At 41.2% G+C, this 144,179-nt stretch overlaps 1 protein-coding gene across 8 annotated transcripts; it reads left to right on the top strand.

The window, feature by feature from the left end:
• Window positions 1-40,454: 40,454 nt before the first annotated feature.
• Window positions 40,455-135,848, top strand: ELAVL2 (ELAV like RNA binding protein 2). Of its 8 annotated transcripts, XM_052778174.1 has the most exons (9): window positions 40,459-40,484; window positions 41,099-41,215; window positions 89,413-89,504; window positions 91,969-92,209; window positions 111,929-112,032; window positions 126,175-126,328; window positions 128,860-129,085; window positions 132,635-132,673; window positions 133,146-135,848. In XM_052778174.1, exons 3-9 carry the CDS (start codon window positions 89,433-89,435, stop codon window positions 133,474-133,476), a joined length of 1,167 nt encoding a protein of 388 aa, XP_052634134.1. In that variant the 5' UTR covers window positions 40,459-40,484; window positions 41,099-41,215; window positions 89,413-89,432; the 3' UTR covers window positions 133,477-135,848. The 8 variants fall into 8 exon arrangements, with proteins under 8 accessions (XP_052634136.1, XP_052634134.1, XP_052634140.1 ...); XM_052778176.1 differs by lacking the exon at window positions 41,099-41,215 and having other exon boundaries at window positions 40,455-40,484; XM_052778180.1 differs by lacking the exon at window positions 40,459-40,484 and having other exon boundaries at window positions 40,626-41,215; window positions 91,972-92,209; window positions 133,149-135,848.
• Window positions 135,849-144,179: the final 8,331 nt, after the last annotated feature.

Genomic DNA, 144,179 nt, shown 5'->3' with positions numbered 1-144,179 from the left:
TTGGCTTCTGCACTTATTTTCGCCTTCAGAACTTAAAAAACATTGTTTTCGCAGTGGTCACATACAAAAATTGTGGGATTGTTATAGAACCTAGCCTGAGAACATTTCACTCCTTGATAATTACATTTTCCCTTCAAGATAACCAAGACAAATTAGATAAAGATTGTTTAATACCGCATCCCATGCTTTAACAGTACAGTGCATATCTACTTCCAGAATGACAAATATGTACCCATAACTGAAACACAATGAAATCTGAAAACAAATGTATGTGTTTTATTCATTTAAACTTCTTGCCATTGCATACAAACTAAAATGATGCAGGTGTTTTATTTTTATCTACGTCTTTCTCAGAGTTCCAGAATTTTTTCCCTGTCTTTGTAACATAACCAAAAGCAAATTGAGCCAAATGCCTTATTCCCACAATGAGAATCAGAAAAACACAAGAGGTTAAATGTAGGGGTAATTAAATACTTTATTGTATAAAGATGGCATATGAAGTTTGAAGTGCCTTAATAAATAAATGATAATCTCACTTTAAATTGGATACCTATAATGTACTTTTAATTAGTATCAATAGTAGGTTGAATAAAATGTAATCATAGATGTTATTTATAACTCACGTAACCTATACTTGCAAGGGTGCCTTTTCATGGCAAGAAACTGAATAAACTGTAATGAAAAGTTTATAGATATATTTTTCTTAATTTGAATTTCATGTGACTTTGTGCCATTTGTAGACTACTGTGATACACAAAAGTCTACAAACAGCAACCAGCAGCTATGTAAAGTACACAGATTAGAATGGGTCCTCTAAAGCAAAGTTTTCATGCACAGTGCAGTTGTCCTGTGTCAAGCTACTGGCAGGTGATGAAGAAACATTCCTGGGGAAAACAATTTGAATCTTTTTGCTCCAAAGCTGTCTGGAGGTGATTTTTCCATGTTCTTTTGAAATACTTGATATTGGCTGTTGAGAGGAATGTGTGATTTCTCTGCTTTTCAGCCCAGGTCTCTGACATCCAAATATAAGAAAATGCCTCAACAGGGCTCATTTTCTATGTAAAACTGGTAAGAAATTTACCAAACTAAAAGAGTAAGACAAAATTTCTCTGTCTCATTCCATCCATGCATGTTCCCATCATGTGCTTCTCTGACAGAAGTACCAGGTGCTGCTTGGAGATCATCATTAGGCACTCGGGGTTTTTGAACGCTATCAGAAAGAAGGAAGAATTCTGCATAACAAACCCCATCCCTACCTCCACAAACCCTACTGACTGCTCAGCAGAGGCTGTCATCCAGACTCTTATCTCCATGTAAACTAAGCGTCAGGAGAAACTACAGAGAAGATTTTTTTTATTGCAAAGTTACACGCAAAAGAAATGAATCATGATTATCTCTAAAATAATGTAGTGAAGCCAGTCTTAGGAATCAGACATGGTCACTGAATAAAACAATTTAGAAATTATGCTATTTTGATTCTGAATACTTTGATATTAGTAGGATTATGTTCAATCAAAGCCTGGGCTCTGGTGTATATAATGAAGTGGAGAGTAAATGAATCTTGCAGAATCTGTCTGTCTGTCTCTACAAATCCATCACTCACAGTGATAAAGATCAGTTCCAACCACTTTTTTTTCAGTTATTTACCTATCTGCAGAAATAAAAATGTTTGCTGAGATCATACCAACTTAACAAATTTTATTGGAAATCACAGAGGTCTGACAATGCAACAAACTGCCTGGGAGACCGGCAGCAACCAGAGAGTCTAGAAAAATGGGAGGTTCCCAGGCCCTTAGATTGACTGTTCTTCAGGGTGTGTCCCCAAGATGGGGAGACAAATGCAGAATTTCAAAAGTTTGGGATTTTTCTTTAAAGCAGAATACAATCTTTTTTTTTTTCTTTCTTTTAAGAAAATAAATCATAAACATTCTTCACTCATCTTATTGCACTGACACAATAGTGGGAACACAAGCAAAGATCAAAGTCCCAGAGCTGTCAATGGAACATTTCTCCACAGTAAAATTGGCAAGAACTTTGAGAAAAGCAACCACAACATATACAGGTGGTCTGGGGAAAGAAATTAGTTTTTGCTGTACAGTGATGAGGCAGTGAGGTCTAAAAAACCCAAAACTCCAGAGTGCAAGAGTCCTGAATTCTGGTCAGGATTCTGCTCTGTTCTGACCTGGCCAAGGACAAGTCAATGCTCATGGTACTGTCACAGTTCAACAGTTTCGCAGACAGAACCTGCCGAATCTCATGCTGAGGGTCTTAGCTGCCAGAACAGGAAAACTTCATACCAGGAAGCAACTGACTGAATGAAAGGTGCCTTTTTTTTAATTATTATTATTTTATCATATTCATTCAGCAGCCATCTCTTCAACAACTATAATTATCACCCAGGCAGATGTGATATGTTTGCAGACAAATAATTGACATTTAAATATTTCATCCTCTCATCAGAAACTTTTGTTGACTTTGATTATCATTAAAAATAGTAATAATGAAGTGTTGGTCTTCAGCTCTTACTTAACATTTGAGACACCACCTCCCTCATTTACAAAATGGTGTTGCTAAAGATTCCTTACGCACTTTTGAAAGATCACCCTCTTTTTCCTGCAGCAAGACTTTTCACAGATTTTTTTTTTCTAAATGGGAAGGACTACATTGAAATAAGATTGAAGGCCTTTGGTTTACATTATTTAACAAAATCCACAGAAATATGTAGCCGAAGAAAAGCAAATTAACAGACCACTTTGGCAACCTATGTGACCAGGAGAGCAAAATTCTGAGATTTGTTAAGCTAGAGTCCTAGACAGCAACCACCATAGGAATGGAGTTCTTTTTCAAGTGATAAACTATCACTTTCATGCAGAAAAAGCTGAGAGCTTGACCCTCAGCTGGAACAAACCAGATAACCTTCAGTGTATTGGAAAACCAGGTCCTGATGCAGAGGGTGAGCGCAGGGAAGGGCTGGAGGTAAGAAGAGGTGAAAGTGATGAGGTAGAGCAACCTCTGACATGCAGGGCAGCCATCGGTACTGGGTACCTTTGAGAAAGCTGTTCTGTTCCATTTACAGGAGGTTTTTGAAGAGAAAGGTGGGGGTGAGTACCCCTGGTGATTCCTCCTCACAGAGCTGTGATCCCTACATCCCTAATGATGTGAGCAGGTGGGTGTCCATGTACAAAGACAAAGTATTAAATTAATAACATAGACAAGGGTCTTCTTTTTTTCTCAGAGTGGGAAGGCATGAGGAATGCCAACAGCCTGAAGGACTATACTTGGATAAAAATATTTTTAAACAGTAAAAATGCTCACTTGATTCTAGTATTTAAAAATTTGGAACAATGGGTCATTTCCCAGGACCTGAGGAAAGCAATGGTGATTCACTTCCATGAATTTTACATCTGTCACCTTGTTACCTCCACCAACTCCAAATTTTGTTATTTTCCCCACACCATTTTTGTGTTCCTGCAACTCATGGTTCGATGCACTATGTCTTGACTTTAAAATGACTGCAAATTTTTCAGAACAGGCATCATGTGTTCCTCTATGTTTAATGTATCCAGCTGACCAGGACTCCAGCTTCAACTATGACTGTGAACAAATTATAAGTGGTAAAGCAGATCGTGTTTTCAAGATGGGTACACATAACAGAGCTGTGCCCCTCTTCACTGTGCCATATTACTTTAGCAATTTCAAGTGATATTCACTATTACTTCAGCAGCTCAAGCAAACTTTGGTTACTCGAGGTTCAGCTTTGAAGTCTCCCTTTTAATAGCTTGATTTAACAGCACATCAGACATGACACATGTAGTACATGTCATAGCAGCATAAGTATTTCAAAGTACTAACTGGCTCTGTAAATACACAGACTTTTCTTTTACAGCTTTAGGATCAATCTAGCAGCATGAGGGAAGTGGCCTGGAAAGAGTTACTGCAAGTTCAGTCCCACAAGAGGTCGGTGTTAAAATTTCCATTTTCCACAGGGCGGGGAGTGGGGGGAAGACACAGAGGCATGGCAATTCTGAACGTTTCTGAGATGCAAGCTGCAAAAGTACAGAGTTTATATCAGTGGTATGAATAAAAGGTTAGGTCTGGGAAGTCATGTAAGATCAAATTTTTAGAAGCAGCCACTGCCTAAGTGGGTTTAGAGTCTGGCTTTCAAAGGTCATATAGACCTACAGAGTCTGCAGGCATTCAGTGCTTCAGAAAAGTAATGACCTACAAGTTTAAGCCTGAGAAATAAACATAAAAGAAAGGACAAACACTAAAGGACAGACCAAAAACGTGGGCCTAACTCACTAGGTATTTCACAGTTTCGAAGTGAAGAAAATGCTATGTCTCTGGTGCACTGCCAACACTTAATTTGTGAAAAAGTGCATCTTTATGACCCTCTGAGAAAGAAGTAGGACTAATACATAATGTTGGAGGGATTTCCACACAATTATATTCCAGTCTTCCATAATACAATGATAACTAGAGGATATTTCCTATAGTCAGCAAAGGTTTTTTGGCATCTATTCAGCTGTGTTAAGGAAGATTGCAGGTATGTTTTGTTATCCATACTTAGCTTGTTGTGCTCTGCTTCTAGGATGTAATATCTGACTTTTTATATGAATTTGAAACAGGGATATATTACCAGAAGTATCTTACTAGTATAATATATGGTGAGGATACAGTTTTAATTTTAATCCTTATTTTTTCCTAGGCTAATGATTTTCACATTAAATATAATTGAATCTACATTTAAAAAATATAACCTATTGGTATACTTAAACTTGTACAAATTCATGAGGCTGTAACTAAGAAAAGGGCAACACTGAATCTTATGTAGAAAGTGGTATAAAAATCTTCTGTCTCTAATGGGAACATTTCTACAATAATTTTCAAATAAGTGTGGAGTTTTGAACTGACAGGTTGCTTGCCAACTCTAACTATGGCACAATGTAAATTCAGACACATTTAAATAAATATGCTTTTTAGTAGCTGTTTTGAATTACCACCACCAGTCTGGATGGCAGCAACAATGTATGAGCCAAAATAAAAACAGTGGGTAGAATAAAAGTGGTGCAAACAGGTTGGCATCTGCCAACTTGCAGATGCTGCAGTTTGCTAACTGTCTGACTATTTTGGTAGAACCTGGCCTGTATCCCATGCAAGCTTTTCAAAAAACAAACAGAATGCAGAGCATACTGAAAGACTAAGAAACATAGAGTTTGTATGTCTGTTGCTGTTCAGAGGTATCCTTTTTCTACAGGGACATGAAGACCTTCACCTTTTAGAGATATTAAAAACTCTTCATTTTTTATGTGCACCTTAGGATGTTCTCCAAAATTCCAGAAGCTTTCAAAGATACTGCCAGTTTGGTCACAGTGGTTAACATTAACACAATATTAAGAGTGGAGAAGCATGAATTTCAGAAGGCATGACTCCTCTTGATTAAGTTATTAGTAAACACAGATATAGACCTCAATTAAGCCATTTTGAGCTGTTCAGGTCTGTTCACTACAGAAGGAGCTCTGAATGGCTTCAGTAGATTAAGCTATTTCATTTAAGAGCAATCATAAGTCTACTAAAGTGTACAATCAACACAGGTAAATACACAAGATATCCACACTGCTCTTTAACCCTCTATGTCCTTAACCTCCAAGCCTTTGGTGAATGACCTAAACCTCCCAGAAGAATTTTCTTAGGAATTACTATCCTCAACAAAGTCAGCAAAAGTAGCAACTGATTCATTCCTCACCACCCGTTCTGCAGCGTTGAATGACAGAAGATAAAGTGAACAACTGAGCTGTAATCACATCTCTGTACTGGCAGATTTTGTACAGCCACAGGGATAAATTCTAAATTTACGTTGGGCCCTTTGTATAAGGCTGAGTTAAGCTTTGTTGCCCCAGGGAAATAAATACTGCTATAGAAATTGAAAGGCAACAGTTGTCCACAGTGTACTTGCTCAAATCTGCAGAAGAAAACCATTAGTTCTTAAACTGAATAATAATATTTCATCTTCAGAATACATAAAGTGACATAAGTGATTTAAATGGGATCAGTTCAGGTTTTTTTGTAATCCAACATAATGTTATTGAAAAGTAGATGGACTAGGACCATTATACTGCCTCAACCTGTATTCCAATGCAGGAGAAATTATAAAAAGCATCAGGAAAGCTATGGAGTGCTAAAGACAACAGAAGAGAAATAAATATTTACTGAGAGACTTCATGATGTATGAAAAAAACCAAAAAAAAACACTTTTATTTTTTCTCTTGACCAGAATGCTCTGACATAAATTCACTTATCATTTATAAAATGCATGCATATTCTAAAGAAATCATAAATAAGCAGAATGTGTAGGATGCAGGAAACCATCTTAAGAGCAATTATCGGGAACGACTTAACTGTTAACAAAAGAAAGATAAATCTTGAACAGCACACTCAAAACCACCCCCTCAGACTGAACTCTGCGTAAACAGATATTCTCTGCAGTATACTTTAAACATGCACAAGAACTGTGGCTCTGCTGAGAAACAGAGGAAAAAACTCTGAGGAAGTGACCCATTACACAACTTGTTCTATGCCTGAGTATTCCACACTGAACAGAAAAAGCAATTTTGTAATGTGCTACTTACTCATTGTATTGGGTTTGTGTGGCAAGGTTTTGGTGGCTGGAGGGGGGGGCTACAGGCGTGGCTTCTGTGAGAAGCTGCTAGAAGCTTCTCCATCCCTGTGTGCTGCTGGGGGGGAAGGAGGTAGAGAAATGGCACTGGAGTTCAGCTGGGAAGGAGGGAGGGGTGGGGGGGAAGGTGTTTAGAGATTTGGTTTTATTTCTCATTACTCTACTCTGGTCAATTGGTAATAAATTAAGTTAATTTTCCCCAAGTTGATTTTGTTTTGCCTGTGACGGTAATTGGTTGAGTGATCTCTCCCTGTTCTCATCTCGACCCACGACCCTTTCGTTATCTTGTCTCTCCCCTGTCCAGCTGAGGAGGGGAGTGATAGAACAGCTTTGGTGGGCACCTGGCATCCAGCCAGGGTCAACCCACGAGAATTATATCGGCAATTTGTAACTGTGTCTTCCTAATAAATTTTATTTGATAAGTTTCTTCACTGGAGAAATTTTACATAACATATGAATTTTTATGGCTCTCAGTAAGAATGATGTTACTTGATATATACAAGATTTTCCAATTTTGCAAACATTCTGGCAGTTGTACAGAGAAGTAATATCTGTTCTTTCTGATGGATAAAGTTATTTTATAATTTACCATTGCAACTCCCGACCACTTGAGAAAATGTAAGAAATTCCACTTTCTAACTTCAGTTAAAAGCAAATGCAGCTGTGGCTGGTGGTTTTGAGATCCCAGCAGTGATGGCGTGAGCCCCCATGTGTGTAAGGACTATAAACATGTGTGTGCAAAACACAAGACTATGAACTTTGTTTCTTTAAGGACCTGCTCCAAGCAAGTGTTTTGCAAGAGCTGGATAATATAACAGAGACTGTTTACAAATCTCTAGGCAGGAACTTAATTGTTAAAAACTGGTGGACTCAAAATGCAATAAAGGCTATTTTTTCAGGACAGATTTTCCTTTTTTTTTTCTTTTTTACATTATTTTTAAGTGCCCATTAGATTTTTTAAGTGCCTAGTGGCACAGGGGGACAGGGAACAGGGGTTGGGATCAGTTAATCACACATTGTCTCTGCCGCTCCTTCCTCCTCAAGGGCAGGACTCATCACACTCTTCCCCTGCTTCAGCGTGGGGTCTCTCCCACGGGAGACAGTCCTTCAGGGACTCCTCCAGCATGGGTCCCTCCCACAGGCTGCAGTCCTTCAGGCACAGACTGTTCCAGTGTGGGTCCCCCACAGGATCACAAGTCCTGCCAGCAAACCTGCTCCAGCGTGGGCTCCTCTCTCCACGGGTCCACAGGTCCTGCCAGGAGCCTGCTCCAACATGTTTTTCCCACAGGGTCACAGCCTCCTTCAGGGCACATCCACCTTCTCTGGTGTAGGGTGCTCCATGGGCTGCAGGTGGATACCTTCTCCACTGTGGACCTCCATGGGCTGCAGGGGGACAGCCTGCCTCACCATGGTCTTCCCCACGGGCTGCAGAGGAATCTCTGCTCCGGCGCCTGGAGCACCTCCTCCCCCTCCTTCTTCACTGACCTGGGGATCTGCAGGGTTGTTTTGCTCACATATTCTCACTCCTCTCTTCAGTTGCAGTTTCTGTGCCGGCCACAACTTTTTTCCCTTCTTAAAATCTGTTCTCTGAGAGGTGTTACCACCATTACTGATGGGCTTAGCCTTGGCCAATGGTGGGTCCATCTTGGAGCCAGCTGGCATTGGCTCTGTCTGACACAGGGGAAGCTTCCAGCAGCTTCTCACAGAAGCCACCCCTGTAACACCCCCACTACCAAAATCTTGCCACATAAACCCAATACAATAATGTCCATATTTTAAGAGTCAAGAATGTATCATTCTTCTGTAAAATTATATGACTTGCACCACTGAAATTAGCTATTGTTTGACAGTTATTGTTTTTACCTCTTCTTTCCTTTTACTTCTCATTATTCCTGGAACAATATCAGCTGCTTCTTAGTTTAGGGAAACTTCCACATGTTTTTTGTTCCATACATCTTAAAAAACATACACAGAAATATTTTCCCTGATTAACGTTTTTGTGTATCTCTCATTTTTAAGACCTTTCATATGTCTGAAGTGGGAGCTGTGGTTAGAACCGGTAGCAATTCAAACAGCAGCAGTGGCGTGCCTGTCCTCACACGTTACTGCACAGTAACACCAACGTGGTTCTGTTTTTCATGAATCTCACTGAGATTTATACAAAGATAGTGAGGGATTCTCTATCCAACATGTGTATGGGAGGGGGAAATTCGCAGGATAGTAGTAATTCTGTGCAACAATCTATATATGGTGCAATGATCATAATATAACTAAGTCATACCCTATTTCTGCATTCTTACATTTTCTTGGGCATCTGTCTGACTCACTGATACACTGGCCACATCTGAGTAAATGCTGATCTCAGTCAGATACCTGTGGACCTTACGAGGATGGGAACAGCTTGGGGAATGTGATTATAAGAAACCAGTAGTAGCTGAAAAAAAATTATTCCAAATCCAAGGAGAATGCTAGTGAAAACTACATTTTAATGCCCATTACGAAGTTAGGTGCTCATACTAACATTTCACAAAAGGTCTGTGGCTTTTTAATGGAAATTTAATTGTGTTTTGAATTTGTGTGTTACCAGTTCCATTACACTTCCCCAACCTCAATCATTCAGAGTATCCATTAGTTATTAAAAAAAAATCTGTTAGTTATAAGAAAGAAGAAGGAAAAAAAAGGAATTCTGGATAAAGTTCCTTATTTTAGGAATTCCAAACTACACAGCTGGAGTGCTGAAGCGTCATTAGGCCATTGATCTGAGGTGGAAAAGAGAAGGTTGTTCTAGAGGCAACAGTACTGTATTTTGTTATGTTAACACAAAACCACAACAAGTTAGTGAATGGGACCTCCTGTGTATGCATGGCAAGCTCATCGTCTTCCAAATTAAGCTACTTTCTCCAACCTGCTGTGAAGAGTGCTTTCTGAGTTTTGTTAAGCATTCAGGCTTAGGAAGCGATTCTTGTAGTCTAGAGAGAAAAAATTGATTTTCCCTCCTTTCTGTTTTACCTGTAAATATGATTTTTGAATTAAATATAATCACAGACTTGGGGTCTGAGGTGAGAATGGAAATTAATAGCCCTTGTTATTGATCCTTCACACTTTGTAACCATTCACCACATTACTCACAACTTTATTGTTTGGCTATGAAGTCCTACTGCAGCCAGACTCTCACATAAAACCCAGCACCACCTGTTGTGTGCTGCATTTCATGCAGGAATTCAATTGCACTCACAAACTAAGTTTATTGTGTTCTGAAACGCAAAGGGAAATCTTGGCCTCCTGACAGTCAGCCAGGATTTTGCCAACAGATTGTGAGGCTGCAGGTTCACACAAGCTCTTCCTGCTACCAACCATCTTATATTAAGACACAGTGAAGCTAAAGCTGAAGGGCTATCGAGACAGATTTTCATGTGGTATATGACCAGAAGTGTATTACATGCATTTGTTCAGCTCTATCTGGATGCCTATTCTAACATTAAAACATCCTGCACAGCAAATTAAATACATATGCTCCTACAATCTGTTTATATCCGTCTTCATCTCCCCCTCCTCAAAACCCTGGTCAATCAGTGTAGAGTTATGTTCAAAAGCGTGACTTCAGCAAAGTGCCCTCTGTCAGAACAAATCACCAAATTAATAAACTAATAAGTCATAGAAATTTTAAATGCGTTTAATTGAAAAGTGATGTTTTCTGAAGCATATTAGGAGCCTTTAATTCTAGTGGTAATCTTCTGTGATGTTACATCAAAGACTTCTACACATAGTAGAAGTTTATTACTATTACACATAGCAATAAAACGTATGAGATAGAAAGGTTTCTATACATCCAATTTTGCTATGGTGTGGTACTTACCTTTGGTAGGAAGTTCTGTCACACAATTCACTAGCTAAATTAACAATTGTACCATACTGGGGTTTGTATATGTTTTGTTTCTTTCTATTTCTCTATTTTCTGTGCATATTCCTGAAGCTTTTAATTACGTCCAACACCTATTTGAATTAGCGACAGGAGCTGGCGCGGAGGGAAAAGAGAATTTGTGCTTAAAATTAAGTACAGCTGCAAAGACCTGTTGCATCATGTTTTTCAAGTATATAGTAAAATCACCTGAAACTCTTTTTCAAATTTTCAGATTTTCATTACAGGAATTCTAGTGATGATGGAAATAGAATTTGTCACTGATTTTGACTCGCTTCACCCATTTACAAAATGTATGATAAAAATGCATTTATCTCACAAGACCAAGAAGACACTGAATTAAATTCATTCTAAGATGTTTGAGTGAAAGGCACTTTGAAAGTAAAAAATAGTTTTACATTAGAAACAAATCACTTGAACTGTGTTACCAAAAAAACCCAAATATGTCAGTCTACTTATCTGTCTTTAAAGTCTTCTCTGCCTAAAGGCAAGGAATTGTCTTCCAAAAATCCATCTTTCATCAAAATGTTTGTAAGTTTATCATCTTGTTCAAAAGAAAATCATGGAAGTACAAGCTCCCCTTATTACACCAAGCTAGCATGAAAAACAGTAAATTTCCTCCAACAACCACAGTCTCCTGGTGATGACTGTACATGCATTAATGCACATATCTAACTGTAGTCCTCCTAATGAGCCTGCTTCCACTTCTGTTCAGTGACCAGCCTCCAGAGTGACTTAAGTAATTCCTGAAAGAGAGAAAAAGCTCTTTGCCATGCAACTAGATAAAAAGGAGTGAATCACATACAGGTATTTCTCATTAAGAAGAAAAGCATTCCCATAAGACCTTTTTTCTAATGGATGGTGAGTTGAAGGAGGGGAGAAATAAAGGCAAAATTATTTCTCGAATGTAGTGGTGTAATTCACATGCTTCTTGTTAATTGTTACAATGGGTAAATAATGCAACCCTTCAAACTGTACTCAATTTGGATGTGCAGACATTTTATCAGCCATCAGCTAGATGATCTCTAATCACACCTCTCAAGTCTAGCTCTTCCCTTTCTGAGTGAAAATTTCTTTTTGAGTTTACACTCTGATTATTTTTAAACTACATTTTCAAGTTGGTTCCTGTGTTTTTATATTTAGTGGGGTTCTTTTTATTTCTTAACTGAAGGCAAAACCTGCAAGGATGGCTGTGGAGGACTGAGACAGAACAGCAGCTGGAAGGACCAAATTGAAAGTTAATACACTTCCTAGCCAGGTGCTCCCAAATGAAAATAGGTACAACCTTCTGTAGAAGAGTCACTGGCATATCTTTTCCCCTAGACTTCCTTAAATAGCTAACTTTGAAGGAGTAGAGGTTCACAACAGTAGCCGTCATAACATCAGAGAACAGAGAGAAATCTAATACCTTTCCTGGGAGGACCAAGAGGAAAGATGGCATCTCTCTAACCATTATGAGGACATGAAATGGGGTAAATCTGTCACTGCCTTTTGCAACTGGGCTTGGAGTGGAAGGTGTCTGTATCATTAAACTGAGTATGTATATTACAACAATGACTGATAATGTTGATGCATCATTAGCTATTGACACAAAGATGCCACAATGCAATGTCTTTGTGACTCTCTGTAGTACTGTTTGATGACACGATGTATCTCCTACTGCTAAATGTTGAGTACTTCTGTGTTTAGAATAAAAAGACATTACTTTATTAATAGACAAAATTTGCATACTTTATTCTGACCCTGCTTTCCAGATGGTACCTAAATATGTCCAGGCCCCAGGGCAGAAGATAAAATTTGAAACTGCTTTTACAGAATGAAAGACAGAAAAAAACAAGCCAACTCCTGCCTTTTCAGTAAGGAGACTCCCATTCTTTTCTGTCACAGGTGTGGCTATAACTTAAGGAGACAGTTCAGCTACGCTGGGGATGGTAGACCAAAGTCACCTGAGGTGCCAAGAGATATATATAGAGAGCAGAAAGCCTAAGCCATCTCATCTTGGCAGAAAGTCAAGGCCAAAGATTCATAATTTATTAATATTCACTTTCCAGAGTTCAGAATGAAGACGTGTTTTCACCCAAACCTGCACCGATCAATCCAGCTTATATATATTTTTATATAATGCTATTAATAAAATAAAACATTTGAGTATTTATAGAACCAGTAGATACTCAGCAAGTTAGATCTAAAAATAAGTTCACACGCATGAACTGAAATGAAAAATATTAGCCATTATCCTAGAGGATATAATGAGAAGAATGTAGTAAATAGATTATATTCTGATGATATTTGCATTGGCTGATTAAAATCTGAGGGCATGACATTTGCCTAGCAGCTAATGAGAAACTAATTGTTCTTTGTTTGTCATATGTTACATAAATAACATCAACCTAAAAACACAGACTGTGAGAGCATAAAATCTGCTGAAGCAGTGAAGACAAATATCCAAACAGGAGGTGCAGTTTTATTAGAGGAATTTTGGCTTTGAAATATCTCATTATCAGACATTGTAATGACACAAGAACTGAAACCTTAACATCCATAATTCACTCAGGTTCAGCTACCTGCAGTCTGGTATAAAATCCACCAGAACAGCAGACAAGCAAGAACAACCTCCAGCAAGAAGAACAAAAAAGCTCTCAGTCAGAAAGTTAAGTGATCCATGGTAATCAACATGGTGGTATATTATCTGATCAATTCTTACTCTCAAACACATTTCTCAATACATCTGTAGGCTAACCAAAGGGAGATCTTTACCACCCACTCTAATGTTTTACATTAATTACGGGGTTTTTTCCTCATTCGTTACATTTTTGGAGGGACAGAATCCTAGTCAGTGTAAAGGACTCCTTTTTTCAAAGATGTGATCATCCTGGTCTCCATGAATTCCAGACAATATTGAGGAAATTCACTAATTTTCCAAATGTTTTCAGTAACTTAAAACTGGGCAAACATAAAAAGGAGGATAGAAATACATAGAAGAATCTAAGAGCAGACTAAAGAAAAGAAGTTATATTCAATTCAACACCTACTGCAGGGTATAGTAATCTCTCCTTTGACTTCAATAGTTAACAGGAAATGCCATCAATGAAGCAGAGTGCTTGTAAAAGCAGAAGAGGTGTCCTGGTTTGGGCTGGGATAGAGTTAATTTTCTTTCTTGTAGTGGGTATAGTGTTACATTTTACATATAGTATGAGAATAATGTAGATAACACACTGATGTTTTCAGTTGTTGTTAAATAATGTTTAGACTAAGTCAAGGATTTTTGAGCTCCTCATTTCCAGCCAGCAAGAAGGCTGGAAGGGCACAAGAAGCTGGGAGGTGGACACAGCCAGGGCAGCTGACCCACACTGGCCAAAGGGATATTCCAGACCATGTGACATCATGTCTAGTATATAAACTGGGGGGAGTTGGGGGGGAGGGGGGTAGACTGCTGCTCAGGAACTGACTGGGCATTGGTCAGCAACTGGTGAGCAATTATGGTGTGCATCACTTGGTTTGTATATTCCAATTCTTCCATTATTTTTATTGTCATTTTTATTTATTATTATTATCATCACTATTTTCTTCCTTCCTGTCCTATTAAACTGTCTTTATCTTGAACCATGTGTTTTGCTTTTTTCTCCCCATTCTCTCCCCCATCCCACTGGGTAGGGGGGAAGTGAGTGGCTGTGTGGTGCTTAGTTGCTGGCTGAGGTTAAACCATGGCAAGAGAGACATTATGAAATCAGCAGAGAAGGACATGGCTTCCAAAAATCAGTTGTCCTTGCAAGTACTACAGGACTCTTCCCTAGGCAGTCTTTTGGAGCAAACATATCCAGTATATACTTTCTAAATAAGAAAATAAAAAGGGAAGTAGTGCTCAATATAACCTCCATTTTTTTTTTATAATTTCTTCCATCATGAGCTATTCTGTCCTTTCCCACATCCCTGTACAAGCACTCAACACAACACTCAAGTACAAGCACTCAACCGCCAAATGCTTAGGGACTTTGTTGAGGGCTTTTTTCCTCCTAATATTTAACAACAAGCTATCATCCCTTGTCATTGTGCACTGGCTCTCAAAATGAGCCTTCGTGCAGGAGCAGAGCGACATTTCCATGTGGGCTATGGGTGGAATGAGCCTTTCTCCAAACACAAAGCTTCACCTCTCTGTTCACACACACAGGTTCCTGTAGAGGCCAGCGTAGTGACTTACTGGGCTCTCAAACTGGCTCTCATCTCCCAGATTCTCTGGCAAAACTGGGGTCCAAAACCAGGGGTCTCAGACATGGTTGTCATACAGTCAGTCTGTTATATATATTTTTATGCATGAGAATAATGCTACTTTTAAGTATGCCTTCTGTGTATATTGTTTTTGGAAACAAAATATTTGAGAATTTTTTGTCTGTTCTGGTCTCCAGCTCAGGCATAGAGAAATGCAGTTAATATACACAGACTGTCCTTTAATATTCTTCAGTAGATACAAGCATCTCAGCAATGTTAGTAACAGTATATTCATGGTGCTTATCAGAGGTGGGTAAACAACACAGAGAAGGTGAGCTAGAGTAAATAAAGGACTTCCAAGAACTGTAAAAATTTTAATAATTAGATACTCCAGGATATGCCTTTGCAGCACTGCAGCCATATGCCTTTGCAGCACAAACCCCAGAGTATACAAGGTCCCTAAACAGCACATAGGGAAAAATGCTTCATTAGAGTAGTTCAGAAATTAACACTGAACACTTTTAATCTTGTGTTTAAAAATTTCCCAGAATAATCCTGAGGTTAGAGACCAGAGATAACTTTTGTGTGCTATGTGTGCTAACAAAGGTATAGTTATGCTTTCTCTTCTTTCTCATCTTTTTATCCACTGAGTCTTTAAGTCCTTACAACAGGCTGGCACAGCTGCAACAAAAAGGTAGGTAGTTCCTACTCTCAGAAATTTTTCTAGCCATGGTGGGAGTTGGGAGATATGCCTTTGAGCATCCCAAGATGAAAAACGAATTCCTGAATTCCTCCCACTTCCTAACCAAGGTCTCTGACTGGTACAGCATCATGTATCAGATGGGCAGCATCAGCAGCATTAATACAAGCACCACAGCTGCCTGTTGTGAAGAATCAGGTCAAGAAGAGGTTGGATGAAAGCAAGGAGCAGGGTTACAGAACCGTCTGCCTTCTGCACCAGGACAGATTAAAATGAGCCTCTGCAGTGGCCAAGGCACCTCCATTCTGAGAAGCTTTATGCTGAAGGTCTCAGGCAGCATTTGAGCAGCTAGGAAAATGAAACTATCACCTAGAATATGTCCACTTCAGACAAAGAGGTGAACCTAATAACCCCCCATGCCACCACAGAGCAAAACAGGGTTTAGATCCCCACAGTTCAGCCATCCACAGGCACTAGCCCTTGCATGCCCAGCTCCTTTTGATTTCATTCATCTGAAGTGGCTCATCCAAACTGATACCATGAAGCAAAGGAATGAAGTACACCCTTGTGCCAGGACAGGGATTGACCATTAGAAAGGAGCTCAAGTCTTCAGTGGACAGCCCAGGAGCATGAAGACAAGTTGCTGAGCAAAGGAGAAGGAGGCAGCAGTGTGAATTTGTTGTGTGCAGGGAAGGCAGATGGGGAGGCAGCCCAGTATTTTCCAGCCAGGGGTGTCTATGGCCATGGGTTCCATAGCTCCATGGCGTATGGGCTAACTGGAAGTAACAGAGGGGTGATGCCAGTCTCTGGGAGGAAAAGGAGAAACAGTGTGGGGTGGGGTCTGTCAGAGCAGGGTATTTTGCAAACATGACAGTTTCTGTGCAGATGTGCATGTTGACTGCCAACACTCCACACGGCATTTCACAACACGAAACCCCTCCTCCCCAACACGGACACACAATACCTTCCTGGAGAACGTTTTGGACAAGATTCACTGAACTGATGGTGTTACACCTCCCCACCTCCAGCTGCAGTGGCTGAGGCAGAGGAACAGCATTAGGCGAAGGTGAGGGTGCCAGGAGGGTAATACGTGCTGTCCAGGCTAGGGGAAGCCAGTCCCGCCGGGGCAGCCGTGTGATGCAGTTGCACCAAATGAATTGCATGGGGGAAAATGAGGAGGGGGAGGGGGCTTCTCGAGAGGAGCTTGAAATAACCGAGGATGTTGAGATCGGACGAGGTGAGCCCCAGACAGCCGGCTGCCGGCACAGCGGGCTGAGCCGCCGGGAGCGGCGGCCATGGGCGGGGAGGGTGCGCCCCGACGGCGGTGCGGGCTCCCCGGGGGTCGGCCGCCGCGCCGACGTCCCCCCCCCGCCTTGGCAGGCCAGTGCGGCTCACTCTGCATGCTGGCCGGTTTTGCCCTTCTTTTTTTCTTTTTTTTTTTTGATTTTCAAGGCGGGCGTTTCCTACAGTCGGATGGGAGCGTGGATCCCTCCCCTCTACCCACGCCTCCCCACCCACTTCGCTCGCTTTTCCTGCGTGGTCTGGAGGGGCGGGGAGGAGTGTTTGGTTGGGGCCGCTTAGCTCGCCCTCCTTTTGTGCGGTGATTTCTAGATGTACTTTACAGCGCCGGCAATTCTGTCCGTCGTCCCCCCGCCCTCCCCGGCCCCCGCCCTTTTCCTCTTTGACCATAGCACAACTATTTTGAAAACGCATAAATTCGTGTGTGCGTGCGTGTGTGTGTGTGTGTGTGGTTTTTTCCTAAGCCCATGACAAAGCACTATGAGGTCAGAATGGTAAGTGTATTTTTTTTTTTTAATTATTGCAATTTCTTCTGGAATCGGGGTTAAAAAAAAAAAAAAGCAGCAAGCACTGTCGGTGGTGGCGGGTGGAGGAGAAAATCCTCGCACGTAAGGTAAACCTCGTGTCTACCCGAGGTGGAAGCGGGGGAGCGCGCCTTGATGCAGCCGAGGGAGCGGTAAGCTCCGCCGCGGCCCTCTCGGGCCGGGCCGGGCCGCCACGCTGCGGGGGCGGCCCCGTGGGCGGCGGGATGGGGGGTACGGAGGAGGGGAGGAGGCAGCGGGAGATGTCCGCGGGCGCGGGTGGCAGCTGGTCAAAGCCTGCTCCGCGCCCCGTCGCTGCCCTTAAATTCTGGGAGGGATCCCACCGTCCCTCCCGTGGGCACGTCGGGGATCCCTCCCGCTCCGCCACGCTGCCGGCTTCCCGCCCCACCCGCGGTTTTGCAGGGCGGGTCGGGTCTGATGCCGTCTGCAAGGGACCTTCACGCCGGTCGTCTGTCCTTTACAGACGGCAGCTGCGGGGGGGTGGGTTTAAAAGTAGCACCTTTTCACACTGAAACGTGTATTTGTACAGCAAAGAACCCCATCTCACTCCTGAGGAGCAGTAGTTTACAAAACAAGCCAGGCAGTGCCATTTGCTGTTTGATTTATTTTATTTACTTTATTTTATTTTATTTTATATCAATTTGATTTATTTTTTTAAGGGATGGATACTTACAGCTGCTTGAGCCAGCTAAAGGAATAATAAGGAAATTTCCTCACTTCATGATTATCTGAGGTAACTTTCCTCATTGCATCATTTAGCAATAGCTTAGATTTTATGTCATATGGTAGACAGTAATAATTAACTTGCACTAACTTCTTTCTGTGGATATGAGAATCATTTCTATAGAAAGTAGCTGTAAGTCAGTGTTATTTAACTTCACCATTACTTAAAGCAGTACAGATAATTGTCAGCAGTGCTAAATCTAGTCACTGTTCTGATAACACTTTTAGGCTATTGTCTGTTACTGAAAGTGACCAGAACTTACATGTAGTCTAAAGTGTATTGGGGGGGGGGGGGGAATTGTAGTCTGCAGTGGGTAATAAGAAGCTATAGACTTCTAGCTGTAGCTACAGACAGGGTTTTTCTTCCTAAGGTCATTTAATCTTTAATAAACAAGTTTTTGCACCCTTTTTTTTTTTGGTTAATAGTGTCTGTCCAAAGGCAATAGTGTTTAGGTTAATATTTCCCACAAATGCAGCTAGATGAACATGTAGGTATTCCAGCATTAGCTAACCTCAGACCGTCCTCTTTTCTTTTCCAATGTATCATTCTTCTTCTGACAAAGTCAGTAATTTGTGAAATATAAGTATATGAGTACATTCAGTTTAATATTCATTAGGGACAGTAACTTCCACAGAGTTTGACCCTGCGCTGTCTGCAGTTAGCTGAACCATTCTAATAGACTGCAGGTAGTAAACTGTACACATATTTGTGTAGCCAGGTTTTTTTTTTCTGTCAGAAAGCCTGTTTCTCCAAGGAAACTCGATCCACCACATGTACTACTATTTTCTTTTTATAGCAACCACACAGAATGTAAGTGCTAGAGTATTTATAATTTTGAAGTCTCTTTCACTAATGGCTCACTCACCTTTTATTTCCATTATATTTTAAGCACTATGCAGGAGAAAAGTGGTGAGCATGGAGAGCAAAAGATGTTGAATTTGTCAGGAAACTCCCCTAACTAGAAGGGAACTCACTTTTTTTGCAGTTATTCTCCACAAAACCAGTAACTTCATGGGTAGGGAGTAGATAGATTTACCTGTGTCCATTAGTCTTGTTTTCTCACCACCTCTCAAATAGATGTACTCAGTCTCGGTGGCAGCAACCACCCGCCAATTACGCAGCCCTTTTGTGCTCCCTGCCCAGAGCCGACCCATTCTGCTGCAGCGTGGTGGCACAGGGTGTACCTTAATTTATCCTCACTTGCATCTGGTTGTGGAGATATGACAGGTTACACATTAGTGACGCTGGACATTAAAAAAAAAAAAAAAGAAAAAGCTAAGCATGCAATAGATCAAATTTAACGCAAACTGCTAATAAAAGGCTTTGACAACCAAGAAAACTGGAAGATTTGGGGATGCCAGGTTTGATAGAATTATCTTGCTTGACAGTGGCTAGGAATTTGATAGTCTGGGTAGATGATAGTAGAGGAAAGGCTTTATGTTCCTCTGTGATTAGAAATACTTACGGGAAAAGTCTGCTTGGTCTTGCAAACACACTGTGTATGTTAACCTTCCTGAAGAATATATGCATGGATGTTCTGATGGAAGTGTTGCTGAAAATTAGAGCAGTGACTGTGAGCAAAATACACACAGAAACTTCTGTGTGAAATTACAAGGGGTGGGGTTGGAAACCCATGTACACACCTTACAGCAGACAAGTAGGAAATTAGTTGAAATTCTTCCGATGCATGTGAATATCATACGTTCTTAATTCAAAGTCCAGCCTCAGTGTGAAAAGTGAGAATTCAAATTGAAGGGCAACAGCAAAGGTACCAGAACTGCATCAAATAGGAAAGACTTTCTTGAAAATTTAAAGTAAAGGTGATTGTGTGGAGCTTCCTGGGCACCCTCTTCTGCTTCCTCATGAGTTTCTAAATGATTCTTTGAGATTATTTCCTTATAAAACCACCTAAAAGGTGTGAAAGTCCCTGTTGGTTGCTAGATACCAAATGCCAAAAATGCACAGAAGGCATGGGATATTTATTCTGTTAGAAGAAAAAAGTTAATTACAGCAATAGTGTCATACTTAAGACACAAAAGAAGGTAACAAGCACCTCTTGTTTTAGCACATTAATATAATTGTTCATTTGTTTTACCTTGAAGGGTTATTACTGTAGAATGATTCTACAGAAAGATATTAATACCAAATAAGCACAGTTCAAATGTTTTCCTATCTGCCAAAGTATTTGTATGACTTTATTAGGTCTTGATTTGTGATACTTGTAAAATTTATGTTTTGCAGACATACATAATCAAAGCATGATTTCATATCAAACTACTTACTTGTTCAACTACTAATTTTCAGTAATGATTCTCCTCCTCAGAGAAGAGTTTGAAATTTTGGGAATCAAAGTTCTAAATGAGACTCCTTTGCCCATTTTTACAGAACAGATTGGAAGTCATGGAAAAATAAGATTGCAGTTGTTGCAGTGTTTCCTTCTTCAAATAATGTAGATGTCTATTCGTCAAAAGTGTAAGAAACATTTAAAAATTGATCTCAGCCTAATTCAGGAAGTCACTGCAGCACCTTACAAATTTTAAGCTTAGTTAATTGCATGCTTAAGCCTTCTGCCTTCTAAGATTTTACATGCAGAAAAATAAAAGATAAAAAAATCACACTGCTTTATTTAGAAGCTATCTGGGCCTTTTTAGATGAATATTATTAAAGCCAGTTAACTTTCCTAACTTGAATGTTTGGTAATTCATGCAAGGAAAGCTGTTGACCCAAATCCTGCACATAATTCTGCATGACTGTAAAGTTAACAAAACTTTAGAAATGCTCTTAGAGAAATGCATGTACCTTTGATGCTCCCAACAATACTGCTAGGTGTCCCGAATCTGCTTCCATTCCATATTTATAGCAGGGTATTGGCAGATATACTTGCATGGATACACATGGCTCATATTTATTACAGAGAACTAAACATTTGTAATTTTGCGTAGTCCTTGGTATTAAATTTCGTTAAGCATCATAGAAGTGCACAACACATTAAAATACATACTTTAGGAACCATCCTTTAAGTCACTAAGTCTTTTAAAAACTCAATGCTTAAAACAAACTTTTGCTTTTTTGTGTATTGGTGATATTAAGATCAGTACTTCAGATTTCAGGCATTCAGAAACCTCTGGCATTAGAAGAAAATGTACATAAGCATCTGTGAAGAAGAATCTGTATTGAAACCGAGCCATTTAGGCAGCAGAGAGTGTCATTCATCAAAGCTGTGTTTTTCTTGAAAGTTGGCTTCACAAGTTGTGTTGCTTGCCCTGGATGTTGTTTAGTGACGTGGTGACAAAAATGTCAGGCTAGTTTTCCTTAGCAAAAAAAGAGCTGTATTTGTTAGAAATTACAGGTATAAAAATCAGGGTTAACATGACCAGGGTGTTAGTCTACTGAGTGGACAGTAAACAGTTTTTATGGCTAGACAGCTTGTTTCTGTGAAATGCACAAGGTATTGCTCAGTCTTTTGGCAGTGTTGTGATGTTGGTCCTTACGCTTTTGTCAGGTTTATGAGGAGAAGACTCCCTTCCCCTGTTCACCTGATGCTTATGTTCAGTGTGGGAGTTAAGACTTTTTTCTCTTCCAGAAATGAAATCTACAGAGTCATCTGTGGCCACTGAAGTACAAAATTGGCACATTTCTGAGAACTCTTAGGTTTTCTAAGTATGAGGTCTAAATACTTAATGTCATTATCAATATCAAGAGGTATGGCCACATACAGCCTCAGCATAGGGACAAACCTACAAATATTCCAATTTCAAACATTTATTTTTTTTGCTCTCCAACAGCGCATTTTAATGTAAATAAAGTGTTTCCAGCTTCAGTGACTACTTTTTCCACATTGTGTCATAGCTACTGGGGTCAGCATGGTCTGAAGTAATGCTGGTTATTCCCTCTAGGCATGGTTTCACACTTTCCTGTTCCTGTAGCCCTACTGACGGTTCAGACAATCTGCAGAAGTGATAATTTATAAACAGAGTGGCAGGAGTGGGCATTGAGGCCCAGGGAGTACAGGATGCTTAGTTTTAGCCAATATTTACCAGTAAGTCAAGGTTTCTATCCTTCTGAGCTATATGAAGATCTTAATGCCTGTTGAGTTCATTTTCTCTCTAGTTATGAAATGTTCATTAAAGGAGGCTAAGATACTAAATCCAGATGCTGTGAAATGTTTTAATATATGTATTGAAATATAACGTTTAAAAATATATATTAATATGTTAATATATTAATAAATATATTCAAAAATAAATTAAAAATTTACAAGGCCCCCCCCCCCTTTTTTTTTTTTGGCGGGGAAGGAGGGAGAAACAAGAGCAAAACTAGTTGCCTGACAAGTGTCCCACCTTCAGTTGCGATTTCTTTAAAAATGAGTGACCATTGGATTCCACATTAAACTGAATGTGCTGAGATGGGTTTCTACATCCCATGATACACCATGTTGTTCAAAGCATGCAGAATATGAAACAGATGGCTTTGGAAGATTGTCAAAAAGACCTGCTGGGCCTTCTCTGGTATTACCTTAAAGCAAGAGAGAGGATGAGTAAGTGTGCTGTAATTTTTGGCCTTAACACAGCGTTCAGGAAGTTCAGGCATCTGAAGGAATGCTTACTCAATCACAGTAACGCATACAGAAACGAGTATCTATTTGAGGATAATAGAACAATCAAAATTATTTGAAATTGAGATTTATAATGAAAGAAAGAAAATGGAAAATTTCAGTGGAGGAGGGGGGAAGGGCAGACATTTGCTTGAAGATGATCATCACAGGGCTGAGCAATGCAGAAGAATAAATTTATTCAGGAGTTTCACAGGCCATCTTTAAATATTTTTGTGTACGATGTACAGACCAGAAGCTAAATCCTGCAATCAATAGTTTTGATTTTTTAAATTATTATTTCAGAGGTCTCCTTATGGAAATAACAGCTGTCCCTTCAATTCCTGCTTGGTTTTGGTATCAAAAGCTCTAAGCAAGTAGTATCTTCTAACAAAAGGCAAACAATGTATTTTATACTAGAGAACATTAGGCATGAAAATCAGACTGTACTGTATAAACTTGAGTTTGCAAGACAGTGTTTTTTTAGGAGATATTTAATATACTGGGAACATAGGCTTGCACTTTTTTCGTATTATAAATATTAAGCAATCCAAATTCCTCATGTTCTTGTCCACAAAAAATTTTTGGAAGAAATTTTTTTTTTTTGGAATCACATTCGTGCAGCTGCATACCGTCTTATTTAACCTTAACTGAGAATAAGTAGACCTAGTATTTCAAGTCAAAATTACTGAAAGTACTACATATTCAGTAGTATTAAGAAAGTAATTCCATCTCTGAATTCACAGTTTACTGAAATGAAGATTTATTTCCAGAAGATCAAATTATTAGGTAACAGTTCAAAATGTGGACATTGCAGCATAAGGAAAACAATTTTCTTTACTCATTGCTGAATTTGTGTTAACTATAAAAATGACCATCTAAAATGATCACTGAAAGCTTCAATTTTTTTACGCTACATAGCTAGTGCCATTGTTTGCAACTTTTTTTATTGTCTGTTGTTAGTTTCCTTTAGGTACTCTCATTCCTCAGTTGTCTGATAAAGCTGAAATGTGCAACTATCTGTCTCAGCAATATTTTTATTTTTCAGCTCTGGACTATAGCACATGGCCTTGCAATATAGTTATGTCAGAGCTTTGGGAGATTAATACCTGCTAAAGATGGTGCTACAATACCCAAGTTTATCTGTTATTTTGAAAATACACCTTTAGCCTATTTTTACTTAGTCTTTTTCTTGGCATTGGGTTTTCATTTCCATGTTTTAGGAAAATCCCATAAATGTTGTTATGTTACTACTTTGAAAAGGAAAAGAAAGGAAGAAACATGTAAAATACTCTTGAACTCATTTTGCTTGTGATTTTGAATAGCTTTCAAATTAGAATGATTTTCCCAGATTTTTATAGGCTTGCCCAATCCAGCTGTATATTTTATATGCTAATCTAAGTTCTATTTTTGTTCCCCTTGGGATTTTAAGTGATTATAATTGTTGCTCTTCAAAAGCCAAACAGATGATGATTGCTGCTTCAGGAATATACCAAAAGAAACTGGCTTTCATTAAACCTGCTCATCCACTTCATAATTATCTCCATTTTATCTCACTAAGAAGCAGGAAAATGGCAACTACAGTTCATTGAAGCCAGTTCAGTTATTTAAACATCACTTTACTGAGATAACAGGAGGTGTTAAAGCGAGGAAGCTTTTTCCTTTCAAACAGTAAAACATAGCCAGTACTATAATAGGGTTGCCAACTGGGAGACCAGACCCTTCATGTCAGCTTGAAATACAATGCTAGAGGGCAGAGATGGCAGAAGATACTGTGGTCTCTACTGTGGTTGGGGCCACTTCTGGAGGACAAAACGTAAAGTAGATTGACAGCTATTTTGCAAGCCATCTGCTGGTCTGACCTCTCTGCAAGAAATGAGAAATCAGAGTAAGCAGAAACATGAGAGAGGAGGAAAGGAGGTTAGAGCAGGCACAAGCATAGAGACTAAAGAAGATAATAAACAGGCAAATGATACAAGCTTTGATCATAGTTACACTCTTCGTATCTGTCAGACCTAGTGATGTTTGGAATGAGCTGGGCTAGACCAGAAGATTTCTCCAGAATTATTTCAGTAATAAATTTCGGTTTAATTCCATTTTAAGAACATTGATGGAGAAATTTTGCAGTGAAGATCAATGTCGGAAAGTAACAGGTCCCTGTGAAATGCACCAAGATGCTGCAATATCTGGCAATCCATGAACACTGGCATAAAAAAGGCACAGAGGTTTCTCAAGACCTAGAAATATGTAACCAGTTCTTTAGTTCACATAATTGGTTAAAAAACTCACACGTTCAAATTTCTGCATGTATCTTCTAATGTCTTCCTTATCTTACAAATGTAAATAGAGGGTTTTTTTTCTACCTGTTCTCTAAAGTGAGGCTCCTGCAATTTACAGGAAGAAGTCTGACCATATGTGTTGCCATTTGTCCTCCACTGCTTTCTTTATGCTGGCAATCAGTGCAGTGTTTTTTTGTATAAATCACAGTTTACCACTCAAGGGGACCTGTAAAAAACGAGTACCATCAACAGTTTCTTCTTCAAAGACAGACTGCAGCAGCTGTCTGAAAACCTGGTTCTTTCATCAAAGAAAGCAAAAATCTTTCACAGCTTTAGTCTCCCACATGACGTGTTTATGCCAAGGACATGACCAGGAAAAAAGTAGGAATTCACAAAGGGATGAATGTGGATTTTTATTTCTTATATTTAAATACCCATATGAGAGCAGAGATTAAACTTGGCCAACCATCAGAAACTCCTTTCCATCAATTATAAAAGCAAAACTTCATCAACTTGTGTCTTTCTAGCTTCTCCAGAATGTTACTGAGTTTTGGCTACAGCAGTGCAAGCTGAGAGAAAAATGACAGAGCTTACAGACTGGAGAAAAAAAAAGTCTGTTTCAAATAGAGAGAACAGAGCTGAAACATCCACTGATTGCAGTTTTGTTGGTACAGCATCAAGAGTCAGGCACTCACTCTTGTAGACTAATGAGGCCTTGTAAGCATCAGCAGTATGCACACCACCTCCTTGAGTCCAAAAGGCAGACAGTGCAAATCCCAGAGCACAGGTAGCAAGCTGCCAGGAACATTCCCAAGCAGCTGTATTCAGTACCACCAACAGTTTTGGGTCAGTTTCACCTCCAGCTGGAGTGCCCATGGTACTAAGCTGAGTCTCCTGTGTAATTGTCATGGTTTAACCCCAGCCAGCAACTAAGCACCACGCAGCCGCTCACTCACTCCCCCCCCACCCAGTGGGATGGGGAGAAAATTGGGAAAAGAAGTAAAACTCGTGGGTTGAGATAAGAACGGTTTAATAGAACAGAAAAGAAGAAACTAATAGTGATAATGATAACACTAATAAAATGACAACAGTAATAATAAAATGATTGGAATGTACAAATGATGCACAGTGTAATTGCTCACCACCCACCAATTGATGCCCAGTGAGTCCCAGAGCAGCGATTCCCCCCGCCCCCACTCCCCCCAGTTTATATACAGGGCATGACATCACATGGTATGGAATATCCTGTTGGCCAGTTTGGGTCAGCTGCCCTGGCTGTGTCCTGTGCCAACTTCTTGTGCCCCTCCAGCTTTCTCGCTGGCTGGGCATGAGAAGCTGAAAAATCCTTGACTTTTGTCTAAACACTACTGAGCAACAACTGAAAACATCAGTGTTATCAACATTCTTCGCATACTGAACTCAAAATACAGCACTGTACCAGCTACTAGGAAGACAGTTAACTCTATCCCAGCTGAAACCAGGACAGTAGTGCAAGAGCCACAGCAGCAAGATCTACCCCTGGGAGGAAAGATCATTGTGCCCCTGTCACATGCGGACCCAGATTAGATTTTACTGTAGCAGTATGGCTGACTCATAGCAGAGGTGCATTTCCTTTTGAAAACTGCTTTCAGATGCAAACATTATTTACTTCCTCCAAAGGCCTGATAACTGCATCTACATACTACTCTGTTTCCCTTGTCTCTGCACAAGTTCCTCACTTTTGTCCAAGCCGAGCTGCATTTTCCTCTGTCCCTCACCCCACTGGGGCAGGAGGATTCCAGAGGCTGCAGCAGCGTCCTTTCTTGCGCAGCTGCTCAGGAAAATGAAATCGCTTGCCAGAAGAAGAATGGCAACACTGAGATCAGTCCTACCCATAAGGCAAGTAAAGAATAGGTGACTGATGATAAAAGCAGCTGATGTGAGAGTTTATCAGAGCTATCACCTACTTTTCATTCATTATCAAGAAATGATTGGTCATGTCACTACTGCCTAAAAATCAGGGCTCAACCCAGAGCAACAGGGGTCAGGAAATCCTGAGCTGTGAATCCTATCTCAAAGTTTTATTTCTTTGCTTTGCTTTCCATCCTCTCTCATCTAATACGAATTTATATTAAATCAAACTTTTAAGTGTATTTAGGACTCAGTTTTCCCATTGCTGGGATTGCAAATTTGTATTTGCAAAATGTCATGCACTTAAGGAAGGGAGCGGGAGGTGGCTTTAGGAAAGCAGACCATAGAAAGAGAATTTTGTATTAGTTCTTTTTATAAATGGTTTATTAAATGAACCACTATATCTAGATTCTAAATTTATTACCTTTTCTAAGGTAGCTTAATTGCATATCTGCTTCCTGAACTATTCAAAATGTGTTTCTGCGCTAGTGAGTTTATAGCATAACAATGTGCATTCTGCCATATCACTCTCAGACCAAGCCCTTTGTAGACAGTGCATTTTCACAATAGCAAATGGTACTTCATAGTCCTCATTACAAACTAGCCACACTACATACTTTGAGCGACAAAGTGTTCTTAGATTCTACAGCTGGAGAAGTATTTATGCAGCTTCTGTAATTACTTGCTTATATTTACTTCTTGTTGCATTATCATTCAGAATAAGCATCTTAAGCCAAATTAACATGGAAGGCATTAAAACATATGCAAAATAAGCTTTGGAAGAAAAGTGTGCTAAAGTAGAATATTTCATAATCAATTGCAGAATATAATTTTCCACGTTAGGAGTACCTCATTAAAATGGAAAACAACTGCAGTTTGTATTTGGCTTTCTTTTTATTAGTTTTCAGGTTTTTCTTTATTCATGGTAGATACCTGATCTTAACCCTACATTGTCTGCTTCTGGTGTGATTGCCTGATTTAATTTAGAACTGAAATTTGCAGAATTAGAAAATATTCTTACAGAACCAGCAAACACTAATAAATTAGCTGTGATGTTTTAAAGAAATTGATGAGGATGATGCTTCAGTACTTACAGCTATGAATATAAATTGACTAGATAGGTTGTTGAGGAGGGTTTATTTTAAAAATATGGTATCTTTATTCTCAAGTCTTTTTTTCAGAGTTCTATGAATTGTAAAAAAAAAAGAAAAGTAAGAAAAAAAGCACAGAAAATTAAAATCTAGTATAGGTAATGGTGATAAAACTAAGGCAAGAATAAAGAAAAAGCTTAACTGAAAATTACTGGTATAATAGGAGTTAAACAACATAAGAGTAGAAAGGATTCTTCTTACATCTGAAACCTAAGGGAAGCATAGTAGGAATAAAAAGAGATGTTTCACAGTACATAATGTCATAATAGTTAATTAAAATGTCTGTTGCTACTCAAACAATTCAAAACCATCTTTATTACAATTTACATTAAGACATTTGACTTAATGATTACTAACACAGTTCCTAAAGCAACAATAATATTTTATTTCTTTCATGAAACTGCAAAAAGAAGGAGGTATTTTTGGTGTACATGGCTATTCCATTTGAGAACAGCTCCTACATATAGTACAAAAATTACCTCATGTAACATGATACATATATAGTGTTAAATGATACATATATAGTGTTAATGATACATATATAGTGTAATACAAGTTCTTGGCACTTAAATAGATGAAAGGGGTTATCCACGTTTGACTTCACACACTATATATAATTCCATTTATCTCAGTAAGATTACCATAACAAGGAGAGCAAAGTATGTGCTGCAGTTTCTACAGTGTTATGGCTCTACAACACCACTTCTAAGCCTTACCCAAATACAAATGACAAAAGTAATTTTCCACAACAGCAGCAAAACTTATAAGCAAGGAAGAAAACATTCTGTCCACTCATTGGGACTATGCAAACAGTTTCTGGGTTTGTGTCTTTGTTCTTAAGAAAAAAAAGAAAAGCATAAAATCCTGTAGCTATCTCTTCTTTCTGTCCAAAACATTTTGGCTACTCAAGACAATACTTGGGTATGGCTGAATCAGCACTTTACAATGCAGAGTTGGGGGAGGGGATAGATTGGAAGGAAAGTCAGAGAAGCAGCAATTACATAAAGACTAACCCCAGCTTTTGTTATTTCAAATAACGTCGTTTCTCCTTGTCTCAATATTGTCAAGAACCAGGAAAGCCATAGCCCTGTGGACCGATGGGAGATGTTAGAAGGTGTCTCCAAACAGCAGAACTTGACAAATTATTCTCATGTGCTCTGGAGATGCAAGAAAGGCTGAGCCTCCTCTGCCTCTTTTATTACCTTGAGGATGATGTTCCAGGGGAAGATTTAGGTTCTGAGGAATGAAAAAGATCTATTCTGAATTAAGTCTACACTTCTCCACGTCCCTGGTGTAAATCTGTCCTGCCCCAAGCTTAACGAGGGTAACAGCTGTCTTTTTTAAAATTTTTTATGTGTCTCCTTACATACCCAGAGTCTCCGTTTCTTGCTGATTTCTCTCTTGTGTGTAAACAAGGCAGTCTCTCCCAACACAAGTACCTACAGTCTAAAACACTTCCTTCACTCATTTATTTTCCTGTTCTTGAATACCTTACTTTTCTCCCCGTAGAGAAGACATTGCATGACCTCACACTCACAGCCCATCCAGTTGGTGGTGGTCCTTGTTTTCTACCCACACCTTCCAGACACTGGTGATGCAGCATTGCCACCAAGTTATGGCAGACGAGGTGGTAATACTGTATAACAGGCTGTAAAGAGAAACTCTTTTGCTTGTGACTCTAATAGCCTTTTTATCCCATGTTGTGGAAGTAGGCAGCATGTTAATAAACCATCTTCATGAAAGTATGCATTTATATATTGATTCTCTTAAGATGTACACTGTATCAAAACTATGGTGACTCTACACAGGTACAAGCTATAAATAGTTCATCCCTCTGTCTTAGTCTTCCACAGAAAACACAATTATTCCAAACAGAAAATGCCACAGAGTAAGTGACTGCCTGAACATCACATTACACATTGTATTTGCGTGTCACAAAATGCTCATTTGCATAGTTATTGCATAGTAGGCTCTTCAGACCTGAACCACTGAGTCAAAATAGAAAAATACAAGAAAGTATTAGCCTGTTTGAACATGCTAAAGAAACAGGGGGATCTGAATACATAAAAGAAAGACTGGGAGAACTAATAAGATCCCATTTGAAGGCAAATAGATATCACACATCTGAGTGGTATAAAGTGAGAAGATGGATGTAAATTTCACAGTTCAATTACTATACTCTTGTTCTGAATGCTCAATGACAGTTATAGGGATGTTTTACAAGGATTAAGAAGGTACTGTATCCAACAAGTATAAAATAATTATTTGGAGAGTAACCTGGTATTTACCTTTTGTCTTACTGTACAGCTAGGAGCATTGATTAAGTGCTAGCTAGAATAAATACATCTGGTATAAATCTTGCCAATTTCAAGATTTGCCATGCGGGGGAAAAGAGGAAAAGGACTGTGGATGGAAAGATGAAGTAAGCCTTTTTACAGGATTTTTAGTAATTGTGGCTTAATTGCTCTCGTTGCTTTCATCCTCTTTCATGCACTTTGGAAATGTGCATCTCATGTCTTTGGGAAGGAGCAATATGTTTTCAGAATCTAAAAGGCAATATCCAGTCATCCTGTAATGCTAATTCTCTCCCCTTTTATCCTGTCAGCACATTTAAAAAAAAAAAAAAGAAAAGAAAAAAGAAAAAAAAGTTAAGTTCTATACAGTTAAAGGTGACTTGAGGGAGGAAGGCAGGTCTTCGGTTTGGAACACAAATTTGAGTAGCAAGACAGATATTTTACAGCTTCTTGACACATGACATGACTTCACTTTCTGTCTTGTGTAAAATATCACATGATTTAAATCAGCTTTAGGTCTCATAATGTATCTTCCATTTACTGTAAAGGATGAAGAAAATAATGTAAGTATGATTGTGGAAACATTTGGGAGGAAAATCTAGTACTATCAAGAAAGTACTGCAGAAAAACAATTCCCATCATTAGGACCTATTTCTAGACCATGAAAATTGAATCCTGGCCCTTAATCACATATATTTCAGGATTTTGTTATTTGAAGGTAAAAAGCAGATCTCTCATTGTAGTTCCACTTTCTACAGACTGCAGGTGAATCCCTAGCATTGTTGATCATGTCTGATAATGATGTCTAAAATGTAGTTTTTTCCTTCTCATAGAGACAGAATTTGGTAGGTATGTGCATTTATGCTACTGAACCAGTGGTTTTTAGCCCAAAGTTTCCACTACCAAGTTAATATGTCACCATTTTTAAGTGCCCAAATGGGAATTACGAAAGGATGCATGATTTTTCAGAATGCAGATTGTCTGCAGCTAGCTTAATTCTGGATTCCCGTGTCTCAAGTGGACCAAAAAAAGGCAAATTAAAAATCAACAACCAAATGCTGAAAGGCACTTTGAAGATAGAGGTCTAGGAGATCAAAAAACCAATCAGTCTTTGAATTCATCTGGAAAAAATGCTAGAATGCAAATAGCTTTGTTCATCAGACTCACATTTGCTTAGTTTCAATGCTTATTGAAAAAAGAGGAAAAATGCGTAGAGAACTTGTTTAGTACTTTACAGCTTTTTTCCTCAGCCTATCAGACCTATTTCTTTCTTGGTTTTTCATGGTTTATTTTTTTTTTTTAGCTCAGACATTCAATTGATTATAAAAGACAAAAAGGGAAAAGCATTATTTAGAACTTCAGTCATTTTGGTGGTGGGGAATGATATCAATGATAAGTGTAAATCCCTAAGGATCTTGAAGAGATCAAATAATCTGTCCTAATTCTCTGAGGAAAAATAAAGTGTATGTCTAACTTTGAACCTCAGCAATTTGCTCAAGTAATGTGGTCCAGTATTTAACTACTGTTAGAGAATGTTTTCCAGTTGTTAATCTAGATCTTGTGTGTTGTGAATTAAGCCATTTTCTTCCTTTTTTTTAAACTTACAATGCACTTGAAGATGATTTGATCATAATCTGCCAATAATGATTACTTCTAAAAGCAATTTCATATATCCTTTGTCACTGTTCCTCTTTCTAAACAATTTCTCTCTTAAAATACATTCATAGGTCATGTTTTCTGAAACTTTTGCTTTTAAACACACTTTTATGGACTTTATCTTATTTTCTTAAAACATGGAAGGACTGGATACAGTGTCCTGATTTTGGCTTATCAATGTCAAATAAGAAATGTATTCATGTTTGTCTTTCCAAATCATGCTCTTGTTTATACACCTCAGAGCGACATCTCTCTTTCTTGCAACATCATATTCTCATGACTCTTTTAGTATAATGCAGTAGTATCCTACAACTTCTTACTCAGTACTGCTGTTTTTCTCTGGGTTTTATTTACACATTTGATTATGATCTTACTTTTCTAAAAACCACAATCACTTGCCACTTACCCTTATTGAACTTTATCTTGCTGGTAAGCCTCTCTGTTCTGAAAAGACCATTTTCTATTCAGCACTTCACCACCAAGTGTTTATAAACATTCTGCTTGCTGCAGTCCAGTTTTCATAACCATTCACTGTGCTCCATCTCCCAAAACATGGACAGAGATACTATCTTGACCTTGAAAGATACTCTCCAGTAGGTGCTTATTTCATACAGCCATTCATTTGGCAATGAACTATCACTAAGTATTATCTAGATATATTTTTTGTATACCCTTTTTACAGTAATTTAATTAACACTCTGCTTCCTTTTTATCCCATGAAAATGCAGTGCAGGTTGGCAACAAACTTTTAAAATCAACGTATGCTACTTTTCTGCCTTATGCAACATACTATGATTGTAGAAAAAGGTAGGATTTGCCTAGCAATTTGTTCCTGGCAGACCTATGTTTCTTAGTTCTGTAATTCTGTAATTCTGGGGCTTCTTTTGAATAAAGAAGCAGAAATAAGACTGAGTAGTGTCCCTTTTCCTGAATCTCAGTTTAAAAAACAGGAAAGAATATAGTACCTTTAAACTCATTCTGCAATGTGTATATATATTACCTAATGACCAGATATACAGAACTTTCAGCAATGAGTAAATGTCCATGACATCATCAGAATCATTTGCTGTAATTTTATCACATATTTTATTCCACTAGACCATATTACAGTGCAGTATGTTACTATTAGTTTGAATAATCTTTTAGATATTTGCAGCTATGTGATCATTTACGGTCTGGATTTTGCTGATGACTCATCTCCAGCAGAATCAAAGTAGTACATAGCTGTGCATAAAACTTCGGATGCAAAAAAACTGAGTTGTATAAGCAGCAGAAACAAAATCTCCAGCATTTAAAGACAAGAAAACTAGGCCAGCACTAGTAAAAGACCATTAAGTCATCCACAAGTGAGTAATTTTGACATTAAAAAGTAAAAGTAGTTATTTAGATAATTTTTAGCCTGACCCTTCAAAGTAAAATCTTGATGATCAGTGTAAGTAAGATAAGGTAAGTGCTTTTTGGAAGTGAAATTGATCTTCAGAGCTACTAATTGCAAGGAATAATCAGCAAAGTCTACTTCTACTGCCTTTGAATATTGAGCCACTTCCTTATAAACGAATTGTAAGGTATGTAACAGTAACATATAAAAGTTAAAGTGTGAAGAACTGGGTGAAGGTATGTGACAAGCATGAAGGGGTACATATGAAAAAGGAGGTAACTGCCTTTAGCGTAATGCTAAGAAAAAGCATTTTTAATATGCGTTCTCAAGAGTGTATTAATAGTCATCCACTCCCCACCACTGAGCAATTATAGTAGGTGTGTGTTAAAAAAGATGAACTTTATTTGGAGGAGGAGGAAAATACACTACTTTCATACACCTTCTAAACTCCTGCCCTTACACGTTAGAGCAGAAGACCATGTGCACCTCTACTGAATCATAATTGCCAGCTGGATTCATATTATCTTAATTGAATAAAACAAAAGATTCAAGTTGATACGTAACATGATGTGGAATGTATTTAAAGAATTGCTTTACAAGGTCAAGAAATTCTTCATCTACTATGCATGTGATCTGATTATCTGAAAATGATCTAATTATGTACTAGACAAACACTCTTGAATTTATAAGGACTTTTTCAATAAAATAAAAGTAGCAACAGCCACTATTTTACTCCACTATGCTGTCAGCAGGAAATATGCTGGCATACTAAAAAAGCTATCTTTGTGTAATATGTGCTTTTCCCTCAACAAATGAAAACAAATAGAGGCTTTTGAAAAAGTAAAATCCATCTTTTAAGTCAATATTCCTATAGCTTTAATACCATGAGAGGATATACTAATTACGTTAAGTTTATAACCATACATCTCTTTCCTGGAGAAACTTATTCTTATGGTGGAAGTCTAATCTAACTGAATTGACGGTATTTGGGATGATTCACTGGAGAACTTAAAAGGACTTGTTATTTTTGGATAACAAACAGCATTAAAAATATTGATTACATTTTTGCTTTTGATTGTCTCTTTTACACAAGGTTATTTCTTCTCATATCTTCACAGTGCTTCACTGGCAAGGGTATCAATCTCTTCAGGCTCTGGTTACAAATTCCCCACAAACTGGAAGGGGCAAGGGCAAATTGTTACAGTTGAGTTCTCTGATTTGTGAGCTTCATTAAACTACCTACCTACTTGTGAACTGCTGAAATGCGTCTTAAAGAGCAAGTGTTTTTCTGCTTTTGGAATAGCCACTTGGCATTAATTTGCATGTGTTAAAACCGCACAGTCCCTCTAAGTCACTGAACAAGTTTGACCTTACCCACATTGGCCTTCTGCTCTCTCCCAGGCACCTTGTGGTTTTACTCTCTGCCACACCACTAGAAAGGCCCCCAAATTTCAGGAACAAGCAAAGAGGTGTTTCCAACAAAGTCCATGTGCCAAAGATGCCTCCCTTCCCACCCCACCCGATTCTGCCTTTCCTCTTGACTCTGTGAGAGCTTACTGTCTTAAAACATGAAAGAAATGAGTCCTCTTCTGGGTCCTTGTTACTCTTCTTCCTCTTCTTCCTTGCTAGCTCCCACTGTCAGACATGTTTAAGTGGCATGCTAAGGCCAAATATATGTGGTTAGATTATCAGGAGGATAGAACTAGTCTTACCTTTCTGCCCTCCATTTAACAAGTCTGAGTGGCAAGTCTTTAAGTTTCTGTTCAGGTTTCAAGTTCCTCTTGGCCTAAGTACCTAGCAACTTGTCTTTTTTTAAGAAATAAAGTTAACCTTGTCTTAAATTATTATCCAAAGAAGATGGAAAGTTAGCCTTAATGGCCAAAATTAGATAACATAATGGCTTACAAGCCCATATAGTTACTCCAGCTCTTCCGGAATCAATCACAAGGAGTTAAGTGAATGTAGCCAACCCTTCTTTACAAAATAATGCTCTGTCACCTCAGGTTATATGCTCCATCTACATTCCTTTTAACTGCATTTTCCACAAAGCTTTCTTCAAAAAAACCCAGATCAAGGGTAAGCTGAACACAGTCTAAACTAAGTATTTCTGCTGGAAAATGGTGGAGCTACAGTATTCTAATCTGATGCCATTAGTCAATCAAAAAACACAGTTTGAAACAGGATTTTCTGCTCCTATAAATTGTCTTAGTGTGTATTATGGCTTGTGTTTTGGCAAGTGAATAATTCCAAAGGTCATTACAGATCCTTTTCACATTGGCAATTAATTTTTGTTTATCTGTGCTCACTCACAAGCACATGATTCTATTGTCTGTTACAGAATTGAGCTTGTGTGCTTTAATGTGAGCTTGCCTGTTGTTTGTTAAAAATCACAGCGCAGTTCCTTCTCCTGCAGAGGAAATGGGGAGTTGAAAATAAGCTACTGCAGTTTCAAAGTGGAAGTGTTTTGTCCTTTGAAAAGAACTTGACAGCCAAATGGACAGTTTGTTCTGGGACTCAAAGACATGTCACAACAGTGACACAGACAAAGAACCCCCACCCCAGTTCACGTACTGCTGGAGCAGCGATTTGGGATGGGGATGTTAAGGTGTTTTTATTAAAGCAGCATCAAGTAAGAGAAACCTATTTCTCTTTGCTGAAAACATCCTAATGACAGTTTACTTCACTGGATTATCAGCAACATGCTGGCTGTGCCACCTGAATTTCAATTTCTTAATTTACAGCACAGATAAAACAAAATAGAGCTGGATCTCTGCTGCTCTCTACACTGGGCTGGTCTTATCAAGCATGAAGTTTGGTGCATTGCAAACCTATTCAAGTCATTATCTGTTGAGGACCTCTTGAGCCATCTCCATCTCTGCAATGTGCTGATAAGACAGCTGTTTCTGTAGCTGCAGTGTCTCTCTGGGCCTCGGTCTTCTTTCGGTGCAACTACAGCTTTGTCACTGTGCCCTGATGCTGTCACTTTCTCTGTTGTGCAAGCATTTGATCCAAGCACAAAAGAGGTTGACGGCAGCGATTGACTGGCAGGTAACACAGTCTTATTATTTTATAATTAAACATGCATTACACACCACTGGAAATACAAGTCCTCAATAAAAGAAGCTACCTAAGCTGTGGCGCAGCAGAAATCTGCTTTTGCCTTGTCACAGTAGGAAACAAGCAAAGATACAATGATGTGAATAAATAGACAGCTTCCTTCAGGTATTATATTTATGTGGATTAAGGTTCCACAGTTGTCTGTAGAAAATCTGAGCACTTGTGGTTACCTTGTGTGGAACTGAGTTTTAAGATACCTTTTTAGGCTCAATTGAAAAAAGTGGAACACCCCCCTTTCCTCTCCCCGTCCAAATGCTAACCTCTTTTTGGAAAACAGTGTTTATTCAGACATTGCTGCGTAATAGAATAGAGAATATAGCAGCCTCAGTTGCAGTGTGTATACCATTGTAGTTTTATACAATATCCATATCTTACGACCGCAGAGAGGCTCAGAGAAGAAAGAGGTAAAACAATCACGCACCTATACTGAAGTGCAGAGCCCACGCAGCTATGTTTTGTAGCAGTGTGACAAGTGTCAGTCAGACAAGTGTCTGTCTGAAGACCTGATCTGAAGACTTCATGCCTATTACCGTTTGTTTGTCGAAGTAACAGGAACAAACATAAGCTTGCACTGTAAAAATGACCCGTGGAGTCCTCCGGGGTGCAGCAACACACACACGCTCACAGACAGACCTACCTGCGTGAGCGTACAGTTTTGCACTCGAACACCACTAGGCAGGAACCAGTTGTTTGAAGTGCCTTCGAGAGAGCCAAGCCCACAGCCAGATCACATACCTTACCGGTTTGGGTTTTATTCCTCTTTCCCGCATGGGGGGGTGTGGGGGGCGTGGGGAGCGGGGGGTGCGTGAAATTCCCATTTGGCGCCATGCTCTTGGTCGCTGCAGTGCCAGCCAGCCGGCCAGCCGCCGGCGCGGGGAGCCAGCCCCTGGCTCCGCAGCAGCGCCCGCCGCCGCCGGCAGCCGCGGGCCGGGCCGGGCCGGGCCGGGCCGGGCCGCCCCGTCGGGGCGCGCCGCTGTCCGTGGTGCTGAGGCGGCGGCACGGGGTCCCCGCGGCCGCGCCGTTCCGCGCCCCCCCCCCCCCCCCCCCCCCGCCCTGCGGCGGGGAACCGCCGCTTGCAGCGTGCGGCGAAGCTGTGCTTCGGTTGCCTGGTTTCTTCTGCACCCCCCCTCCCCCCCCTTTATGCTAGTTGTTAAACGTCTTTCCGCCCGCGCGTTGCGATGGCTGCTTTCACTGCCGTTCCCTGACCTCCCGGTCCCGGTCGGAGGGTTCAGCACGCCGAAACAAGCAGTTCCCTTCCCTCCTCCTATAGCTTTCCCATGTCCGACGACTATTTAAGAAGCCATACACGTTTTAGCTTAAGGCTATGTCCAGACAGCCAGCTACCGCTAATCATAAAGGCTTCTTTCCAGACATATTACCTAAGCAAAGGGGAACTTCGCAGAAAAACGTGTTTTTCCCGGGAGAGGGGAGAACTTAGCTTTCCTTCTTCTGCCGTTGCCGACATCAAGGGCCTCTGAAAACACTCCCGAGACGAGAAGGGCCGATGACAAGACAATTCACTTAAACGGCTATTTTCTGCCTAATTTCACTTTAGCACCATGTATTGGCAAACGTGACAGACGTGAGTGCATTATTGGTAGAGATATTAAGCCTCGAAAGAAAATGCATAAAGTTTGGCTTTTGTCGCTAAAAGCTGGTCACTAACTACAGCTAGAGGATTGTTCCTTTCAAAGGGGAGCAGGGGAGGGAGATGAAATCAGAATCCTGAGTATCAGACCTGACAGGGAAACTGCTGAGAGCAGAGTCCTTTAATGTCCTGAAAGTTCAGAAAGACATGCTTCTGGTTTCCAATATCATACATTCTGGCTTCCCCTTTAAGACAAGTTTCTTTAGTTCTAAGAACAGCTGTGTATTCATATGACTTTTTAATTTTTTTTGGGGGGGGGGTCAATGCATTGAACTGCTTAGGAATTTCAGAGAGCTCATCTATTTTCTTCCTTTCTTCCTTTCTTCTCTTCTCATACATTTCTGAAGTTCTGCTAAGGAACATTGTCGTTTGCTTAGACATCCAGCACAAGCTGGATGAGGCAAAAAAGTAATCAGCAACTAAATCTAGTAATTCCAAAGACGGCAACACAGTGCAAAGGTTTTACAGATGTTTTCTACTCAGTCTCTGCTCTAACCCGTGCTTCAAAACTCAGCCTAGAACAAATAATCACTTTTTTTCCCGAAAGATGTATACAAAACTGTTGATGTATGCACCCACAGCACAAGGAACATGAGCAAGTTTGTTGTTAATTGTGGTATCACTAGGAGACTTTCAAAAGCAGTTTTCCTGTATCAAAGGGTAAAAGTTGCCATAACTAGACAAGAATAAGCATAAGACATAAGCTGAACAACAGTGTAAACTCAGACGACCTTCTTGAACACGAACAGAGACTGCTGAAAGCATGATTTACACATGCAATTCCACAAACTGTGTGAATAGACATCACTTCACGTAGGACTTCTGTATAACCAGCTTTGAGGGAGGAGCCACCCCCACCCTGTTCTTTATGCAGTCCTTAGAGCCGCTAGCTTGGCACTTGCTCCACCAGGGAGTTATTCCCTTTTTCGGAGTGCTGCTGATTCAAAACATCGGTGATAGATTGTAAATAATCAGCTAAAGACTGTGTGTTCTAGAAAAACATCAGACGCATTCGGCATATAAGTAGTTACATAAAATGTAAAACCAGGCCCTGTGTAACACGCAAGTTATTGTCACAGTAGTAGGATAGGGAGATTATAAGAAAGAAACAGATGATACATAAACAAGCATGTTTTCCATAGTATTAATCATTTATAAACACTCAAGGACACTGTCAAGAAACACTACTTTATGTCTCTATTTGAAATCACATGTCTCTCTATTTTTGCACCTTGCTACATGCAAATACCAGAATATTCTAAATAAGCATTTCCTTTCTGCAGGGTGTAAGTGCTTTGCTATTGGAAATATATTATATACACTTGCATGTTCTGTGTCAGAAAAGACATAAAAGCAAAGCCACGTCTAGGAAGCACTTTGGATTCTGGAAAGAAATTACGATCAAGTGCAATGAAGGTCAAGCAGTATAAGGAATAAACGGCATGTTTCTGAACACCATGCAGAATTTTTTTCTTCCATACAACGCAACCTTTTTCTCTGCGAACACTCCTGATCTGTGCAAGACATAGGAATCGATTGAGTAATGAATAAAAGCTCTTTTTTTCCTTCCTTCCTGTCTCCCTCCCTCCTTTCCCTCCTTCCTCTTTCTTTTCCTTCCTTCCTTCTTTCCCTTCTTCCTTCCTTCCTTCTCTTTCTCCATCCCTCCCTCCCCTCTTTCCCTTCCTTCTTTCCACCCAGAATGTTTGTTACGAGAAACACCACTCATTTGTATGTCCACACTCAGAAGGACAAATCCCAAGAGCAGTCCCTGGGCAGCGATACAAACTTTACACGCGCGGTGCTGACACATGTACGGCCAGAACTGCGTGGAACGGGGTGGGGGTGGGGAGGTGGGGAAGGGGTGGGGAGGTGGGGAAGGGGTGGGGAGGGGAAAAAAAAAGAGGGGACTGCTTTCCTGGCAGCTCTTCATGCGAAGGAATGGTCCACCGACAGCTGGCCGCCCCGGGCCCGTGCCGTGACGCACCGCCCCGCTCCCACACAGCTTCCCGAGAGGACACGAGTCGCCGCTTCCCCACGCAGCTGTCCGCGCTGCCGCAGCGCTGCCCCGCCCGCCGCCCGGCGGCGCGGCGCGGCGCGGGAAGGGATGCGCGGTGCCGCCGCGCTGTGCCCAGGAGACACGCGTGACCGCGGGCCGTGCCCGCCCGAGGGACATCCGCGGGACATCCGCGGGGCCCACCCGCGCCCGCGGAGGCGGCCCCGCGCGCCGCAACGCAGCCTGAAACGAGGCGCCATGGGGCCTGCCAGAGTGGCGGCGCGCGCGGCCAATGGGCGGCCGTCGCCTCGCCGGGGGCGGGGCGACCGGGCGGCGGCCGGGCCAATGGAGCCGCTCGGCGGCACCGCCAGCAGCTTACGTTGCGCCGGGGTGCGGGGACGGTGCCGCGCGTGGCGGCGGGGTAGGCGCGGAGCGGCCGGCGGGCGGGGGAGGGGGGGGGCGCAGCCGCCCGCGGACGCACGGCCCCCGCGCGCACCCCCACGGCCGCGCCGCCGGGCGCGGCACGCAAGACGCACGCACCCCGGCGCGGCGCGGCGGCAGGCAGGGAGCCGGGCGGCGGGGCTGCTATAAATCTGCGGAGCGGTCCGCCTCCCTGCAAGGCACGGCACGGCGCGGCACCGCACCGCACCGCACCGCACGGCGTCCTCCCCCCGCGGCCCCCCGCGCACCCCGCGATGCAGCAGCCGACCCCGGCGGCGAGCCGCTAGGAAGGGACCGGCAGGCAGGGAGGGAGAGAGAGAGACAGAGACCGTCTTTAAAATCGCCCTTCCATCCCTCTTTTCTTTGTTCCTTTATTTCTCCCTCCCTCCCCTCTTTTTGTTCGATTGGGTTGCGGAAGGAGGGTCGTCCTGTCACTCTCTCTCTTTTTGAGTTCTCCCTTTTTTATTTTCTAGTTTTCCTTCCTTTTTTCTTTTTGATTTTTTTTTTCCTCCAGTGTCGGACTGTTGGGGGAGGGGGGAAGAGGATTTTTTGTTTTGTTTTAGGTTTGGTTTTTTTTTTTTTGCTTCCTTTTAGAACTGTCCCCAGTTTAGCTCTCGTGTGTTGTCTTGAGAGAACTGTCCATCTGCCTCTTGCTCCTCTTTATTGGGAGAACTGCACCGTTACTTTTTTTTTTAAGCCGAGGAGAGGAAGGTAAGTTGTGGCTTGATTCTTTCCGTGATTGTACGTTTGCGATAGGGTCCACGCGGACGCCTGAGGTTCATGCCGTGTAGAATTACGTGGATTACCTATGTATTAACACCGTTCGTGCCGCCGGCGCCGAATGAGGCAGTTCGTGCGCATCGCAGGGCGCCTGCCGAGCTGAGTTGCCGGCAAGTGTTGGCAGCGTGGGGAGGGCAGCCGCCGAGGCTGGGGTACCGCACCGCGCCCACGCAGGAAGGCGTGCGCATCCCTACCTGTCCTGGCCCGGCTGCAAAGTTCCCGACGCCACCGCGCCCGTCCGGCCCCGGAGACGTCCACTTGCGGGGAGCATCCGAAGGGACGGACCCGCACCGCGCGGGTGAAGGGAGGCGTATCGCTTTGAGGAGATAAACCTGCATTTGCAGATTAGCCGGGATAAGAGCCCCCCGCGCTTTAATTGCATTAGCCGCACGACGTTTCGTGGCTCGCTGCGGGGCTGGGAGGCGGCTGCGTGTCACAGCGCACAAAGACGTGGCCGGCCGCAGCCAGAGCGCGCAGCGCGTATTGTCGGAGGGCGCGGAGACCGGGCGGCGGCGTGTAAGGAGAGCCGGTGAGCTCTCCCTGGGAGAAGTTGGTTACCGTCGGGGGGGGAGTAGGTGGGGGGAGGCGGCGTGTCTTTTCGGGGAGGTGATTAACCCGCTGCGGGAGGGGGCGCGTCCCTTTGTTCGGGGCGTCGGGGCGCTGCGCGGTGCTCCGCGGCGGCGCAGGGGCCCCGTAGGCGGGGCGGCGCTTTTGCGCGGCGGCGGCGGCGGCGCCGATCTCTGTCCGTGGTCCTACCGGGGCGGCGGAGGAGGCGGGGAGCGGTCCCCGGCGTGCTCGCGGGAAGTTTGCATTCGGCAGCCGCGGCGGGGATCCGAGCGGGGCTCCGGGCAAAGGGACGGACGGGGCATCCCGTCCTCGGGCGCGTCTCCCGTCCTCTCACCCTCCGTCCCTGCGGCGGTGGGAGGGTCCGGGCAGGAGGAGGAGGGAGGCGATGGTAGACGCCGGCGCTGCGGCGTGTGGTCCCGGCAAGGACCGGCCCCGAGCACTGCCATTGTTGTTTAATTTATGCCCAGCACGTTGCTCCGTACCCACCTATTTCCCGTATGAAAATAAGTAATGTGAGAGCTATACAAGCGGGGCAAATTGGTGGCTGGACGTGTTCCGTCAACTCGTTTCCAAGGACTGGTGGTGATGCCTGCGTTGAGACGGTTTGACTAGCCCTCGCACGTTCCAGCGCCGGGAGGGCGGAGGGCACACCAAGCCGCTCGTCCCGCCGGGGACGGGACCCCCCCCCCCAGCGACCACGCCCTCGGGCACTCGCCGGGGCTGTCCCGCGGGACGATCAGCGGCGGGCCCGAAGGAGCGGAGCCTCGGAGGGCTGCCGCGGCGCTCGGCAGCCGCGATCTCCCGGGGGGGGCGGAGGGGGTCCCCACGCCGTCAGACGCCGCCGGCAAACGGGACGGTGCTGTCGCAGCGGCCACTGCCCGCCGCGGGGAGCTCCGAGCCAGCACGGCTGCGCGCAGGGGTCCGCGGAGCGATCGCGATCGCTACGCCCCGTGGGACGGACGGCGCCGGACTTCGTCCGCCCCGCCGGGCCGCTTTCGGAGAGGAGGCAGCGCAGGAGCTCCGGGGCTCGGCGTTTTGCAGGGAAAGGCGGCAAGCCGCGGAACGCCGGGGAGACAAGCAAGCACTGCGGGAGCCCTGCCCCTGACCCCGCCGGGGACCCGACGCCCGGACGCTGACGGGAACGGGAAGGGCAAGCTCCCGCCCCCGCTCCCATCCTGCTCAGTGCAGCCCGCCGCCGCGCTCTCTCCGCGCCCGCCTCCCCGTCGCCCGCAGGTGCTCGGCGGCGGCGGCGGCCGCGGGGCGGTGCCCGACCGGCCCGACGGCCGCGGCGGAGAACGGGGCGGCCGCTGCGGGGTGCCGGCTGGGCCTGGGGGCGCGGTCCCGCGGGCGCGGGGCTTCTTGAGTGGCCGCCGGCGGTGTCACTCAGCCGGCGGCCGCGGGGGCGGGCGGTGAGCGCCTTTATTAGCCCGCCGCCGCCCTCCTCCTTTCTCCTCGTGGCGGGACGGCTTCGGCAAACTGCGACGGCGGCGGCGGCACAGGCACCATCGGAGGCAGCGGGTGAGGGGGCAGCGGGACTCGCCCCTCCGCTCCCTTCCCTGGGCGGCGGCTGCAGCCACGCTCCGCGGGACCTGCCGCCGGCGCCCTCCCGCTCCAGCGCGGCAGGGGCAGAGTGCCGGTCACGGTTTGCTAAAAGGAGGGCGGGTCGAGGGGCTGGGAAGGGCGCGGGGGCTTGCGGGGAGCCGTCGGTGCGGTACCGGCAAAGTGGGCGGCGGGACGCCGGGCCTCCCCGCGGGGCAGGCGTGGAGGAGAAGCGGATCGGGAGTGGGGTTGCAGCCCGGGCGGGGAGTACGGCGGCAGATGGGGCGGCCTGGGTGGGGGGAGGCTGCGCCCGGGGCCGCCGGTGCCTCACCAGGGCCCCCACGGAAAAGGGGTGAGAACCCGGCGTGTGCGGAGACTTTCACCCTCCCCTGTTGTAGGCTACCGACGGCTGTCTGCCGGTATCGGCTTGTTGCACTCCCCGTTACAAACTCCAAAGTATTTGCGGCGTGACATCAAGAGGGGCTTCCTTGTGGCTGACTGATTTATTTATTTATTTATTTATTCATTTTTTCTGCGAACGCCTCTTCTCTCTGCCCCTTCCCCCTTCCTCGTGCTAGGTAGGCTTCATCGCTTTTTGTTTTACGCTTTAGGATTTTCTGAGTGTCTCCCCCCTCCTCCCCCCTCTCCCATGTGGTGCTAATTGGGAGAGTTTAGCACCTGTTATCCGGACAAAACATTGTTCAATAAGCCCTTTGTTTTGTCTGCAACGTCCCCCTGAACGACATTCTCCCCCACCTTCTCCTTGGCGTGGCCCTACCACTTGAGCGTAGCTCCTATTCTTCTTGCAACTTGCACCTCTCTTTTTCCCTCTTGTTTACGTCTGACCTTTTTCTAACCGCATTGCTTATGTCCACAATAGTGCATCTGCCGTCTACTGCCCGCGCCGTCGTGTCTGGCGGAGGAGTTGCCGCCGCCGGAGCCCCGGGGCAGCAGTTGGGCGCGGGTGAAACAGCGCGGGGGCTGTCGCTTGCTGCAGAGAGGCTGCAAAGGGGTGCTGCAGCCGCAGGGGTGTTGCGGCTGCCCGCAGCTCCCGGCGCACCTGTGCGGCTGCAGAGCGCCGGGTGGGCGGAGGGTGCGGAGGCGCACGGCGTGAGCGGCACCTGACGGCGGAGCGGAGCCCGCAGGTAGGGCCGGCGACCGGCGGGGTTTTGGGACGGGGGACGGGACGGGCTCCGTGGCCGGTGGCGGTGCTCCTTCCGATGGAGGAAGGCGCGGTAGCCCCGGGCCGAAGAGGCGGTTCAGTCCAGTCCCGGGGGCGGGGGAGGAGGTGCCTGCGGAGGGTCCCGCCGTGCGGGCCGGGACCACCGCGCCGGAGAAGGGAGCCCCCGGTGGGGGGGGGGGGGGCGGCTGGGGGGTCAGCCAGGTGTACGGCTCGTACGCCGTCTATTTTGTTTTCCTTCGGGGGTCGCTTCGCGCTTAAGGTGGGGGGCCTCACACGGACTTGGTGCGGCCGCCCTGGGTCAGACTGGGGGTCACGCCGTCACCTTTTCGCAGGGGGCTTTGCCTAGGCTGTATACGTCTTTTCAGTTCGTCCTGCCCTGGAAGAATAAAGTCTCCTCGTTCTTGTGTCGTGTGCGTGGCGAGCGAGGCGGCTTTGTTTCATCTGCATAGCGCTGACGATGAGATCCGAGCAGCGAGACGGCTCGGTATCCCTTTCACCTCTGTAATCCCCTACATACGTGCCTTTGAATACAGGTGTAATTTGTTAGAATAATAAAACTGATCTTTATTTAAAAAAGAAGAAAAAAAAAAAAGCCACCACCGCAAAACAATACCCAAGAAAAACTAAATAAAGTGGGCTTATTGTAGCTGATTTAATTGAAGTCTGTAAGACTAAAATGTATTGCTATATTTGTGGAGTTTGGAAGACAACTTTGGTAATGAGGTTTAGTAGCTACGTAGGACTTAAGTGTCTGGTTTTCTTACAAGTGATATTTGATGAAGTAGCAATGAGTATTTCACAACGTGTGTGTGTGTTTTCTTGAAAGGCTAAGAGGTTCCTGGTTTTTTTGTGTTATAAAACTCCATGCCGTTTGATTTTATTATTTATCTCTGCCTTGATGGTCAATTTTAAATTAACCTGGGGGAGTCCAGAAGCTATTCTAATAAGTGGGAACCTGTTCCATTGAGGAAACGGACACTAGGGTATTAGACCTTCAATTTTGCGTTTTTCCTTTTAATCCCATGGATTCTGAATCCTGAAATTACAGTCAGTTTTACTCTTCCCTGGCCTTCTAGAAATGTTGTATTGGGGGTGAGTTTTAAGAGTGGACTTTGAATCTGTTTTATAGCTATTATGCATAAATAACTTTGCAAATACGGAATTGGTAATCCTACATACTGTTTAAAATGGGATATTACTTAGAAATGTAGGTATTTGAAGTTTTTGCTGTGATATATTGAGAGCATTTGTAACTATAGACACAAACAAACGACCTTGAAACTGGTAAGGAATTTTATCACACTTACTAAAAATCTGATAAAGCACATCTTTAATGCCCCTTTCAAATGTCTTGTGGCTGTACCTGAACTGGTATTTCTGCTCAGCAGTAGCTGTCTTAATTTAGTGTATTTTTATTCTGGTGGAGTGGTTGATCCTTTCTGTATGCAGTAGAGATTTTTTAATAGCTTTAGTCCTTGCGATGGATACCTCTTCAATATGTTCATATTTGCATAAATCTCTTCCTGTTTTTGGCTTAGTCATACTAGTATATTTCTGCATGTAAATTTATTGTGACTTTCCCATAGTAAGGTGAACATCAATTTTCATTCTTCTCCCTGGATTCGTTTTAAACACTGTTTTTCGGTGAGAGGGGAAGATCCTTTTATCACTGTGGTTTTTCTTGTCACCGATTTATTTATTGTCTCTTCAAAAATTGAACTACCACACTTGAGACTGAGCTGGGTGATCCAGGTGTGGTGAGTTGAAATTGTTCTAAACAGCTGCTAAATTTAGAATATCTGCTTTAAAAAAAAAAAAAGACACAAAGGCTTTCAGGTTATTTCCCAGTTTTCTGGATGGTAGTGTTCAAACTGCAGTGAAGCCCCAGGCTGAATTCTATTAAAGCCCCTGTAATGCTACTGCTAATGTAGATTTAGCCGGGGGGTGGGGTGGGGTGGGGAAGCAGAGGGGATGAAACAAAGCAAAGCTTGCTCTATTTGGGGACTAAGTAGGAAATAGATGACCTGTGATCTAGTCTTCTAAAAGCCCAAGGAATACATCCTGGGCTTCTTAAATTGATGCCATTGCAGAGGTGGACTTTGCAGGTAAAAAATAGCACAAGGATGCAAATGCAAGCTCCTTCCTAGTAACAGTGATGTTGAAATGCTGCTTTTATAGGTAAAACTCTTGCTGTCTTAAAAGGTAATGGCTTTTGGTTATATTTGTTGCCACTGGTACTCATTGAAGCAATAAAACTGTTTGTTAGCTAATGGATAAGCTCAATTTGTGATGAATATACATTTCAATCTTGCTTTAAAGCCATCTTTGCTTTTGTTGTAATGCTTTTCTAATAGATGCTAGTATCTACAGAGGGGCAGTGAATATTACCAGCTGTTGCTAAGACTTTAAAAGTGAGAGAATGTTGCCTTTGTGCACAGAGCTTTCTTTTCCTGACAGCCCCCCAATCAATTGAAATATCACAATACTATCCAGCAGGAGTAGCTGATGGTGCTTTGGGTTTTGACATCTGTAGTTCCAGTTCTGAAGGAGGCCACTACATGTTTTTTGATGTGTTGCCTGTGTAAATCTACCTAATTGGACTTACCCAGAAGGATTAGTTCTGGAGAAGCTGGTGCAACAGAGTTAGAATTCATAGCTTTTAGCTACTACAACAGGTGGGCCAGATCAAGATGTTTTGTTGCCTAATCCTTATTGTTGAAATTTAAAGTTATCCTGAGTTTCTGGTGGCAAAATAGCCCAGAGAGGCAGGCTCCTTGATTGATTCCCCGTGAAGCTCAGAGAAATTGCCAGTATCGAACAAGCTGCTTTTACGCAGTAGGCATTGCTGTTGATTTGCAGGGACTCCCAGCACCTAATATTTTGCCACTGAGCAACTAAATATCATGCTAAATTTGCCAGAAGCTGTGGTTAGGGAGCAGCTAATTGTTGGTCTTCCCTGTATGTAGAAGTGCTTGCTGTTTCACAGAGGCTTTTTGGCATACAGCTCTGCAGAAAGTACACCTTGGAAGGATGACATCAGTGAAACACTTGGCTTTAGTAGTCAGTGTTTTTTGTAGGGAGAGCAGTTTTTCAGCTTTAAAACTAAGTGAACTAGTTACAAAAATCTTGTGGCAGAAATCTTAGGAAAAGCGTGCTTTCTCAGAAACATTTAAAAATTCTCAACCTACATCAACTTTTTGAAATAGCTCATAATCTAAATCTGACTTTGGCAAAATATCTGGAGTTTTAGGAGCAGTATTTATATGACAAAAAATGTAATGGGAAGGTCTTACTTGCATACATTTAAAAAATGCAAACTGGGAACAAGCTGAAGCTTTCCAGATAGAGCTTAAACTAGTGTCACGCTGTTTTCTATTCTGCTTGAGCCACTGTTCCTCGTGGTACTCCAATACTTAAGCAACAGGGGTTTTCATTTGTTTTGGTAGTCATAGTAAGCCTGGACATAATGTGGGTTTGGAAGAAGCTCTAGTTTCCTAATAGAAAGTCGGGATAAGTGTTAGGTGTTTAAATGTTTTAGCAGTGCTTCACTATTGTGAGTGCAGCAGCCTAGGATCAGAATGTGTATCATTCTAGGCAGTCCTGGGCTTCACTTGATAAAACATTTGTGACAACTGATCCTCCATTCCCTCATAAAGTCCTGACATTGCTGGTGACTCAGATGGTGCTGCTGTTGATGAGAAACTGTGCGAATAGATGCTTAGACCAAACGAGGCTGTAAGATGTTGCAAGAATGAGTATCTTGGTTTGCTGTGTTTAGCAAAAAACAGGTGTATCCCAGTAAACATGGAACAGTTGACCAAATGACTTGGAAGCTAGAAAATACTGAGGTACTGAGGACACTGTAGGATGGTCTTAAGGACTCCAGACACTTTCTCTGGTCTTCAGCTGAGTGTGGAATAGATTTAGAAAACGTTATATATAAGACCGTTACTGAATTGGTAGAATGTAGTGTAAAGTGTGTATGTGCAGTTTTTTGAATACTTAATACCTGAATACTGGTGAAGTAGGGAGAACTTAAACATTCAAATGCTTTGTAAAACAGTCCACACAGGTAGGAGGGGCTGTTCAAGGTGTTCTGGAATATTCCCTGTGATGTATTGAGCAGCCTTTCTGTAGGTCTGTGCTAGCTGCATTTGCTTTCAGACTTCTCAGGGTGAGTTTGTTTAACCAAGTACTTATTCAGATTTAACTGAATAAACTTCATGTATTTTTGTGGAATGAAACTGCAACTGCATGATTGCTGGAATACTGATGTTCTTCTATACCTTAAATCTTAATGATAGAAGTGAAGTTAGTAGGATTTGTTTTACAGAATGGATGAACAGAGTGAAATTCTGGGAAATTAAATTAAATATTTGTTGATAAATGCCTTGGTCACCTTAAGTGCTAAGGGTTGCGAGACGGAGATTCAGCTATGGAAAAGGAAAAGTAATGTAAATTCAACTTCTCTAGCAGTAGTGTCTCTTCTTCTTACCCTTCTGATAATATTTTTGGATACTATCCTTCTTATATACTTTTTCAGAAGTAAAATTATGGTCAGAAGGAGTACTTTGAGTCAGCTTCCCTGTGGCTTTTCAGCGTAATGTGTGTTTTTCAGAGTCTTGAATCTAGAGCTGTGTCTCTCTGTATACTGAGATTTGGACAGTCAACCTTTGTGTGCAGGGGACTGCAGGGTTCTGTTTCTATGTAATGACATGAGAAGCTTACCGTTAATATACCTTAATGTAGTGTGATGGGTTAACCCTGCCTGGATGCCGGGTGCCCACCAGAGCCGTTCTATCACTCCCCCTCCTTCTCTGCTGGACAGGGGAGAGAAAATATGACAAAGAGCTTGTGGGTCAAGATAAGGATAGGAGAGATCACTCACCAATTACCATCACAGGCAAAACAGACTCAGTTTGGGGAAAATTAACTCAATTTATTACAAATCAACCGGAGTAGGGTAATGAGAAATAAAACCAAATCTCAGAACACCTTCCCTCCACCCCTCCCTTCTTCCCAGGCACAACTTCACTCCCGGATTCTCTACATACCCCCCAGTGGCACAGAGGGACGGGGGTGGGGTTTATGGTCAGTTCATCACATGTTATTTTCTGCCACTTCATCCTCCTCAGGGGGAGGACTCATCACACTCTTCCCCTGCTCCAGCGTGGGGTCCCACCCACGGGAGACAGTCCTCCACAAAATTCTCCAACGTGGGTCCTTCCCACAGGCTGCAGTTCTTCACGAACTGCTCCAGCATGGGTCCTTTCCATGGCGTGCAGTCCTTCAGGCACAGACTGCTCCAGCATGGGTCCCCCACGGGGTCACAAGTCTTGCCAGAAAACCTGAGCCATGGGCTCCTCTCTCCACAGATCCGCAGGTCCTGCCAGGAGCCTGCCGCTACCAAAACCTTGCCACACAAAGCCAATACATGTAGATAAAATCAACTAAGGATTTCATGGTTGTATCCATTGTTAATAACAGAACTATAAAGTGCCTTCAAGAAATGGAGTTCCCTGTTTTAAGCTTGCTGCAATGGATATAGAAAGTGAGAAATCAAATAGCTAAACACCAGAAAAAGGGCAAGGGTTTGTCTACCTAGTGTGTATACTTGGCCTTGTGAGCTTGGCACTTTATGTTTTAAAAATATTTGTGGCATGTTATTTTTAGCTTAAGTAGCAAACCAGAGCATTTCTCTGCTTCTTATCTGTGATTAGCTTTGCTATTTTCAGAGTATCTGTGAATACATTCTTGAAGTTATTGTCTTCCTTACATGCTGCAAAAATGACAATACCTGGTCTTAAGCAGCACCTTTGGAGAAAAGTATGCTGAATGGCCAAAAGCTTATAATAGCTCATGGAGCCAGTGGGGCACAAATGCACTTGTTTCACTACAGAAATAGGTAAGGTTCCTGCAACACTGCTCCAGGTGACCCCGTGAGAACTGCATGCATGGTAGGGAGGAGGAGAAGGTCCCTTGGAGCTCTGGTCTAGTAAAGGGTGTCTCTGCTGAGGAAGCTGGGTTCAGGAGGGAATAGGTATTGTGGCTGCAATGGCAGAGGAAAAGATAGTTAGAGCATATTCGGACTTCTGAATTTGCTTTGAGCATATACATGCACAGCCATTGCACCAAAATCGGTAATATATTGCAAGAATGCTAGCAGCGTACATGCCTTCACTATGTTCCCATTTTATTTTTGTAATGGAGTCCTTGTTTTGTGCCGTCCATTTTGTTCGCCCTCTTGAAATGCCAAAAAACTAATGCTGTGACTTCTTCTGTTTTAATTCATCCGTTAGCATTAAATTTCATATGCATCAAAGCACTTTAAAGGTAGAGCAAGATCTTGGTATTTATTTACTTTTTCTGTATCTACTGTTCATCTCCAGTCTTGAACCAGCAAATGTAACTAGTTAAAGGGGTGAACACTATTGCTTGCATATCACAGTTGATTTAAGAAGAGCTTTCAAATCTTTTAAATTTAAATACTAAAATCCTAATACCTGCTATAATTGTAATTAAGGATATTATTTTTATCTCTAGTAATATACTTAGACATCTTGTCAGACTTCCTGCTGTGGTTCCTTTCTACCCAAATATGCATTAGAAACTGCTTTGTTTCCAAAAGAGGGACAACTGAAGTCATAACTCTAAACCACCATATGCTTCTTGTAACAAACTGTGAATGTACTGCATGCATGCAGTGGTGAAGAAATCAGTTTATTAATGAGTTTAACTTTTTCATTTTGATGTGCTTACACCTTGAGCTATAACTGAAAATTTAGTTCCTGACCTAAAACTACTACTGTTAATCTGGCCAGAGCACCCATTCTGAAGGCAACTGGAAAATTGGTGACAAAGTGAACTGCATAAAGTGAGGAAGACTTTAGAAGCTGCTTTTGCATTCAGATAGCTAAACTGTGAAACTTGGCATAGCAATAACACTTGCCTTGGACTGCATCCATGGTTGAGATGTTGGTAGGCAGGATGAGAATTACAGCCTCATTAATGAACCGAGTAGCTAGTTTTTTTTTCTGTAACAGTTGAGCAAACTGAAAGAAAATTAAATGAAGTCATGCTTGTCTTTTGATAAAGGCTATTCTTATAAAGAGAGTGGTTCTTGTAGTGAAATTCCTCTGAACCAGTGCAGCTGAAGGTATAAGACTAGCCATCCTGATGAAGGCCAAGGCTTTTTTTTGGATGTAGCTCTGGTGGTCGAAGATCTTCACTGCTGAAATTATAACTGGGCTGTAGTGTTACATTTTGTGTGTGGAAGGCTTCTTGCATAACTCAGTGTGTATGAGGTGGTGACTGCTTCCACATCAAGTGGTATAACACAGACTACACATACAAAGGCCTGAGCAACTTAATCTAGTGGATGATGCCCCTGCTGGTGGCAGGGGCATTGGAACTAGGTGATACTTACAGGTTGGTTCCAACCCAAGCCATTCTGTGCATCTATGATAAAGGGTCCGTGAGGGGAACTTTCTGTCCAAGTTGGGTAATGTTAAGAGAAAAGTAGATTTTATTATAAATTTGGGGGTTTGATAATTTAGTCTTTCAGAAGTAGCTGTTGCAAAAGGAGTAGATACTGCAGACTTTTGTGGCAAAGTGCAACCTGTTTTTCTTTTGTGGATATGGGCTTTTTTGATCTTTACAAATACTGGTGTGTAACCAGGTGGAGTAAGGATTACCTGTTTTGAAACGTGTTTAAGTGTTTTGAAACAAGGGATGTCAATGTTCCTGAAGAAATGCTAAGTCAAATTGCCTGTCTTTGGTGTGTATTGCATAGAATAATCAAATGTGCCAGGTTTCCTGTTCAAAGCAATGCATGAGAACAGAAAATGAGTTGATAGTTTCTGTAGGAACAGTTTCCTTTTTGGACTTAAATCTGATATGGCACAGTTAATTTACCTTACACTTCTGCATATCAATCTTACATAGTCTTGCTGTGTACTATCTGAGTGCCCAAGATCAGGGACCTAATTTTAGTGGCTGTTCCTAGTACTTCCTCAGATATTCTAGTACTGAAAATTAATGACCATCTAATTGTAACTGTCCTCCTGTTTGTTAAATTGGGTTGACTTGCCCTTTTAAAAACTGATTTATGTATCTTTTCTTGACTTGCTTACCTAAGAAGGCTGTGCTGCTTCTATCTGTATATATCTGAAAAATCTGGTTGTTAGGCTATTAGGAAGAGCTGTAGGCATGCGATTTTAATCATATGTTTAATCCAAATTAAGGTAACTATGAGTAAATTCCCATCAAATGCAGTACATGTATGCAGGAGTTTCCATTGACCTGCATAAATGAATATGAAATGGTACACTCAGGTACAGCAAGATGTAGACAACATCTAATACTACCTGGGCAGCTTTGAACACTTGAATGTGGATGGTGGGTGTTTGTCATGTGTAGTGTGTGTGGACTGAAGGGTTATTTAATCCTCAGTGGAAAAATACAGAAGTTGTACAACAGGATTAAATGGGAATAGGAGCATCAATTTCTTGAAACATAACATTATTTTGAAGTACTGTGGGTGTAGCAAAGAGGTGAAGATGCCTTTCATATTTGAATGAAAGATTAATAGTTTGAGCAGTGTCTATGACCCAAATTTGAGAACTTGTAAAGCTGATCAGTCTCTTGGGACATCTGTTAAGGTATGCCTGACTCCATGTAACTTGTAATGCTTTTTGAAAATTCATCAGACAGTGGGTACAGCTCATGAGTCCTTAGCTTCTGGGTGTGCCCTTCCTTCTGGTACGTGTCAGTTCTGTTTTTTCTTTCCTGACCTGAGGAAGATGATGAGCTTACTTGCATGCTTAAGGACCTATGATCTTAAGTCAGTGGCTATCTCCAAATCAAAACTTTGGTGGCATTGTAATGCTGTCATGTTAAACATTTTAAAAAAGTTTGCTTGAAGGCTTATGCTACTTGACAGTCTACTCATTACAGAGGCTCTGCCCTGCTTTGGCTTGAAGATGATGGGCAAACATTGGAGACTTTTTTTTTCTTTCTCCTAGTTTGGTAATTTTTTTGTAGATCTTAAGTTTGGCTGGGGAAGTTGCGCACTGTATCTCCTAACTTGAAGAGTCATTTTCCACACCTTCTTGAACAAAAAAAAAAGTGTCAGACCAGGCTTTTAGCTTCTGGGTCAAGAAAAGTGTTCCCTGAGGAGCAGCTTCCCACAGGTGGCTCCTCTGTACCAGGCAACCTTTGCTGAGAGCCTAAGCCTTTCCTGCTGGTGCTAGCTGTTTTTCAAAAGTTGCTTTGTAAGTAGCACAAAACTAGGTGGGACTAAATAGTGAGGAGCTATTCCCATAGCAGAGGGACCCCTATGCCAATCTCCCTGCATAGATAGTTTGAAGCAGGCTGCTTCCTTGCTTATTCTTCTACAGGGATTTCTAAAAGTAGTTTTTTTCCTCCCCTTGCTCTTCTCCCTCTGTAGTGGGGGAAGAGTAAGGGGAGGAGAAATAGGAGCTTTGTGTGCCGTCTTGGCATTTTTCATAAATTGCTGCGGTTCTCCTGAACTCACTGGATTTCACCAGGAAAGCAGTGACCACGGAAACTTGAAGTAAGACTTTGAGGCGGGCTCCCTCCTCTTTTCCACCTAGGATCTTCCTAGTCATGTCATGCTGATCTGTGTTGGGACTTGGGCAAGAGATGGCTGCCTGACTTTCCCTCTGCAAAGTGGTAGCTTGCTGCTTTGGGTGTCCAAGGTGTGGATCTGTGGCGGGGCGAGCTGTCTGGGAGGAGGTCTGGGGCTGCCCTTACCAGACACGGCTGGTTCCAACCAGATCTGCAACAGCTTCACCTCTGCAGGACCCAGCCAAGCCTGCCCCCATGAAAACCTACTTAAGAAAGGACAAAGTAATGCCAGCTGGAGCAGAATGAGGGGAAAGTGTGAGAAAACAGCCCTGCGAGCACAGAGGCTGCAGGAGGGGAGGAGGAGGTGGTGCCGCTGGCCTGGGGCAGGAGGCATGGCCCTGCAGCCTGCGGAGGAGACCATGGTGGAGCAGGCCTTTCCCTGCAGCCCATGGAGAGGACTGTGCTGAAGCAGACACATGCATGGCAGCCCGTGGAGGACCCTGTGCCATAGCAGGTGGATGTTTGCTGAAGGAGCTGCTGGCTGTGGAGGGCCCGTGCTGGAGCAGGGGAAGAGTGTGTCCGTAAACCTCTGTCTTCCTTGCCCCACGGGGGGTGGTGGGGAGGAGGCAGAGGAGTTGGGAATGAAGGATTGAAATTGAGCTAGGGAAGGTGTTTTAAATTTTTTTTTTCTTACTAGCTAAATCCATTTTAATTGGCAGTACACTAAATTAATTTTCCTCAAGTCGAGTCCATTTTGCCTGTGATGCTGATTGGCAAGTGATTTCCGTGTCTTTTTTCTTGACCCATGAGCTTTCTCATCCTGTTTTCTCCCCCTGCCCTGCTGGAGGCTGGGTGGGTGTTTGGCAAGCCCACCAGGCAGGTCACTGGTGGGTGGCTTAGTCTGTGTCAGAGGGCAATGAATCTCTGAAAAACAGGCAGCGTACTGGTGGCCAGACAGTTGGCTAAACAGAATGATACGTAAGGGTGAAGATGGCTGTGCTGTGTGTTTAAAAGGCTTCTGGATTTAGGTATGTCTGCTCTAATGTCTGTGTGCCTGTGAGACGTGGCTTCTCCAAATTCTGTCACCTAGTTAACAAGGAATAAGCAGGCTTTAAAGTGGCGCAGGAATGTGCATCCAGGGTGTTATTAGTGAAAGGCTTTGTATTTTCTTCTGTACTCCAAGTTGTGCTTGTCGGAAAAGATGATTGCTGTATGTAAGTATTGTAGGTCCCCAGGCAGGACAGCTGCTAGATGCATTTCTGTATGAGTACCTGACCTGACAACAGATTTCTGTCTTCATTCACACTGGCATTTGATGAAGTTTTTAAATGTTTGTAGAACAGGTATTCCTGTCAGAACAGGTGTTCCTGACAGCCACAGATACTGTCCTTCCCAAGAGGGAGTCAGATGTTGAAGGCTTTCTTAATTTTTAGGTAGGGAATAGTTCCCTGGCATATGACTTGCTCCATTGTTCTTTTGTTTGCTAAACAAAGAAATCAGCTGTTGAAGTTGGTCCTACCACCTCTCTGTGGTCTAGGCAATTGTTGTTAATGTCTTGTGTTCAATGCCATGATTAAAGATACACAGTCATCCTTCCCCAGCAGTGACAGACCTTAAATTGCCTCTTTCTGCTAGGTCTTTGTCCCTTCTTTTGAGCAGTGAAAGAGTTAGGGTATTGGTGTTGGCATTAGGTGGTACATGTAGATGCACAGGAATTGCAACTTCAGTTTGTGGGTCAGTCCCCCTTAGCGAGTGACTGGGTATTAAAACTTCCCTACTTAATTGTCTTTGCTTTTTAGCCAGTGATAACCTGATGGTCAGTCTCCACTGCTATTGATACTGAATAACAGGACACAGGATAGTGAATGAATGAACAATGATCTGAATCCACAGTGTCAGTGCAAAGCAGTAATGACCTTACTGCCTTACAGGCATGCTGTTGTGGGAGGGTTGTTGCTGTCAGATGTCTGTGATTTGGGATGCTCTACAGGGCTTGGTGGGGCTTCTCCAGCCCCCAGACAGTTGCCCACTATTTGCTGCTTATCCCTGTGGGCAACAGTGGCAGCCAAGGGAAGACTGAACTAAATCAAGTGAGCCACAGAGCTCTAGGAGTGGAAGCAAAGGACTTGGGAGCTCTGGAGGAGGTCTCCTCAATCCTGCAGTTGAAGGATAAGAGTTTTGGTGGAAGTAAACACTATTTGGCAGTTAAATGGCTTTTTGGCTAGTGTTGCTGTTGTGGTTTAACCCCAGCCAGCAACTAAGCACCATGCAGCTGCTCACTGCCCACATGCCCCCCCCCCCCCCCAGATGGGGGAGAAAATCGGGAAAAGAAGTAAAACTCGTGGGTTGAGATGAGAATGGTTTAATAGAACAGAAAAGAAGCAGCTAATAATGATAATGATAACACTAATAAAATGACAATAGTGATAATAAAAGGATTGGAATATACAAGTGATGCACAATGCAATTGCTCATCACCTGCTGATTGATGCCCAGTTAGTCCCTGAGTGGTGATCCCGCCACCCCCACTCCCCCCAGTTTATATACTGGGCATGACATCACATGGTATGGAATACCCTGTTGGCCAGTTTGGGTCAGCTGCCCTGGCTGTGTCCTGTTCCAACTTCTTGTGCCCCTCCAGCTTTCTTGCTGGCTGGGCATGAGAAGTTGAAAAATCCTTGACTTGAGACTAAACATTACTTGGCAACAACTGAAAACATCAGTGTTATCAACACCCTTCTCATACTGAACTCAAATCATAGCACTGTACCAGCTACTAGGAAGACAGTTAACTCTATCCCAGCTGAAACCAGGACAGTTGCGTACAGTGTTTTGCCTCCTATGACAGTGTGTCCCTCTTTGAGGAATGAGGACTGAGAGAGAGATGTGGGACAGCTGACTAAGGCAAGAGCATCTTTGTCAAAGGGTTTGCCAACCTGGGAAAAGGACTTGAAATGTATGGTGGGTGGGTGTGTGCAGCAGTAATAGCTTGCAGTTAAGTGAGGAGAATAGAGGTTGGGGCTTCAATTGTGGGCAGTGTTATAGGAATGAGAGAGCCCTCAGGAAGGATAAAACAGGCCAAAAGAAAGCCCTCTTCGGGTGCTTGTACACAAGTGCGTGCAGCCCAGGTGACAAGCAGTGGGAGGTAGAGGTCTTTGTGTAGGTCAGAGCTGTCCGACTGCTGGAGGAACTGAGATGTGGTGGGACTGCTCATGTGACTACTGTCCAGTGATGGAGGTATGCCGGGCTTCTTAGTAAGAGAGGTAAGAACAGTCTGTCCTTTGTCTGGAAGAGCAGCTCAGATGTGTAGAGCTCTTCTAGCACTTAGGAAGATGAATGGTCATATCAGGCTTCATTGCACAGGGAACTCATGACTGAGTTCCAGTGCAAAAAAGAGGTGTATGGGAGATGGAAGTGAGGACAAGACATAAAGGAGAAGCATTGCCAGTGAATAAAGGGATGGTGGTATTAGAAAAGCTAGAGCTCAGCCGCAGTTGGTGAAGGATGTGAAGGGCAACAAGATGGATTTGTACCAATAATGTAGCAGCACCAGAATAAAAAAAGGAGATTGTGGGCTAGCTGCTGAATGGGATGGATGATTTGCTGACAGCCGATGGACAAGGCAGCGTGGTGCCCAGTGCTTTTATTGCCTCAGTCTTCACTGTCAGGGTCTCCTGAGCTCCTTTTACATAGGAAGAGGGTGCAAAGAGGACAAGAGCTGCTGGGAGTAGGAGAGGGTCGGGTCTGGAATCTCTTGAGAAATCTCAACTGTTTGAGGTCCAAGGGTCTGAGGGTATTGAGAGAATTGTCTGCCTTCATGGTGAGGCCACTGTCTAATATTTTTGGCAGATCAGGAAGGTTCCTGATGACTGGTGAAAAGAAGTTTTGCTGCTACTAAAAGTGAGCGCATTAAGGATTCCGTGGGGAGCCTCACTGTAGTCCCGGGGTAAATTGTTGTGTGAGTTGTCTTTGAAGTCATTTCTGTGCAAATTAAACAAAGGTGATTGGAAGTAGCTAGCATTGATTTACAAAGGGTAAATTGTAGAGGAAGAGACTATCTTTGAAATTAATAGGTCTGTGGATGAGGAGAAGAGTGATGTCATCTACGTGGAGTTGAGCATAACTCTTCATGTGGTTTCCCACAGAATCTTTGTAATGGCTTTGGGATATGAAGGTTTAGGTGGGTCAGCAACTAGATAGGTGTAAAACTGCTAAGATTTTGGAGCTTGAATTTCAGTGGTTAAAACTTCATGATCTTCCTGGAGGCTTGTAACAAGTGGAGGTCTTGGGGACTCTGTGCCACCTATTTTATTTACTATTTGCTTCAGTGACCTGGGGAAAGGGAGAAGGTTGACCCTCATCAAGTTTGCAGACAGCAACTGAGGGGTGTAGCTGATGTTCTCAAGAATAGGACTGCTGTCCAGAGGGACCAGGAGCAGTGAGAGGAAGGGGCTACCAGGGATCCTGTACAGTTCAGACAGGAGCAATATGCAGGTGTGTCCTGGGTGGGCAGAGACCTAGCAGCAATGCCAGCAGGACTAGGGGAAGAAGGTCCTGAGCCCTGGCAGGCAGTGAGCCGAGTAGGGCATGGGGGTCTAGAGATAAGGGAAAGCTTTTCCCCCCTGACATGAACAGCTGGGCAGTGGGCTTCAGGCCCAGGGAGACAGTGCTGTCTCCTTCCTTGGAGGGCTTCCAGCCCACACAGGGTAAAGTCCTGAGTAACCTGGTATGACCACATGGCTGAGCCTGTTCTGGGTGGGGGGTCAGACTGGAGACCTCCTGAAGTTCTTGCTGGCCTGAATGACTCTGATCTATCTACCTCTTTTGCCTATGAAATGCATTTATTGGACAGAGAACTGAGGCATGGCAGGTTCTTTTCGACTGAGTCTTACAGAAGGAAGAAACAAACACAACTCTGGTAAACAAGACCTTGTTTTTATAGCATGGCTGAAAGATCTTTTTAGGGGGTAGCTTTGACTTGCTGTATCTGACCTAAAAAACTAGAATTGTATTGGAGGGACAGGCTGGTGGTAGGTAGAAGATGTCAAGATCAGATTCTGCTTTGTCATCTGTGCTCTTTAAGAGGTTAGTGGCTTGGAAAATGCGCTGTAGTTTTCAGTTTCATGTGATATAAGCATTATGTAGAGAAGAAGCTGACAAACCCAAGCTGGAATATTTTAATAACCAGAAATGCCAGCACAGTATGAAACTACTGCGTGTTCCTACGAGTGCCTTTCAAGGTGAAATCCAGTCCTTTGCACTGTTTAACAGTTGTAATACTACTTTGGCACTCTCTCCCTGTCCTTTCCTTCAGGCTGTAGGTATTTGGGATAGCAATTAGACACCCAGTATTGTTACCTACTGTGTGGGCAGCTGCCCTTATGATTCTACTTTACACTTAATGTGTATCATCAGTTAACAGTTTTTCCCCAAGGTTTTTCATTAATAGTAGTAGAGCCAGATGTTTGCTAATTCTGAGGGTCTTTATGGTACTGTTCTTTTGAGAGGAAAGAATTTAGTTGTCTCTTCCTCAATGGAAGCTGACCTATTCAAAGAATAAAAAGTGATATGTCTGAACTTGTTTTCCTGGTGGGGATCAGCCTAGAGGCAAACAGGCTCCATATTTAGATTTTAAGTAGTCTTCAGAGGCCTCTTGGAGCTGAAAGGATGCACCTTTGCATGAACCACTCAAGAGAGCAGTGGCTGTCAGAAGACTTTTCTGGAAATCCCCAGGGGCAGTTCTGGGCCAAATGAAGATCCTTTGGCAGCTGGCATGTTCAGTGTGGGGATGTCAGTGATGGTCTCTCTGGGTAAGAGGTGAGCTATAATGAGTGCTACTGGCCAACCCTGAACCACTCTGTGCCAAGTAGAAGCTATTCACAGTTGTTTCTTGTATATCAGTTAAGTTGGAGTTTGGCTTTTTTTTTGAGAATGCTGATTCGATGGCAGAGGGGTTTTAGGCACACTCCTAGGAGAACATGTCTGAGCTTTGACCAGCTTTAGCCTTTTTCAGAGGCAGGACATCCAGTGTCCTATGGATCAGGGTAACTTGGTGTTGGCAGTACCATCTTTGTTAGAACAGTCTTTGGTGCAGTAAGAGAGGAAATGTGGCTTGAGAGGAAATGAAAAATGGAAAGGTGTTGCTAATGAGCCAGAAGACTGAAGATGGCTGTAGTGATCAACCTGTTCATGCAGCAACATAATGTAAGTCTGGTTTATTTTATGGTGTGTTAGACGTGGATATCCTTGTTGTTCGAGAGGTAACTTTTGCTTCTTTTCCAGCTTCCTGATTTGTGGAACCAACTGTAGCATTGTATAGTTAAACGGTAACTTAAATAGGGAAGGCAAAGGACTAGCTGCTCTGTACTTTTATGCAATAGGGAATTCTGTATAGCAAATGAGAAATGTAAAAGCTTTGTGTCTATAACCACTTCCTTTCGACAGTAATGCTTCTGGCATGTACTTCTGCTTCCGGTTATGAGCCTGTTATGCGTAAAAGGCATGCTTCTTCTGTGATTAACAGTATATGGCCAACTGGTCACAACCTGTTTATATCAACAGTACCTTACTTGCAGCCCATTTTTCTGTGTTGTATAATACTGGCTGATCTCAGGAGCATTAGGATGCAGAGATACAATGAAGAAGTTTCCTGAGCATGAAAGGCAGTGGTGGTAGAGAGGGGAGGGAGGGATTGTAAGTAGTTGAGGTGTTGCCTCTGGCTGAGATACGATAGCTAGCTGTCCTTGTTCTGTGTTTACTTCACTTTGCTGCAAAAACTATTTAACTTGCAGTATGATGTAGACAATTTTCTTAGGACTTGGGAGGTAAGAAGGAACAGAACATGTGTTTAAGAAGCCTTTCCCAGCGTCTTCTGTGGGACAAGCAGTAGTGGTCATGAAAACTAGGTAAGTACCTGGAGAATTACGGAAAATTGGATAACATGACTATTTTAGAGTGAAGAGCTAATGGTTGTGCTTCATCTTTGCCTTGATACTGATGTGTTCTTCACTGTCTCCAGTCCTTCAAGCGCAATGCATACCTCATGCGAGTTGCCTCTAAAGGCACTTAAAAATAAGGATCCTAAACTGCACTTCTAGTGCATTCCATCTCATGGCTATTCATTCCAGTTAGCAGGGATTGTCTGTGCAGATCAAAACCAACATGGCTACTGTCTTCTACAGTCACGATACCTCTTCAAAGCCCAGAGATGGTTCTTAAGATGAAAAAATTTGTTCTCCTTCAATGGGAGGAGAATAAGTGGATCTAAAACTGCTTATGTGGGACTGCTAGTAACTACCCATTGTGGTGTTGAAATGTAGCACTTTTTGTCTTGGGCTTTATAGAACTAGAACACTAACTGAAGTTAATGTTTCCATCTACTAAAATAGAATTAGTGATAAAGTGTTGTTCTGTCTGCATTCCAGATTCCCACTTGTCTTAGGAGAAGCCCATTGCTCAGGATTTAATCCTGAGAATAGCTCTGATGCATCAGAGTTGAGTGAGGTAGACCAAATAGATTGTGGTGGGACTAGCAGTGGTCCAGCCATGCAACCAAAATGTGGGAGTGATGATGTGGGGAAACTTGCTCTATCTAAGCTGCTGAATCCAGTCATATGAACAGGTACAAAGGAAACTTGAAAAGCCTGGAAATAGACTGATGTCGTAGGGAGGGAGAAAACCTCCAGAGCTATAGTAGTCCGATGAAACTCTTGGATGTTCTTATTTAATCCTTGTTCTATGACTAGATGTCCAGATGTTCATAGATTGTTCTACCACAATAGCTGCCCTCTAATATCTAGGCGAGACCTTCAGATTCATCCTTCCCAACCTTCCCAAGTGATGTCAAGAAGGAATTGTATAAAAAGAGTGCTTGATGACCCTCTTCTAAAGAAGCCTGCCTGAATTTTTATACATCTTTTCAGCTCAATGAATTGTAACAAAAATAGCCTCTCTTCAAGGTCAGGTTCTGGAGTGAACCAGGGTGTTGTCATCAGTTTATTAAGGAGAGTGGCATTTGGAATACTCTTAATGGTGAGCACCTGGCAATTGCTGTGGCTCTTCCTCTAAAGGCACTCTTCACAAGTTATCTGCAGTTTGTTTTCCTTGAACTGCTTTGCTCTTCCTTGATAAGGAAGTGCTTATGACTTACTGTGCTGTGTGGGTGTAGCCAGAACACACAGCTTCTTGCTGTCTAATCAACATTTTCCTGCTTTTTTTTGCATTTTGAAACTAATCTTTCTAAAGCTAAATGTAGCCACCCTTAAAACCTGCAGCACTGCTGCTGTATTTCAGTGAAGTGGTACTAGAACACAGACCTGTGCTTCTTTTCTTCTGTCCTTCCTCCACCACACAAATATTTGGGTAGGGAAAGGCTTGTGTTAACATAGGGATTGTAAGTGACCTGGGATTTACGTATTTTCCACTGTCTTTTGTGAGAAGCAGGGTGTAATATTCTATGAAGTTGTCTACCTGACATGTAATATTGTCTGACTTGGAGAAGGTGAGTGGAACCTGTGAGGACTTAAGGTAGCTGTGTTCATTGTGGGGCCTCCTGCCAATGAGCAAACAATTGATACTGCAGTTGTGTACTTCTCAGTCCAATAGCAATAAGTTACTGTTGTTCATATTAAGGTAGCCGCTTTTTTCATGTAAGTCTTATGTTAAATTTATGTAAGATGAGTCAAGAAGTGAACTAATGCAGTCATGCTGGAGTTCTCACCTGCCTGATGCTCTGTGTGGAATTTCTGGAAGCAGAAGTGGCCACTTGTGAATAGCTGTGACTGGTTCTGGTATGTGCTGTTTCTGATGGCAGTTTTCTCCCTCAGCATGAGCCAAGACACTGGTAAGACTAAAAGCCAGGGCCCCTGGTTATGCAACAGCAGGATTGTTCATCAGTTTGGTGTTTCTGCTCTGCTGTTTGTGCCTCCGTGCATAACGTGTATGCTGTTTCAAACCCCTATTCTACATGAAAAGAAATGAGTGTATTTGAATAACCAGCAGAGTTAAGAATAGTGTTTTTGTTCAACTTCAGTTAATTGTTTCTAGCTATGGTTCTGCTAAATAGGCAGGCTCTTGTGTTTTGGGGTAGGAATTTGCTGAAAGTCAGGTTGACTGTACATCTTAAGCCAGAAGTAATTAGAAGATTGCTAACCTGAGTGGTATCACTGAACTGTTGTTCAGTCACTTTGTCCTTCAGCATTTTGAAACAGTGTCTTGAAATTTCTTATTGTGGCATCCATTGGGATGGAGGATGATGAGTGGGAAGCAAAACCACTGTTGACAGTTAACTAAAGTTGGAGGTGCTTGGTAGCTACAGCACTGCAAAGGTTATAACAGAAGAACACAGGTGTACTCAATATAACAAGTGCTCCAGGCAAGAAAAGATTAAACAGATGGTGGGGGGTGGAATTATTTCAGTATAACACAGCTGTAAAACTTTGTGTTTTCAGGAGATGTCAGTGGAGACTCTGCTTGTGAAGAATTCCATAGGCAAGATTTGATATGGGGAGGGAAAAAATCCCAGAAAGCCAGAATAGTGATGAGGAACTTGCACAATAGATCAAGCAGTAGTTGCTGTTCAAGGCAATTTCCTTCTGCTTCAATTCATTCTCAAGTGTGTTTTTTTCTCTTCTTTTTATAGCTTGCATACAACTGTTCCTTAACATTGAAAAATTCAGTTCTGAAGCATCTGTAAAGGCATGACACATCTTGTCTGTCTCCACTTGATAAGGAAGCTGTCACAAACAGCCTTGAGGAGGTAGACTGTGCAGTCGAAATGTCGGAACAGAATTGGGGAGATATACCAATTTGATACATCAGGAGTTTATCTTTATTAAAAAACTCTTGAAGCACAAAACTTTGTTTATTGATCTTCCTTGTTAAGTCTGTGAATTCACTGAGTCCATTGACTTCCTTAGAAGGTAAGGGTAGTGTTGGCAGGACTCTTTTGAAAGAAACATGGTCTTGGCACTGGTCTGCTTTTACTTGCCTATTTATGCTGGTAACAGTAGCAGGGATATAAGCTTGGGGAAAAAGTGGTGCTTATTAGACAAAATGGGCTATTCTCGTGAGCATAGGTGGAATGCTTTAATGTACTCTTGAGAACACTGTTGTCCTGGGCCATGTTCTACAGTGTATATTCTGACAACTGGAGAATGGAATTGCATGGCAAGTGGAGGACTGTGTAAAGAATTGTGATCTAATGAGGGTGAAATAAGCAGTGTTGAGCTAGTATTTTAAAAGCTGAATGCTACTTTGCCACATAATTTTTCTGGAGTCTTGTGTGTGTGAATTCTTTCTCCATTTATACTGATGAATTGAGTAACACAAGTATATCCTTTGCTTTACTGTTGGTATTTCTGTAAGGGACACCTCAAAGGTATCAGTCCCTCCACAGGACATATGGGTGATATGCCATCCTATTTTTTCCCCAATGTTCATGTAGATTATAACACAGTACTAATTTGAAACTTTACTAATAGCATGACCTAGGGGTGGAAATTTAGGTCTCAGATACTCCTTAAGTCTTTCTTCCCTCTTTCTCATTGCCCTATCTTGCCTGTGAATCATTTTTGCTGTTGACAGTTGTGGAAGGTAAAGTTGATATGTAGATTTACCATAATGTATTCCTGTACCTGCAAGTGCATTTGAATGTTAATGAAATATAGTATAGAAGAACTCGCATTTGCCATGGCAGATAGAATAATAGGATGACTACATGATGGATCTGTAAGTTTCCACCACTTAGGGATGACAAACTTTTCAGTAACTTTTTCCAGTTGTGGGGAAACAGGACACAAACTTAATGTATTCAGCTTGTGTTCAATGCTGTTCTAATGACTAGAGCTGGTGCTAGTGGTTAAACAGCCCTCTACTGCATATGTACCTTTTTTTTTTGTCCTTTAAAAACTATCAAAGGTACTTCAGTTATATTAATGACTGAAATGATTTAGAATTGGAGGTTGGCAGGCACCTTGGGATATTTTCTGGTTCATACCCCAGTTTAAAGCAGGGTCAGCCTAGAGCATGCTGCCCAGGACAATGTCGACTTGCGTTTTATATGCAGAGAGTCTGCATCCTCTCTGGCGAAGCCATCCAGTGCTTGTCCATGTTAGCTGTGTGGATAAGTTTTCAAATGTTTAAACATAGTATGTTGTCCTGATGCTGGATACATCTGAAAAGAGTCTGGCTCAGTCTTCTTTTACTCCCTTCCATCTGGTATTTGTACTGGTCTTACCAGTAAAGATCAAGGTGAAGGAGGCATAGACTATCTCAGCCTCTTCCATGTCCATTGTCACCAGGTTCCCTGCCCCGTTCTGCAGCAGGCCCACATTTTCTGTGGTCTTCCTTCTGCCTTTCTTTTTCCAGATGTCTGTCTCAAATTGACCTAAGTCTTTGGTTATGCTGCTAAGTTGAATTAACTTCCACACTTTTGAAGTACACATCATGTAATAAGCCAACTTGCTAGCACTTAAAAAAAAAAAAATCAATGCTCAGAATGCTTTTTCTCCCCCTATATTAAGATATAAGTGGTTGATTTTTAAGAGCTTGTTTTCACTGGCTGTTTTTAGTTCTGCTTTTTACACTTCTTACCATCATCAAGAAAGAGCTATAAAGTAAAGATCTGCAAACTAAATTTTTCTTAGTGAAAAGGTACCATGCTTTCCATCTTACCCAAGAGCAGTTAATATCCTTGAGTTTAAAGATGTAACTTGGGTAGTAGTTCAGAATCCTGTGCTACATGATGGGTATACTTTCGTTTGTTTGTTTCCTCTGCAGGCTGTTAGGCTATAGTTGGAGACTTGCTGTGGTATATACTGAATAATTGAATGTTCTTTTTGAAATTACTGTTTTATTTGTAATCTACTTTGTATGTTGTGAGTTGCATGAGAAGGATACAGTAGTTACTGGAGATGAGTTTTTGGGAAAGCTGTGTTTGTGCAATACCAGCTAAGTTCTTGTTTTGAGGACTTGCCTAAAAGAATGTGTCCGGTAGGAGGTCTAGATGAAGGTAATTGTAACCTTGTCAGAATGCCAATAACAATCAAGTATGTTTAGAGTTTGCTTTTCATGCCTAACCTCTAGGGGAGGAACCTTACACTATCTAAACAATAGTTTACATTGTTAGATGGGGGGAAAAAACAAAAACTCGTGTTGCAGAAGAGGAGTAAAGTGCATTATTGACAAGTGATGGCTGAGTAAATGTGTACTAAGCTTGTTGTCTTTGAGTGTGTAGAACCTATTGCTAAATCTCAAGATAGACCTTTGCCACCGCTGTCTACATCATTTCTGCAACCTTTGACTGAAAGTGTTTTGGGGGTAGGTCTTTCATCTGTGAAGTACTTTACAGACTTGTTAGAGGAACTCTTGTTTCCTCTGTGTTTGGGCTTTACTGCTAACAAGTAATCCTCAGAGTTCTAATCTGCATGCAGGACCACTTGGATTCTAGTGGCACCTGAAATTATAGTAGGCTCTTCTTATTTAGAAAGATGGCTGTTTCTTTAGGCAAATTTGTGTTTTAGTTGAGAGCTAATGGAATAAATCCTCATTTGTAATGTTCCTTGAAAATTTCATTTGCATGCTGGCACTTTTTCTGTTTGCAGTGTTTGCTCTTCTTTTTGATTGTGGTTAGCATTAAGGGTGCTACATGATGGCTTTCTCTGTGACTGAAATCAGATAAAGGTAAAAATCATTTTCTTGTTACAGAAATAGCTAAATGTCTTGCTTTTCTGAGCCAGTTCTCTAGCACCATTCTATTTTTGATGAACTCAAGCATTGCCTCATCTTAATTTGAATGATTTCTAAATAAAGGACAAAAATACTAATGATGGAACTGGAAATAAACTGTCATAAGTCTTTGAGCTCAGCAAGGTTTTGTAGTACTTCTCAATGTCATTTCTGTAAAAGGGTTCTATTTTGACAAGTTTACCCATTGACAAGATCTGTAAGAGAAAATGTTACAGCATACCAAAGGCATGATGGTTAGAAGTATTTCTTTGTATCTCTGGGAGGACTTTGTAGAAAATACCATAGATTCTGGACCATTTTTGTGTGAGAGGGAAAAATCCCAAGAGTTAAAAAAACCCTTCAATTATCTTTGTCTGTAGTAGACCAAAGTTCGAACTGGAGCTACTGTTTGTATGGTTTGAGCAAGACTGAAGTACTTTGGAGGGAAACTTTTGTGTTGGCTGACTCGATGGATGTTGGCCAGCTTAGCTTTTGTGGCACAAATAGGAACTCTTGTGCTTCACCAGGTTTTGACTCAAATTGCTTATTTTGAGTAGAAGAAACAGCAGATGTCTGGTGTCTATTTATGTAGTAGAAGATGGTGATGAAAAGGTAGAAGACAGGCTGAACCTGTTTAGGGTAGCCTTTCTGAGTACGTCTACTAGACCTATAGCTTCAGAGCAATAACTGCAGTTGACAGGTTCATTAAGTTCCTTTGCTTATCAGAAAAACAGGCCTAGTGAGCACATCCAGGCTTGTATGGCTCTTTCTGTTAAGTCTTAAACTCACAGGAGAACTGACCATCTGTTTTAGGTTGTGTATAACTGTCAGTGTTTAAATAACTTCATTCTGTGCCAAAACTTTGTGTCCTGTGTACCTGTTGAGCTGAGCTGGTGCAAAGAATAGAAAGTAGAATTAAAAGCACTTTGGCAATCTGTACAAAAAGAAGTGTGTTATGAGCTAAGGAAAAGTTACTATTTTGTGCCTCATGCCCATTAACATGTCCAGTAAGTTTGAGTCATTCATTATGTGGTGTTTCCTGGTTGTGAGGCAGTGTTACCCCTGTATGACAGATTGCACTGAGGAGGAAGGTAAGGGTTTAACTCTGAGTTAATGGATTGAAGGAAATTCAGTATAAACAAATTTGCATGGTAGTGGAACACTTGATACATGAAAATTACTCTAAACTTATTCAATAAAAGGGCTTGGATATAGTGGTAATTTGGGAAAAGTGAAGTTGATGTAGCATGTTGAGATAGCCTGGCACAGTTTCTTTTATTTTTTGAGGTCAAGTATCTCTTCAGATGCCAGGTGGTATGGTGCACAGTATGCTGGGTAAGTATTACTGAATGCACACAATTTCTGAAGAGAAGCAGGTAGTCCTAAATATTTTCAAAGCTAGAATAAAGATGGGCCTGGACTTGCTTATTTTTGAACTCTAGTTGTTTTCTGATGAAAGCAACTGTTTTTAAAGTGAGATTTTTTTTTTCCACAGAGAATATAAAGGGAAACTTTTAGAAGTCTCTTACCTGACAATTTATCTGCTAGAAATGGGTGAGATTGGTGGTACTGGTATATTAAAGATGAAAGGAAACCTGCTTGAAGAAACAGCTTGTCTGTTGCAGCATTTCTTGTGCCACAGGTTTATTGAAGCAGTTCCAGGAAGCAAATGGTTTGCCTTAGATTTGAGACAAACTGATGATGCTGGTAATAATCAGTAACTTTTGATGCCTATCGATAGCTACTGCTTATCACTGTCAAATTTGGGATTTCCCATTTTTGTGCAAACACTATACAGTTTGGACTTCTGAAACTTCAGGTGTAAAGAAGGTTGCCTTTCGAGTGTGTTCAGAGTTGCAGGCAGAACTTCAGGGATTATTGGTATGAAAAAGCAGAAAGAGAACTGCAAGGTTGTTGGGTGTTTCACCTGATAGTGCCTGGGGAATTAACCACAGGGTTATGTGTTTTTTCTGTCTTCACAATGTGTATCTTTTTGTGTATGTGTACTGCTTGTAAAGATGCAAGGGGTCATTGCCAGGCTCTGAGACTTAGCACAGTGCCCTAGGTAAGGATGCACCCCTTGTGTGGCATCAGTGAAAGAAGTGCTTTCACAGCATCCCAGAAGTGGGAGAAACAAGACTTTGGATGAATGTCTTGCTAAATTTGAACATAACCTCCTGGGTAATAGTATCTAGGGTTTGCATCATTAACAACTGAAACTAGGTATTTCTGTTCTGCCCATCTTTCAAGGAAACCTTTTGCAAGTATATCAGGGGGACTGCTGTTTTCCAGCCTCAAACACTGATTTAGTTGGTCAGGTATTCTAAGAATGGTGTATATGGTGCTTTACTGAGCTGAATTTCAACTTTGGGAAACAGAAGATGTTACTGCTGGAGCAGCTGTGGGAGTTGAAACATGGCAGGGTCTGTAGAATCAGGCTTGCAGGTAAAAGGTCTTGTCATGGTTGGACCCTAGCCAGCAACTAAGCACCAAGCAGCTGCTTGCTCACCCCCCCCCCCCCCCCCCCCCCGGCATCCAGTGAGATGGGGAGAGAATCGGAGAAAAAAGTAAAACTCATGGGTCTGAGATAAAGACAGTTTAATAGGATGGGAAAGAAGAAAATAATAATGATAATAATAACAATAATAAAATGACAATAATAAAGGAATTGGAATATACAAAACAAGTGATGTGTGATGCAATTGCTCACCACCTGCTGATTGATGCCCAGTTAGTCCCTGAGTAGTGATCCCCCCACCCCCACTCCCCCCAGTTTATATACTAGATGTGATGTCACATGGTATGGAATACCCCTTTGGCCACTTTGGGTCAGCTGCCCTGCCTGTGTCCCCTCCCAACTTCTTGTGCCCCTCCAGCTTTCATGCTGGCTGGGCATGAGAAGCTGAAAAAACCTTGACTGCACACAGACATTAATTACTAAGCAACAATTAAAACATCAGTGTGTTATCAACACTGTTTTCATACTAAATTCAAAGCATAACACTAGAAAGAAGATTAACTCTATCCCAGCCAAAACCAGGTCAGGTCTGTTTTGTCTGTTCTGTGCATAGATTCTGAAATCTTCTCTAATCAAATTCAGTTGTTTGGTTTTTTGTTGTTGAATTCTGCTTTTTGCAGGTGGCTCTACATTTGATAGACACTGGGATTAAGCACTAATGTCCCTTACTAGGACATTAGTCTTTTTTCACTGAGTAACAAGACAAAGTTGATGTGCTAAGCTTAGAAAGCCCCCCAGAGCTCTCTAGCTAGAGAAAAAGTATGGCGTGGACAATCTGGGTTTCCAGACAGGATGGAGACATGCTCTTTTCTAGGAGCAGTGATTTGATTCACCACTCAGTACCACTAACAGTTTTGAGATGGCTAGTGTATATCTAAAAGCTATTTCCTAAAAGTTGCTGAGACACATCTGACTATAGCAGGCTGTGAGGATTGGTAACTGGTAGCTTTTTTCAAGGGGTAAATGAAACATTCAGATATGAAACGCTTGGAAATAAAGGTACTGTGTAATGGAAGGCTCCCAGCATCCTAGAGCTCATCTGATGAAGGTTTTATTCATTTCTCACTGTCATCACTTACCTTGTACTGATAGGGTTTAACATTTTATGTCAGTTTTGACTTGGGATATCCTTCTCTTCTTGAAGCTTCTTGTAAATAATAATAAAATGCTAAGGTACTGAGTCTTCATTTTTTTAAAGCTTTCAGGAACACCTGTTTTTAGCTAGAAAAACTTGACTAATACTCTTTTCCTGTTTTGCAGTCTTGTGCAGCACTATTGTTGAGGGTACATGGCTTTGAGGGGTGAAGGAGTTTGTTTCATGGATGTGGTAGTAAGAACATTTCCCTCTGTAATGGACTCCCAAGATCCCCTGATGATGTGCTGTTGAATCACTGAATCACAAACACTTTGCTGAAAACCAGAAGGAACAAGCAGCCCCAGGAGCAGATTGCTCCCTGAGGTGAACAGAATCTGCTAGGACAGTTTACACTGGTGCGGTTTATTCTGGGTCAGGTAATCCAATTGTGATGGGCTTGCAAAACAATTGATGCCATTTTTCTCCACTTGCTTGTCAAGTGGGCTCTCTCAGGCAGCTGAATCACTTCTACTACTTACTCCTTTCTGAGGTCTGTTGAAAGATTCCTGCTGCTGCTTTTCTGCCACCTGTCTCAATAAATGCAAAAATCCACCCCCAGAGTCATACCTCTTCTTAGTGCTTCAGAGAAGAGTCTTGCTAATAATGTTAGTCTGTGTAGCTAATCCACTTACTGTAGTGGATTCTGTAGAGAACTATAACAATCTGTGCTTTGTATAAGCAAATTAGAATGTAACAGACTGGTGTGACAGTTGGGAGACTGCACCACTTACTGTTTTTTAAAATATTGGAACTAAGGATAGTTCTTTTTCTGTTTTTTTTCTCCACCATTTTATATTAGTTTCTGATTTACTGTTCAAAGACTGTTTCCTATCCAACACTGTTTCTGCTGGTTTTGGGAGCCTATGGCAGGTGGTAGGGGGAGAAATACCTGCTATGTGTTGTAAGTCAGCTATGAAGAAGCGTTCCACTGAACAGATAGTGCTCACAGATTATTTTTTGAAATTCTGGATTAATAGGACAAAATACTTTTGATACTGTGTGAAAAATCTAAAGGGAAGAGAAATACAACAGCAATTCTAAGGGAAACAATCCTTCTAATTTTAGACTGTAGTGCCTTATCATACTAACCTACTTCTGAAATACCTGTTAGTGTCTTTTCAGCTGGCAAATTGTTTAAAGGCACTGCTGCTGTGTGCTACAGCTTGGTGTGTGGTTGATCTACCTCTCTTCCTTGAGGTTTACCTGACTTCCTTCTGAAGGGTTTCTTTAAGGATACTGACTTTATTGTGTATTTTCTTTGACTAATGAGGTAGAAAGCTCAAAGCTCTCTGTAGCACAAACAAAAAGTAGTTTATTGTTCAACTTGCTGGAACAAAATGCTTTTTGTCCCTCCCTCATTCTGTGTCTCCCCAGTGGATTTGTGAATCTTTCCGTGTGTTAAATGCTACTGTGAAACAAGGAGTGCACCTGTCAAGAATAAATTGGTGAAGTTTTTTGTATTCAGCATAAGTGTCACTTTACTGTTACCAGAGATGGGAGACCTTTAATCTTACTGATTTTTTTCTGTATAGACAGTGCTTTTTTTGAAGCACCTGGTATGGATCAGTCTTCATCAAAGCTGAAAACATTGAGTAGCTTCTGAAGCTTCTCCTGCACCACATCCCTCCCTTCCCTTTGCCCTTTCTGACACAGAAGATGAAAGAAGATGAAGTAAATGCATTTAACTTAATCTTGAATGCTTTGGATTACTTAGTATGTTTTTAGATTGATGTATTATGAATTTCATGTATTATGAAAATACTCTGTTTGGGACTGGATAACTTACAGTTAAATGACTCAGGAGACACTCTGAAGACCAGAAGTGTTTTGTAAGACTGGAAAAATGCTTGTAAAATTTTAGACGAGGTATGGTGAACTTCCTGATGCAACCTTGACCTTCAACAGTGACCTTCATAAAAGCATACCGGTATATCAAAGGCCTGTTGATGACTCCCAGTTGTTACAAATAAACTTCTCAAGCTCAGGTTTGAGAGGAGCTTGCTTTGGTGGAGACAACTGACAGTATTCCAAAGTCTTGAGTTTGAGTGTGGTAACCTGTCACTGAGACTTAGTGTGTACTGTACACTTATGCTTTTTTTAACGAAAAGTTTTACATAGTTCTGTGTGGGAACACATAAATGATTTTTTTTGGTGTTGAACCAATGCATGGATCTGTTCTTAACCAAAATTTGTCCAAGCTGCATCAAGACCTGATATTCTTAGATCACCCATAGTCACCTGTTGCAAAATGAGCTTGAAAATCCTGCAGGCAGCTTGGATTGTTCACCTGACTTCAGTGTAGCTCTTGTGTTGAAGTCTGTGTATGAGTTATCTTTACAAGGAGGACTTCTGTAAATCAATGTTTAAAACAGGTGAGTACTTCAAGGATTGAGGAATGCAGACATTTTCTGCCAGCAACTATCTGAACATACCAGGTAGCATACCGTGTCTGATATGCCCATAATGTATCCAAGAGATTACAAATGGGGTGGGTTATTGTCTGTGTTGGTTTTACATGCTTAGCTATGGTATAGAGATCATTCAGTAGCTGATGCTGAGTACAGCCAACTGAAGGATGCTGGAAACTTGGAGAGTGTTCAGCCACTGAGCTCTGAGCTGTGTTGCTTTTATTGTAGTAATAAGCTTTTTTTTGTGGTTCATTAGATGCAGCTGCAGTGAATTAGAACCAGCTTAAATATAACTCAGCTGATCTGCTCTGAATACTCTAGGTATTTTTGTCAAAAGTTACAGGCTTGCTTTCCTTTCAGGTACTTACTGGAAAGAATGTTTAGTTATGGAAGTTTAAATGTTATGGAACACAGTTTTTTAGTTTGAGCTATGTTAGTTCTAAAAATTATCCCAACTTGCCTCTTTATGCAGAGGATAAAAATCAGTTGAGGAGCTGGTAGTTCGGAGGCACCCATGTGATTTCTCTAACCTCTGATACTTAACAGTCTAAAAATAGTTACCATATGGGATGTCTTTATTGTGAGGACAGCCCCAGCTACTTGAGAACCTTTCTGTGCCTAAGCATTTTCTGTGCCTAAGCATTTTCTGTGCCTAAACATTTTTAGCTCTTTCTTCAACTAGATGAAGTTGTCATGGCTTTGAATGAGAGCTGCTGTCATTGTCCACAGTTCTAAGAGGAAAGGGAGTTATTTTCTCTGAATCTAGTAGGGGTGAATATGGCAGCATTCTGTTTGATCTTTTTTTCTACTGGGTCTGTTTTAGATCTCGGTTAAAAACAAAATGTAAAAAACTTTGATCTTACACCAGTGAAAAATAGAACAAATTTTAATCTTAACACCTGACTTGTATCTGTTTCAAGCCTGTTACAGTTGTTTAACCTTCTAGCAACCTACTGAGAATTTGTAGCTTCAGTGGAGGTTATTCAGAGATGTGCCTGCCAGACCCTACTTCAGTAGCTGATTTTGTTGCTTGTAGGGAGTTCACAAACTGCTCAGAGAAGTAAGAGAACGTTTGATACTTGCCTATGCTAAGTCCATTTTCCACTAAGCTGTTGTATACAAACAGAATAATCCTTACAGAGCTGTTTCATGTTCTTTAAAGATGTGCAGTAAAGAAGGCAATATCTAATGTTGCATACACTTGTGTGGCACAGGTTATAATTAGTATATGTAACCTATCTGGTATTTTTCTGCTGGCAGTTTGTGGTAGGTTTGGGAGATGAGTTACCAATAGTCTGCTTTTTGCAAATTGGGAATAATTACTGTACTACAAGCTTTTGTCATCATCAGTCAAATGATGCTTGTCTGCAGGTCCTCAGTGTCACGATGCTGCTCTTCATGTTTCCTTCTGCGGTATCCTGATCTCGCCCTCCTTTTCTGATGGCATGGACTTCATCTAAAATGACATGTAGGATTGTGACTTTAACTTTTGCAGCCTTACCATGCACTGGCTTTTTAAGTCTTTGCAACATCAGGCTCCAGAGCTTTGGTATGGTTAACTGAACTTCTGCAGTCATGAGTCTCAAACCAATGTTCTTTTAAGGATTTTTTTTTTTCTGATGGGCAAACAAGGCGTGGTGTGGCAGTTTGCGCAGGCAGGGCACAGCCCCCCCCCTGTTCCCAGCTCGAGCAGGCTGCTTAAGTGGTGGGTGTCGGCCCAGAGGGAGACCCAGGTATGGTCGCCACTCGGGGGAAAGCCATTGTTAGGAAAAATATGGCAACGCAGACAGAGGTCCCATGTAAACATGCAGCTGTCCAGGTCTCTGGCTGCAGGGAGTGCCTGAGTCTATCAGAAATGATGGAGGTCAGCAGGGACACCTCTTGTGTGAGGTGTGACCAGGTGAGTGATTTGCTCAGCCTGGTGGTAGAGCTGAAGGAGGAAGTGGAAAGGTTGAGGAGTATCAGGGAGTGTGAGAGGGAGATAGATTGGTGGGCCCACACCCTACCATCCCTGAGGCAGGGGCAGCAGATGGAGGCTCCGCAAGAAGCGGAGGTTCCCCTGCCCTCCTGCCACCAGGCAGGAGGGGACCTAAGAGATGGAGGGGAATGGATACAGATCCCTGCTTTGGGAGGCAGGCGAATCCGCTCCTGGTCTCCCTCACCTTCCCAGTTGCCCCTACTCAACAGGTATGGGGCTCTGGAACTTGAGGACCAGGCCAGTGAAGATCAGGGTGTAGATGAAGCCTTATCTAGGGAGGTGCCTAAGCCCAGTCGGGCATCCCCACGCATTCTCACAGCCTCTGAAAAAAGAAAAAGGAGAGTAATTGTTGTAGGCGGCTCCCTCTTAAGGGGGACAGAGGGCCCGATATGCAGACCTGACCCATCCCACCGGGAAGTCTGCTGCCTCCCTGGGGCCTGGGTAAAAGACATTACCAGGAAACTCCCTGGTCTGGTTCAGACCTCTGATTATTACCCATTGCTGGTTGTGCAGGTTGGCAGTGATGAGATTGCAGAGAGGAATCCAAAGGCAGTCAAAAGGGATTTCAGGGCACTGGGACGATTAGTAGAAAGATCGGGAGCACAGGCAGTGTTTTCCTCAGTCCCTTCAGTGGCAGGGAAATACACTGAAAGGAACAGGAAAACACACCTGGTCAATACGTGGCTCAGAGGCTGGTGCCATCGGTGGAATTTTGGGTTTTTTGATCATGGGGAGGCTTACACAGCACCGGGCTTGCTAGTGACAGATGGTGTCCAGCTGTCTCAAAGGGGTAAGAGAATCCTTGCTCATGAGATGGCAGGACTCAGAAACGGCTTTAAACTAGGTTTGAAGGGGGCAAGGGATAAAACTAGGTGCACCAGAGATGAGCCTGGGGGCAGTGTGCCGATGTTAGGGGTGGATTCGATGACCCAGCTCAAATGCATCTATGCCAACGCACGCAGCGTGGGCAATAAACAGGAGGAGCTGGAAGCCATTGTGCAGTGGGATAGGTATGACTTAGTCACCATCACGGAAACATGGTGGGATGACTCCCATGACTGGAGTGCTGCAATGGATGGCTACAAGCTCTTCAGAAGGGACAGGCAAGGTAGAAGAGGTGGTGGGGTGGCTCTTTATGTTAGGGAATGTTTTGACTGTTCAGAGCTCCACGATTGTGATGACAAGGTTGAGTGCTTATGGGTGAGGATGAGAGGGAAAGCCAATAAGACAGATATTGTGCTGGGAGTCTGTTATAGACCACCTGACCAGGTTGAGGAGACGGATGAATCGTTCTACAAGCGGCTGGCAGTAGTCTCAGAATCGTGTGCCCTTGTCCTTGTGGGGGACTTTAACTTTCCAGACATCTGCTGGAAATACAACACAGCAGTGAGTAAACAATCTAGGAGGTTCCTGGAGTGTGTGGAAGATAACTTCTTGACACAGCTGGTGGGTGAGCCAACCAGGGGAGGAGCCTTGCTAGACCTGTTTACGAAAAAGGAAGGACTGGTGGGAGGTGTGATGGTTGGAGGCCGTCTTGGGCTTAGTGACCATGAAATGGTAGAATTTTCAATTCTTGGTGAGGCAAGGAAGGTGGTCAGCAAAACCACCACTATGGACTTCCGGAGGGCTAACTTTGGCCTCTTCGAGGCACTGGTTGAGAGAGTCCCTTGGGAGACGGTCCTGAAGGGCAAAGGGGTCCAGGAGGGATGGACATTCTTTAAGAAGGAAATCTTAATGGCTCAGGACCAGGCTATTCCCATGTGCCGCAAGTCAAACCGCCGAGGAAAACGACCAGCCTGGCTGAATGGGGAGCTTTTGCTAGGACTTGAGAAAAAAAGGAGAGTTTATCATCTCTGGAGGAAAGGGTGGGCAACTTGGGAGGAGTACAGGGATCTTGTTAGATCATACAGAGAGAAAATTAGAAAGGCAAAAGCTCAGCTAGAACTAAATCTGGCCACTATCTTAAGGGACAACAAAAAATGTTTTTACTAATATGTTAACAATAAAAAGAGAGCCAAGGATAATATCTATCCTTTAATGGATACAGAAGGGAACGTAGCAACCAGTGATGAGGAAAAGGCCGAGGTACTTAATGCCTTCTTTGCCTCAGTCTTTAATAGTGAGTCCAGTCATCCTCAGGGTACTCCACCCCATGAGCTGGAAGGTAAGGATGAAGAGCATAACATACCCCCCTTAATCCAGGAGGAATTAGTTAGGGACCTGCTACGCCATCTGGACACTCACAAATCTCTGGGACCTGATGGGATCCATCCAAGAGTACTGAGGGAACTGGCAGAGGTCCTTGCCAAGCCACTCTCTATCATCTATCAGCGTTCCTGGTCAACAGGGGAGGTCCCAGAGGACTGGAGGCTTGCCAATGTGACTCCCATTTATAAGAAGGGTCAGAGGGAGGATCCGGGGAACTACAGGCCTGTCAGCCTGTCCTCGGTACCGGGAAAGATTATGGAACGGTTTGTTTTGAAAGCACTCACATGGCAAGTCCAGGATAAGAGGGGGATCAGGCCCAGTCAGCATGGGTTTACGAAAGGCAGGTCCTGCTTGACCAACCTGATCTCCTTCTATGACCGGGTGATCCGCCTAGTGGATGAGGGAAAGGCTGTCGATGTTATTTTCCTAGACTTCAGCAAGGCCTTTGACACTGTCTCTCATGGCATACTCCTTGAGAAGCTGGCGTCTCGTGGCCTGGATAAGTGCACTATTCACTGGGTGAAAAACTGGCTGGATGGCTGAGCCCAGAGGGTCGTGGTGAATGGGGTGAAATCCAGTTGGCGGCGGGTCACAAGTGGTGTTCCCCAGGGCTCGGTGTTGGGCCCTGTTCTGTTTAATATCTTTATTGATGATTTGAATGAGGGGATTGAGTGCACCCTCAGCAAGTTTGCAGATGACACCAAGTTGGGAGGCAGGGTCGATCTGCTTGAGGGTAGGGAGGCTCTACAGAGGGATCTGGACAGGCTGGATCGTTGGGCTGAGGCCAATTGTATGAAGTTTAACAAGGCCAAGTGCCGGGTCCTGCACTTCGGTCACGGCAACCCCATGCAGCGCTACAGGCTTGGGGAAGAGTGGCTGGAAAGCTGCCCGGCAGAGAAAGACCTGGGGGTGCTGGCTGACAGCCGGCTGAATATGAGCCAGCAGTGTGCCCAGGTGGCCCAGAAGGCCAATCGCATCCTGGCCTGTATCAGGAACAGTGTGGCCAGCAGGAACAGGGAGGTGGTTGTTCCCCTGTACTCGGCACTGGTGAGGCTGCACCTCAAGTACTGTGTTCAGTTTTGGGCCCCTCACTACAGGAAAGACATTGAGCTGCTAGACCGTGTCCAGAGGAGAGCAACCAAGTTGGTGAGGGGCCTTGAGCACAAGTCTTATGAGGAGTGGCTGAGGGATCTGGGGTTGTTCAGTCTAGAAAAGAGGAGGCTGAGGGGAGACCTTATCGCTCTCTACAACTACCTGAAAGGGGGTTGTAGTGAGGTGGGTGTTGGTCTCTTCTGTCAGGTGTCTGGAGATAGGACAAGAGGAAATGGCCTCAAGTTGAGGCAAGGGAGATTTAGGTTAGATATTTGGAAAAATTTTTTTACTGAGAGGGTTGTCAAACATTGGAATGGGCTGCCCAGGGAAGTGGTTGATTCACCATCCCTGGAGGTATTCAAAAAGCGAGTGGACAGGGTACTCCAGGGCATGGTTTAGGGGGCATGGTTAATGGTTGGACTCGATCTTGAAGGTCTTTTCCAACTGAAATGATTCTATGATTCTGTGATAAGTTTACTGCACATGAAGCTACTGCTAGCCTTAGGCAACTAGTTCTGATGTGTTCTCTCTGCCTTAAGTAAAAGAGCAGTAAAACTTTTGCATTACCCATTATGCATAGGCTGAGCACTTAACAGATCTGTCGGCTGAGGCACTGCCTTGCAGAACTGACTTGCAGGTAACTTGTAGGGACCTTGCATTTTGTACAGTATTCATGCAGGATTTGCAGTAAGAAAAGTTTAAGTTCCTTTTTCCTTACTGCTGCTGTTAAGAAATGTACTTGAACCTACTTTTCTACTCCTTTCCCTAAAAAACTTTACAAAGTAATGAATAAACTTCTGAAGGTTAAAAGTTGAGTATTGACTGAAAGGTCCATTTAATGTAGAATGGTATAACATGCCTGCAGAAGTGAAATAAGTAGATGAACATCCTTTTTGACATCCGAGGTGGTTTAAAAATAACCTAACAACCCTATGTTCTTGTTCTTTAATGTTGTACGTATATAATGGAACAATGAAATACAGTTTTGATCTTTCAGGCAGAGATGTGTGGGTCATTGATATCAGGGCTTCAGGATTTAGAGGTGCTGGTGTGTGTATTAGGAAACAGGTGGAAGATAGTTCCAGTATATTTTGTTGTCTTTTTGGTTGCAGGAGAGGAGGTGGAATGTAATGTCTTTCAGTAGTTATCTACAGTGTCAAGAAGGAAAAAATCTTTCTGGATGTGAGACAATATAGTACTTTGTATAAACTGACTCCTTTCAAATTTTGGCCATCCTAACTATGAGTTAGTTTCCAGAAGTAGATGATTGTCTTACGTTGTTAGTTCTGCTGCTCTTTTAAATGCCCACATTTAAAATGGGGGCAGCAGAGCTTAAGTGAACAGCCTGTCCAAATGAATAGTGTGGAGTAAACATTTTTCTTCCTGATAGGCTTTCTTTTAGAGCTAGACTGTGCTGACACCTAATGAAACCCTTTTTCAAACTCGGAGCTGCCTCTGTTACAACTTATTGAAGAATCTGTTCCATTGTAATCTGGATGGCACTTTTTTGAAAATGTGGTCTGTGGAAGTTCAGAGAAAAACTTACTAAAGCAGTGTAACTTCTGCCTTTTTAACTGTTTGGGACTCCTGTATGTTTTTAGTGGGAATCTATGATCATACAGGACAGTGAGAACCCATATCTGATACTAGCAAGGTCTTTAATACTGACAACAGCAGTTCGTTCAGACTTCTCCATAGCACTGAAGCCTTTTGACCTGTTGTCAGCATGTCTCCAGTGCTTACTTTCGATTTATTTTTTTCTGCTGTAGTAAAACACATTCTTGACTTGATGCTGGTAAAGTGCATGTATAAGTACCCTGTAGTTTAAGAGGTTCAGTACAAACCACTGTCATCTTTTATGCAAGTTAAAAATGCCAGGAGGGAAGATGCATACTGTTTCTCAACAGCCTTTATTAATTTACTGATGCCTTTGTTAGCAAGACATCCCCTTCCTTCCCCAAGCATAACATTCACCTTGTGAAAGTGGATTTGTTGCTGTTTTTGGAAGTAATTCATTATGAAACAAAGACAAAAACTTCCAAACACAGATTTCTCTCTCCATGTCAGAAGGATGTCACAGCATGAAGTTCACCATCGGGTTTATTTTGAGGTATTCTTCAGCACTTGAGAGGTCAGCCTTTGGGTGCCATGGCAATAATGTGATTTGACAGGTCTGTTATAAAGGGTGCTAGAGATAAGCAAGGTCTTAACTTCCTGATATCATACTTGAGTAGCTGCTTTTACCCAGCACCCTTCTCTTATGCCTCAGAGTTGGTGCACTGCTGTAGTGAAATGGTAATAAAAGTAGTCAGGTTAGTCCATATAGGAAGCAAGAGTGTCTTAAGTGAGATAGCATCAGCATCATATTTTCCACCTGTTGATGTTCTCAAAGTAAATGTTTGGTTGCTGCCGTGTGTCTGATTTCTCTGTCTAGGCTCTTTTTTGTCCCATAGTGTGTGTTACAGGGAGGTTTTAGGGGTGTAGTGGACTTTCTAGTGCTCGGTATACAGGGCAGGAAAGTGTAAGTTTATTCAGAGCTGTGTGCTGTTGGACTGGCTTTGTTCTTGCTGTCATGCTATCTTGAGACTTCTCAACAACTTTTTTGTAAAAAATTGTCTTGATTTTCCTTTGATATTAAAGTCTGAAGATGTGCACAGGAGAAAAAAATAATTGGGAAAGATGATTCTGAGTATCTGGGAGCTCTGTTGCAGTGGTGTACTTCTGTGACTACTGTTTCTCTCACTATTGAATTAGGCATGTAATTAGTTTTACTCGGAAATGGTGTATTACTTCAGTTTTTTGATGCAATGATAAATCTCCTAAGACAGTGAAGTCAGCTTTTCAAAAGTAATTTGAAAGAAAATTACCTACCCTGGAACCTGCTGTTATAAGGTCTAGATTTCAGTAATGTGTGTATACAATGTTTAGTGGGTTAGACATAGAAATGTCTGCTGCATAAATATATTAGGTTGAAGTTTTAGTAGATTTAGGTATAACACCTGGCATAGAATAATACATGAAATAATATAGCATGAGAACCAAATATAAACATGTAGGTTTAGCCCATGTAAGGAACAAGGGTATCTTAAGTCAATTTAGGGATATTTAGTTTAGTGGAAATTGGAGTACTGGAAAACACTGGAGGTAGAAGACAAACTAGATACAGCTTTCCATGAACAAAAGGTTAGGAAAGAGCTAGAGTGTATGGAAGCCAAATGGCCCTAGAGACTTAATATGTTCTGGACAGAATGATAGGAAAATATGATTATCGGTATTAATTATGATGTATACAATTCTTAGATTTAACAAAGGGTTCTGGCATCTCGTCTGCTGTGTTTCTCTGTTTTTGAATTTATGTTTGTGTAGGGATTCCCATCCACAGAGATTAGAAACCTTAAGACTTGGGTAAGATTTCTGTGCTGACTGAAAGAGCAAGATTATTTTAAAATAGGAAAACTTCTTAAGTGTCCATCTCTCTGCATTTTTAGTTGGATTATAGAAATAAAGATTTCTGCACATAAGTCATCTTAGTACAGCCTATGGATCTGTCATGTTGTATCTGTGTTGAATTATTCATTACTCATGGAATAGCAGGATTAAGAAACGAAGTTGTCTTCATCTGCTACTGGAAGCCTTTGTGCTGCTTTCATGGAACTGCAGTGACTTCCTACTCCTGGTGAGGCAGGCAGGGGGGAGTCATAGCTGTCTAAGCTTGTTTTTTCTAAAACGTGATTATTAACTTCAGACCATTAAGAATGCTACTTAGAGACTGAATAGTTAGTCTTTATCTGTAATAGGTGTTCAGAGTAAACTCTTCAGCCATATTTTTTTCATATTAGTTCATTATGAATTGTTGGACAAGAATGGCTTGTTGATGTCTTTACTCTTTCTGGGTGATCTTAAATCTTTTTTAAGAAGTGAAGCCTCATAAGGCTGTAAGTGAAGTCTGAGCTGCTCTTGACTAAAGAGGGCAGAAGATGCTGACTGGAAGCGTTTTGGTTTAAACAGTGTTCCTTTTGCTCTTCTGACCCCTCATGCCCAGCTGTGGGGAAAAAAAATTGTGCAGGTCAAGTCAGTTGGTGCCACAAATCTGTATATTTTGCCTTACGTGCTACTTTGAACCCTTTCACCAATGAGGGAAGGCAGGTATTTAGTATTTCAATAGTGTTTAGCATCTGTAAGATGTGACCCTGGGTCACTGAAGCAATTTTGGACAACATTGTGTCTTGGACTGTTCAGATAGTTTGTTTGCTATCATATCTGCTGTAATGCTGAGTTCATGGCAAACTCCCGTGCCTTTTGCCCTGTGTTGCTAGTTGAGCTCTTGTCTTATTGAAGATACCTTCTTCCCCAGAAGGTTTAATGGAAGGATTAATTTTTCCTGTGCAAAAATGACTTGATTCTCTGTGTATGTAATGGTGCATGCTTTAGTTTGGTTTGAATACTTTTTCATGTTGCACATAAGCTTTGCTTGTCATCAGTTTTAGAGCTAAAAGAAGGATGCTGTCTCCAACTTGTGGCATGGCTGTCTGTTAGGCCACTGGTCTGGGCTAGTGGAGGCATATGAGTGTGCAGGCTTTCTGTTGCTGTCCCAGCCTGACACCACTTTGAAAGGACTTGTAAAAACAAGTGTGGTGGAAGGGAGAGGCATGGAGGCTGCTGCTTTTTGACTTTCAGCTGCTTGCTTTTTTCCCTCTTTGTATGAGATAGAGGATGTTGGTTGCTTAGCTAACTAGCTGCGTGTGTGAGGGTTTAAGGGGTAGCGATATTCAGTCATGCAACTTCTTCCTTGCCTACCCTACACTTGAGATCAAAGTTTACTGTCAGAGACCAAAAACTTCCCCTGAAGGGAGGAGGTTGAGAGGATTTATCCTGCAGCTTGAAGGGTAGGACTGTGATGGAGATACCATGTTCTCAAAATATGGCCCAGTGGGTCTGCTGGCACATGCCTTTGTTGGAGTGTCTGTGATACTACTGGCTTTTGGGCCCAACCATCTCTCCAGTTTGCCAGGAAGTTGTGAGCAAGAGGAGTGCTGCCATGAAAGATTAGTGGAGCAGAAGTGTTCCTCTAACCTTGTCTTCAGCCTCGAAGATGAGTCCTGTCATCCATTGCTGGGCCTTCCATTGCACTGAGGAAAGTTGGATGCATGAGGGACAAAACCTTTTAGCTATGTTCTCCTTCAGGGAGAGGAATGGGAGAGTAAATGGAGTAGTAGGTGGCCTTGAAGCTGACACATGCTTTCTTGATTAGGAAGAAGCTGTTTTTCTAACTTTTGTTTTTAAATTTGGGCATCTCTTTAGAGTCAGACTAACCTGGTTTGCTTCCTTTTCATGGTGCTTGGTAAAACTTAAGCTTTTGAAATTGCTGGTGGGGCAGAAGGATGTAACTGCAATGTGAAAAGGGAAAAGTTTTACACAGCCCAACTGGAATAGTGAGATAAATGCTGCAAAATTGGAAGTAAGCATCCTAGCCAGTTGAAGTGGAGCATGCGCTGTATGTTTAGAAGTGGATGTTTACTTTGAAACCCTTCAAGCTATCAAGATGCTGTATTTGAAGAGTCCTCAAGTTGTACCCTTTCGCCCCATTGAATCTGTTTTCTTCTGTTACTCTCAGTAGGCTCAAGAGGACTGCAGATGTGTAAGGCTGAAGGAAAATGTCTGCAGTAAGATACTGTTACTTCTTGCAAGATACACAGGCATTTTGACAGAATTATATTGCCTTGGAGAGCACTTGGCTGGGAGCTAGCACATGAGACTGGGACAGTATGCACAAGTGTTTAAGGAACTAAGAGCAAAAACTGTAGTTGGCAAGATTTTGTGAATGGTAGGGTGCTGTTGAAAACTCTGAGTGTATCAAAAACTCTGAGCATATAATTTCCTTTAAACAATGGTCTCATTTAAAGTGTTGATCAAGTCTGGAATTGTTCACAACTTGTTTGAGGCCTGAACAGCTGTCTGTATGATCCAGTGGTAGTTTTGGTGGAACTCTTGCTGAACATCAACAATATTGGCTGTGTTCAGACAGGCCCAACTTGACACTTAGTTAGGATTTCAAATATAACAAAAGTAATAATTTTCCTTCAGCTGATTTTAAACTTTTTTAAATGAAAGAGGGCAGTGAAAAGGAGGAAGAGTATAATTTTGTGTTCTTTCATCCTGTGCATAAGCTAATTAATGCTGCATGTTGATGCTGTCTTGCTTATGGAGTAAGTTATGTTGGGAGAATGGTTATGTGTCTAAATTGACCTGAATAATTAGGAACATAAAAATGGTTTTACTTTATTGGAGTCTTACTTGAACTGATCACTTAACAGAATGCAGGTGCTTGTTTTCTTTACAGAAGACTATTAGAGTTGCTATTTCTAGTATGGTTTCTAGCTTAAATTACCCTGTACATTTCCCTCTCTTTACTCCAGTTGACAAGGTAATTAATCAGTAACTGCAGTCAGACAGAAGAGCTCCTGCATGGTCTCTGGATTACTGCATTGTTGAGCAATGTCCTCACCTTGTTGTGCATGTGTTTATTTTTTCAGAACTGCTTGCAAATCTTTATGCTGGCTTCTTTCCTCATACACTAGTAGCATTAGTGTGGCATTGTGAAGAGCATCCCATAGGTTCTTAGGTGTTTTGCAGGAATGCTAAGAGTTTCCAAAAGCATTGCATACTGTGTGGAGACATCTTTTTAATCTGTGTATACTTTCTTAGTGTTCCCTATAAATTTTTACATTCAGCAGATAACTTGCCCTTTCTTCCTTCTGTCCTTTTAGTGCAGTTACCAGGGCTATCAAGCTCTTTTCCAGAAAGCAGAATTCATGGCTGTACTGATTGCTGCTTCTTGTTCAGCTGTCTGCAATTGTCCACTTGTCTTCTCATTACCTACCTGGAATGGGCAAGTCCGTCTTGCTGCCTCTTCATCCTTGCTGAAAGCTTCTGCAGACTTAACTTTTGCAGCACCAATCACAAGGATGAATTAAAATCCTTTTGCTTGCATCCTATGTGACTCTTTTATATCAATCTTCCATCTCTTCACTCCCTTTCTCACTGTGCCATTGAGGCCAAGGTATAGAAGGGTTAAGTGATATTACTTGTTTAGGGATTCATACAAGAGCCAGCGTGAAACCAATTCCCTTCTAATCTGCCACCTTAGGCTGTATAGCTGGGTTTTATTGATGCATAGGACTCCTGCTTTCTGGTCTTACCATTGCCTGTGTTTACATTAGTACATTAGTAATGTTGTAAGTTATTTGGAAGTTTTGAGACCACCTTATTATCAGAAGATAGTTCTAAGTTTTCTGTGAGGTTTTTAGTGTCTGTGTATTGTATCACAAAGTTCTTGCTCATAACTTTGCATAAATCAAGAGATACTCTACTGGTTGGTTCTCTTGGGCTGAGTGAGTTTTCTCCTGGAGTAGTACCCTAATTTAAATAACTGTGCCCTTAAATACGTTTTGGAGGTATTAAAATTTTTTGCTGAGTTCTGTTTTTTTTAAACCAAAATTCATCATCTAGGTTGTCAGGGCTGTTGCCTTTTACTGAGCCCTCAAATAATGATTTTTTTTTTCTTTTTTTTTAAGGTGTGTAGCAACACTCTTCACAGACAACAAACAGCTTATCCTTGCTAAATAACCTTCATTACTGTTGTGAGTCAAAGTAGATGGTGTAAATCCTCTGTAAAACACACAGGGTATTTAAAATTTAAAAAAAGAATAACTTCATTAGAAGCTGAGGCTAAAGTTCTGGTTTAGGCCTTCATATCTGGAAGATACAAAGGACATTGTACTCAGCCATGGGGTTCTGCTTGTTCTGCTATCTGGTGTTATGAAAACAAAATCTGTAACATCTGCTTATGCAAATAGCACCATATGATAATTGTTGGGTGCTTTCATTACACTGTCTACCCAAGAGGGAAAACTGGAAATACTGAATTCTAAAGCATGTTCTGAAAGTCTCCTGGTGTGTAATTCTTCGGGAGGATCTTCAGGAGCATGTTTAGCATTTCTTAGGGTTTTATCAGGAGCATTGTATCATCTGTGACCCTTGAGGCTGGAGGCATCTCATGGTGCAGCTTCAGCTGCCTCTGAACAGTGGTAACCTGTTAGAGGAGACAGATGTGATTAATATCTGGTGTCTGGCCACTTAAATTCAGGGTGCTGATTTTTCTGTAATCACCTTTATGTAATAATACCATTTAGAAGTATATAGCTTAACCAGGGCAGGCACCTGTGTAGTGATTTTTGGTGTGGTGTCTATAAATAGAGGTAAATTCTATGTATAAAACGTATGTGAAACAGTTGGGGTTTTTTTTCCCCTCAATGACAGGGATGCACAGGTATGAATCAAAACAGGTGGTAGAAAGGCTTTGGCCAGAAGTGTGATGCACTAAAGATTTCTCCCTAGCATGTGCACCTGAGGTAGTAACAGTGGTTGAAGGCTTTTCTGTTTTGTCATCTCACCTTTGTTCTGCCTCAACATTGCCAGGATCCAGCCTCAGCTTCCATTTTTAGCTGAGCATGGGCAGTTGAAAAATACCTGTTTTTTATAGAAAATAGTAGACCACTGTGACTACTGTTTTGCTGGTCTTCATCTTTCTAGCTCTGCTTTATTTTCTAAAGCTCTTGTATAAAAATCTACTGTTGATATAATGGAAATTGTTCTATGGCAACCAGAACTACTCACATAAACCATACGGCTTTTTAACTTCTGATGTGTTTGGCCTTTAAAAAAAAGAAAAGCCTACTTGCCTCTCTGCTAGGCAAACCTTACTCATGACTTGAACTGCTGCTAATTAGAAACTGGGATTCACTTAATGCCACAAACAGTGTTTAAGAGTGTTTGGATTTAAAATCTTAACTGTGCTTGGTGAATTAAAAGTAAGTTTATTGAAAGGTAGATGGCTCCCATGTACTGCATATTAAGAAATGGCACCACTCAGTTTGCTGAACTGAACAACTGTCTTCAGTTTTGCTTTCTTTCAGGACTGTAAAGAAAGAGCAGATTTCCTTTTCCAACTTCACGTAATTTAATCTGAATGTATTTTAAGACAAACTTACATTTCTATAATAGGCATAGAGCCCTTTTCCTGAATTTATGGATTTCTTAGGTTTTAAGTGCAGTAACTGCTGAGCTATTTTAATAATCTGAAGTTTAATGCTGTCTCTGAGGCTAATAGTCAAAAACTGTATTGGCTTTTTCAATGGTACTAGTGATTCTTCAGTAAGTAGTTCAGTATTTTACTAAGTAGTTGAGTATTTTACAACTTTTTTTGATACTATTCACAGTTTGAATTCTATATTAATATGCCAGTTTAATGTTAAAGTACAGTGTTTAGGCTGGAAACCGGTTTTTAAAAAACTACTTTTTTCCTTTGGTATAATTAGCTCTATCCTTTATTTCTTTCAGGTTAGGTAGAAGTGTAAATAAAAGGGTAAGAACTCTAGTTCTCTGAACGAGATGTGAAAGAGCATTCTGTACAGCTTTGAAAGTAATAAAAATGGTAAAAGAATTGGTAGAGCAAACTTTGGTTTTGAGACATAATGGTGCGGCAGAGAGCTGACTTGTACATTGCTGCAAGTACCTTGTGGAGCACTTCAGTGAAGATAGATGTGTTATGCAAACTGGAAGCACTTCAAATGAGAGGTGCTGTTTGCTTTTTTGAGAAGTGCTGCGATGCTCGAGGGCATGTTGATGTCTATGTAGCGAGTACAGTGAAGTCCTGTGCACACAAGTAAGCTGTCTTATGCAGCCCATGGCTCACAGGAAGCAAATGATGTGTTGGTCATGCTGCTTTGCTGAGAGCCATAGAGATCCAAGTCTTACGCACATCACTAGAGCCTCTGTAGGACAGAGTTTTGTAGACTGCTACTTTAATGCAGTCTCCTTAATAAAGCTTGTCTGGACTTACAAGAAGTCAGTTGAGACTTTAAGCTTTTGTTCATGTAATAAGCAGTTTATCAAACACACTTGCCTGTATAAAATGGAGAGCTTCAGAAGTGCAGTTGTTAGTATTGGGTTTGGGTGGAGACCAGAGAGAATGGCTTCCAAGCTTTCAGCTGATAGCAAAGCCTCAGTATTGTGCATAAAGAGGTGATTAAAGGTCTTTATCAACCACAGTTGGAAATAAAGACCAGGCATGAAGTCAGCTAACCATATGGACTTTGGTAGCAAATTGAAATGAAGACTAACTTACACCATTTTAAAACAGGAAAAGTTGAAGTATATGTTCATAAACCCTGGATGCAGCAGCCTTCCAAAATCTGAGTCCCTGGGGTTTTTTTATCAAGTTTAGATTTACCTAATCTGCTAACCAGAGGCAAGAAGGGTCTCTTGCATTTATACCAGTCTCAAGCTGTGGCAACAGTCAAGAGTCTTCTATTTGTGTCAGTATTGTGATTACATTTAACATCTGGACCACTTGCAGTCATCTACGAATGGCCCATTAGCTTTTGTGGTATCCTAGCTCTACTCAATTCAAATCCAACTGGGTTTGCAATGATGTTATATTTAAAAACAAGCAACAATGTGCTTGGGGACAAAAATACCCTTATGAGGAACTCTTGCATATTTTGCTCCAGTTATTCCACTTGAGAAATCCTTAAGTCTACTGCTACTTGTATGTCCAGTGGTACTCCTAAACAGCTATTGCAAGGAAATTTACTGATCTATCTGTGCAAGATTTTAATTTACTTGATTTTTAAACCCTAGGATTTTAAGAACAGACTGGATTCTAGCAAAGTAGTTTGTTGTCTTGTGTATTTTTTGTGTTGGGAAAGGCATGTAAAGGGAGCTGTTTTTCAATGGTGCATGGTCATCTTACATGCTAATGGAAAATCAACTCACTGCATTTTCTTTCCTTTTACTTAAGTCTTGAAGATTTAAAAAATTGTTTTGTGGTATAGTTCCTTTTAGGCATGGTGTGGTTCTGGAGGTAGTTTCCAGCATAGATGCAGGGGGAACTAGACTGCATTATCTTTTAAATCTCCTTAAAAATAAGCATCTTATTTCCTGTAAGAAAAATAACTTTAGGACGGAATTTGGAAATATTAGATTGGAATTGCCTCAAATCCAGTTAAGCCACACTGCATGGACGTGCTGGGAATATAAATGCAATTACTGTAAATTTGTACAAACTGATTTGTTGCATTATCTTGCTAATCTAACGTACGGTACTTTTTGTGTCCATATTGCAGACGGCAACTCCAAACTTAACATGGCAGTCAGACTGTGTGATGTGGCTTCTCTGCTTAGAAGTGGTTCGTGGGCAGCAGAGCCTTGGACTGGGGTCTGTGGGATTTTTCTTAAATTCTGTAGGCTACTTTTTTACATGTTAATAGTGCTGAGGCCATACCAAACTCTTTAATCTCACATTTGGAATGTTAACTCTCCTCTCCTCTACCTTAGCTCTCCTCTATGTTAACTCTCCTCTACGTTTTGTTACAGGCTGTAGGTTGTGTCCCTATTCAGTGAGAGCCTGGAGTACACTGGTGTACCATGACAACTTTTTCCATAATATGGTGATCTCCTGTAGAAATTAACTGCAGTGGCTTGCCTTTCTAATGTCAATTATAGTACTAATTCAAAAAGCCTGGTGGATAATTGAAGAGTAGTATTGTACTAAAATGGTTTTGGTATGGTCTGAATACTAAACTGCAGTAACTTTAAAAACCTGTATACTGTGTATTTTTTGGTTACTACTTTGAAAATATATTTACAAGTCTTATTCTAAGAAATTGTTTGAAAACTGTAAATTTATCTCAAACTATTTTTCTGGGTGGAAAATATTTAGTAACTGCTGAAGATCTGCTTTGTGTTTTATGAACAGTTGTATTCAACCTATCAGTGGAATATGCATTATTTGTAAAACATATTAGTATCACTTTATTCAGAGCAGATGGTTCTATAGCTGAGAAATGCTGTAATTTCAGCACACACAGGCTACTGCAGCTGTTCACTTGAATGTTGGCTTAGGATCTCGTTATTGCCACCTGAACATGAAAATAAATGTGCAATTAAGTGAGGATTGTTTGTTGTCCTTGCTAAATCCTGCTAATTTTGGTCAATGAGCACTTTAAATTTGAGAAAAAAGAAAGGGGGGGAAGAAAGCAATCCTAGAGAGCCTCAGTCAGAGCACAGCATTTGTGGCTACTAGGTCTGCCAGATATACTAGTGTTTTGAAAAGTAGTTTATCTCAATTGGGATCATCTACTTTCTCATCTCTTTAGCAGACTTGTTTCATCACAGTGGCAGGAGCAGGTTACCCCTTGGAGTTTGTCACAAGGGAAGAAAATGTTGTTCCAGTTGTATCTCCTCAGGAAAACTAGATCACATTTTTATATTAAATGTTCTTAATAGATGCATCTTCCCTTTTTTGTGTTGTGCTGAAGTAAACTCTTGGAAAATACTTCTGTATGCAGAACATAGAAATGTCTTCCCAGGAATGTTTGAATTGTAGTTTAAGACACTCAACTTACTCATCGTGTTTTTAGGAAGTTCAAATTTGCACTCCTTGAGTACAGTTGACCTAATCAGTTGTTTGGGTATGCATTGATTGCCTGTGCTGCTTTGAACAGGACAGGACAGATAACCTCCAGAGGTCCTGACATTACACTGGGATTTTACAATAGGCTTTTTTGTGTGAGAACTCCTCCTAGAAAGTTGAGTATGAGGTTGGATTTCAGTGATTGCTGGATTTTTTTAATGAAACTTCTTGAGTATTGCTTCTCAGTTGAAATGTTTATTACTGGAAAATTAATTTATAGAATTTTCTGTTGGACGTTGTCCTACATAGTTGGTCTCAGACAGGGTAGGCTGCCCAAGTCTTGGATATTATTAGTCTGCCATTAAAAATCTGCTGTATTTACCAGCTGTTACAATTCAGTGACTGACTGAGATGGCAGAGAACCTTTTGTACATGTGATAGCTTGTGGGCAAGTACTGACACTTCTCCAAATGATTGCTGCTGTATCTGCTAATCATACAGTCAGTTACTCTGGGGTGAAACAGTAGTTCCTGGAGTGGTGATCACTCCCTTATTTTGATGTCTGAGAGTAAATTAAATTAAAATACCAAATTTGACTGTTTTCAGGGTGCTGGGGAGGGAAGAAGAGAGAACAGAAATTGTCAGTTTAATCAAATAAAAGCATTTAGAAACCTGCTTCCAACCTGGAGTGACAGAAGGTTGACCTAGAGGTTATCAAGGAAGAGTTTGTTTTCCATTCCAGCACATTCATATATCTCTGAGTATCTCCTTAAATCACTAATCTTGCTTTCTGCTATTGCTTATGAGAAATAGGCTCAGGATACAGTTAACACACACATCTTTTTGAAAATAATTACACACTATCACTTTAAAAGCTACATTTGATATCATTTCAGTTATCAGTAAGTTGATAGAACTGATTCCCCTTGCAAGAGGCCAATTCTGCTTAGTAATGTCTATACTAGAAAGGCTTAAATCAAGGGAATTGGGGAGAATGGAAACTAAGCTTTGAGTGTTGACTTCATTGAGAGAGCTCCTAGAAGGTTTTAGTGACAACTTAATTTGTCTGTAAGTTTTTTAAAGTATTGCCTTGACTAACAGTTAAAATACTTCTGTATTGGTGGGGGTTTTTTTGCATATAGAGGCAGTGTATGGCCCTGGCAATACTATTTCTGCATATTGACAGGTCTTTTAGATTCTTGTCTGGACTCTCCTAATAGATGGTGAAATAGGAATTTTGATGGTTCTTGTTTTCTGTGTTTTTCAGCAGGTAATTGCTGCCATGGAAACACAACTGTCTAATGGACCACCTTGCAATAACACAGCCCATGGTTCAACCACCATAAACAATTGCTCATCACCAGTTGATTCTGGGAACACAGAAGACAGCAAGACCAATTTAATCGTCAACTACCTTCCACAGAACATGACCCAAGAGGAACTGAAGAGTCTCTTTGGCAGCATTGGTGAGATTGAATCCTGCAAGCTTGTCAGGGACAAAATAACAGGTATGTTGGTTTGGGGATTTTCTGCATCTTTTCATATTCCAAGCAGTGAGCTGTCAGATGGTGTTTTACAGTTCTCTTAAACCATGGAATAAAGGCAGAAGAAACCAATGCTGATATTGCTAGTCAGAAGGAACTTAAGTTCATTGTTATATAGATTCTACACCCCAAAACTAACTGTTCGTATTTGCATTTCATCCAGGTTTGTATGAGTGCTATAAAACCTAACAGGGCATTTAAATATTCTGAGCTTTGGAGTCTTTTGAAAGAAGATTCAGATGTGGAAAAACAGATATTTATACAAGGTTTACTTGAGTTCTTATTCAACTCCGTTGGAGTCATGACTTCATTAGCCCTAGCTGATGCAAAACTTCTTTTTTCAGGAATGCAGGTAATTAAACTTGTACCTTGGGAAAAGGGCAGACCACCTTACTTTGTAGGTAAAGCTGCTTTTGTATTGCAGCACTTGAGCAATTTCTTTGGAATGCACAATTGTATCAATATGTGCTGTCAGAGTGCAAGTATGAACTGCACTGTGATGTATTCTATTGGTACTTTATTTCAGCAACAGCTGGTGCACAGGTTGCATGTATGTAGACCAGTTGTTTAACTTTGAAAGAACTACCAGATGGATGCCTGCACTTTAAAACAAGAATGAAAGGATAGCTGGCAAGGTTCAGTTTGTCAACTCCATGTTTCAACTTTAAGCTCTCAAAAAACATTGATGTACCGCTTATGTCAACATTTCATTAGTTTTGTTCAGAAATGTTGACTTTGGTACTTTTATTTCATGGCTTTTTTGCAAAGTCCTCAAATGTCTGGCTTTCAAGAACACATCTTTAACGTATGGTCTTGGTTGCAACTTCTGAATGTGCTAGTTAGCTTCTGTGTGTTTAAAACTACAACTCTTTGAGGCTGTATGTTCCCTATACTTTGGTTTAAGGGTTGGAAGCCAATACTTTCCTATTACTGAAAGGTAGTGGCAGAACATGGACATTTTTCTCACACTAAATAAAAACTTTGTGACTTGGTGTTCCCTGAGCAGCAACAGTGGGAAGATAAAAGCTTTAGTTGATGCAGATTGTGTGGCTTCAGCCCCTATTACACATTTGTGTTGATGGCTTGGCTATGCTGGAGAGATATGTTCCCCAGCTGTGTACATGAATGTGGAGGACAAGGCCTAAAAACCTTCAGGCAGCTCGGCACCAACCCCAGGACTTGTCTTTGGCATGCAGCACGTGCTTTCTTCTCTTGTCCTGATGACATATTGGCTCCTCTAGCATGGCATGAAGAAGTTATGCCACCTTTTCCCACATTGATGCAGACACTACTGTCATCAGTACAAGGATGATACTTAAACAAGAATCTGGCAGCAAAAAGATACTAAGCGGAATATTTCCCAAGTGTTTGGTTCATCTACATCTGTACCTGCTGAGGGTGAGCAGAGTAACTCCTGAATTTTATCATCTAGTCTGCTGCAGTAAGACTGGCTTTAGCCAGAGCCTTGTACCTTTTTTGAATAACACAAAAAACTTCAGTTGCCAGTGCTCATACCTGCATTCTGCTAATACACTATTAGTGAAAATACTGACATGACACTGAATAATCACTATCTTTTTTGAGGATGCTTTTTTGTGTCATCATTCTCTGCATGCTGGAGACAGCATTTGTGACCATATCTGATAAGTTTTTTATTTGTGCTTGAAGTGAGAATAAGCTGTTACATATCAAGGGATGTTTTTGGCATTGGTCACTCAATAGTTTTGTTGTCAAACTACACTTCTGTGTGCCTAGTCACAAGGTGGATTCTCAAGCCCTGCTTGGACTTCCTGCAGTTCAGCTCTATACAGCATCTGTCAATTTTATGCTTGACTTCAGGTACCTTACAAGTAGAAACTAAAGAGAAAGAGAAATGGCCATACTCAGGCCTAGAGAGGTGATGCTGTACTTCTGAGACTGCAAGAATGGGATTTTTTTAAAATCTTGATCATTTCTACTGACTATTCTACATACAGTTTGTTAATTTGAAACAAATTCCCCCAAAACAAGGGAACCCTGCCTGAAGAGTATGACTTTTAAAAGATGACTGCCAGAATGTATACCTCTGTCTCGGTGAATTCACAAGGCCATGCTTTCCTTCATGGCTGTTGCTTACTTCAGTTTGTGATTGCTGACAACTTACCCTCCCTGAGGTGTAGGGACCATTGAATGGCCCAAAATAAGTCAAGCTAAGAGGCTGCTTAAAGCCCAGCACTGATCCTTTAGCTTCCTTCTTATAGTCTCTGGCTGACTTCTGTGCTGTTGAATGAAGGTTGCTTTGCTTCCCCTTTGGATCTGAATGACCAGCACTACTTCCTGTAGTAGGTGGCTTGCTGTTAAGACATTAGGTAGTCGAACAGTTAAATCTGTACAGTACCCTGCTTCAGCATGGTAGCCTTAGCTACTGAAACCGCAGCTTTTACTCCTGAGCTGACCAAACCTCAAAGCAATCTCTGGTCTTCACTCTTAAGAACGCTGAATGTGCTTGGAGATGCCAAAGAAACTAGACTGGGTTGGTGCCACACCTTGCTGTCTTCAGCTGAAGGCTGGTTGCCGTAGAAAACAAGCCTGTCTTCTCTATAGGTAATGACTTCTGTGCTTTGAAACAAAAGGTCCTTTACATAGCTGTTTCCTGACCTTTTGTTGTGGGCGTGGAAAGATATAGCTGGTACTTGATCAGTTAGTGGGATGGCTATTCGAAGTGTTTATCTCTGTCTTGGATATCTGAGTTCACATATTTAGCATTCCTTATTAAAGTTGCCTGAGGATTACATACTTCTCCCAATTAAGAGGCTGCTGCAGGCACAGGGAAGTGAGCCCCAAGGTCAATGATGGATGTGCAAATTGCCCACATCCTTACATGCTGGTTTAGATGTTTTATATGCTGGAAGCTTACATTGCTACTACTTCATGTCAAAAGACTCCTTGCCTGGGAATAGAATGGAGCAGGCTTTAGTTGCCAACCTCTGGTTTGAATGTGTGATGTCTTCTGTCTAGCGTAAAGCAATGCCTAAGAAGGATCCTGAATTTAAATTACATTCTTAGGTGAGAACTCCAGGGTTGGAACTTTTGGAGTTAGAGTTGGTGTTTCTACTTTATCAGAGAGCAGCTCCTCAGCTTTGAGGCATACATACAGCTGCCAGCAAAAACATTGCATCAGTCTTGTTCCAAAAGGTTTTAGTTTAAATGAGATTGAGAATGTCATGTCTGACCTTATAACTGCATTGGGAGCAGTACTTCTGATTTAAGTAGCCTGGAGCAAGATTACCTTGTGTTTGCGGATGCTGGGGAGAGAATACTCTGGTTCCAGTCCTGTTCTTACTCACTTTCAGGTTTTCTAGAGTTCTTGAAAAGCAAATTTTCCTTTTCTTTCTACAATTCAAAACAGGGATTGTTACCAGGTTCCTGTGAAGGAAGATGTCTGGCATGAATTTCAGAATTATATTCATTTAATTCCTGTGTTAAAACAGTAATTTTTTTCATCTTAAATGAAATGTCATGAGTACTAGATACTTGGTGAATACCTTTAATTGATGAGAAGTTTAGGGGAGTGTAGAAGTTGAAATACACTTTCATACAGGCTAAACTGCAAATGAGTATTGATAAGGGGCAAAGCTTTGGTCTGCCTTTGACTGTCTAATTCAGATTGGTCAATCTCAGTATTGGATGCATCCTCTGGCTTCTTCGTGAGGTAAAACTTCTTCAGTTATGACATGCCAGAATTGAGAGCTGTTTGCCAAGCAGATGAGACAGCTCCAGTATAGGAACGCTAAGAAATCTGGTAGTATCTGAATTGGTGAATGAAATGAAACATGCAGGTGAACCATTTCTCACCAGTGAAATATTTTTTGACTAAGAAAACAAGAAATTGTAACCTATGTGTCCATATTAGCAGGCAGTGTCAGAGTTCCAGACCATACCCCACTGATGTGATCCACTAGCAAATTCTAAGGCATGAAGAAGCCTGCTATGTATTGGGTCACCAATACCATGTGTTGAAATTCAGAGGCATCAAGGATGGCTGCTGCCATCTTGACCCAAATACTTGTCAGAGCATCCTATGGATTTGAAGCAAATTGACTCCCATCCTATTATACTTAATATTCAGTCTGCAGTCACACCTGCAACACTGAAGTGCATTTAAGACTGCATTATAGCAGTGCCCCAGTTCCTTGAATCTGTCTGCACACGTTAGGACTGAGATGAGTTAAGCTTGAGGGCCTCCCTGCCTCTGGAAAACCTATTGGAGGGAAGGGAGGCACCCTGGAGCTCACCTACTAATTTCATGTGAGCGGTCTGAAGCCCTCTTTCTAAAGGGCTGTTCTAGCAGTTTCAGTAATGCTTTTTACATTGAGTGGAAGGGAAAGAGGACTACATGAATGAACAGACCACTATAATAACTTTGCCAGTTTCCAGAAGAGGTTTGCTACTTTTGTGAAACTCCCCAGCTCTTTTTCCTTCTCAGTCTTTCCTCCTAATGTGCTTGACGTTTTCAGTCCTATACCACTATAATCCATCAGATGTTTCTTCAAGGTTTTGAGTGCACTTAGGGTGGGAGAGTAGAGTAGTTTGGCAGGTAAAGGAGGAGCTAGCTGAAGCTGGCTGCTCTTTTGTGGTGTGCTGAGTCTGTGAGAGGCAGGAGTTCTTGCTAGCTGCTGCTTTGTGGTATGCTGAGATAAGGAATGAGGTTGGCAGCCTGACAATTTCTGATTTCGGCAGGGATGCGGACAAAAGGTGTTGCCTGGCAAACTATCTTGCCAGCAGGATGCCTTGTGCAGAACTTGACTGAAAGGTAAAATCAAGAATAAAAACCCAATAGGATTGGAGGCACATTTATATTTATATATGGTGACTGATCTCTTCTCTGGAGCAACTTGCTTAAGACCTTGAAGCATAGATTTTCTGGGGGTGGGTGTGAGGAGGAGGGATGTTCTTAACATCAGCTTTTAAATTTTTGAAGATAGTCCATATTTTGGACTCTGCAGCTGTTAAAACGGAGTCTCTGGCATGGCCTAGGGACTCAGTGTGTAATAGCACAAAGGTAACAAAGTAATTTTGAACTTTGTGTGCTTGTTGGAAGAAAGTGCAGCGGCAGAGTGTTGGTCTACTTAGCTGGTGGTTGGAGTACTATTGTCTGGACTGCAGGAATAATCCTGAAGGAGTTATGTGTGGATCTAGAGCACTATTAATGGAGACTTGTCTTATGCCTGTTAATGTTGTATCCTGTAGTTACTCTTCTCTGATTCTGCATATTGCTATTTAATATTATTGGAAAGGACTTAGTGGCATTTACTGTGCTTTTTCATAGTAAACTGCATAATTTACTGCATGTTGCATGTCTCAAAGTGAGTCATGCACGCAGGTGGAGGTGAAGAAACTTGTTTCATCTTATGGTACTCAAGATAGCACTTGATTGTCTTTGCACTTCCACTTGCTTTTCACTCTTTTGCAGGCGTGACACTGTTTTGACCTTTCAGAAGTCTATAGGCTTTGTTTTTACAAATAAAAAGGTAGAAAAAAACCTGTTTGACTAAACCTGCATTTTCTGTTTCAGGGATTCAGTTAGGTTGCCTAGTTAGTCAGTTCTTACTGACACTGTGGAGACAAGCTATTTTTAAAATGGTTGAACAGTTTATTCATCCATATATTAAACCTGAATTAAGGAGCTGATCTTAATATACAGTATAAGCAAGGACTTGATGTTTTAAAACTGGAACTCTTTATAAGGCTAAATATGCTTAGGGACCTCTCTGAAGGTAGTGAATCAGATCATCATCTTCATTAAATCACTGCTTTTCAGCAAGCACTGTGCTTTTTGATGGGGATTAATGCGATTCTCTTCTTTGCTTCTTTGCTCTTTTGCTTTTCTGCAGACAAATTAAAGTTCACTCTTGTCAGTGACTGCAGTAACTTACAACATGCCTGTGAAAGCATTGGGTCTTGCAAATTAGTGCTGGTCCTCTAGTGATGTGGGGTATCTTGTGTGCTTTTAGCAGAGATAGTGCTCTTCACTTCCACTTGGGAGTTCCCAGGCTGCCTGTTTGTATGTCTTATCACTGCTTACTCTTTCATAGGTGCTTGTAGGTATATATTGCTGTTATGTCGTAGTGATTCTAGGCCAGCTGTTTGAATAAGTGTTAATTCTAGTGGAAACTAGTGTGTGTCGAGACCTCGAGTAATGTGAAGTTTTTATAGGCATCGCTGCCTTTCAGGGTAACTGTGCTGTGAGATTAGTGCAAAGTATTTATAATAATCAAGGTGTGGTTCACTGCGGTCTGCCTCAGTTTGGGTAGTAGTGTTACTGACCTGCACACCCTGAAGCCCTTTCACTCCAAGGATGTCAGGTGGATTATAAGGACCTGGGTGTCCTCACAGAAAGTGGGTACTTCCTCTCAGCCACCACAAGCAGAGTGGTAAGTAGTAAGACTTCAAGCTGCACATGGTCCTAACTGGTTCATGGTTGGTCCATTATGTACTGAAGCAGCTAGTATATTGTATTATGGAAGCAAGACCTTAAATACATGTGAGGAACTTTCTTTAGCTTCCTGTATTTATACTTATCTTGCTATATGAAAGCACTTTATTTCTACATTTTCTTTTCTTTTGTCATGGTACAGTTCATCTGGCAGTTCTTACAATACAAATTTGCCAGGCTGACATGGGTTTTTGTGCATAACCGCAGAAAGCGATTTATTATACTATTCTCTATGGACACTTTTGTGTTCCTGGAGTATGCCAAGTGTGAGTAGAAGTAGGCAGAAAGTTGCAGAAGGCAACAGAAGAAAAATCTGCAAGCCTCTGGTTTTAGTGACTTAATACTTTATATGTAAAGGGAAAATAACTGACAGAAAACCAGCTCAGATCATGCATTTCATTTTGATTCCTTTAACAATTCTTGTAAATGTGTCAACACCCAGAGTTATCAAAGGCACAGCCATGTTATCTTCAAGCTTTCCATGCTGTTGACCAGTTGTTTCAGGTACTTTGCTTTTTACTTTTTCTTATTTGAGACATTTGGTAGAACTGACTAAATCAGAAGGAGACTCGTAATCTGAATTCTTTTCTGTCTTCTGAGTTTCTGGAGCTATGGAAGATAAGTTGCTTTTTTCCTCCTGGTCTTTCTGGTACCTATGGCTTCATGCAGGTTAAGCCACAGCCCTTTTTGAAAGGCATTTGAAGCCTAATGTTGCTGCACAATGGTTGTGAACTCTTGCATCTATAGCAAGATGCACTGATTATGAACAAAAAAAATCTTGCTTCCGGAAAAATTTTGCTGTGCTCCTATAAGAATTACTTTGTGGAGACATGTTTCAGTTTCAAGTAATGAAAATGGCAGCTTTTCTCAGCATATCCTTTTCTTGTGTGTATTTGCCAACTACAGTGAGAAATGGCTTGTTTTCTACTGCTCAGTATTGCAGATTAGTAGTTCTTGTTTGTTAATCACAGCTATTAAAACTGAAAGAAGGATACTCCCCTTTGACATGCTTGCAAGGACGTATTTTTGACTTGACAGTTAACACTTAACTCTAGGGAAAGAGTTTGTCTTTTGACAACAATTTATCACTTTGTTAACTGTTTTTCAGTCATCAGTAAAGACCAGAAAAAAACCCACATGATTGAAAGCAATACTGCAAGTTAATTTTTGCAAAATGTGCCTTAGGCGTAAAAATAGTTTTCAAACTTTTGATCACAGCACATTTCAGGATGTCTTTCAAAACTCTGAGATTAAGTAGCAGATAGTCCGAAAAAAAAAAAACAAACCCCTCCAACAATAGTATGTGTTAATGGGAAGTTTGGGAGAAGCATTTATGTTCAAGTTATGCTAGTTTTTTACTTGGATGCACAGATTACTGCATGCTTCTAAACACCCCAGCAGTAGAACAGGATGCTTTATCCACCTGCTTATTATTTAAGGTGACTAGGTGGTACAATAGGGCAGAATATTTCATGCTGCTGGCTGTATTCTTGACAAGGAACAAATCAACTGCAAAAGAAAAAACTTCTCAGCTGCATAGAACATCTTACTACTAGTAGTGGTAAGAATTACAGGGTAAATCAACATTCAAAAAAGTAACTGATTTAGCAAATTCTGTGGTATACTTTCACCTTGGCATACTAAAGACCTTCTACCTGTAATATGACAAGCTAATTTGTAAGAAAGTATGCTCCGTAAGTCAGTCATTATTTCAAGCAGTTCATGGTTGTCACTAGTTATGTTTGAACACAAGAAGCCATAACAGTCAAGACTATCTGTTCAACCTGCTGTAGTGTCCATAAGCAAATGTCCTGTTACTTATGCTTGTGCAAAAGCATACACCTTCCCACGCCGTCTGCTTCCAACTGTGGTTTTGGGTGTTGAGATTTCCTATTTGGACATGGTGTGTCTGTTAGTAACCCTCTGTTACTGTCTCTTCTGACTTAATGAACATCTTTAATCAGGTTCATGTAAACATTAGCATCCACAATACCCACCCTTGACTTTCTCTTGCCTGCTGCGGGGAAAAACCAGAGCTGCACCCTTATTTTTGTATTTGACATCAACAAGCTTGTGTTGATGAAGTAGCAGATGATGATGTTCCTCACATGAGAAGAACCATGCAAGATGTAAGGCAAGAGGATGGCATTACATTAGTAAAAGGGTACAGTTGAACTTGGCTGAGATGAAACTTCAGTTTCTCTTTCTGAAAAATTCTTATTTTTAGGATAACTTCCAGCTCTGTTAATAGCTGTTTAATTACAGACATAATCTTACTGTATGGCAAGATAAACTGTCAAATACTTTGATCAGTGTTTGATCCTTTTCATTCAGTCTTCAATTTCTGTTTTTCCAGATTCAGAGCAATAACTGAGAAACTGGGTTTGGCAGAAAGAGTTGTGAAAGTATCATGTATTGAAATCTAGTAGTCATCATAGTTTATAGGTGTTTTCTCGCAAGCTTGCTAGCTCGGTGGTGTGAGTTATGAGTGTTCAGTAAATAGAATCTGTCTAGTGGAACTATGAGCAAACTGCAATTAATTGGGGATTGCTTAGTGGCTCATGCAGTTTTCCTCATTTTGCTGAAGCTGCTTTTAAAATGCAGTTCAAGCCTTAATACAAACTTCAAAAGAGTGTGAAAGTTTAACAATACTTTATGTTAAAAGTAAATTGGAAGAAAGCAACACTGATGGTATTCTGTCTTTATTCCTTTAGCCCTTCTTGTTAGAGAGACCATAGCTATGTAGGTAGTTTTAGGTACATTCTACAGTTAAGTGAACTGCCTGTCTGGGTATGTGCTTCTAGCCTTATTCAGTATCAAAATAATAGTGTGGTAATTTTGTTGGCCTAAATTAGACACAGTTGACAGTGGTGATTTAGGAAGATGCATTAACTTTTTTGAAAAAGAGCTGGTACCAGCTGAATGATCCCCTTATGTTGGCACACCAGTGCTCTGCGGGCACTGTCTCTCAGGAGGATCACTGCAGCATATTGTGGAGCATTCCAATGTCTTGAATTGCAAATCCAGACAAACAAAAGTTTGAGTAAGGTTTTCTTGCTCTTATATCTGGAACTATCAAACTTTTCATGATCCTGAAGTGGGACTACAGGCCAGAAGTGCTGTTGATCTTTCCCATGGCCACACTGGCTTCCCTTCAGGACATCGCAGGCTGTGACTACGTGCAGTTTTTAGGTTGATCTTAATGCTGTGTCTTTTATGCAGTGCCACTTCTGCTTTTGTGTGCTGGTCAGGGAACACATCTCCCCTCTGAAACTTTAGGAGACTTGTGAAAAATTACACAGGTCCATGAGGTGAATTCAAATGAGAGCCTTTGTATGTGACAACATTACAAGCCTACATACATTTCTTTTAACAGCTTTCTTCCACCAGTGTGTGCAACTTCAGGAGTGATGAAAGGCAGAATAAAGCCTAACATCAAGTAACTGTGAACTTGACTTGGCCCTGTTCACAAAGATAGGAAGCTTGACTTGTTCTTACAGTACTTTAGTGGATCTTTACCAATTAACTTCATACACAGAGACAGAAATTTATGTCTTTAAACAAAGTTTTGCTTAGTTTATTGAAAATAGTGTTTGTAAAATGAACACTTGCACGGCTGGTGGCAGAAAATATATTAATATTCACTAGAAAATGGACTATTCTCTTCTGATCAAGGACTGGCCAACAGGTCTTCAAGCAGTAAAGCACTGAAGGCAGCATACATAGCTGAAGTTAAATTAGAAAAAATTAAGGTCCTCAGTCTGCTAGGATTCTTGCGTTTTTTTTCTGCAGACTTGCAGACACTGAGTTTCAATTCCGAGGCTTTATTACTTACCTCAGAAGTATGTTCTTCACTGTCATATATTGATGCAAATAGCATGTAATTTTTCTGGAAGATAGGCTTTTTTAGTGTTTCTTCCGTGTGATATTATAGTTCTTGCTGGTTATATTCCTTTAATTCATTACTTTGCAATAAGATATTTTTTTACAGAAGTTGAAATAGCCTGAAATGTCTGAAATGTCACTATACTGAAATCAAATGACTGTATTGTAGAAAAATCCTATTTTTTTAAATGCCTGCTTATCTTCAAATTTTTTGATTGCCCTCTGTAGAAGGTAAATGTGTGAATATGTGTTATTTGCTACTCAGATCTTTAATTTTCCAGAGTATGATTAATGTGTGCTTGTGGTAAACTTTTGTACTAGACCATGAAACTAGTTTTATAGCTTAGTGGTGTGTATTAGTTTTCAGATGGATTATTAACCAAATCTAAGTGGTGTTCTGGGTTTTTTTTCCTTTTTATGTAATATGTGTATCAGGATGATAATTTGAAATTGAGTGATAGTTTGGGGTTCTTTTTCTTCTAAGAATTAGCATTGATAGCACTCAACTAGTGGGGCTACTTTTCTTATATTACTTTTACCTGTTACAGAGATCAGTAAGTGGAGGAGAGGAGGTGGAACCTACAAACCTAGCTCTGCTTGCTCCTTAAAATGAACCAATTTGTTGCATATAACTCATTCAGTCTTACCTTTTAAGATGTTGAGTGCATACTGAAAAGGCTTTGAGAGCTCAACTGATTGTAGTATTTGGTTTGGCTCTAATTATTTTTTTGTGGAAAAAGCAATTACCTGAAACTGTTGATTTGTCTATTCTGTTTGGTCTGCAGACCTTACAGGAATGTTTTAAGAATTCCAGACAAGGTGCAGGATTAGCTGGGTACTGTGGTGATTTATCAACAATTACTTCCAAAAGGTAGCTTGCTCAAGCCCTTGCATTGGGTGTTCGAGTGCTCTGACAGGAAACAAGCAGCCAAGGACTCCCTCGTGTGGTGGGTGTGCCAAGCTTTCAAAGGCCTCTTGCTGCATTATTAAAAGGCAAGTGTTCTGGTTCATGCAAGTAGGGAGACCATGCTGAAATAACTCAAGTAGTTGACCCCGGGAAGAAATGCATCAGTAGAAAGTCTTCTAGTACTGAAGTTGCTGGTTTTTCAGCATCTGCTAGTCATCTGGTAATAATACCATTGTATCCTAGCAGAGCAGTGCTGAAAAAAAATACCAGCTGTGTGCTCAAGCAAAGATAGTTCTACAGTATTGGCTCTGGATTTTGTCTGGGAAGGCAGGCTTCTCACAATCATGTATGTAGGAAAACGATCTTCAGCAGTAGCTATTTAGAGAGGAGAATCATGAGGACACGGATTCAGTAGACAACTAGACAGCAGGAGAGTTCAAGAGCAGAAGATAAGTAGGCTTGTTATTGGCCAGAAATTTCTGGCATCAAACTTGGTGTTTCTGCCCAAAAACATTCAGAGAAGACCTAGTAAATTACCAAGATGCTTTAATCAGTCATGAAATAAAACTACCATACTAATCAGCTGCTCTCTATAATCATGATGTTATGCAGAAAACAATATATGTTCTTCAGGAGTGATAAGATGTTGCAAGACTACTGAAGCTGCAGCACGAATTCACTGTACGTTTGTAACCTCACAGGAGCTTTTCCTATGTGATACAGCTCTCACCGTATTTCAGAAGTAGCTTTTGAAAGGTAACATCTATTAAGTTAAAGCTCATACTTGTCTACCTTTCAAGCCTTTATTTTGGGGTGTAACAGATTGTAAATGACACTTGAGGACTTTCAGGCAAACTCTTGTTAACAGGACTACGTCGTTCAGATGACTGAACTCTGTCTTACTATGCATACAGCCCAGTAGCATGAGTAAGAGCTGTTGAAGATGCTGCCTTTGGCACTTGTGTCTGAAATAGTATTTCTTCTTGGTTCTGAGGTGCCTACAGGCTTTAGGGAATGTTCCTTCTGAAACTGAGTGGTAGCTTGTAGGTTGAAAACATAACAGAAGCATTTTACAGCAATTCTGCACTCTGTCTGTTATAAAATAGACTATCATCCTTTGGCCACTGCAGGAGGGAGCAGCTGCACAGAGACATTACTGCATATTGGTCTAGTTACAGAAGTTTTCTCTTGTTACATGCTGTAGTCCCACTTTTTATTTACTTTCACTGGTTTTCCAGGTTTATGGGTATAGTAGTCAAAGGGAGAGGATCTCTTTAATTTGGCCTTCAAGGAAGCTCTTGTCTCTTCTGTCCTTTTTGGAATTGCAGCATGGAGGAATTTAGCTGTTATGTGGCAGGTATATTAAAGCTTTAGAAGACAAGCTACTGCCTGTGGCTGTTGTAGCTGTTTCCAAAGAGAAAAAGGAAGGAGACGAATGTTGGCGAGTATACTTTTTCTTGCAAGAGGGGTTGTCAGGGAAGCCACTTCCCAGGGAGGTTGAGAGGAGAGGCTGTAAAACATCTTAATTGCTAGCCTGGTGTGGTTGGGCTAAATGGCCTGCTTCAGCTGTTTATGTAATTCCTTAACATAACAGTAGAATCTCAATGCAGGTTTGTTGGAAAGAAGAAAACAGGCTTGGTGGGGGGTAGATAATTTAGTTTGGAATGCCTTTCAGTTGTTCTTATGTTCCACTGTAGTTGAATTACTGTTTGGAAATAAGCTCTGGATTTCCCAGAGAAACAGGAAACTCAGAAGACACAGTAAAAATTATTTGAGAACAAACTACTAAGAGATGGTAATTATGTATATATTATCTAGGGAGAGTAAAACCTTTGTTATGTTATCCTGCACTTGTCTTTAACTGTTCATTACTATTTACAGGTGCTGCCCTCAGTTCAGTAGAGGCATAAATTGCTGCCTTGGGTGGGTGATCACTAGCAGTCAAGCCCTTAAAACTGTCTGTCAGTAGACAGACAATAGTGAGGAGACACCACCAGCTTTCAGAGTGCAAACACTTCATTTGAATCTAGAAAAAGTATTGTGCTTCATAATCAGAATATATGATCTGTAAATTGATAACAAAGTAGAGGTGTGTATGCAATTGAGAATGGCAGCAGATGCTGAAAGAAACAAGTGAGCTCAGGTTCCCCATTCAAATGGGGGAGATGAGCTGTATTTACTGTGGAAGTGGACTTCAAGTGAAACCTTTAGATCACAGCAGCCAGCAGGAAAATAGGTGACCTATTGCTCCACACTCTTACTTGATAATTGTCCTATCTAGAGTAATCTCTAGTCTTATGTGACAGGTCTCACTAGCTGGTCTCCCAACACTGAACTGGGGGATGCCTCAGGACACCTAGGCTGTTTCATGCAACCAAGTGTTTCATGCATGAATGCTTCTCTAGCAGAGGACTTTTCTAGGTAGAAAGATGCGTCCGTGTTCAGAGAGCTTCAGTACTTACTTTTTCTTCTTTCTTTCATGTCACCAACTCCCTTGCTTCTCTCTCCCTTACAAATAATTTGGTCAGTAATGGGGCAATTAAAAATTCCCTTGTCTCTAGATATGATATTCCTCCCCAAGTTCAGGAGAGAGCTTTGCATAAGTGCTTAATGGTGATATGTGAAGTAAGTTGACTTGTAATTGCTTTTGAGCATTCAGTAATTCAGTAGTAACCTCTTTTAGGTGGTGTAAATAGCTGTGTCTCATGGAGGTGTACAGTACAGTGTAGTGATGCATTTTTTTATCCCACAATCCTTCTGAGTTATCTTAAGGAAAAACTAGACTTGGCTAAACAACCAGTTAAGTTTCTCGATCTTTTTGTCATTTCTTCACTTGTCACATCTCCAGTAATCCAACCTAAGTCTTCATCATGATTTTTACTTCTAAAATTTAGTTGTTGCAACAGGACTTTCCTATAATCTGTCTACTTAAAAATGTTGAAGCAGGTGCTGGAAATAACCAAGGAAATAACCTTTCACAAGTAGAGTTCTAGAGTAAGATTTTCACAAGTAGAGTTCTAGAGTAAGATTATTCCTATTCAGAAAGTTGAACATTTTTGTTGTCAGAAGGAGGAAAATACTGTTGCTTTATCAATTCTATTAAAAGGGCTCTATTCTGCTTTAAGGAATATTGCTGCTGCTTTTAAAAGCATAACGTTAAGAATGGACAGCAGGTGTCACAATGACTTTGTATGACCATTTCCTCTGTGGATAGCATCCATTTGGAACTTTGAATGTTGTATAGCAGTGGATTTTCTTTGGGCTCTTACTGCTGTGTTCAGTATTTAAATAGGCTTTGTTTATAGTGAACAAGTAAACACTTGAGAAACAACTAGGGCATGATAGAACTAGTTTATTTGTGATTCCTCCTCTGATAAGTATTGTGAGTAAGAGCCTGTGTGTTTTTTAAAGGAAAAAAAGTGACATTTTTCAAGGCACAGTAGTAAATTCAGGAGCACTGTGGCTATACTTTCCTACTTGTTTCCCTCTTGCAACTTAACTTTCTTGGTCTTTCGCTGACTGGTGCCTGTGAAGTCTGTCTACTTTTCTTTCCTAAATACTGAATCAATATGTTCTTTACTTCTTATTTAATGTTAAATTACTTTGTCCACGCTTTTCTAGCGTGCACGTGGATCTCCACTCAGTCTCTTGAGCAGTCCTTTCAAAGACTAATTTCAAACAATTTAATTCTAATCACTTTTTACCTCTCTCGTCTCAAAATCCATTCCGTATATTGACCGTAATGCCAAAAAGTAACTTGGCATTATCTAGTAAATTACTTTAATTTGCATCATCATATGTGGTGGTCAGGTGATACATATGAAGCTCATAAACTTGAAACATAAATGGAACAGTTTCCCTTATTAAAGTGAGTAGCATAGTGCTTTCCAGTTCGTTTTCTCATAGGCCACATACTTAGAGGTTGAACATTTGTCAGCAACCCACTTAGTGGTGTGTGTAGCATGCCTAGGTTCAAAGAGGTGCCTGCCTGAAAGGATGTTTTTGCCACTTATGCTTGAATTTGACTTTGTTGCAAGTGTCAGTTACATAAAGTGTAATTGATGAATATGAACTTCCAAATCATAACCTTAGCTTTAAGTCCTTTGCTGTCTTACAGGCTTGTGAGATGCACTTCTGCTATGCAGGTTTTGGTTTTTTATCAGATTTTGTTGAAGCAGAATTCAAGTCAAACTGCTTTTCTGTATTCATTTCCTCATTCCTTCCAGAGCACTTCATCATTTTGACTTTTCCTACTTCTGGTGATTTCTTCTTCCACCAATTGTTTAGCTAACTGTTGTTTTATTCTATACCACAGTGTCTAATATTTGTAGGGTCCCAAGCATAAAATATAGTAGAAAGTGTACAGAAACAGCTTTAAACAGTGCTGTGAAATGGCTACAAGAACTATTGAGAAGCTCAACTGGTAGTTTGAGCACTCAACTTCTGAAGTATTGCTCACTTCTGCAAATGAGCAGCGCATTCACCTTGAAGGTGGTGAATGTTTTCTACTTACTGGCATGAGTAATAACTCGCAAAAATAAGAAACTGAGCCACTCCTTTCTTTAGGATAAGCTAAATTTAATACTGTTTATAAGTCTGAGTTAGTGAATAAATAGCTGATGTGCACAGATAATATCTTGTCTGTGTTGATGCCGAGTAGGCCATAATTTTGAAGATCTAGGAAAGGCTAAACTGGATATTCAGAATACCTAAACACATAATAGTAGACAGAGCACCAGGACAGTTAACCTGGAGAGGTGTTAGAGGTTTTTCAGACCATAGTATCATGGAGCACAAGTTGGAAAAACAAAGCAATGCAAAAGCCAGATGGAGCTCACCCTGCCTTAAAACAGTTGGAGACTAAGCTGATTTTTTATATACATTTAAATCTAAGGATTATTTAACTTGTGGACAGCTATAGATTTACCTTCTTTCTTCCACCACCCTGTTGTGGATTCAGACACATAATCTACTTTAAGTGTGTTACTAGACTTGGAAACAAGCATGTGTTCTGCAGGAGATTTCTGTTTCGGCGAATGGAGTTTGGTGTAGAAGAGGCACAGATGGAAGAGTCCAGAGCTGTGTTCTGTCCGTGTTCCATTTCATCCTTGGCTTCAATACAAAGGCAATACAAATTAGTCATTATTAAATAATGAAGTTCTTTTTAGATACGTTAAGTGGTGGCTGATTTTTTTAAGTGCATCTAGCTTCTACTTGGTTTGTCTTGAATGCAAAAAGTTTAGACATGGAGGAGATGGAAAAAGCTACACGGGAGAGCTTGTTTGAATTATACTGGCCAGGTATCTCTAATTTTGAGTAAAACTTGTGTGCAGTGGGTATGCTGCTCTTTCTCAATCTGAAATCCGCAATCAGATGGGACTTCTCATTTGTTCAGCTGCAGTGAATAAGCTTGAATAAGCAACAAGTTTGGACTGATGTCCCGTACATCAGTGAAACGCTCAGGAAGAACTGAGCTTCTGAAGTTCTTGTAACCCAATTGGTACTTTCCCACGAAGTGAGAAATACCACCATGTTTTCCAATAATTGGGATATCTGGTGCATTGTTTGAAACAGCTGCTTCTACTGCATTTTGTGAATTGCTTGTCTGGATTTTCTAAAACTTAGCCATCTGTATGTGAACTGGCAAACCTCTTAAACAAGCATCTTCCTTTAATGCAAGCAGGAAGACTTAAGAGTGGTCCATCAAGCATCTGATTCCAGAAACCAGGTTCAACTTCCAGTTATTTGTATTACTTGTTGAGAGCCAAGATTCATCTTTCGTATGTGCTTCTATGAAGAAAGTGATTTTTTTTAACTCTGAATTATTGATAATGTGTAATTGAACCACTAATCTTCAGGCAAAATTTCAATCTCTTTAAGAAGTTTTACCTTATGTTAACCTTTTGAAATACATAAGGCCTTTGGAATGTCAGATGTGAACACTTTTGAACTTTAGATGATAGCCCAAATTAAACAAAACTGAATTAAATAAATCATTCACAAAGTCATTGAGGGAGGAAGGGAATTCTAGATATGATCTAGTCAACTCCCCTTCCTCAGGCAGGTTTTTCCTGAGCAGGTTGTACAGGACCATGTCCAGTCAAACTTTGAGGATCTCAAGGAATGGAGACCTCACAACCCCTCTGGGTGCCCTGCTTCAGTGTTTCACCAGCCTTACAGTGAAAGCTCTTTTTAATTGGAAAATTGCAGAATAAACCAGCAGGAATGAGTTAAAGCTTATCCTGACAAAATTACTGGGTTTTGTTTGTGCAGCTTCCTAGGGTAGTCTGCTAATATTCATGAAGGTTAACTAATAGCATGTCTCCAGAAGAACTGGTCATGAATGATACCCTTTGTAACAGCCGGGTATGCTCTTTGCCTGCAGTGGTCTGTGTTCTTAATGTGAAAAATAGACCACATGAACAGAGGGGTAATAGAAATAATTTCTGCACATCTTTTTCTGTGCACCCTGGAATTAATGAGTAGTATACTGGGAGCATCTTAAATGAAATAGCTTTCTCTTTGAGATTTTTAACGTCTTTTAAGGTTGTGGTTTATTTAAATGGGTTCCTTCCTAGGAGATCAGTAACACCAAAAATCAGCGTTTCTGTATTAGGAGATAAGACTAAAATAAAAGCCATGCACAAAAAGAGACATTTCTTTAAGTTGCTCTTTTTTGGAGACATTGCTGGGAGGAGTTTCTGCAGGTAGTGGGAATGATGGAGGTGACAGGTATAGAAGATGCTCTACTGTAATCAAGCTAATAAGGAAAAAGGTGCTTCTAGGATAAGGAACTTGGCTGTATCTAGGTAGAGATGTGAATGAATACAGAAATGCTTCTGCATATTTCTCTATTGTTTGTTACAGAAACACAGAATTGCTGAGGTCGGAGGCAACTTGTGGAGGTTGTGTAGTCCAACTTCCTGCTCAGAGCAGGGTTCTCTAGAGCAGGTTGCTCAGGGCTTTGTCCAGTTGGGTTTTGGATGTTTTTTGTTAATAACTTGGCATATATTAACCTGTTCACAGCTTCATCTAGCCAATTTATTTGTGCTTGTGTGCACTGTTTTGAGGAGGAGATTTGGAGGAATGTCGGTAGCTTTGGGGTGTGGGGTGGTGGTGTCCTCTAACTTTTGTTACTATGGTAGACTAATTTGTACAAAATGATGAATGCCAGCAGTGGTGGGCTTGTTACTAAACCCTCTCTTGTCTTAATCAATTACAAACTTTCCATCAGTTTTTTTATGTGCTATTTAATCCATGCTGTACAGATACTATACAAGAATTTAATACAGTATAGGTTCTTTAATATCTTTGCTGGCAATAAATGAATTTGCCATTTGTGCTTTATGTAATACTGCTTATCGTTTTATATTGTATCTCCAAGCTAATCTTTCAAATGAGCATTTTGTGCATTAGATATGCTGGGTGTTTCTCTTTGGCTTGTTGACTGCTTTTTGGACCTTATTGTTTCAGTTTCTAAAAATAATGGTCAAAGAGTATGGGAGAGTGTTTCTGAAAAGGTCTGTGCTAATGAAGGATAGTATTACTAAGTGCTGTCCTTTTGCTATGTTAATTTTTTCTACCTGTTTGCATTCTTACACACTAAAAATATTTTTAAAGGGGTATGCCAGTTAAGGATGGTATACTTTAGGTTTTGAAGTTGTCAGGAGATAATTACTGCTAAACTCTCAAGTGTTTAATAAGTGCTTAGAGAGAATACACTGTTAGAAATGGGCTGTGGTTCAGTGATTAAGAGCTAATTAAAAATGGTTTATGTCCATCTATCATCTGAATTACCAGTGCTAAAAGAATATGAAATATTGCATCTTTGGATGATATTTAGCTCAGGACCAATTACTTGTACCAGTAGTTTTGAATATAGGAACAAAATGAGCCTTTAAACAAACTCCTTGTTGCTGAGAGGCTCTGTTTAGTGTGTGAATAATGTCTGTAGCAATGTTCAGCTTCAAATTTGCCTCAAATTCTGATACTGAAGTATATTTGAAACACACTCATTTTCAAGCACTGGTCCAGAATTTTGCCACTGTACTTTGTTCAATTAAAAAGTTCAAAAGTGAGTAGTGGATTTTTGATGTTGTCTTAACCTTGAAGCTCCTGTACTTCCTTTAGTCTCTAACAGATCATAACTATATCCTGAAACCTGTTTTGCATAGCAATTTAAGTATTTCATTAAACTTTAGCTGTTTCTGCATTGAACTTAGGGTAGTCCCTAGGAACAGAGGAAGCTAGTTAAACATCAACCTTACTGGCAAAACTAGGTGTTGGGAGCCTTTGAAACTTTATCTGGGGCAGATATTGTTCTTAATACAAGCAATTTTTGGTTTTAAACACTGTTAGTTACCCATTGTGTAGCGCTGCAGTACTCTTGATCACTCTTCTTTCTCTCTTTAATTAGGGCAGAGCTTGGGTTATGGTTTTGTGAACTACGTTGACCCCAAGGATGCTGAGAAAGCTATCAACACTCTGAATGGATTGAGACTTCAAACTAAAACCATAAAAGTATGTAGTTTAATTATGATTTAAAGAATGATTTAAGTGTTTTGACTTCTTGTTGATCAGATGCATGATTCATTTTTCCCTTTCCAAGTGTAACTTAAGCATTCTGCAAATGTTGGTAGAATAGACTAGGACTTCATGTAGCAGATGGTTAGTCCTTTGTAGTCTGTTTAGATTTAGAGAGTTATATTATGATTATGTATAGAAAATTTTGATTTTTTTTATGCACTTGCTAATATTTTAGATGTGAGCTTGAATTGTTTTAACTCAGAAATTATGTTGCAGAAATACAATATTGCATATAGTCTGAACACTGCACTATGTGCTTCCTCCTTACTGTCTCAGAGAAGATGGTATAACTTACTAATACTCCCTTTTTTAGGTTGCTAGTGTCTTGTTTCTCTTACAAATCCTTAAAATGAAATGCTGAAATAACTATTTTGGTTATCTATGAATTACTGGACTCTTAGGGCTCTTGTCTCTAGGTCTCTAATGTTTGGGATTCCTGGCTTTTTGTTTGTGTTGTAACTCCTTGTATTGGGTTTGTGTGGCAAGGTTTTGGTAGCCGGGGTGTTACAGGGGTGGCTTCTGTGAGAAGCTCCTAGAAGCTTCCCCCGTGCCTGATAGAGCCAATGCCAGCTGGCTCCAAGATGGACCTGCTGCTGGCTAAGGCTGAGCCCATCAGCAACAGCAGTAGCGCCTCTGGGATAACAGATTTAAGAAGGAAAAGTTCCTGCAGGACGGAAACTGCAGTCGGAGAGAGGAGTGAGAACATGTAAGAGAAACAACTCTGCAGACCCCGAGGTCAGTGAAGAAGGAGGGGTAGGAGGTGCTCCAGGCACTGGAGCAGAGATTCCCCTGCAGCCTGTGGGGAAGACCATGGTGAGTCAGGCTGTCCCCCTGCAGCCCATGGAGGTCCATGGTGGAGCAGATAGCCACCTGCAGCCTGGGGAGTACCCCACACCAGAGCAGGTGGGTGCCCGAAGGAGGCTGTGACCCCGTGGGAAGCCCGTGCTGGAGCAGGCTCCTGGCAGGATCTTTGGCCCCGTGGAGAGAGGAGCCCACGCTGGAGCAGCTTTCTGGCAGGACTTATGACCCCACGGGGGACCCACACTGGAGCAGTGTGCTCCTGAAGGACTACTGCCTGTGGGAGGGACCCACTCTGGAGCAGTTCGTGGAGAACTGCAGCCTGTGGGAAGGACTCACGCTGGAGAAGTTCATGGAGAACTGTCTCCCATGGGAGGGACCCCATGCTGGAGCAGGGGAAGAGTGTGATGAGTCCTGCTCCTGTAGAAGAGTATGAAGTGGCAGAGACAATGTATGATGAACTGACCCCAACCCCCATTCCCATCCCCCTGCGCTGCTGGCAGGGGGTAGGTAGAGAATCCAGGAGTGAAGCTGTGTGTGGGAAGAAGGGTGGGGTGGAGGGAAGGTGTTCTGAGATTTGGTTTTATTTCTCATTATCCTACTCTGGCTTGATTGGCATATAGTCTGAACACTGCAATGGTTAATTTTCCTCAAGTTTAGTCTGTTTTGCCTGTGATAGTAATTGGTTGAGTGATCTCTCCTGTCCTTATTTTGACCCATGAGCCCTTCATTATATTTTCTCTCCCCTGTCCAGCTGTGGTGGGGAAGAATGATAGAGCAGCTTTGGTAGGCACCTGGTGTCCAGCCAGGGTCAACCCACCACACTCCTGTACCTCTTGTTTACTAAATTCAGTTTCTTGAACTTCTAGAAGCAGAAATCTTAAGAGTGACATTTTCTCATCTGCTGTCTTAATCCATTATCAGAAGAGTGAGGATACTCATTTGAGTGATTGCTTGGGCTCTGAAATCTCGAGAGGAAATTAAATAAAATTTATCAGGGAATGCAGACTTCTGAACATGTTTCACAGGTGTTGGTGCCTGAAGGCAATCCATATTCCAAACAGCCCATTCTTCCTCATTAAACAGCAGGGTTTGTTAGCAGGTCACTTCGATAGTGACTGCCCTCTAGCTAGAATCATGTTTAAGCCATAAGATGAAACTCACCTCTAAAGGTTTGAACTTAAAAAGCAATGCAGAGCCACTTAAAGATGACTGAGACAAAAATAAGATAGCAGTAATCATGGTTAGAATGCCCTGCCTCTTCTGGGTTCATAAGATTTAATGAAGTGGATTACACTATTTGAAACTGAAATACTGCTGTTTAAAGGTGAATCATGGCTCACAATAGCAATGTATGAAAGACATAGATGCTTTGCTGCAGAAAGCTCCCTGTGTGCTTCTGGCAGACTTCTTGCCCACAGACAGCCTCTCCCATTTTCTGCTTTGGGGGAAAATTGAGGAAACTCATTTTGTGCTCCAGGTTTTTTGAAGCTGTCTTTTGGGTGGTGGTGAGAAAGGGAATGGGTTTGTGTTCCAGTAATATGGCAGGCACACTGTATCTTTACATTTAATGTATTTGAACAAATAAAAAATGCATCTGTCCAGGGTGATAAGTTGGAAGTTCAGGTGACTATATAGCCAGGCAAAAAAGGATGATGTTGTAGAGACTCAAGCCAGGTCTCCCAAATCAAAATGATCCCTTAAGGGGGCTTCCAGTGACTTACTTTATGCTGCCAGTATATGAATTCTTAATCTTCTTTCACCTTGCTAAGTGATTAATGCAAACAGTCACTGTATTTCTACAACTAAAAATTGATTATAAAAAAAGTCTGGGGAAAAAAGTGAAAATGGAGTAGACAGATACAGGTGATGACACTGCTTTTCTTTTCCTTCCTTCCCAGGACATGAAAGTAGAATTGTAGGTTATGAACAGTACCAGACAGTGACTCTTGCAGTGAGACTAAAGCCTATGTGTAAATAAATTTTCAGGGATTTGTGCCTTAGATGTCCTTAGCTAAAGAAAATCTGAAACATTTGAGTTGTCACAAGCTGAAATGACCACTTCACCAAAATAAAGAAAATCTGTTTAGTTAGAAAAAAGTATCTGTAAATGTTGCTTGTTCATGTTACAGGTAAAATTCTGACTCTAGCTACCCACATTCAACCCTGTTTAACTTCAGCAGCATCTTTCAGTGTTAGTGTGCATGACTTGGAAATAAAGCAGTTTTTCCCCTCTTCGCATGTACTCTTCCTTCTTGGACACAAGCTGGTTTCAGGCCAAGTTTTCATGACTGGATTCTGCCAAGGTGCTGTTTGAAGAGGCTGGTTTTACTTCCTTCCACATTGTAGACGGGGCAGAGGCTAGGGGGATCCCCAGTATGTTTTAAGACTAAGGCGTTTGCACATTGGACAGTTGCTTCTCCAGTTAAAAGAACTAAGATGTCTGTGTGGCAGTGACTTGAAAGGAGACATGCCAGGAGTGTTTGCCTTTATCTGTGAATGGGTAGAAATGCCCAGCCTACTGTGAAGCACTTGGAAATTTACATATTCCTCAGATCAAACTGGAGGCAATACTGAGCAGAGGTAAAGTTGATGTCTGAGGCCTTTACTGCCTCTGGGGGCAACATCTGGGGTGGAGGGAGTCACTTACGAGATCACAGTGCCAGTACCTTCGCAGAGACTACTTAGAGTTCATAGACCACAGTGTTCCTATTTGTCCAGAGTTGATACTTCAATTAAAAAAAAGATGTTTAGTACTTCACTAGACTGATGACTGAAAATGTTTGTTTCCTGTTAGTCTGTAAAACTGGAAGGAACCTTGTTTAGGTGATGGACACTCACATGGCTGAACCTGAACACATTCCCACTTCGAGGGAATTGTCCTGACCCTGATGTGTGATATTCTAGATTAGGGCCATGACAGATATTTCTGATCCACTGCTTTTGTACTAGCATGTTAGTCATTGGATATATTTCTCTGATCCCTAAAAGGAGGTGCCACTTACTGTTTTCTTGAAATAAGGTGCATTTGCAAAATGATGGCTTAAGCTTTTTTTGTATGGGTAGTGATATTAAAACCTATTATCTGATACCTTTCTAAAAAGAACAGCATCCTGTGGAATGCTTTATGGAATACTTCTATTGAACTATTTGCAAAGTATCTTAACCAAATTTCAGATCCGTACCTCCAAAGGAAGTCATAGAGGGCTTAGTCTTGTCTAACCTGGTGCCAGTTGTGTTGCCTTTTGATTTGACCCCAGTATTAAAACTGTGGGGTGGGTATGCATTGATGTTGAAGGCATATCTAGATGTGTTAGACACCTGAACCCCACTCTGCTAGGTAATATACCTACACATATTATATGGTGCCCTCTGTGACATAATTTATGCTTTATTTGCAATGTAAACAGGCTTATTTGTATTGCGGGTAGCCTGTGAAGTTTGGGCTTCATTTAATTATGCAACTTTAGTGTGAAAACAAGTATCTTAAAAGAGGTAACATTTTCTGTAGCTTCTCTTTTGGAAGAAGGTACTGCTGGGAAGTACTTTGGCTCTGTTCTACTTAAAAGCCAGTAGAAATGTGGATTTCTGTGCCTGGCGTGATTTTTTTTTTTTTCCTTACCCACTTGCTTGTGCATGACTTCTTTCATTTGGGTTGTCCTGGAAAGATCAGTTCTTCCCAAATGTGGAAAACTCAGAGGAGCAAACAGCATGTAAGAGTCACTGACTTGCACATAGTGGTAAGAAAATTCAGTGCATGTTTTTGTTGGCTTCTGCTTGGGAGAAGGGAGATGCTTAGTGGCTTCCCCTTCCCTTTATCCTGGGAAAACCCCTTTAAAAAAAAAAAAAAGATACAGGTGAATTTATTGTGAGATGATCTCAATAGGAATATCTTTCAGTGTGGTGTAAAAGGCTTCTATGTTAAAAAGAAAGTGTAGTAAGATTCTCTGTCTAAAGAGGAGTGAGCAAACAAATGGCCTATGCTTGAACTGGCATACAGCTGCATAAGATACTGAATAGGAGGCAGTTTTTTACCTAGATTATTAGGGATAGCAGGAGGGCACAGGAAAATCTCTTCGGCTCTTCTTTGTGGATGCTAGAATGCTTGAATGACAGACGTGGTCTTTTGTGGATCGTAGCTGCCAAGGGGGTACTGCACATGGCAGTCAGGCAGTGCTTGTTCCTCCCTCACAATCTGAACTGGAGCTGAGGAGCTTCCTGCTGTCCTGTCCCCAGCTCTTCAGTGTGAGAGGGCCTGAAGTGGCAGAGCTGCTGCATGCGGGAGCTGTCAGAGGGTGGTCTTACTTATTAATGCTGGTGATACCTGTATAGACATGGATACAAATATGCATTGGAAAGGGAAAAGAAAATAGTTTGTCCAGGCTAGAGGCTTAGGAGTTGTCCTTTTTTATAAGATAGTATTGATTATCTAGCTGTACCTTGCTAGTGCTGCTTAAAAATCAGGTTTAGTGAGATTTCTTCCTCTCTTAAATTCTTTGGACTATTAGGGTGTTTACATGGGTAATTGTCACCTGTCAGGGGAATAGAGATTTAAGAAATATTTTATCTAAAGTATTAAATCTGTAGGTTTTCTTCCCACTCCTTTATAGCTTTGCATATATTTAAAAAAAAAAAAAATGGGCTTACATGTAACATTCTGCTAACTTCCTGTTGGAATGAAGTTTGACAAATTCTTTGGCTACAAGCATAAATGTCCTACTTTGCCATCATAACCTAGTTAACTGCCTTACTGTAGAAAGCTGTGTAATGAGAAGAGCTGGTTATGACTTCAGCAGAAGAGTGAATACTGACTGAACTGTAAGTTGTACAAATGCCCAAAGAAGTGCAGTACAGCAAGGGAAGACTTGGAGGTGAGGGATGTGCCACAGTTTCATTAGAGTCCACTGATGCAGAGTGTCCTTACAACTTGGCATTATGCAACGCAGTTTTGCTTGGTGCCTTGAACCATTACTTAGATTTACAGTAAGTTGCATTTTAAAGGAATTACCCTCTTAACTCCTCAAGATCTCCACCCTTATGAACTTATACCTATGATAGTACTCCTGACAATGCTGTGTACACTTCATGGAAAATAACAATGCTGAAAAAACACATGCTAGTTTGATTTCTCAGTTGGTGCACCAGGTAGAAGATTGAGATTGTTCCTGTCTTCACCATTGATACTTGTAGAGGAAAATTTTGGTAGCGTCACTTTTTTGTAGTAATTTTTTTCATTAACTAATGTCCCTGGGGAGCAACGAAATATGAGTTGTGTAAGAAGTCCATTAAAATAGCAGAGGCAAGTGAGCTGTGAAGGTGAGAAAAACCCTCCTTACCTTCTTGATTTTTTTTTTTCCTTCCAGCACTAAGGTACATTGATCTAGTGAATAGCAAAAGGGGATCCTATTTGGAGTTTTAATTAAAGCTAGAGAGTTTTACTGATGCTATCAATCAGCAAAGATTGAGAGAGGGGGCATGGTGCCAGACCATTTAGTGACAGGGTAATTAAATACCTCAGGACTGTATTCTCAAGATAAAATTGAAGTGCTCTAGCAGATCTGAAGCAGAAGAACAATTTGTCTTGGAACAAAGGCAAAGGTGGTTTTTTTTCCCCTAAATTTCTGCAGGAGTTATATAAATGTTAATTATACAGTCTTTTAGCTATGTTACAGTTAAAAGCTTTGACAACATTTCCATTTTAAACCCCCCACCCACCCCACACATGTTTTTTCACCCCCAGGTAAAATTTGTTCTTCACTGAAATTCAGATCTCCTCAGACTTTGCATGTTACTTAACCAGCTTAAGCTGGCTGCTTGTTTTTAATGTTGCTGAGTAATATTAAGAGGAGGATTCACTTCTGAATACATATTGCTGTGACTTCCTGTAAACCACACTATGGCCACACGGTTGTTCATTAATGCCTAACCACTCTGAGGAAAATAACACAGCGTGTCAGACCGAACTACAAAATGTGCTAATCTCTCACCTCAGCAGTTACGTAGCTTGTTTTCTGTTTGGATGCTAACTGCTGTGTTGCAGCTGATTAGAGTTTCTTCCAGGAGTCTGTCCCTGCTTTTCCTGGGGCAGAGGATCCTTAGACCAATGCAGCTTACCCTAAGGCTGCTGAGCAGGTTTGTGCCCAAAAACCTCAGTGGTGCAGTAAGGTCCTTTCTGAGTCTGCCTAGGGGGTTTCTGGCACAGAAATGGAGATGTTAGAAGGGGCCAACAGTACTGTATGGAGCTGAAGGAAGACTGCAAGCATTGCTCAAAAGCCAAGCTCTAAGCAAGTGAAAAAAAGCCAACAAAACCAACAAAAACCAGCTTGCTACTGCTAGGATCAATGATGCATCTTCCTGTCCTCTGCCCTCCCCATGCTATGCAAAGTCCGGGTCTGAAGATTTTTTTCTTCCCTTAATTTTAATGCTGATTCAAATAACCTGAGCTCAGTTTCCTAGCTTTGTTGGGGAGCTAGGACTTTTGACCTGGAAAGCAGGGTGAGCATGGGCTGTGGTGCAGGGAAGTAATGCAAGTGGCTGTGGTGGTTGTTTCCTTACTGACAAAAGTCAAATACAGAAACATGGTCAAAGAATAATGAACGTAAAAAAAAACTTTCTGAGCTCCAGTACTCAATTGTATCAGCGATGCTCCTTTCTGTCCAGTAACTAATCTGAAAATGGGCGGAAGCTTCGGATGCTGGAGACTTTATACCCTGTGTTCATACAGTGCACTAACATGCTCAAGAGTGAAGGTGATAAATATGTAAAGGTGTAAGACTTTCCTGTAAGCAGTTACCAAAAGCTTCAAGAGACTACATCTGTAAGGAGACTTCACTTTATTTCAGTGGAAGTTAACTGCAGAGCAGTGGTTCCTTAGTTTTGAAAAACACATCACTGTGTTACTTTTTCCCCCAATTCAAAAACCATGTTGAGTTCATATTTGTGAGTCTTAGTAGGTGTGGTGTGGTATATTTGGCCTACTGCTGTTTGGCAAGTTCATATTATCTAGATAAAATTATTCTAGTTCAAAGGAAGAGCTAATTAAAATACAGGCACTCCTACATTGGCTAGTCATGCTCATGTGAACTACTATGCCCATCAGTAATCACTTTGAACATCATGTTATAGGCCTGCTTGTGTAAGAAGCTTGGAAAAGAGCTGGAGCTTCAACACTGTTCTAGCTGGGCTGTTGATTTGGACATGGAGAAGGCTGTGCTGGTCAGTGTAGCTCTCTTTGTGTGGCAGGGTTGTAGGGGATCCTTTGTCAAGAGTGCATGTAGCAACTGACATAATTACTCTGTGCTGCAATATCCTGAGGCAGTTAGTGTCCTTACAGGTCCCTTTTAAGTATAGCCTGTTCTGTGCAGTCCTTGAAGAGAAAGCTCTGATATCAGAGCAGTATACTGCTGAGTCATTTGTCTCTGAAGTGTAGCTCATCATGGTCCACCACCAGTTACTACTTCATGGCCAGATCGGGTTCTAATTGTGTGTCTGTTTTGTGGAGGAACAAACTGTCAGGTTGGTCTCTTCATGCCCTCAGCTGCACGGGCACAGAACAGACATGGATCCCATGGCTGACCTCAGGCCTGCGACTGTCACCGGTTGTAGCTGTCAGAGCCTGTACTCTTCATGAGATGTGGACTAAAACAGCAAAACCTCTTCTAACAGTAGTGGTGAAAGGCTGTTACTTCTGTGTCCGTTTTTGAATGTGTTACCTATTGCAGGGCAGGCTGTAAAAGCAAAGTCTGTATGGGATATGGTTATGTTTATTAGCTTAATCTACACACAGAACTGAAGCTGTGTTGAGTAGTATGTTTCTGTAGTTCCAGAGAGTTAAGTCTAAATTGCCTTTACAGAGGGAAGCCTACAGTGTTTCCAATTTGCTTTGCCCACAGAAACAAATGCTGCTGCAAGCCTGCACCATGAACTTAAACTCAGCACAGCATGTACGTGTTTAACAAGGCAGTCTTGTGTATACTGGGAAAAGTGGCCTTTAAGCTTTGTTTGGAATGAACTATCTTTCATTTGAGGGGAGACAGAAAGTAAACTTGATAAATATACAGCAATGTACTCTCCTGTTTCAGACAACCACCTATCACTGGATAGTGACAGCTGAAACCTGGCCTCTGCTGTGTGCTGCAGCATCTTGTTGCTAGAAATCAAATCGAGTTCTTGACTCATGGTGTCTCATATACTAATTTAAGTGCAAGTTAACACTTGGCTGGCTCAATGGTCTCTGAGAACATTGCTATAACAAAACCAAAGAAATGTATCCTTGTTTTTATTGTCCTTGCCAAGGGGGCTTATATATTCCTAATGTATTCCTCTACCCAATATAAATCTGTCTGGTTTGCAGGAAGGTTTAAGCCATTTTCATCTGCACAGACTGAATGATAATTTATCTGGATTTTTCTGTTGGATTTTTTTCCAATGAAACATGAATTTTAAAAAAACCAGATACTACCCATAAGGCAAACAGTGTTCTAAGCTGAAAGTTTACACTGGAAGTTATTGAATGTAAACATTTATTGAAATCCTGATTTTAACATTTAAATATTTCAGATCTAAAGACTTGCAAGAATACCTTGGGTAGAGGTGTTTAGAATTTAATATCACTTTTTCCTGAAATTCTTGCAGGTAATAAAAACACTGTTTGCCCTGTATACTAAGAAGGTATAAGATAAAAAAGATTGAAGTATGGTGCTGAGATGTCTAAAGGTAGTAGCAGATAGTAAGAAACTGAAACATTCATTTGCAGGGATTGGGTCGCTTTATTCTTTTTGGCAACTTCTTTAACTTGTTAACTTTCACAGCTTTGACTTGAAAATTGTAAATGAGTTCATCTGGATGTTAAGAAATAAAATATTAAAGCAGTGAAAATACTTGGATTTGGTGGTGTAGTGTTTGCATTTCTAGAAACAAGTGTCTTTCCTACTAACTACAGTGGAAAATTCCAGTAAAACTGTTTTTAAATTGGTGTCTCCAGAGTAGCTGTGTTCAGTGTTGTACAGTGTGTCATCATTAAATATTTAAAACTGTAGGCTTTCTGGCTGCTTCTTGACTTGCATTGTGTTCAATGGTTTTGACATTGCATAACCTTAATGTTTATCTATTAAATATTCACCTGTTGAAGTAGCTGTGGAAATAATATTTTAGCATAGTGTTGTGGTTTAACCCCAGTCAGCAACTAAGCACCATGGAGCCGCTCACTCACTCCCCCCCACCCAGTGGGATGGGAAAAAAATCGGGAAAAGTAAGACTCGTGGATTGAGATAAGAACGGTTTAATAGAACAGAAAAGAAACTAATAATGATAACACTAATAAAATGACAACAGTAATGATAAAAGGATTGGAATGTACAAATGATGCGCAGTGCAATTGCTCACCACCCACTGATCAACACCCAGTTAGTCCCTGAGCGGTGATCCCCCACTCCCCCCAGTTCCTATACTAGATGTGACATCACATGGTATGGAATACCCTGTTGGCCACTTCAGGTCAGCTGCCCTGGCTGTGTCCTGTGCCAACTTCTTGTGCCCCTCCAGCTTTCTTGCTGGCTGGGGATGAGAAGCTGAAAAATCCTTGACTTTAGTCTAAACACTACTGAGCAACAACTGAAAACATCAGTGTCATCAACATTCTTCTCATACTGAACTCAAAACATAGCACTGTACCAGCTACTAGGAAGACAGTTAACTATCCCAGCTGAAACCAGGACACATAGCTATTAATTCAGTGCTATTAATTCAGTGCATATGTATATTGTTTGAAGAGACTGTCAGCAAGTAATTACTGAATGAGCAAACTTGACAGGATACAGGTAGGGAGATGAATCTGGAGAGTCTCTGCTTTAAATCTCTATGACAAGTGAAATAGCTGGACTTTGACATCAATAATGAATAGAAACTGTATATCCCATACTCCAGGCAAGCTTCTTTTGCATGGGAATTAGTTTACTTTTACCAGTAACATTTTGTGGTGTCCTTGTTTTTCTCCAGTGATGCTGACTTGCAGTAATCACAGATCACTAGAAATGTGTTGCCAAAGAAAGTCAAACTTAATGACATTGGGTTTCTGAAGTTCTGTGTTTCTTTCAGATTGCTTGCCTGGCCAGAACTTCTGGTGCTTAACAAGATGGCTAGGGATAGTGTTTTGATATTTGTAATGAAGTACTGATTTCAGTTTGATGTATGTTATTCCTGTGACTAATCTGCCCAGGTTCCAGTATACATCATTTAAGGTACAGGAGCAGTCGCTGGGATACTTTCCACTTAGGGTAATCTGTGATTGGTGTATGTTCTTAGATGTGAAAAATACCTTTTAAACACACTTCAAGAATTTAAAGGGAATGACACTGAAACTGAACTTGTAATGGTTGTATTTACTGGTTAGAGCTTATTGCTTTAATTTACTTGCTTTCTTTAAATTGCATTCAGTATAGGCCTTGAGTGCTATGTCAAACTCTATTCCAAATAGCATTTACCAGCTAGGGCATGGGCAATAGACATCACTGGATCAACTGTCACCATGAAAGAAGTCATACTCATTTGACAGAGGAAAAGTGAGGTTTTCAGATAATGTTTTATATTTTGGCAGATACCAGTTCTGTAGTGTAAGGTAAACTTGCAGTTAAGTTAGCAAACATTTCTTGTGGATTTCCTGTCTTCTGAGGGGCTCAGAGTGAGTTTATATCCTTGATATGACAGCATGTGTTAAGCAGTGTGAATTCCCCTTTGGAAGACAGTGTTGCTATTTTTAATTCCTCTTTGAAGGAATAGGGGGAAAATGACTGTATCACTGGTTTTATACAAAAAGCTGAGTGGGAATCCTCTGTCCTGTCTCTGTTCCTTCACTTGAATCAAGTTACTTCCAGACTTTGAGTAGAAGTCTATTCAAAGAATTTCCTTAAGAATTGTTATGTCTTGTTGCAGGATCACAGAATGGGTGAGGTTAGAGGCACCTCTGGAGGCCTCTAGTCCAATGCCCTGCTCAGACCAGGTTCATAACCAGGTTGCTCAGGTCTGTGTGCAGTTGGGTTTTGAACATCACCAGGGTTAGATTCTACAATCTGAGTAACTTCTTCCAGTGCTTGACCATCCTTTACCATTAAAAGGTGTGTTTTTGTGGAATAAAATCTATATGGAATTTCCAGATGAACTTTTCTGTGTTTCGGTTTGTGCCTATTGCCTCTTGTCCTGTCACTTGATACTACAGAGAAGAGTCTTGGCTCCATCTTTACTCTCTTAATCAGATTTTTATGGCTGAGATCCTGCTGAGCTGTCTTTTCTCTAGACTGAGCAATCCCTGCTCTCTCAGCCTTTCCTTTCATTAGAGATGCTCCAGTCCCTTAATCACTTTTGTGGCCTTCAACTGGACTGCCTCTAGTTGTAAATATCTGTATTTCACTGGGCAGCCCAGAGCTGGAGGCAGCGCCCCAGAAGGGTCTCATTGGGGCTGAGTAGAGGGGAAGGATCACCTCCCTTGACCTGCTGGTAATGCTTCTACTAACACAGCCCAGGTGGCTGTTGGCCATATTTGTCACAAGGGTACTTTCTGCTGGCTCATGATCAGCTTGGTGTCTACCAGGAGTATTCAGGACTTAAGTTCCTGTAACCTGCCATAGGGAGCCTCTTTATCAGAGTTGTAGTAGTAAAAAGTGATTATGGCTATTTTGCAGCATCATAAGTAATTTATCCATATAGTGCTCTTCAGTGTGGCTTTACTGGAGTTGAAACAAACTGTGTGGAAACTGGGAAATTCTGTCATTCCTACTGTAGAACTGGCAGCTTTTCTATTAAAATTAGATTTGTGCATTTTCACAAAAAAAGTAAATTAGGAGAAAAGGCTGAGGGTATTCCCAGCTGCCTGTGTGGGAGACAGAAGACAAGCACTTTGAATACAGGTCTTTAGCTCTTTTGTGGCGCTCACATTAGAAGAGCAAGGCACTATGGCTCACAGGGCTCTGTGTTGGATAGTGTGTTATCTTGGACAGCTACAAGTTTTGTAGGTCAGCCCTGTTCAGCCACATTTGGAAGATACCTTGCACAAGGCCTCTGAGTAGGAAGTCGGAACGATCACAGCAGTGTTCAGGGTACTGCTTGCTTAGTCTCCAGGGTGCTCCATCTCAATTGCCTTTTTGGTTTTGCTTCCACAGGAGTCTTAAGAGTCAGCTGATCTGCATGGAAATGAGACAGGGAGCATTTGAAAAGAAATGTCAAAGGATTAGGCAAAAGATAAGTTTACAGAGTTAAGTTCCAGCTGCCCAGAGCTGGCTGATCCTGCATTGCAGGGAGGGAAGAAAAGGAGCTAAATCTGACCACATCTTGAGTCTTCTTTTTACCTTTACGTTTTGTACAGTGAAAACCCCAAATAATATAATTTGTCGTGTTCTGTAACACAAGCATGGATGTACTGTTCTAATCTTCCCTGTAATAAGGATAAACCACTTGTACAGACTTCAGTGGGAGGTACTGAACTCTTCAGGATGCTGGTTTTGTAGCATGAGTCTAAGGGCTGAAGAATCTAACTGATAATAAAATTTTTCTGACTGACACTTTCAGGCAGGAGGTAAAAACTTCTGTGCAAAAGGACCTGAGAAGCTCACTGTTACTTGGCATTTTGTTGTAAGACCTCTGTGTTGCAGAAATTGGTGAGCTGCTGAACAGCTGAAATGCGATCCTACTTCTGCTATTCATTCTTAGGCTTATAAAAGTGATGTAGCAGAGTTTATCTTGACCTCATGAGTGTGTGTCATTTGATAGCAAGCTCAATGCATGTACAAAAACCCACATTCACTTGAAAAACATCTGCAAACCTCCAAGTGCTTTGGACTGTCTTTCTGTGGTTTTGACCTAGATATCAAACTGAAATATTTATTCCTTGTATTTTTTAATGCTTTTTAATGATAATTAAAGGAAAACATTCTTACATCTTCTTAAATTTGTCTTTTTAATCTTATAGTAAGTTAACTGAGAACACTTTTTCTCCACCAAGGCTTGCTGGAGTGTGTACCTAACTTTTCTCCTTTATTTGAATTTATTTGAAAGTACTACTTAAATTATATATGAGTTCATGTAGGCAGCTGCTCCTGCTTGGTCTGTGTTACATTCTTTCAGTGTTTTCAGAGAAGCCAGCACTGAAAAAAACAGTTAACTGGCTTTGCAAGTTAACTTTTCTGGCTGCCCTTAGAGACTTTGCAATGTCTCAACAAATGACACTATCCTATTTCAACTGTTTTTAAAGTGTTTGATTTCTAATTTTTTTACTTTCTTTTTCCTAAGGTTTCCTATGCGCGACCAAGCTCGGCTTCTATCAGAGATGCAAATTTATATGTTAGTGGACTTCCAAAACCAATGACCCAGAAAGAACTCGAACAGCTCTTTTCCCAATATGGACGCATTATTACTTCCCGTATTCTGGTTGACCAAGTCACTGGTGAGTAGCCTGTTTGCACCTCCTCTCATTTTTGGATTGGCAGTTTAAGAAATATTTTAGCTTTCTGTACAATAGTCTCATTTCTAGAATGTATGAAAGGTGTATATAGGCTAGAAAATACAATGTTCTGCTGGAATTGTTCATAAATATGCATGGACAAAAAAATAGATTGTGGAGTGTACTGAGCCAGCTTGAGTAATTTCCACCCTGAAGGTGCAGGTTTGAAGCCTGTTTCATGGCTTGTTATAAATTTACAGCTGCTGTAATCTTCCTTTCCAAGTTGCTGTGTGAAAATAGTCCCTATGCACCTTATGAAATGCTATTAAACACTTTTTTTGTAAAAATAAAATCTTAACGCAGAAATGCACAGCTGGTTCTCTGAGGCTAGGATTACAAAAGACCCAGACTGGTAATTGCTGTTAAGACTGTTTTCAGGGTTGCCTCATTAACTTTGGACACACTGAAGAATGTGAACTTTGAGTTCCTTGGGAGCGGATAAGGTCTGTGCTTAGCAGTGCCTTAAAGAACTAAGCTCTAGCAGGTTAGTTGCGGCTACAGTATGCATCTTAACCAATGAGTGGGTGTCAGTGACACTCTGGTTACTCTTCAGACTTGGACAGTAATGCATGTGTCTTTGTTGGCTCAAATGGCTGATCTTGAGCAGCTTTATAATTTGCTGTCTCACCTGCTTCCAGCAGGCCTGTACCAAAAATACGCAACCAAATGAAATGCTAAGTACATGACAGAAGTACTGAGTGTGCAAAGCAAAATACAAAGGAGCAGGGCTCTCTGAATTCTCATCTTCCCAGAAAACTAGGGGTGTGGGGTAAAAGCATTCATTTACTCACATAATCATTCCCTGAATAATAAGCTGGCTTGGATTTTTTTTATAGTTGTACCTTTTCAAAGTTGCATGTCATTGTAGGTGACAAACAGCTTTCAGCTGTAGGAGGTCATAAAGTTCTCAAATGGTCTTACTTTGAAAGGATTGTGCATGCCAGTGTTTGACACTTGGCTGACCTGTAGAGGACCTCATATGTGCTCCTTTGCAATTCCATTATGTTAACAGAAATCTCAATATTGACACATAATACTTAGGGTGTTTTAATAGTGTGAGTTGGTGAGAGTGCAGAGAGGCAGGGAAAGGAAAGCTAAAGGCCAAATAGTGACTTGTAGAAGCAGCAGATTTGCAGGTCAGTTTTCCAGTCTTTGTGGAATAAATAGCTGTTTACAGTATGTTCCTGTGTTTTCATGCATAGAAATGGTGGGATCTGACAAATTAACCAAATAAGTAAATGTAATTAAATTTTTAAATGTGTACAGTAATTCTAAGTACTCATAAATCCTAGTATGTGCACATTAGTTCTCTGGCATAGGCTGTTGTTCAGGTTTAAGCTTTCTTCCCTCCTCCTTAGTAATTTGGAATAGGTAGACTCAAAATGGTATGAATAATAAGGTTGTGACACAAACTAGCAGGTAAAAAGTGTAAGGTTGAAACTGTGACATTTACCTCTTTAAAGCTTTCTTATGCCTGTTCATTGTCACTTTGATGGTTTAAATTGTCATTGTTTATGAACAGAATACATTTCTTGTTGTTAGTGTCTTTCACAAGTGAGGACAAGCATCTAATATGTCTCTTTATTCATGAACCAAAATATAAGGGGCCTCTAAATGGATTTAGGAATATCAGAACAAAGTATGCAACTACTGTTGGCTGTAGTAGCGTAAATGTTAATTGGTTCAAGTATTGACAGCTTAGTGTGTTTATATTCAAGCCACAGTATAAATTTTTGAGGTGCAATGTTCCTAAGACCTTCCATAAGCACTTGCTGATCCCCTTGCATGTTGTCTTTGACTTTTCTATACCAAGGAAGAAACTGTCTCAAGAAAAGTTTCCTTCAAAAATAACACCTACAAAAGTATGGTGGTATGCTGAAACTGAATCTTACTTAGAGGTAACCATGGACTGTTAAAACAGGGCCATAATTCCCATTACTGCAATCTAGAACCTGTCCTCTGTTCTTTGTCCTCTCAGCATATTTGCTCCAGGGGGAACTTCAGGGGGTGGTGCAGGAGAGCATAAGCCATTTCTTGCTGCTAGGGAGCAGATGACTAAGCTATTTACAGAATTTCTGTGAATTTAGATACTGCAGAGTAGTATGAACTGAACAGAGGTTACAGTGCAGCCGGTTCTGGGTTCACCTCCATCCTGTGCACACCGCACCCCCCCCGCCCCTTCATTTCAGAATTACCCTGTGGCTCACTATGCTTTTGTTGTCTCCACTGTGTTTTCCCTCAACCTTCCAAGCTTTCTACACAATGTATCTTATGTCAGTTAAATTTAAAAAAAAAAAAAAAATTACAGTAGAAGTCTTACTACTTTGAGCAAAAGCTCAGTTCTAATAAGCTCAAAATTATTATGTGTTCACAGCAATTGGCCATTAACATAGCAATTGGCTGTATCAAATGTTAACATCTAATATTCCAGAGTCTCTGAATTAATTATTATATGCTTTCTTCACCCTGTGCAGGAGTATCAAGGGGTGTGGGGTTTATCCGATTTGACAAGCGAATTGAAGCAGAAGAAGCTATCAAGGGCTTGAATGGCCAGAAACCTCCAGGTGCCACAGAGCCCATCACTGTAAAGTTTGCTAACAATCCAAGCCAAAAAAACAATCAGGCCATCCTTTCCCAGCTGTACCATTCTCCAAACAGAAGATATCCGGCACCTCTAGCTCAGCAGGCTCAACGTTTCAGGTAAGTCAAATACATACTTGTGTGCAGCTGTGCTGGAAGCCACATGTTCCCATGGGCCTGTTTGTTTCCCTCCACTCTTTCCCTTCCCTGCTTGTCTTAGTTCTGTGTTGAACTGCAGCTATGCTCCTATAAAACAGCTAAAAGCAAAAATGCATTCCCTCCTATTGATAGCATTTCAGTATCTAATAAAGCTATTTAATTAGAGTTAAACCAAGATTACATCTTTTTCTTCTACACAGTCACTAAAAAAATCCCTTTTTAAAGCCTATTTTTGATTTCCTAGATTATTCACAGTTAATGTGCAAGTTGATTCAGTTAAGACTGACCCGGGCAATTCAGTTTTCTTCTTGGCCATATGGCATGCCACAGCCAGCCTCCTCTTCTCCACCCTCTCTTTCCTCCCCATTCTGGCTTTCAGTTTTTTTCCTAGGCAGTTGTCTAAATCCTTGTATTCCCTTACTACAAACTTTTGTAAGGAAGGTTATTCAAATACTTTCTGCATGTGTTTTTTGTGGATGTATGTTCCCATCATGTTGAAACTACAGCCATACAGTTTCCTGTGATATATAGTGTACTGAAAAGGACAGATGGTGAGAACAAAGTGAAACAAATACTGTATTATCTACATTCATGAGTACCTTGGATTTTTTTCAGTGATTTTGATCGTTTCTCCCCACCCTCTGCCCCTGGGCTATGTGACTGGAACGTGTTAAACAGCAATATATGCAAACACTTTCTATTTTATTTTCAAGAAATAATATCAGCTGGTAGTTTGCTTCAAAGAGAGTATACCAAACTTCAAAAGCTCTGCATTGCCTTAGGTTGCTTTTAGGCTGAATATTCAGAGTTCATTGACTGCAATTCTACCAGAACTTCTGAACTCTTCTTTTCTTCAGCTTTTCAGCCTTATGTGCTGCAAGTGTCTGAGAGGTGTGAAGGTCAGCACTAGAGTAGGCTTTCTGCCCTAAGGGAAGGGATAATCAATTTTATTCATTACTTTGTGGATTTTCTTAACATATTTTACAGAATAGAAGGATTAATCTAAATGGTGTGCTGAGTATTGAATAAAAGTAGGCTTGCCGTTGTTCCATAGGCAGAGCATAGGGGCAGAAGTTGCGCTGGCAGGATGGACCCAAGTGCATATATGAAATAAGGTCATGAGGGAGCTGTTGTACAGCCTGTGTGTTAGAGCATTCAACATATTCTGGCAAGTCTGGCCTGCTGACTCCTTGAGTCCTTCTGAGTGCACTTGTTCACGGATACATGGCTGTGTTAAGTATTACTCTGATACTGGCTAGGATGGCATCTGTATTTAACTGATACTCCAGGTAGATCTATCATGATTTGTAAAAATTCTCCAATTTCTGGAGTTTTTTCTTTGGATAGGACCTAAGAAGTTCTTTGCAGTTAAGTAATTTCAATAGACTACCCTTGCCATGTAATTAGGCTTTCAACCTTAAAAATTTTATTTGATTGCGATTTATTTTTGTTTAAAAAGGAAGTGTATTTTTATGAATTTAAATTTCACTGGAAAGGTTTTTTTCTGAGATACTAAGTGTAAAGTGGTGCCTGAAACAACCATAAGAGATACTGTGATTTGCTCCACTTAAAAGTATAATGGTAACAAAAAGCACTGAGTAGGTACCAAGTCTGTAGTGAATAGGAGGGAGAGTAAAATCTTTCCTGCTTTCATCGATGTGGAAGGAAGAATAAGGTTGAACTGACTGTTCAAAACGTAAACTGGGGTTGCAGACAAAATTAGATTTTTTTTCTTTTTATAATTTTTTGGGGGAGGCCTTCAGGCTTCTGTTTCCTCTCTAAAAGAGACAGCCTTGCCACATTTTAAATTTTTATAACTGTAAAGGGAAATCATCTTTTCTGGTTTTTTAGGTCTTTGCTGTTGTCGCAGCATTCCAACTCTATTGCTGACTACATAGTTCAGATTGCACTGATGCTTCAGATCTTTTATGTCTTACATGCAAGAAATCTTTGCTTTTGACATTTCAGACAGGATTACCTGATGCAGTTGCCCTGTCTTAGTGGTTGACGGGCCTGAAAACAGTAAACTTCAGTAGTAAAGAACAATAGGATCACTACAATGCTGCTTTTCTTGCTGTTAAGAAAAATCTTGAGCTGGACTTTCAAAAGCAGCTATATATAATTGTTCCTCAGTTTCTGTAGGATGTGTAACTTAAAGCATCTTTAAAAATTGTCCAGTGAGTGCCCCTGAGAATTTTTCCACAATACTTATAAGTCATCCAGGTAAATGAAAACTGTTACGGTGATACCATTATCATATGAAGTCCTCAGCCAACTGCTCTACAGCAAAGACCTGTAAGCAGTGGTGTTTCTGGAACTCTTCACCTTTCTCTCCACCCCCAAATGTTAATGACAGTAGGCCTCTGTCATCCACACTGAGTCTACTGATAGTAGTCAGGCATTTTTTAATTTCCTCTTCTGCTCTTTTAGGGGTTCAGTGGCTTGCTTTCTTGTCAGTGCATCCTGCAAACCCTGCTCACTGCAGAATCATAATGCTGTGCAGTTTGATACCTTTACTTGGCTGCAAACAAGACCAAGTATTTTTTCTTCGTTTTTTTTGTGCACAAGTGTGGTTACACTACTGTGGCACTTGAGTTTGGATTCTGCATACCAGTAATGGTTCTTAAATCCTATAGCTCGTTGCTGGAGAGAAATCACAATAAGGTACAGATCTGTAAGGTAGCTGTAAGCTAAAAACTAAATCAAGTGTACCTTTTTTACCTAAGCTCATATTTTGTGGAGTCCTGAAGTCAACCTTTAACAAGACTCACTTCACATCGCTGGGCTTTGCCAGGAAGAAACTAGAGCTTCTTTGGAGTAGAAATATTCTTAGAGAAGCACTTCAAGGGACTTCAGGAATAAGATTAATAGGATTGGTAGGCACTGTGTGTTCTGGGTATTGGCTAGGTAATTCCAAAGGGTTTAGAGTTGTGGTGACATACTGCAGTTTAGCAGCTTGGGGGAAAGTGAAGGAAGAAACACATGGGGAAAGTTTATGGTCTAATATGTATGTGTATATATATATTCTAAAAACACTTTACTCTGGAAAAGAGTAGGAAAGTGAAAAATCTTTTTTTGCAAAATCCTTTTTGCAGTTTATGTTCTACCATGCGTTACTGTTCCAAAACCCTGCATCTGTCTGGGTATTCACATCAGCATACTGTCAGAAGCCTCATTAAAGTTTTCATCCGAAATGAGTTGATCTGGAAAACTTCACTGAGGTGGTCACTGACTGTAACTTCATGCTAGCAGTATTTGACTTAGGCTAAACTTGTTGTACTGGTGCATTTTCTAAACTGTTATGGTTGTGGATGCTACACAATAATAACTATTTTGTATTTGCTAACTGTATCAGGTGTAATAAGGTGCCACCACTCTTCTGGTGATGGTGCTTTAACTTTGCATGAGGCTTTGTACAGTGTAAGGGACGTGGGTGTAATATACCAAGTTTCCTTAAGATTAAAGGGTGGGAAAGCCTGAAGACTGAACGCTTTGCTAAATGTTTTGCAGGTTGGACAATCTGCTCAACATGGCTTATGGAGTAAAGAGGTAATAAAGGACTATTGGGTTCATAACAAGCAAATTAAGTGATTTATATACTCTTACTTTTTAAATGGACATTATGTTGGATTTTTGCATGATGAGACTTCAGCTGAGATTGTTCATTTTGTTGCACTGTGCATGAAAGAGACAAACCAATAGTAGCAGTTTTATCAGATTCCTCTTTCAAGTGACTCACTAATCCTTACTGGTTTTATAGCATGCTGCTCTTTTGTTTTTCTATGTTACTTCACTTCAGGCAGACCTAGCATGGTTCCCCCTACTTGTGTGTAGTAATGTACATACTATTTATGCAGTTGGGGGAAAAAAAAAATATTTGCAATGTTACCTTCTTAGTCTGGCCAACATGTTCATGCTGTGAAAAGCCCTGTGTCATTTTCTTTTTTGTTCTGGAATTTCTTTGCTGGGATTTTCTGTGAACAGCTACTTTGTTTCTATTTTGTTTTCCCCCATTCTTTAGTAGGTTTCCTCCAATGACCATTGATGGAATGACCAGTTTGGCCGGAATTAATATCCCTGGGCATGCAGGAACTGGATGGTGCATTTTTGTCTACAACTTGGCCCCTGATGCTGATGAGAGTATCCTCTGGCAAATGTTTGGACCCTTCGGAGCAGTAACCAATGTGAAGGTCATCCGTGATTTCAACACCAACAAGTGCAAAGGTTTTGGATTTGTGACTATGACAAACTATGATGAGGCAGCTATGGCAATAGCCAGCCTGAATGGATACCGCCTTGGGGACAGAGTATTGCAGGTCTCCTTCAAAACAAACAAAACGCACAAAGCCTAACAAGTTATTCTCAGTGCATTAATACATGAAATCTATACAACAAAGGCAATTTACAAGAAGCTTTATGCATTAGTAAATGCCTTTGTTGTATGCCAGTGTGGAAATGGGGATAAAATGTCTACTTAGCATCCTAAGAATATGTGAGATTTTTTATTGCTAATATTTGAATTAAAACTTCTTAAATATCTTTTGTTTGAATATTGACAAGAGGTACAGGGTTTTTACCTGTCACGATGCATATTCTATTGCCTTCTTTGAAGAAGGTAGACCTTTTAAGATGTTTCAGCTAAGGGAAGAAGTTTTTTTCCTTTTACATGACTGCCTTTGGCCTGTGAGTAAATATTGAGGCTTTGTGTTATACTTACGTTGTTTTTTTGTGTTATTTCTTGATTTGCCTTATGTTTAATTTACGTATTAATGCATTGCTGTTTTGTTGTTCAAGAAAAATATTTGAAGTTTAATTTATGAAGTTATAAGCAGTATTTATTTTGTAACTATCATTTGGGTTGGGGAATGGGAACACATTCTAAAAGCTTATTGTAAGAATACTGGAGAACTTTTCGTAAAGCAGTACCTTGCCAAAGAGATAAGAGCCTCTTTGATGTGGGTTTAAAAAAGCATCTATTTTTATAAAAAAAAAATAAAAAAATTTGGAGAAACTTTTTACTGGTCCTGGAACAAATATTTTGACTTGAATACTTTGAGAAATCTCTTCATATGACACCTAGTGAGCTTTTAAAACTTACCAGGAAATTTGCAACTGTTGGGGAAAATTTAGAAAGATTTATGATGTAGAAATACTTTTGAGATCTTTGTATTAAGAAGTAGAGTCAGTGGGATGCACTGTTGATTTCATTTTTGTAATCATCAGTGGAGTCTTTGATCATCCTGGTTATTAAGTGATAGGTGGCTCACAGTAATTTGTGATTTTGAAACAAATGAAAATTTTAAAAAAGAATATAAGAGCAAGCAGGAAACTTAAAATACTGAGAGATGGGGGAAAAAATCTGTTCTTCCTAAAGAATTCCCTTCAGATAGAGCTCATGGTGTTTAGTGATGTACTTGCTATTGTTTGAAGAATTGTTTTGTCTTAAAAGACATTGAGCATGGTTTGCACAGCAGCAAATCAGCAGAAGAGGCCCGAGTTGGGTATATTTGGAGGTATTTTGAAAGTTATGGTCAAGGCTAACACCTGAGCTTTGTGTAATGTAAATAAGACGAGTTATGAACCTTTCAGCCGATTTTGACTTTAGTTTATTAAGTCACATGCCAAGTGATGTTCAATTTTGAATGTTTTTGTATGAGTTTTTTCTTTGTAAATGGCATTAACATTGTTACTTGAGGTCTGCTTATTCATTTTTGTTGTCCTGAGGACTTGAATTTACAGTGCATCTGATCTGTTGCTATTTTTGTCTGTAGGTAGTCTAGCTTCAGCTGTTTATGGTGATGCTACATTTTTGTTTATAAATATGTTTGTGGTAAAAAAAGAATATAATCATAGGTTTTGAACAAATTTCCTTACATTTTTCATACAAAACCCATAAATACCTGTATGCTATTGAAATTTAACTTTGTATGATGCTTAAATCACTATTTGGGGAAATAGAAAAAGTCTTTACCATGTATTGAAGAAATTTAAGAAAAAAAATACAGAATATTTTCTGATTAGCATCTAGCTTATAATTAAATTTTTAAAAAAAAGCTGAGGGTCTGATGCCTTCACCAGGATGCACTGACAACTATGTAGTTACATCCTGCTTTTTGTATAAACTGAGATGCTCATATGCTTCCCCTTAGAAAAAGCAATGTTCTATGCATAACATAGTTGTACACTATCTTTGCAGTTGCTTTTGGTTCTTATTCTTTTGAATTGTAGTTATAAATTTTTCAGTATAGTACAGTACATATCCTGTGAAGCGCGTGCTAAAGTGAATAAGCGAGTTTTCATGCTGACCCACTCAATGCTATTCAAAAATCAATTGGCATCCTGAGCACTTCCTCATTCTTAGGTGCATTTAGATTGTTAAAGCTAATCCTCTGCATTAAAAATTGTATATACTATAGAAGTCACAAACTTTCCAATGTGGGGAAAACAGTAGCTACATGCTTCTTTCCTATACTACTGTAGCAACTAACGGCATTGATGAGAAGGCATGTAAATTGGGCTTCACTTTACAGTGTTTATCAGAGCACTTAGTAAAATATAAGGCTGGTATTTATTTGAAGCTGTATAGTATGACTTAATTCACATCTGTTGGAATAGAAAATATATTCTGTTGAGTATTTAAGAGGTTGTACATGTTTTCTTTTGTGTTTGGATCCTTTGTACTTTTTCATGTTCAGTACATCAATAAACAAAGTTGAAGGGAAAACAGTACATGAGCAGTTCTTTTACCATTTTGTCCTCTGCTTTAATGGGTAAGCAATCTGAGTGAAAGGTTTCTGCAGAGCTCTTGAGCTCCTTTTAACTTAGCTTAGGATCCTAGCTAGTAACAAGGAGGTAAGACAGTGGAGCTGTGTACCGGTTCTGTTATGTTAGAATTCGTTTTGAATGTTTTCACTTTGGTTTTATATGAACCACTCAATACTTAGGCTGGTGTAATAAATGAGGGTCATTAAACGCATTCAGTAAAAATTAATTTGCTGTCTGTCTAGCAGACTGCTATTCAGTATAGCTAAGTTAATGCCTTAGTGCATTAGGATAAATACAGTGGGGAGGGGAGGATCTACTCTTTATTGCAATGTCCATTTGCTGTTTAATTACTGCATTAATTTCTGGGCTCCATTAATTGAGTGGGTATTCAGTTAATCTTAGTTTGCTGTTCTTTTCCCTTCCCAACTCTTGAAGAAATTCTTTAAAAATTAGTCAACTGTCTCTTGCCCTTTTAAAGTACATATACTCCTAAATTCATTTGCTTCACTCAATTGAATGAGAGTGAATTGCCACCAGTGAGAACACAATTCCAAAAGTGGATTATGCATTATAGCTTTTATTTTTAACTGTTTTCTTTCACCTTCTCTTTTACATCCTTACTGTGAGATTTTTTTGTAAGAAACATTGTAGCATGTGGAGCATCTCCCATCACTATAGGGTAATGGAGTTGAGTTGGCTTGGATGATGACAACATAAGTCTGTGAACAACATGTAGATAATAGTACAAGATTTCAGTCATAACCAGTGTTAACAAACTGACTCTTTATATTTACTTCTAGAAATAGTGGGTACTTATGACTTCCTATGTGATTATGTTCTTTGGTGGCTGGAGTAATGAAAGGATGCAAGACACAGTGCTTGGCAGCAAATGAGGAACTATATTTGGAGTTCATATTCCAGCAGGGACACCTGTGTGTTCAGTTTGCACTCTTTCATGGAAGGATAGTTTTAGTTCTCAACTGACACCAGTTTGAGTACGGTGTAACTAGACATGGTTGAACTATGTTATATGGAAATGAGGACCAAATGTGTTTATGTTATTACCTTCAGCTTAAGATCAAAACTGCTTATGTTTTGAGGTTTAGCTGCAGATAAGCAGGCAGTCAAGGAACACCACTAAAAATTATCAGGTGTCAGTGCTAAAAAATACAAATTTGATTGTATATAGCTGAGCACCTCTGGGTAGTTAGAGCTTGCAAGTAAGGGAACCTGATGCAAATTTATACAGAGGTAGTACTTCTACTATATTAAAGTTTTATGATAATGCTAAGGAAGAAAATGTGAAACTGCTTCATGCATTATGGTGGAAGAGGACTAGTTCCTTTTGTACCTAAATAATTAGAGTTCCAGGAATGTCTGTAAACATCTGTGTGGGACTAAGTGGTAGATAAAACAAGCTGGGAGCATGACCCTGACAGAGGGTGAGCTGTAATTGAGGTACATAAGCATTAGCTGGGGCCCTTGTGGAAGGGCTTTGTTACTGCAGAAACATACTTGAGGCTTGTGTGGCCTCTTCTGCAAAAGATGTATGCAGTTAAATCAACTGTGACAGGTGAACTTCCCACCTGTGTCTAGAAAAGCCTTCCTTTGGCAAGAGCATTTTCCCAGTGTGAATGAAAAAGGTGCATTTTTTTCAAGTGGATGGCTGTCTGTTGGGGTTGTGTGTGGTGTATATTTGTTGCATAACACCCAGGGGTCATCAAGTACTAGTAAGTCTGGGATACTTGTACTACTGAGCAGGCCGGACTAATGTTTAAAATCTATTTCCCTTTGTAGTGTCACTTCAAACACACTGTATGAAGGTGACTAAATGTATAGGAAAGGTGACTGAAGTTAAATCTTGAAAAGCAGCAACTAGTTAGGACTTACTATCAAAAAATTCATAGCTTTATTTTATGGCTAGCAGTGAGTCTCTGGGGGTTTTTTTACTTACAACAGTTTGAAAAATGAACATAATTTGAAAGATGCTCCATCACAGGTAAAATAATAGCCTGGGATTGTGCTATTTCAACCCCGTCAACACTGTTGATCCAACTATGCTTGCACCTTAACACTGGACTTTGCCCAGTTGTGGCTGTGGTGGGTTGACCCTGGCTGGGTGCCAGGTGCCCACCAAAGCTGCTCCATCACTCCCCTGCTCAGATGGACAGGGAGGGAAAATATAACAAAAGGATCCTGGGTCAAGATAAGGACAGTTTAATAAAGCAAAAGCAAAGGTCGTGTGTGCCAAAGTGAAGGAAAGCAAAAGATTTTATTCTCTACTTCCCATCCGCAGGCGATGTCTGGCCACTTCCTGGGAAGCAGGGCTTCAGTATGCATAGGGCTTGCTCTGGAAGCCAAACACAAATAGTGAATGCCCCCAATTCCTCCTCCCTTTACCTAGCTTTTCTTGCTGAGCTGACATCACATGGTCTGGAATATCCCTTTGGTCAGTTTGGGTCAGCTATCCTGGCTGTGTCCCCTCCCAAGATCTTGCCCAGCCCCAGCCTGCCGGTGAGGGGCAAGGCAGATGTTGGAGAGACAGCCTTGATGCAGTGGGAGCACTGCTCAGCAGCAGCCAAAACACTGGTGTGTTATCAACACCTTTCTAGCTACCAGCACAGAGCACAGCACTATGAGGGCTGCTATGTGGAGAATTAACTCCATCTCAGCCAGACCCAATACACAACTTTTTCCAAGAAAACTGAGTTTGCCTTTAAGTGCCTGGTATGGACCAATTCCCTCACTGTCCTATAGAAATCCTCACCTAGAGCTGCCGCTAAGGAAAAATGTTTGTGTGGGACAGAGAACAAAGTAAGTTATTTTGATACATCTAATAATTACTTCAAATTCCATCATGAGGAAGGAAATTTGGTCATCACTTTCTTGCAATTATTCATTTCCTTTTCTAGGTAATAGCTACAGAACTTTATTGTGAACAGACGCCTAATCAGGGGCTCTCAAAGTCTCTTCAAAGTTTTACCATGACCTGATGAAGTCCTCAAGAAATATACAACACTTCATAGGTGGCAATTCAGTCAACCAAAGAGGAAGTTAACTTCTAATTTATTTTATTAGATTTTTATTTTTTTAGAAGTTAATTTCTAATTTTTAAGTTTACTTTTATTTTTTCTGCTCTCCATGCTTTGCAGAGATTTCAAAGAAGCCCACTATCAACTGACAGAACAGCTGAAATTTGGTATAACAATTTGAAAGCTCCTTTTCAGGCTTCTGCTGCCTTTGCTTTTATTGTTTTCACATCCTTTTTTGCTTTACTTCTGCTTTTCTGGAGAAGCTATCTTAGTAGCAGGAAATTAAATACCCATTTTCCCAGAGAAAACAAGAACAAGCCAAAGGGCTAAAGAGAGTAGTCTTTGAAACAAGAGAAGTCTTGATGAGCTTCAGACATAACCTGAATTTTCAACAACTTTGTTAACTTTCAGTTTTGATCCAAACTTGACCCTTTTGGGGTTCCCTCCTCTCTTCCCCTAGTTGTTCTGAGGGATGGCCATATAAATTCCTAAGGCATCAGCTTCAGGGTTATGGCAAATATTGTTAAACTATTTAGAATGTGGAAGACCCTGTTTTCAAACAGGAAAGAAACCAGTAGCATCCAGGAATGAGTTCTCACTTGAAAGTAAGTTGTTAAACAGCTGTGGATCAGTTTATCTAAGTCGTGGATAGGCAACCTAATGGAACTAATTTGAAGATTAATTTTGCTCTTTGTGGTCTTCCCTGAAGTCTGTAAAAACAGATAGCCACCTACGTTCTTGTTCTTAAGCTTTTCCTCTGTTACTTGCACAAATCTATTTGCATGGCATGGATACATAATGAATGGCTTGGTTAATAAGGGATCAGAGAGGTGGGATAGGGCACAACACACATGTGCTGCTGTTGGGTGTTAGCACAACGAACAGGAATCTTAGGAAGCCTAAACTCACTTTACTAAATATTTTGTCTGTACAAAAAAAAGCCCACCATCAATGGGCATCATTTATGGCAAGCATCACAGGTACTTTCAAAATTCAGATTTATAACATATCTGAGTTTGTGGCAATAAAAATGGATACTGCTGCTGTTTGCAATGAATATGCAACACACCACTTCAAGAAAGAAGTAATTCAACCAGAAAGTCTCTGGAGTCACAAATTCTCAGAAAACATGAACTGCTGAACCAGGAAGACAGGCAGCTTGAAGTGAAGGTTACAACTGAACTCTTTTGGATCCATCAGAACAGTGGCAATGTTAATCAAAACCAGAAGAAATTAAGTCTGCCACCATGCTTTTGCTTGTTGTATTTTGTATGATGGCACAAAGCACAGATAGTAGTAGGAAAAAAGTGTTTCACTTTGACCTATCTCCATCTTCCAACAGAACAGGCTGCTACTTAATACCTTTTATTTCAAAAAGTTAATGCCAAACTTTTGAGACAGGCAGACATCAAGAAGCAGTGGACTAGCTTTCAAGGTTATTTAATTTTTTATTAGAAAATAATTGTCTTTTAAAACTGGTGGCAAATAGCCCTGTTGTATCAGCAGCTGGGTGACCTTCAGAAGATTTTATCAGCAGAACATTCAAGTAAACACTTGAAACTAAGAACATCCTTGCACTCAAAGCAACAGAAATACATGTGCTCTACTAAGCAAGGGCCCTACTGCATAGATGAGAATAATTTAATGAGTTGCTTCAAATTAAAGTTCAGCTCTTATGTTTTTTTTAAAGTATGCAGTGTTTATAATCAATACTCTGCCAGCAGTTGTAGCAACTTTCCTTACAGTATTACAGGATCACTAAAAATATCATGTTGACTTAAACTCACTTATGTATAGGAGTCATATGATATAGTATATAAAATAAGAAATCAGATGTTTTATTAACATTCTGCAGTTACACTTGGTTTTTAGAGTGGCCTTACAAGTATAAAAAAATTAATGTTTTCCTTGTTCCCATTTATGTCGTAGAGCAGAATGTTGTCAAAACAGAAAATAGAGTAATTACAAGGTAAGACAGTAAGGCATCAGACTTGATAGCATGAACTTAGACAACTCTTAAACCACTAAAGTCATTCATGTTGCTCTGAAGGTACTTGATAGTTTACATTGCTTCCTCAGTTTTTCTCATAGTTACTGAAAGTGTGGGCAGCACGTCAAGCTTTTCAGATTAAAACTGCTCTTTACCCCAACAGCAGACTTCCCACATTACCACAGTGAACCTGTTCCATCTCCTCCCACCAAAAGACCCAATCTCTCCCCCAGCTTTGTTTTAAGCTGCTTGGCCCATATGACCACCAATGTGCTAGCACATCGACTTGCCCAAAGCATTAGTCATCACAGCAGTAGTTTTGTAGACTGGTGCCTCTACAGCAAAGTTTAATTAGGAAAATTTCAGTGTAAAAATAGGTGCATTCTTCTTGGTTTTGAGATGCACAAATTGAAATGTTGAAGTCCAAATGCCACTGTATTGCGTCTGGCTGAGATGGAGTTAATTCTCCACATAGCAGCCCTCATAGTGCTGTGCTCTGTGCTGGTAGCTAGAAAGGTGTTGATAACACACCAGTGTTTTGGCTGCTGCTGAGCAGTGCTCCCACTGCATCAAGGCTGTCTCTCCAACATCTGCCTTGCCCCTCACCGGCAGGCTGGGGCTGGGCAAGATCTTGGGAGGGGACACAGCCAGGATAGCTGACCCAAACTGACCAAAGGGATATTCCAGACCATGTGATGTCAGCTCAGCAAGAAAAGCTAGGTAAAGGGAGGAGGAATTGGGGGCATTCACTATTTGTGTTTGGCTTCCAGAGCAAGCCCTATGCATACTGAAGCCCTGCTTCCCAGGAAGTGGCCAGACATCGCCTGCGGATGGGAAGTAGAGAATAAAATCTTTTGCTTTCCTTCACTTTGGCACACACGACCTTTGCTTTTGCTTTATTAAACTGTCCTTATCTTGACCCAGGATCCTTTTGTTATATTTTCCCTCCCTGTCCATCTGAGCAGGGGAGTGATGGAGCAGCTTTGGTGGGCACCTGGCACCCAGCCAGGGTCAACCCACCACAAGTTGATACTTCTCCAACTATGTAAATAAAGATCCTGAAGATGCTGCTGCAAAGCCTTTTTTTTGCTGCTCATCCCTGAGAAATAGAAGGTACTTTCTTCCACTGATCAAGATCAATTTTGTAAAATATTCCAGGTGGGAATGTCTGCATTTTACTTCAGGGTACTAAGGCTGAGATCATCTTACAGCATTGTCTAGTTCTGAATCTTTTACTTTCATAAACTTTGAACTGTAAACAAGCCTTACAAGGTCTAATCCAGGGAATACATGGTATATAATTTCAGGAAACCTTGTCAAGGCATTATGTGACCATGTTTGCCACTATTTGACAGCGTTTTCTCCTTAAATGATTCCTAAACATGAGAGGTCCTTTGGTAGTATGGGAGTATTGTGACAGATGTCACAAAATATTCTTCCTCAAATTCTGATCTTTAGCTTTTTCCAAATACCCTGTTTAGAAAACAACCCTGTAATCTGGTGAGTCTACCATGTGTCAAGTATTCCTTCAGCAGAAGGGGCTTTGAAGAGTTGGGTAAACTTGCAAATTCAAAGCTATTTGGCAGAATCCAGCAGTAGTCAATGGTAACAGGTACCCTCAGGGTTTTGGACAGGAAGCTCATTTGGTGTTTTGTTTGCTTCTAGGCAAAGCAGTCTTTTTCAAGTGTCCATACATTGGGAGAAAGCAGTGTCAGGCTCTGGGAGAGGCCATGTTCCTACCATAAACTGGTTTCACTTAGCCACCAAAACAGGTGGAAACTTGAGAGTTGAGACTTTGGGTTCAGGAAGTTGCTTTGAACTTCTTTAGTGTTTCTCCAGGAACGCATACACTATGCAGTGGAAGTCACCAAAGTGACAGTAACAAGTGGGATAAGTGGACAGCTCTACGTTTGGTTATAGGAGCCTATTTAGCCAGAAGAGATGCACTTCAGCTTATTAAACAACTCAGCCTGGCTGTGGAGGAGAGGAGATGGAGCCTGTTGGAGGCATCCAATGTGAATCTTCCATCAGACTCACTGACATGCTGTTCTTTACCTAAATGAACCTACTTGCACACCAGAGCTTTGGGAAGATAGCTATATTTTTCTTCATGTTGGTACTGTCATCTCTCCACCTTGAATAACTCCAGGCCACCATAGAAATATCATCTGGGATCTACCTAGCTTAATTCTTGCTGTCTGTTCAGGTTCCTTTGCCTGCAGATAAGCAGGTGTGTCATGTTCACAGTGAATGGTGCTTCACTTTGAAGGTCGTGGAGTTCTTGTTTCTTGTTAGATCCCCTTAAATGTCTTCAGATATTGGCAAACCTTACAGATTCTGAACTGTTGTTTCTAAATCCAGACAGCTGCTCACCAGCTGAGCCACACAACCCTCTTAAGAATCTGATTTTTTTAGTAAGTGAAGCAAAGATGGTTTGGGGGAGGGTTTGGGTTTTTTTCATCTCTCAGCCTTAGCTGCCTATGTATTGTCACTTCCAGCTTCAGCCTGATATTTTGTGCATAATGCTTTATGGAAGGAGCATTGCTTCACATTCAGATTTATTGATATTAATATATCAATATTGCCAGCATGATGTTTGCAGACTGGAGAAAACGAGAGCAGAATGATGTCGGTGTCATTTTACTTTGAACACTGATAAGTTTTTCTCCCCTTTTTGGCTGCTAATGTGAGCTTGCAAGCTAAGCATTTTTCACTGAGGCTGTGCTCTTTCCTACTGACTGAAATGCAGCATTCAGCTCAAACAAATCTGTATTCTTAATTCATTTTTGTCCTAAAGTTACAGTACCACCCTACTGCATGTATTACTGATGCAGTCAGAAAATCATAAATTCCCACTACTACAAATTAAGTTATGAAAGAAATAGGGTGCTCTGGAGCTACCGCAGCCTCAGAAGATATGCAAAATAAAAATAAATCTCCCCAAACTTGAGGGAGCAGTTCATAGGGGGGGAAGGTTTAGGAGGGAATGAGAGTTACCTTGATGTGTAAATACTAACTTTGTTTCTTTTCTTTACTTTAGACTGCACATGCTTTTTCTCCTGTTGCAAGATGTACAGGTGCAGTTGACAAGATGCATCAGTTCAAAGATGCTGGTAGGGAGAAGACCCAAAGAAAGAAGATCCAGCCACCTCATTGGCTGGGGAGGGTGGAAAGATACTTTCTTAAGAATTGGAAGGTCATCTGGATTCCCCTGCCAGCAGAGGTCTTTACAGATAAGACAAGATTCCATTGTTCACAACTTCAGTGT

This window comes from Harpia harpyja, chromosome Z (genome assembly GCF_026419915.1).
Source record: "Harpia harpyja isolate bHarHar1 chromosome Z, bHarHar1 primary haplotype, whole genome shotgun sequence".
Taxonomy (NCBI): Eukaryota; Metazoa; Chordata; class Aves; order Accipitriformes; family Accipitridae; genus Harpia; species Harpia harpyja.
The sequence above is the reverse complement of the archived record's forward strand: the minus strand, read 5'-3'. Positions and strand labels throughout refer to the sequence as shown.

Coding starts and splice junctions, on each gene's coding strand:
- ELAVL2 (XM_052778176.1), top strand. CDS start 89,433: ATGGCAGTCAGACTGTGTGATGTGGCTTCTCTGCTTAGAAGTGGTTCG. Junction 89,505..91,968: donor CAGCAGAGCCTTGGACTGGG/GTCTGTGGGATT, acceptor TGTGTTTTTCAG/CAGGTAATTGCTGCCATGGA. Junction 132,674..133,145: donor ATGGCTTATGGAGTAAAGAG/GTAATAAAGGAC, acceptor CCCATTCTTTAG/TAGGTTTCCTCCAATGACCA.